Below are 144,179 nucleotides of genomic sequence, written 5' to 3'. Positions count from 1 at the left end.
TTGTTCTTTGCTACTTCCAGTTATGCAGCGAAGATTACCTGTGGTGGTGGAGGTCGTATCCCACATCTGGCTCCCCGGCATTGTACCTCTTCCTCTATGCTATATTTTACTTCTTCACGAAACTTGAGATCACTAAGCTGGTTTCGAGGCTCCTTTACTTTGGGTACATGCTAATTGCGTCATATGCCTTTTTCGTGCTAACGGGCACCATTGGATTTTATGCATGCTTTTGGTTCACTAGGCTCATCTACTCATCTGTCAAGATGGATTAATTTGTAGAGCAGGATATGGTTTATGATATATAAGCTTGATTCAAAGATTGTATCATGCTTTCAGATGATATAATCTCTATTGTCGTCTTAGGTTATGATTCAAGTTTATGTATTCTCTTAATGCTCAATTTTGAGTTAAGTTTTTTAGTTGATTGGAGAATACCTTTTTCTAATGTATGTTGAGAGAAATTTGTCATGATTCTTTTATCAAACGTCTTATTCTCTTTTACTTGCATTAGAAATTTCTGTGAAGATTTCAGGAGAATTGACGGCACGCTTAACTTTAGTTTGAAAAAAAGAAGACAGCCACATGCAATTGATTAATAACGGTGGACTTCTTAGAGTATTGAATCACTTGAGAACCACATGTACCATCTTGATATGATTACACCAAATGCTATAAGGAATTTAGTTTTATTGTTTGCATAAAGAAGAAAACGCCATTACAAAAATGCTCTTAGAACTTGGGTATTATTGTAGATGCTACTTCCTGGGATGAGTATCACTGGGGTCGGCAACGCTTGCTGTCACCTTGGCAACATCAAGTGCACTAGCTTCACGTTTCTTCCTGGTGTACAACACGGAATATGCTATGACCCCGGTGATGAGAAGGCCGCCGACTGTCATAGTAGTCATGGAAACCGGAAGCCTGCGTGTTTGGTGCAGCACTCCTCCAGGGTTGTGGCCTGGTGGCCTCTTGGATGCTTCCACACCTGCTGCTCTTACCTCCTCTGGACTCATCTTGTGGGTATCTGCGTTTTTTCTCCACTCTTCAACCATTTCTCTATCAACTTCAGAAGTTGATATTCCGAGTAGCTTTAATGCTTCCTTTATATTTCTATAAAGGGCTTTATCAATGGAAAGATCCAATATGGCCAACTTCTCTTGGAGAACAACACGAATCGGTTGCACGTAATCGTGTCATACCAAGTGTTCACCCCTAGCAGATGGCGGTAGCACCGCTACTCACCGTTCATTGAAGGAAACCGCTACAGATCACAGCCCAACTTTGTTAGTAAGTGAACACAAAATAGTGGGCTTAACTCATGAAGAGCGGCCTGGCCTGTCTTGGGGAAACAACCCCTTTTGAATAGCTGATGGCTCTTTTACTTTCTATTTAACCGTTACAATGGCCATGGGACAGTTGGTCAGACACCACAGAAGGCCTGGGGGCCAACATTAGCAGTTTAGCACCATCATCAAGGTAACGGCTAGTTTCTAATTCTCTCTCCTGTTCAGCCTCACCTATTATAAATACATCGAGACCCTGGACTCCCAACTCACTTTTCTCTTTGTTATTTATAAACAAATTCACGTCACTTCCTTCTTCTGCTCAGCCTTTTGTTCAAGATTTGATTACCCATGGCTGTTTTGTCAAGAAGGAAGATTTCTTCTTTGGTTTTCTTTCTTCTATTTTTAAGCTTTACAGAAGCTAAAGAAATCTTGGTTGGTGGGAAGCCAGACGCCTGGAAGATCCCATCCTCTGAATCAGATTCTCTCAACAAATGGGCTGAAAATTCCCGTTTCCGTATCGGCGACTCCCTCGGTAATGAAATAAACATGCTTCTGAGTTTAAATACAACGCTGCACTCCTCTTTGTGGCACTATCTTTTTGTTTTTTTTTTAACTTCCTAATTCGGTTTTGGTATTTATATGTTTCAGTGTGGAAATATAATGGTGGCAAAGACTCGGTACTGCAAGTGACTAAGGAAGCTTACACAGGCTGCAATATCTCAAATCTAATTGCAGAGTACAAGGATGGAAACACCAAGGTGAAGCTTGACAAGTCAGGGCCATTTTACTTCATCAGTGGAGCCAAGGGCCACTGCGAGCAAGGCCAGAAGTTGCACGTTATTGTGATTTCTCAAAAGCACAGATACACTGGAATCTCACCGGCACCTTCTCCTGCAGAAATTGAGGGTCCCGCCGTTGCTCCTACAAGCGGTGCTGAGGGGTTCAAGGCCAGTTTCTTGGTCACACTGGGGGTTTTGGCATTGGGTTATTTCTGAGAAATAGATAGGATTTTGCAAATCCATGGGGGATTTTTTATTCAGGTTTTATATAGCTGAGATTACTGCAGTTTTTATACAAATGGTTCCATCATTTGTTCCATTTTTCCCATTCCCAGCGTTTATTCTGAAAAGTACAGCTACTGAAGAATTTCTCCTGTACAATGCTTGAAAGAAAAGACTAGTACAAGTTATGTTCAAATTCTGTAAACCGCAGCCAACACAACCAGAACTTGTGAGACCAAAAAGAGTAACATTTACATTTTGGCTTCTTTCACTGGCTATTACCGGTAGCCGATACAACTGAACCAGAAACTGTGAGACAAAAAACAATTAACAGCATAAGTAGAGTTGGCTTCTGTCACTGACTTCCGGTAGCCGACACAATTGAAGCCGAAACTGCAACACATCTATCGTTTTTATAATGTCATCGTATAATAAAATTATTTGTTTATCAAAATTGTTTTTAAAATTATTTCAAAATCTTGATTATCGATCGCGAGTGGAGCAGTCGAAACTCGTAAAAATTTTGTTACTTATTAAAGGATTTTGTTACTTAACTCAATTGATTGTTAAACTCGTTAAAATTTTTCTTGATTCGTGCTCGTTAAAAAAAATTATTGCTCGACTCGTTGTTTATAAAAGTTGTTGCAAATTAAGCTCGATGCTCGCCTAGTTGTATGTTAAATTCACCGAAACTTTTACCTTGTTTTCTTAACTATAGGTAAAATCTATTAATACTATATTGAACTTAATATAAATATAAATTAATAAGTTTAACTAAAAGTTTATCGAAAGATTGTAAGAAACAATTTCAAAACGTAAACTCCAAAATAACAATCCACAATATATTAAAATAATAAATAAAATTTAATTTTTGGGTGTAGTAAAATATTAATTAATGATTTAACATTTTTTTGTAGTTTATTAGAAAATTAATAGATTAATAATTTTTTATTTTTTTATTATTGTAGTAAATTAATAATTTTTTGAATTAAAAATATTTTTATTATAACTAACAGAAAATTATATAAAAAATTAAAGAGTTGCTTACGAACTTAGTTAAATTTTACTTGACTCAACTTGTTAAAGTTTCGACTTGAGCTCGAATTCAAATCAACTTAAATCAAATTTTTATTAAATTTTAATCTAGTTGAATTTAAATTACTACGAACTATTGAATTCATTAATCACCTTTACACCTTACAATTAGGGAAGTACATTAGAGTTGAAGGTTTTATGCTTTTATTATGTGTGGTAGTAAGAGGCGTGTGATGGCTGACGACGACAGTAACAATAAAGAGAGTAGAAAAGATAAATTGAGAAAAATGATTTTAAATTATGTTGGAAAAGGTGAAAAATAAACTTTTAAAAGTTTAATGATCAAAATGTCGTAACCCAAAAACGTAAATGATTAAAATCAAACTTTTGAAAAACAGATAACCAAAACAGAACAAATCAAAAATTAAAGACATCATTCCTTGTAGTTTACCCAAAAATAAAAATGACAGTGAAAATGGAAGGGATAATCCCAAAGAGCGGAAGAAAAGTATGAAAGGCCTAAATTATGCGGTCATGGAATTGGCACGAGTAAAATCAAGGCCCAATCTCTCTACTTGAAATATTCAAACCTCACTTTGCCCAATCTCTCTCTCTCTATCTCTCAAAGCACAACAGATATTTTAGGTAAGCCAATGCCCTTTTTCTTTCCGTTCTCATGTTCCTTCAAAGACAATGCAAACTGACCAATCTCTGATTACTTGCTCTTGATCCTCGGTTTGTTGGCAACTTTTTAATGATTTTTTTAATACTTTGCTCCATGTCTGCTTGCTGTAATAGTCTCAATTATAGTTGTATTTTAGCTGATAGTAAAGTCTCCTCTTTTAGCTGATAGTAAAGTCTCATCTTTTAGCCATAAAAATGTGACCTTTGGAGGTAGTAGGTGTTAAACCATATTCGGTTAAGCTGTTAGACAGTTGTAGGTTAGTTATAACCGATCATGCAGCAGCTCATTTGTAACACCCCCAACTCGTACCCGACCCGAATACGAGTTTGAGGTGTCACATTGACCGATCAAAATGTTTACTTTGACAAAATCTAATGAAATCCAGTTAGACATTTCCAATCAAACCCAAATAATTTCTATTGTATAAAACGTATGGTTTTACAAATTGATCAGTGTATCCAATACAAATCTTTTATCTTACATGCCAACTACATTTCATATGACAAAATACATATAATTTAAACATATTTCTGATCTGAATTGTGGAAAGGAGAATCTGACCTGTCTTGCTCTTCTACACTTCTCTTCTTGCTTTCTAGAAGCTACGTGTGAAACACTCACACACTAAGTCTATGATTTAGTGAGACATTAAACACATAAAAGTAACTCTAACTACTTAATCATGCATGAACATATCATATCATGCTATCACACAAAATAATATAGCATTTCATGTAATCAATTGTACACATATACACATCATTCATCCTTTCCATCATTAACCTTACTTTACTATCAATATGATTATTATTTATATCTTGTAATTATATACTTTTGTACTTAACGTTTTAACCAACATGACTCATTTAACCACGCAATACACATATCATCATTAAAATCATATGATACAATTCATCTCACAAAAGCATATACATCACATGTAATATATTTATTGTTATATATTTGTTTAGCCCATGCACATTTCTGAGAGCTAAAGATACATGAGTACATAGAGGTTGTGCACTATGCTGTCACCACATCTCGTAAAATTCCCACTAGGGGGCGTATAATTTGTCCCGTAGGACCACTATGTCCCGAAGGACCACTGTGTCCCGAAGGACCACTGTGTCCCGAAGGACCACTGTGTCCCGAATGACCACTATGTCCCGAAAGACCGCGTAGACCCTCGACTCTTGGCATGCCAACTATATCTCTAGATCTCATAACACATAACATGGGCATTATCTTTATATCATTTCACATAGTCATATCTCATATGCTCGTAGCTTTTATCATATCGTTTCCCATCTTCATATAATCATATGATTCACTTTCACGTATCACATATACTTTCTCTTTCATATATCTCATACTATATATCACATGGCTCTTTATCTCATTCTCATATGATCACATAATCATGTAGTTCACTTCTCATATCACTTTGCATTGTTTTACATAAACATATATCATATCTTATTCATATATATATATATATATATATATATATATCCGCAAATACATGTAAGCACATATTTTCTCATCGTATAACTTATGTTACATATGCATGTAATCTTATGACTTATTGTTAAGTAACTCAAATAACATTATTCATATATATATATATATATATATCCGCAAATACATGTAAGCACATATTTTCTCATCGTATAACTTATGTTACATATGCATGTAATCTTATGACTTATTGTTAAGTAACTCAAATAACATTGTATTATTACATACTTTATTCCATAACCATATATTCATATAGATTACATAGCTCATATACACTCATACAATAAAAAATACATACATTTCATATTAATCACATACTTCATGTACTATACTATCGAAATAGACTTATCGCAAGTCAATTTCCATATAATCCTATGCAATAAGATGCACTCACCTTGTCCTCACTATGTTCCAATCCCCTTTCATGATTTCCTTTCTTTTGATCGAATCTTAACTTGATAATCGTTCTGGAAATTGTTCGTGCTCGACATCTATATAATCATACATTGATACATATCAGTATCCAATTGATATATTCTAATCTATCATTTCTTAGACCAAAAGAAAGGTATAATTCTATTTTCCCTTGAAGTGCATCGATACATTCTACAGTGTATCGATGCATTCTTTAACATGTGCATCAATGCACTACCCATGCATCGATACACAAATCACCTTCGATGTTTTCATTTTAAGGGGGTGCATCGATGTACTAATTGCATTCGATGTTCATTTATTTGAGAGTGCATCGATACACATTGAAGATGCATCGATGCACACAACCCAGAAATTCCATTTTGAGCCTGAAAATTCTTACTTTGTCCTCAAATTCTACTTATTAACCCCTCCTTATACCATAAAACTTATATATACATATGTAAACCTTCTTATAATATTATAACACTTCACTATCCCTCATAATTCACCATAATTCTTGAATCAAAGAATTTCATCAAATTTTCCACGTGTTCTTAATTCAATTCTATCACCTCTAACTTCTTAATTAACCCTTTGACAAGTTAAATTTAACCCCCAACTTCAATTACTAACTCTTTTCCAAGATTTTAATTTAAAACCTCTTATTTTCAATCTCTCATAACTTGATAATCTTTGAGTTTTAATCCATCTTAAGCTTTCCTTAATCTTTTCTATCACTCTAAGAATCAAAACCAACTTTAAAACAAAAGAATTAATCAACTTGGAACCAACTTACTTTTGCCATGGAGCTTACGAGAAGAGAAGAAGAAGAAGGTTGAACCAAAGTCTCCAAACTTTTCTATTTTCTTTTCTCTATTTCCACGTGACATCTCTTATATAAAGGAGAAATAAAAATTTCTTATGAAATTACTATTATACCCTTCAAATTTTCCACAATTACCATTTAATATAACACTGAAACTTTTCTATTCAAGTCATTGAACTTTTAACTTATTTCAAAATTAAACACAAAACTTTCAAAATTCACGTTTTAGTCACTAGCCCTGTTTTAGGATGTTACATCATTGACAACTTTAAATAGTTGCACATCTCTGTAAAACGAGCATTGATGAATCATACATTTTTATTCGTTCTTTCTAAGCCTCAACTATAGTTAACATGGTATCATTCATCATTATATCCTGAAAAAGCTTTAGCATTTATAAGTTTTAGCATTTCTTTTTTATTCATTCTTTCTAAGCCTCAACTATAGTTAACATGGTATCATTCGTCATTATATCCTGAAAAAGCTCCGTTGTGTGCTATTCTTTCTTCGCTCGTGCTTTATGGTTCTTGTTTGTCTTTAAAGAACAGTTATGGTTTAAGGCATTACAATGATGACCGAGAATGAGCAGCTGACAGAAGCCAGCTCGCATACATTCGCTAATAAAAGAATCAATGTATGCTTAACTGACTCGACCTACCTTCTTTGGAAGCAACAAGTGATTCTCACAATCAGAGGGCTCGGACTTGAAAGCTTTCTTGATGAATCCATGGTGGTTCCAGCAAAACTGATACTCAACGAGGTTGGAGAGCAGACTGTTAATCCAGCTTACCTTCGGTATGTCAAGCAAGACAGTTCTTTGGCCTATTGGCTTCTTTTCACTGTTAGCACCAACATTCTGCCTCGATTGGTTGGTGTTGAATCCACTGCTAAAGTCTGGAATGCCATTACCAGGCTGTGCTCCAAACTATCTACCATAAAAATAATGGCCCTGCATTGTCGCCTTAGATCGATGAAGAAAGGCTCTCAGTCTATGAGAGATTACACCATGGCCATTAAAGAAATATGAAATCTCTTGGACACGTATGGTAACCCTATTTCAGACATTGATCACATTGCCACTATTCTTAATGGACTGCCAGTCGAATATGAGCCAACGGTGACTGCGATTATTGCAAGCAGAGATCTATTTGCCCTCGATAATGTGGTATACATTCTTATTGATGCTGAGTCTCGCCTTGATGACTCATCAAGGTTTCCAATAGGTGTTAATTTCACGCGCTACAACACCAACCATGTTTCTGATACACAACAGTACAAGAATTGTGGGGCTTCGAAACCCAACACCACCACGAGTAACAAGTATAAAGGAAGACCTAAGCAACAATGTAAATTGTGTAGAAAGCTAGGCCATCTAGTTGATAGGTGCTGGCATAGATTTGATCAAGTTTTCAAAGGAGTAACTTCTCGACAAAGCTCCTCGCCTAATGACATGCAGGTAAATACGTGTTCATGTTTTTCGCATACATCTGACTGCCATTACAGTCCCTTTGTAAGTACCAGTGCGGGAGGTGAAGACGCATCTGCCATTGAACCAAGTGATAATGTGCAGGTCAATGCGTTAATGACTAATGGTCATTTGAATCATGCAAAATGGTTTCCTGATTTAGGAGCCATACACCATGTGACTGGCACCATCTCTATATTCTCGAGCAAGCAAGTATACACTAACAGTGGTAAGGTTCATCTAGGTGATGATTCCTCTATTCCAATCCTCCACATTGGTAAGAATGCTTTACAAACTATCTCTAAGGATCTTTTGCTTGATCAAATACTACACGTTCCAAATATTAACAAGAATCTCTTATTAGTTTCGAAATTTACTCAAGACAATTTAGTTTTCTTTGAATTTCACAAAAATGCTTGTTATGTTAAGGATGAAAGAACATGAGTCGTGCTGGTACAAGGGAAGCTTGATGGAGGATTGTATATTTTTTATTGTCAGACTATGCAAGGAGCAACAACACTCAACAACACTGTTGTTAGAAATACCAATGAGTATTGGTTGTGGCACAAGAGGCTAGGTCATCAAGCAACTGAGGTGGTAATGACAACCCTCAATAAGAGACTAAGTGTAGATAAAAGTGAGGTTTGTGCAACCTGTCAGATGGGAAAAAGCAAAACTCAGCCTTTTCCTATATCACAAACTGTGTACAAACAACCTTTCGAGTTAGTTGAAGTTGATGTATGGGGCCCTGCTCGTATTGTTTCTAGTGGTTTCAAATACTTTGTGAGTTTTATAGATTTGTACTCAAGAAACAGTTGGGTATATTTGCTAAAGAAAAAAAGTGAAGTTGCTGTGTCTTTTGAAATATTTTCAGCCTTGGTTTCTAATCAATTTAAAACTATAATTCTTGCCTTACAAACAGACAATGGATGAGAGTTTCAATTTCTGGAAGCTGTCTCACAAAAATTAGGTGTTAAGCTTAAGAAATCATTCCCACATACCTCACAACAAAATGGCGTCATGGAAAGAAAACATAGGCACATAGTTGAAATTGGCTTGACTCTCATAGCAGAAGCTTCAATGCCTCTAACCTTTTTGGTCTCATGCAGTTCTTAATGCAATATACCTCATCAACATGATGCTCTCCAAGAACCTTGGTAATGTATCTCCTTATCATAAGCTATATAATAAACCTCCTGATTACAAATTTTTTAAAATCTTTGGATGCCAATGCTTTCCTAATCTTAGGATGTTCAATACACACAAGTTGGATTTTTGATCCAAGGCTTGTGTCTTCTTAGGGTACTCTCCTATGCATCATGGTTATCAATATATGGATAATCATGGCATAATTTATGTTTCCAGGAGTGTGGTGTTCAATGAAAGGATCTTTCCTTTTGCTCACAAGGCAACAACTTGTAGTAGAAGCAGTAATGAAGCAGTTCGATCGATGATCATTCAAGTTATTTTCAGTCCACACGAGCAAGCCAGGACTGGCCCAGGGTCAAATGTTAATACTGGGGTTGGTACTGGTCAAACGATTAAAGCTAGTAGTGTAAGTCAACATGCAGTTGCAGGCGATGAACTGCATGTACATACTGGAGAACAGTCAATAAACAATGAATCAGGTTTTCATGCTCTTGAATCTGCTACCTATGATTCTTCTCAGCATGAACAAGCCGCCTCTAGTGAGCAAGCTCAGCATCAAGAAAATGTTCTAGATGTTAGAATGACCAACACTCACAACAACTCAAAGCAAGCATGGGATTTTTAAACCAAAAATCTACTCAGCTCAATGTAAGGGAGTGCCTGGTGATATTCGAGATGCTCTCCAAGATGATGACTGGAGGATGGCTGTTATGGCTGAATACAATGCACTTATTAGCAATAATACATGGGACATTGTGGAGTTACCAGCTGGTAGGAAAGCCATTGGCTGCAAATGGCTCTTCAAGGTGAATAAGAATGTTGATGACTCAGTAGAAAGAATGAAGGCTAGACTGGTTGCCAAGAGGTATTCCCAAATACCAGGCTATGATTTTATGGACACATTCAGTCCTGTGGTTTGATTTTTCACAATAAACATATTGCTTTCGCTGGCTGTTTCATGCCACTGGCAAATAAGGCAGGTGGATGTGAACAATGCCTTCTAAAAGGTGATCTAATCGAGGATGTATACATGCAACATGTTTCTGGTTTTGAGGAACAATCTACTGATGGAGTTGTTCTAGTGTGCAAACTAAAGAAGACATTGTATGGCCTGAGACAAGCTCTAAGAAACTGGTTTCTTAAGCTAAGAGAATTCTTGCTTAGCTTAAGGTTCAAGCCTTCGAGAGCAGATTCCTCACAGTTTATTCGCCAAGTAGATCATGAAGTAGTATACATGGTGGTGTATGTGGATGATATCCTCATCACAGGGAGCTCTCAGCTTGAAATCAATCAAATTATTCATGCACTACATGATAAATTTTCCTTGAAGGATCTTGGGCAACTTAAGTACTTTCTTGGTATCGAAGTACATCAGTCAGACAATGGCTTGTTCCTCAGCCAAAAGAAGTTTTTCACTGAGTTGCTACAAAAGAACCAAGTGCTGAATGTAAACTCAACATCTACTCCCATGGCAAACAATAATGAAACTTAGTAAAAATGATGGGGAAGTGTTAAGCAAACCTCAGCAGTATAGAAGTGTAGTTGGGGTATTGCAATACATCTTTCATACAAGGCCAGATATTTCATTTGCAGTCAATAAAGTATCACAGTTCCTGCAAGAGCCCACTGAGGCACATTGGCTTGCTGTAAAATGCATACTGAGGTATCTACAAGGAACACTGGAGATTGGCCTTTGGTTTTCAACTCAAGCACAAAATATGGTGACACTCAATGCCTTCTTGGAATCAGATTGGGGAGGAGATACTGATGACAGGAGGTCGATTTCTAGATATTGTGTCTACAATGGGAACCATCTGTTGGCATGGAGCTCAAAAAAGTAACATGCAGTATCTAGGTCCATTGCAGAAGCTGAATAAAAGAGTCTTGTTGATGCCACCTCTGAAGTCGTGTGGATTAAGGATGTGCTGAATGAGATGAACGTTACACTGCCCTAAGAGCCCAAGGTGTGGTGTGACAACACCAGTACAGTAGCTATGATAGCAAACCCATACTGCATGCAAAGAGCAAACATATCGAGCTAGAATTACATTTTGTGCGTGAAAAGGTGGCAGCTCGTGAAGTTCAAATCAATTATGTGCCAACTAGTAGCCAAGTAGTAGACATTCTAACAAAGCCTCTTTCATTGCTCAAATTTGATTTGTTTAGAAGTAAATTGTGTGATTTTGAGTTGAAGGAAGTTTGTAAGAAGCAGGGTGAATGTTAAACCATATTCGGTTAAGCTATTAGACGGTTGAAGGTTAGTTATAACCGATCATGCAGCAGCTTATTGACAGCTTTAAATAGTTGCACATCTCTGTAACACGAGTATTGATATAGTTTCCAAGTTTTAGTATTTCTTTCTTGTTAATTCTTTCTAAGCCTCAACTATAGTTAACAGTAGGAACATTAAAAAGTTCAAGGTTTTTCCTGATGGATATATGGTGGCTGGGAAAAAATGGAGAATAGAGCAATTTGGTTTCTACGTGGTGAGAAGTTCATCTGAAATGTTGTTGAGAAATAGGAAATACAAAATCAGCTTGTCTTCTGATGAAATTTTAAGGGTTCTCAAGTCGATTTCGGACCCAAAATTTGCTCTTGCTTACTTTGAGTCAGTTGCAGAGTTGCCTAATATTGTTCACATAACTAAAAATTGTAATCATATGCTTGAAGTCTTGAGAGTTCATGGAATGGTGGGAAAAATGAGTTTTGTGTTTGAATTTATGCAAAAGCAAATCATCAAGAGGGATTTGAATACATACTTGATTATTTTTAGGGGCCTTGATATAATAGGCGGGCTTATGCTGGCACCATTTGGACTTGAAAGAATGAGGGATTCTGGGTTTGTTCTGAATGTTTTTTCATATAATGGATTGATATATTTGTTGCTTCAATATGGGTTTTTAGGGAGGCTCTGCTAATTTATAGAAGAATGGTCTCTGAAGGTCTAAAGCCTAGTCTTAAAACTTACTCGACCCTCATGGTAGCATCTAGGAAGAGAAGGGATACTGGAACAATTATGTATTTGCTAAAAGAGATGGAGTCTTTGGGATTGAAGCCAAATGTTTACACTTTTACAATATGTATTAGAGTGATTGGTAGGGCTGGGAAAATTGATGACGCCTTTGGGATTTTGAAGAGAATGAATGATATGGGGTGTGGACCTGATGTTGTTACTTATATTGTTCTCATTGATGCTCTTTGTAATGCTGGGATACTTGATCAAGCCAAGGAAATATTCTTAAGGATGAAATCTAAAAGCCATAAACTTGACAAAATAACCTACATTACTTTGTTGGACAAGTTTAGTGACCATAGAGACTTGGACTTGGTGAAAGAATTTTGGAATGAAATGGAAGCTGATGGTTATGCTCCCGTCGTGGTTACTTTCACCATACTTATTGACGTTTTATGCAAAGTTGGAAATCTAGATGAAGCTTTTGATATGATAGAGGACATGAGAAAGCAAGAAGTCTCCCCCAATGTTCATACTTATAACACAATAATCTGTGGGCTATTGAGGTTAACTAGGGTTGATGAGGCATTGGAACTTTTCATGAATTGGAATCTCTAGGCATTAAACCTATTGCTTATACATACATACTTTTAATTAACTATTATGGGAAGTCTGGTGACCATGGGGAAGCTCTCAAAACCTTTGAGAAGATGAAAGCTAGAGGAATTGTTCCTAATGTTATTGCTTGCAACGCATCTTTGTATAGTCTTGCTCAAGTAGGGAGGCTTAATGAAGCAAAAGCTATTATCAACGAGCTTAAAAGTAGCGGGCTTGCTCCAGATTAGGTGACCTACAACATGATGATAAAGTGATACAGTAAATGGTCTAGTGGATGAAGCCATTAAGTTACTCTTTGAGATGTTGGAAAATCATTATGAACCTGATGTAATGATCATTAATTCCTTGATTGACATGCTTTTCAAGGCTGTCCGAGTGGATGAGGCATGGGAAATGTTCCACAAAATGAAGGAAATGTCACTTGCTCCTTCAGTTGTGACCTATAACATATTAATAGCTGGATTAGGGAAAGAAGATCAAGTCCAAAAGGCAATTGAATTGTTTCAGAGTATGGCCAGACATGGGTGTCACCCTAACACTATAACTTTTAACATCCTGCTGGATTACATTTACAAGAACGATGAGGCTGATTTGGCTTTGGAAATGTTGTATAAAATGATGCCAAAGAACTGTTTGCCTGATGTTCTGACTTATAACACTGTTATCTATGGCTTTATTAAAGCAAACAGAGTTAAGAATGTTATTTGGGTCTTTCATCAGATAAAGAAGTTATTTTACCCTGACTATGTGACTTTGTGCACCATTCTTCCCGGCATTATAAAGGATGAGCAGGTTATGGATGCCTTCAAGTTTACTCAGGACTTTATTTATCAAGATGGAATCTATACAAACAGGTCATTTTGGGAAGATTTAATGAGTGGGATTTTGATGGAAGCTGGAATGGATAAAGCTGTTCAATTCGCTGGGACATTGGCATGCAGTAAGATATGTAAAGATGAGTCTATTTTGGTGCCTCTAATTAGAAATTTGTGTAGGCATAAAAAAGATATCATTGCAAGAGAATTGTTTGCAAATTTCACAAAAAATATGAGGGTTATCGCAACACCAACAACTTATAATTTGTTAATTGATGGACTACTTGAAATCCATAACACTAAAATGGCCTGGGACCTTTTTGAAGAGATGAAGAGTATTGGTTGTTATCCGGATATTTCTACCTATAATTTGTTGCTTGATGCTTGTGGGAAGTTTGGTCATATTGATAAACTCTTTGATGTGTATGAAGAGATGACTTTTCGGGGATGCACGCCTAATACTATATCTCAGAATATAGTCCTTTCAGGTCTTGCAAAATCAAACAACATAGAAAAGGCTATGAATATGTATTATGATCTCATAAGTGGTGATTTCCGCCCAACTCCCTGTACATATGGACCTCTTATAGATAGACTACTAAAATTGGGAAGATTCGAGGATGCAAAGCAATTGTTTGAGGAGATGGAAGAATACGGATGCAAAGCTAATTGTGTTCTTTATAATATTCTTATAAATGGATATGGAAAAGCTGGTGATGTAGATACTGCTTGTGAGCTATTTAAAATGATGGATATGGAGGGGATTAGACCAGACTTGAAGTCCTACACCATTCTTGTAGACTGCGGAATTGGGGTATAACTCCCGATCTTTACACATATAATTCCTTAATACTCAATCTTGGGTGTAACACCCCCAACCCGTACCCGACCCGGATCCGAGTCTGAGGTGTCACATTGACTTTTCAAAACTTTGACTCTTGACAAAAATTCAATAAAACTTAAAACTTTCATTAAAGTAAAAGTGGTTTATTTCCATAAATTGACCACAAAAAGCAAAATCGATCAGAGCATATTTAACTCAATCAATTAGTACATGCCAACTATATTCAAAATAACCAAAACCATTTAAATCATCTATTTTCTGATCTGAAATTTTGTATGGAAGATGCTGACATGTCTTACTCTTCTTCGCTTCTCTTCTAGCTTCTATAACCTACATGGGAAATAATCACACGCTAAGTCTATGACTTAGTGAGGCATAAAAACTTATAATGCACTTTATAACATATATCAATACATGCATGTTATGTTCTATCATGCTATACCAAATTACATGATTTCCTCATATCATGTAAAATCATATCAGATTAATTAACAAAAAAACATACATACACATAAATCATCATTAGCAGTTTATCATGTAATCACATACTTTTATGCTTAACCTTTTCAATCAAACACTATACACACATAACATCATATCATTTCTATAACATTTATCATATCACTAACATATATTTGTTTATATCTCTTGATTAGCCCATGTACATATGTGAGAACTATAGATATGTGAGTCTATGGAGGTTGTGTACTAATGTTGTCACCACAGCTCATATAAATGCACCGAAGTGCCACGTATAATTGCACTTTAGTGCCGCGTAGAATTGCACCGTAGTGCCATATAATAATGTCCATAAGGACCACATATCATTCCTTAAGAATCATATACATATACTCGGGATCAAGTATGTGTCTCACAAGACTTCACACATGTTCCAAAGAATATATATATATCCCGAAGGACCGTGTAGACCCTCGACTCTTGGCATGCCAACTATACCCCTAGCTCTCATGACACACAACATGGGCATTGTCAGTTATATCATTTCATATTCACACATGCATATTAATTATCTTTTATCGCATGTCTGACCTCTTATAATCATGTAATCACATAGCTCATGTCATTTCTTGTAAAATCACATATATCATGTAATACATATAACTTATACACTTTCTCATATGTTCACATGGTTCACATCACATGAATCATATCTTTTCATATAGTTTATGTTTTATTCTCTTATATTCACATACATGTAATACATATCAGGCATGGTTACACAACTCCTTTCTATATAACTTGCATGTACCTATATTATTTTTCATATACTCACATAGTCATATAATATAATATTTCATATAACCTCATGAATCACTTTATATGGATACATACTCAAATACTCATAGTTACATATAACTTAAATTATTCATATTTACCTAATCCATGGTCATATAGCTTCTATCACCAAGTCACTTATCTAATCTCTTATTCTCATATGTTCATATTTATCATATAACACATAAGTTTTATTGCATATTTATATCTCATTCCTACATCACTAATTCATAATATAATTTACATCATATCATCTACCTTATTCTATATTTTTTGGTATGCACTTGCATTACATAACCTACATTATACTTATAAACCTGAATATATTACTTCTATTATTTCTTTTATATAAAATTTAATCTATTTACTTAATTCAATTCCGTACAACTCCTATAATCATTTCATATCACTCCATAGCTTCTATTATACAACTAATGTATCATAATTTTATTTAAGCATATGAATCTTTCTCCTCTATCTTATCTTATATGCTCATAGTATCATTGAAGTTCAAGTCTCCTAGTTAATATATTATTTATATAACCTTTTCTTACTTAGTTCATATCCTTTCTCATAAACTCACTTTTACCATATTGTCATATTATTACTTAAATTATCTCATAACATGTATTCACGTAGTAATATTTCATTTATATATATGTATATATCAAAGATCTTATCACATAACTTATCTTTTATATTCATATAATTTATTATCATATCATATGGTTTATATCATCATAACATATCACATATTCACATCAACCATATAATACATATATACAATAACATGTCAACACATATAAATCATACACATATATACTTCTATTTATGAATTCATGCATTTTACTATGGAAAATAGACTTGTCGCAAGTCTTATTTCCATTTAACATCATATAATACTAATATGCACTCACCTGGCCTCACTAGCCCATTCCAATCTCTTATCTTCCCTTTTTATCGATCTTACTTGTCAATGATTCCGAAACTCGTTTAGGCTCTGAATCTATATAATTATATGTTTTAAGGCAATTATTAGATACATACACCTTGTAATTTGATACTAGCAACTTAAACGAACTTATTAAACCAATATTTACAATTTTCCTTTAGGAGAATCGGTTCCCTCCTGTGGGGGTATCGGTTCCCCCATGACATTCTGGAAATTTTTATTCGTTTGAAGGGGTATCAGTTCCCCTTGAATGGGTACCGATTCCCCTAACCCAAAATTATATTTTCAGTACGAAAAATACTTCATTTCAACTTAAACATTTCATATTTCAACCTCTTTTATATACTAAACTCAAACACACATACTTAAGCCCATTTGTACTCATTTACCCCATCTTAATTCTCAAAAACCTTTCCTCTTATGGAATTCAATAATCATACTCAAATTTCAACATGTTCTAAATTCCTTTCTATCACTCCAAATCTCTTAATTTAACTATTGACAAGTCAAATTTAACTTCAAATTCTACTTATCAATTCTTTTCCAAAATTTCATATAAAAACTCCAAATCTTTAATCTCTCTTAACCCCTTCATTCTTTGATTTTACCGTAACCCAAGCTTTCCTTAAGTTTATCCATCAACTAAAGATCAAAACCAAACTTAAAATTCAAATAATAATCAACTAATAAAACTCTCACATTTGCCTTGCTCTCCCACGTATGGAGAAGAAGAAAGGAGAAGAGAACTCTGGATGTTTCTCACATTTCCCACGTTTATATTACTCAAAAAGGGAGGATAAAAATCTTTCCTATGAAAAGACCATTTTACCCCTTTAGTTAATCCATCTTTACTATTTAATCCAAAATCCTTTACTTAAGTCCCTGAACTTTTAACTTATTTTGGAATTGAGTACAAAGTTTCCAAATTTTACATTTTAGTCACTGACCCGGCTTTTGAGATGTTACATTGGGATTGTCGGTATGACGGAGCAAGCAGTGAAGTTTTATGAAGAACTATAACTTATGGTTCTTGAACCCAATGTGTTCACCTACAATGCTCTAATTCGAGGGTACAGTGTGTCTCGAAATTCAGACGATGCCTATGTAATCTACAAACAGATGATGGTTGGGGGCTGCAGTCCAAACAGGGGAACATTTGCTCAGCTTCCTAATCAATCTTGAAAGCTTAAATGTATGGATCCTTACATGCTACTCATTATACCTGGCTGGTGACCTCAGTGTACAGGGTGGAGCAGTTATTTCTTTTTTTTAATGTTTCTCATTCTGATTTAGAGATACTTTGAATTTGTCATTTGATGTCAAGCACACTGATTAAAGTGTTTAACTTCACTTCATATATTTCAGGTTTTGTTAGTCTTGCCGAAGCTTCAACAAGCCTTTTAGCAGTTAAGAGGGTGGACTCTGACTTTTAGTTGTGGCTTTCGATATTTCCTATCCAAGTGTCATCAAGACTGAATATTTCATGTACATCATATACATGATGTTATGATGTCATACAATGGTTTTAGCAAGTATAGATGCCATACAAAACCTTTCATCTTTGTTGCCTTTGGCTTGCATTGTGCCATTGTCTATTGCTCCACGTGAAAGGAAAATAAAATTTTAGATCATACCATTTTATTGGTGTAATATGTATATGGAAAAAATCTGTATTTTCTCCATGGTCAACCAATCGTCTTGTGCATTTTGATGCATCTGTCTTGCTAACTTCCTTTTTAAGGCGTAAAAACATGGGGAATTTTGTTTGTAGAAAAAGCAAAGTAAAACTGATTACTTGTTGTCTAGTTAATAGCCACAATGTAGAGAGAAGATTTGTACGGTGTCGTTTTGCATTTCAAGCACTTGAATATAGAAAACAACATTCTTCTGTTGCATGTCACTGCTGTGCTGTCGACATGTATAAGTTTCAATGTTAAAAGCAGGGGGCATAATTGTAATTGAAGTTGACTAGTTGTTGCCAACACAACAGAAACACCATTTGAGGACATGTCAAAGATTCTGTCTTTGGAACTAACTGCAGCCCTTTCAAATAAAGAGTTGTCATATATCTATCTCCTTCCATAATCCATACCCAAAAATCATCCAAAACTGTTGAAAACGTTTTGATATTTCGATATAACAAATTAAGTTAAATGAATTTTAAGATTTTCCAAATGATATTCTAAGTATATTCAATATAATTATTCGAATATCAAAACATTACTCCAAATCTTTCAAAGATCATTTTTAATCCTTACTCAAAGTGTAAAATTAAGATTTAATGTTAAAACAATTTCAAAATAATTTTACAAAGTATTTCGAACCATTTCAAAGCCAAAAATTCCAGATTGCTCAGAGGGAACCGATTCCCCCCAAGGGGGTACCGATTCCCCCCTTGTATAACGGTCGAAATATTTGAATTTTACACTTAGGGAACCGATTCCCCATAGGGGGTATCGATTCCCCCCACGCTCCAAACTGTTTTATTAATTGTTTTCACACTAAAACAGCTATATTATTTTCTCTAATTATCCCTAACGTTCAGAAGTGATTCAAGGTGTATTTAAGCAAGCTTAGAAGCCATTAATCAATAACAAGAAACATCAAGCAATTAGAATCAAGAGAAAATCAAAGAGAAAGCATCAAACCTCAAGTTTGAGCATTTCAAGCCTATTTTTCATTCAATATTCATTTTGCTTTCAAGAACACTTATTGTGCTCAATTGTATTTATTCTTGAGTGTTCTTTCTTTGTTATAGAATTGTGCAAACATATTTGCCTTGTGAGGTTTTTCTTGTAAGTTTGCAAATTTGTATTTCTCTTTGAGAAAAGAGTGTTCTCAAGAATTGGGGTATATTCTTGAGGGAGTTGTAAGGTTATCTCTTTGGCCTCAAAAGAAAGAACAAATTAGTGAATTTGTTGGAAAATCCTTAGTGTAAATAGCTAAGGTAGTGGACGTAGACTTTGGTTGATAAAGTCGAACCACTCTAAATCGATGTGCAATTTCTTTCAATTTTCTGCAAAAGCTTCCACCAAATTTTTTAATTGCCAATTCACCCCCTCTTGGCCATATTTGTCAATCGATTAACTCAACAATTGGTATCAGAGCCTAACTCATTTGAAGGTTTAATCACCTCTTGAGTCGATTCGGGAAGAGTTATATCGATAACCAAAGTCATCAATGGCCTCTGCTTCAAACTTCAACTCCGGTCTCGACTCGATGCCCGTCAACAAGCCTCCTTTCTTAAATGGAGCTAACTATGCCTATTGGAAGAATAGAATGATGTACTTCATTCAAGAAAGTGACATGGGAGCATGGAATGCTGTAGAAGAAGGATACATCAAACCTCTCACTCATCCAAGGTTGTGGAATGAAGGAGAGACAAGAATGTTCCAGCTCAACTCCAAAGCCATCCATATCATTTTTTGTGCTCTTGGACCAGATGAATACGGAAGAGTTTCATCATGTACAACCGCAAAAGAAATATGGGACAAACTTCAAGTCACTCATGAAGGTACCGATGAGGTAAAGAAATCTAAAATTAGTATTCTAACGCATAGCTATGAAAATTTCAGGATGAAACCAAATGAATATATCAAAGCTATGACGGATAGATTTTCAACGATTGTCAATGGTCTCAAATCATATGGAGAGATCATTTCAAATGAAAAGCTTATGAGGAAGTTAGTCTACTTCATCCCAAAATCGTGGCAATCAAAGAATACGACAATCATCGAGTCTAAGGACTTAACGTCCTTAACTCTTGAAGAGTTAATTAGGTCACTCCTCACTCATGAAATAATGCTCGAAGATGAGGTGGACCTCGACAAGATTGACGAGACACCAAAGGAGAATGAGAAGAAGAAAAACATTGGAGTTGCTCTCAAATCCACAAAAGATGAGAGTGATTCGAATAACGATGGCGATGACGAGGAAATGGCATTGTTTGCCAAACGGTTCAGAAAAATGATGAGACCTTATCGAGGAAGAAAATTCAAACGAAATGAAGGCCTCAAAAATGAACCGAAAGAGAAGGACCCAATCATTTGCTACGAATGCAAAAAGCCAGGGCATGTTAAATATGATTGCCCACAATTGAAGAAAAATGGTCAATCAAAGAATAAGCACAAGGCTCATGTGGCTACATGGAGCGATGAAGAACGTTCCGATGAAGAGGAACAAGAAGTAGCTAACTTGTGCTTGATGGCATTTGGGGAAGATTCTAAGGTAACCTCTAACTCATCCGATTTTGATGATTTATCCTATGATGAGTTATTAGAGGAATATAATGGGTTGGCTTCGGATTATGAGAAATTATTTTTAAAATATATAAATGATGTTTCAAAATTGAAAAATGAAAACAAACTCATATCCAAAACCAACAACGATCTTGAAAGTAAAATCAAAGATTTACAAATCAAACTAGAAGAGTTTGAAAAGAAAAAATTAGATTTGCAAAATTTACTTTCAAATATCAATGATGATCATCAAAAGAAAATTGATGATCTTAAACTTCTTTTGATAAAGTTGGAACAAAACATTTTGAAAAAGGTGGAAATTCAAAATGCAACTTTGTTAGAAAAAGTTTTAGAAACTACAATCATAGAGGTCCCCAAAGAACCTCTAATGGAAAAATTGTTAGAAGTATGTGGGTTCCTAAAGAACTCATTACTACTAAAGATAAAAATATCCTACACAAATAGATACCTAAGGGGACTAGGATTTTGGAAACTAATGAATATGGACCCAAAAGAATTTGGGTACCAAAAATCAAAAATTAATCTATGTTTGTAGGGAAAGGAGCATTGCTACAAGGCACGGGAAACAAATTCAAATTCATGGTACCTTGATAGTGGATGCTCAAGACACATGACCGGAGACAAAAGCCGGTTCATTGAGCTTAACGCCAAAAATGGAGGAGAAGTGACTTTTGGAGACAATTCAAAAGGTCACATTGAAGGTATTGGTACAATAGGTAATACCTCTTCCATACAAATTAAAAATGTTTTATATGTGAATGGATTAAAGCATAATCTATTGAGTATTAGTCAATTATGCGATAAAGGATTCAATGTCTTATTTGAAATTAATGGTTGTAAAGTCATTAACATTGCATCTAATCGGATTATGCTTGTTGGTCATAGAATAGGGAACATATACATGGTGCATTTAGATTCTTTTGATATGACTAATTTATGCCTAGTTGCTAAGGATGAACATGATAGTTGGTTATGGCATAGGAGACTAGGACATGCTAGTATGAGTGTTTTACAACGGTTAATTCAAGGAGACCTAGTAAGAGGGTTGCCTAAGCTTAAATTTGATAATGATAAAATCTGTGATGCTTGTGCTAAAGGAAAACAAAAGCGAGTTTCTTTTAAATCCATTAATGATGTATCAACTAGTAGAGTTTTACAATTGATTCATTTAGATCTTTTTGGTCCAACTAGAACTACTAGCTTGGGTGGAAAACAATATGCATTTGTCTTGGTAGATGACTATTCTAGATATACTTGGGTTCTACTTTTAAATACTAAAGATGAAGCATTAGAACAATTCATCACATTTTCAAAAGTAATCCAAAATGAAAAAGGTTACTCTATAACTAGTGTTAGGAGTGATCATGGAACTGAATTTGAAAATCTTGGATTTAATGAATTTTGTAACTCTAACGGTATTAGCCATAATTTTTCAGCACCTAGAACCCCTCAACAAAATGGAGTTGTTGAGAGGAAAATCGAACTTTAGAAGAAATGGCTAGAACCATGCTTTGTGAAAATAATTTGCCAAAATATTTTTGGGCGGAAGCCACAAATACCGCTTGTTATGTTGTAAATCGAGTAATGATTAGGCCAATTTTAAAGAAAACTCCATATGAAATTTTCAAAAATAAAAAGCCTAACATTAGTTATTTTCATCATTTTGGGTGTAAATGTTTTGTTTTAAACAACAATAAAGAAAACCTTGGTAATTTGATGCTAAAAGTGATGAAGGAATTTTTCTGGGTTATTCCTTAAATTCTAAAGCCTATCGTGTATTTAATAAAAGAACTTTAGTTGTAGAAGAGTCTATACATGTTTTTTTCAATGATAATCCCCTTCCGAGGAAGGATTCTTGTTTGAATGATGATGTAGGTGTTATAAATATAAATGATGTTAGACATGACGTTGGAGAACCATCATCAAAGGAAGAAACGAAAAATGAGGAAACTCATGATCCTCTTGAGAATCCAACCATTGAAGAAATGGAAGTATCTTATCCAAGAGAGTACAACTATGTCAATGATTGTGAAATTATAGGTGATCCATCAAAAGGGGTAACAACTCGATCTTCTCTTAGAAATATTTGTAATTATGTTGCATTTATCTCATGCATAGAGCCTAAGAATATTAAAGAAGCATTAAATGATGAACATTGGATTATGGCTATGCAAGAAGAGTTAAATCAATTTGAGAGAAGTAAAGTATGGACATTAGTTGAAAGGCCTAGTAATAAATCTACTGTAGGTACTAGATGGGTATTTAGGAATAAGCTTGATGAGAGTGGTAATATAGTGAGAAACAAGGCTAGACTTGTTGCTCAAGGGTATACTCAAGAAGAGGGCATAGACTATGATGAAACATACGCTCCCATAGCTAGGATGGAAGCAATTAGAATGTTATTAGCATTTGCATGTTTCAATGAATTTAAATTATATCAAATGGATGTTAAAAGTGCATTTTTAAATGGTTTTATAAAAGAAGAAGTGTATGTGGAACAACCTCCAGGTTTTGAAGATTCAAATTTTCCGGATCATGTTTTAAAATTGACAAAAGCACTTTATGGTTTAAAGCAAGCTCCTAGAGCTTAGTATGAAAGATTGTCAAATTTTTTAATTGAAAAAGGTTTTTCAAAAGGGAAGGTTGACACTACATTTTTTTTGAAGCATAAAGGTAAAGATTTATTAGTAGTTCAAATTTATGTTAATGATATAATATTTGGTTCTACTAATGATGTTCTTTGCCAATAATTTTCTAAGCTAATGCAAAGTGAGTTTGAGATGAGCATGATGGGGGAGCTCTCATTTTTCTTGGGACTCTAAATCAAGCAAAGAAAAGATGGCATCTTTATCAATCAAGCTAAGTACGTCAAAGATATGCTCAAGAAGTTTGGACTGGAAAATGGAAAACCTCATGACACTCCAATGAGCTCTTCAACAAAGCTTGACTTAGATGAAGGAGGTAAATGTGTATATGTTAAATTATATAGGTCAATAATTGGATCTCTACTTTATCTAACTGCAAGTAGACCGAACATTATGTTTAGGGTTTGCTTATGTGCTAGATTTCAATCATGCCCTAAGGAATCATATTTACTAGCTGATAAGAGAATCTTTAGATACCTTAAGGACACTCCTAGTTTAGGAATTTGGTATCCTAGAGACTCTAGCTTTAGCTTGCATGCTTTTTCTGATGCGGATTATGGAGGATGCAAATTAGATAGGAAAAGCACCTCCGGTACTAGCCAATTCCTTGGAAATATGCTAATTTCTTGGTTTTCAAAGAAACAAAATTGTGTTGCATTATCTACCACTGAAGCCGAATACATTTAAGCTGGTAGTTGCTGTGCACAAGTTTTATGGATGAAACAACAACATTTTGATTATGGAATTGAAGTAGGTACCATTCCTATCAAGTGTGACAATACTAGTGCTATTTGTCTCACTAAAAATCCCATCCAACACTCTAGAACTAAGCACATTGAAATAAGAAATCACTTCATTAGAGACCATGTCACTAAGGAAGATGTAGTTCTAGAATTTGTTGATACTTTGCACCAATTAGCGGATATCTTTACAAAACCTTTAGACAAGGAACGATTTTGGACACTTAGGAGAGAATTAGGTTTGACCAATCTATCTTCACTGAGTGTTTAAAATAATTTTAGCACTTTTAATAATAAATGAAAAATGCTTATAATTGTAATTTTTGATTGCATTCATTGCTATTAGTTAGGGGGAGTTTATGATTCTTGATAAAAAATTAATTTTATGTTCAAATATCGTTTAAAGATTAATTGAATTGTTTGAACATGATTAATTTTCAATATATGAGTTTCCAATACCACTAGAGGAAATTAATTTAGCATTTTAGGTGTTTAAAATCGGATTTTAGCATTTTGGTGCAGAGGGAATCGATCCCCCTTGAGGGAACTGATTCCCCCTTTAAAGGGGAACCGATTCCCCCCACAGGGGAATCGATACCCCCCTGGGGTTCTGGTTTTAACACGGGCAGAACCCAATATTTGCTCAAACCTCTCTTATTTTTCTCTCTTCCGCCGTTCCCTCTCAACTCTCTCCCTATCTCCATTCTTTCCTCAAATCATCGATTTTAATCGGAATTCACTTCAAATATCATCTCCTAAACTTGCAATCATCATTAAAATCGTGCAAACAACATCAAAATCCACTCAGTCTCATCCTTCAAGGTAAAATTTTCTAAACTCCCTATTTTATTGATTTTGAACATAAGACTTGTTTTAATTAGTTCTAGGATGAACTTTATATCGGGCATTGATTGTTTAGTGATTAGAAACTAGATATTACAACCAATTTCATCAAAAACACAAGAATTTTCCAATTTTTTTTAAAATTTTCGAAATTAAAAAAAAAGTTAATTTTCAAATTATTGTGTTTTGATTAAATTATGTTGTTGTTATGAAAACTATACATATATTGTTTCTCAAAACCATATTTTTCAAAAGTTTTTCAAAAACTTTGCCCATTAGGATTGATTTAGAGAACCTTGAAATATTGAGAACTCAATTGAGTTTTGGGATTGATTGAATTACATACATGTGTTTTCTAAATTGCAGGTTATCAATTCTATTTCGATTTCCTAAACCATGTCCAATCCTAAACGTGCTAGGTCTTCATCTAGTCGTTCACACCGTCAACCAAATCCACCTCCAAATCCTCCACCTATTCCAATTTCTAATCCTAATCCTATTGATCCTAATTTGACTATCCAAAATTCGTGTTTCAATCATCCTGGTCCTAGAAATCATCGTTTTTGGTATTATCAATATTTCGACTCTTACAAAATCTGGGAAGAACGTATTCCTTCTCGTCAAGCTATGTTAGCTATCAATTTTAAATATCTTCCTCTTTTACAAGAGTGGAAATTTGATAAACTCTTTGACCTTGAACCCATAGTTTACCATCAACTTGTTCGTATTTTCTATTCTAATGTCATTTGTGTTAAAAACCAAACTGAAACCGAAACCATAGGAATTCGTTCCTACCTTCTAGGAAAATTCTTATATATTGACTCGGCTTACATAGCCAATACATTCGGATTAGATAATGATGAGATTTCAAATGAAAAACAGGTTTTAGGATCTCATTATAAAAGAAGGGATAGTGCAAGTGTCCTAGACCTTCATGAACGTTTTCTTCATCTAATGATTTCTTAGTGGTTTCGACCATCCGGAGGTCGTTATTCTACTCTTAGAGCCTTAGATCTTTGGTGGTTACATTGTTTCGAAAACAATATTAAAATCAACCTACCTCAGATTATTTTTGCTGAAATTGTTGAAACCGTAAATCTTGTTCCTAACAAAAAACTCTGTTCATCTCTTGTTTACGGTTGTATTTTGAGTAATCTGTTTTCCAAAGCTGGGCTTAGAGTCGGTCTAGATGCCGTTTTTCCCCTTAAGAAACAAATTAACATTCTTTCCTTAACGAGAGCGGGATGGATTAAGGATAAGAAAACCAGTGAATGGGTTCGATCTTCTGCAAATACTCCGGAAGCTAGTTCTTCACAAGCTCCACTCGAAGCTGACGAAGATCTCGAGCTTGAGCAATTAATGCGAGACATCGATGAAGCTGAAGATGAACCTGAGCAGCCCGAAGAGCAAGCACAACAAACGCATCCAATGCCTCCATATTTCCAATCCTTTATGGAGACATTCGGTTTTCGACATGCTACTGTGGATTTGCGCTTTACTTCTATAGAGTCCCATTTATCCACAATGGGAGCTCAACAATTAGAAATTCTTCGGGAAATGCGTGCAAATAATAAAGAAACCAACGTACGTATTAATGACCTCACTAACGAAATGGCCGCTATGCGAGCTCGTTTTCCTCCTCCTTATCAGGATATGTGATTCAATGTTTTGCTTTGAACTCCAAACTTATTGTTTTAACATTTTGAATATTTTGGGATGTTTGAATTTGTGGATTGATTGACTTTGAATTTGTTTGGATTTATGAATGGTTAGAAATTATCTATTTGGTGTGATTAAATTTATTCATTATTGCATCATTTACTTCATGATTAGATATATGACCAATTTTGCCATTTCACATTAATTATGAATATTGATTATGAAACTAATGGCTAACGTTTCTCTTGCTTGTGATCTTAGCAGCTTATATTATATATAATCAATTGGCTAACTGATTTCAAAACCTTGTTTAAATTCTTTAAAATGTCTTTTTGATTTAACAAAAAGGGGGAGAAGTGTTAAAGTGTTTTTAAATGATAAATGGGAGAAGTGTTAAAGTAAGGGGGAGTAATTTCAAAACTTGATTTCAAAATCTTAAAATTACTAAAATGTTTTTGTTATATCAAAAAGGGGGAGATTGTTGAAAACATTTTGATATTTCGATATAACAAATTAAGTTAAATGAATTTTAAGATTTTCCAAATGATTTTCTAAGTATATTCGATAGAATTATTCGAATATCAAAACATTACTCCAAATCTTTCAAAGATCATTTTTAATCCTTACTCAAAGTGTAAGATTAAGTTTTAATCTTAAAACAATTTTACAAAGTATTTCGAACCATTCAAAGCCAAAAATTCTAGATTGCTCAGAGGGAACCGATTCCCCCCCCAAGGGGTACCAATTCCCCCCCCCTTGTATAACGGTTGAAATATTTGAATTTTACACTTAGGGAACCGATTCCCCATAGGGGGTACCGATTCCCCCCACGCTCCAAACTGTTTTATTAATTGTTTTCACACTAAAACGGCTATATTATTTTCTCTAATTATCCCCAACGTTCAGAAGTGATTCAAGGTGTATTTAAGCAAGCTTAGAAGCCATTGATCAATAACAAGAAAGATCAAGCAATTAGAATCAAGAGAAAATCAAAGAGAAAGCATCAAACCTCAAGTTTGAACATTTCAAGCCTATTTTTCATTCAATATTCATTTTGCTTTCAAGAACACTTATTGTGCTCAATTGTATTTATTCTTGAGTGTTCTTTCTTTGTTCTAGAATTGTGCAAACATATTTGCCTTGTGAGGTTTTTCTTATAAGTTTGCAAATTTGTATTTCTCTTTGAGAAAAGAGTGTTCTCAAGAATTGGGGTATATTCTTGAGGGAGTTGTAAGGTTATCTCTTTGGCCTCAAAAGAAATAACAAATTAGTGAATTTGTTGGAAAATCCTTAGTGTGGATAGCTAAGGTAGTGGACGTAGACTTTGGTTGATAAAGTCGAACCACTCTAAATCGCTGTGCAATTTCTTTCAATTTTCTGCAAAAGCTTCCACCAAATTTTTTAATTGCCAATTCACCCCCCTCTTGGCCATATTCGTCAATCGATTAACTCAACAAAAACTAAAATCCCAAATGGACCAAAGCCTAACCTACTGCAGGGGTGAGCAAAACTAGACTCTAAAAAATAGTTTTTTTATTCGACTTGATTCGAAAAAACTCGACTTGAATTGAGTTCGAATTGTAATTTTATAAATTCGACTCAACTCGAAAAAATTTCAAATTCAAATCAAGTAAAATCGAATAACTTAAAATTTTGAGTAATTATTATATTGATTTTCAAGTTTAAGTCGAAGTTTGAGTGAGTCCCTTGACTTTATATGGTATATGTAAATCACATTTTAAAAAATACAAAAAATGGATATATATATTGTATATGATTATAAAATATCATTTAAATTAGAATTAAATAATTTTATAATATTATAAATATTTCTAATTAAATTTAAATAGAAAGTCAAAATTTTGAATTATAAAATAAGACTTGTCAATTCGAATAACTCGAAATTTTTTGACTCGACTCGACCAAACACTCACTCTATTGATATGTGGGAATATAAATGTTTTTAGTTACCCTTTAAAAAAATACAAGTTATTTTTCCCGTATTTACGCTTCTATGTAGCTCGTGATCTCTCATCATTCTCAGACTCTTCTTCCCCATTTCTACATGGGCCTTTTTGGGCTCTCTTACCAGTTTCACAGGTATATTATTAGTATTTTTATTGATTTTAATCTATTTCCATTTCTTCCTTTTTCTCTGCTTTCCCTTTTTGCTTTCTCCGGGTCTTGCCTTCTGTCCGAGTTTTAGTTTGGGTTGTCAAAAAGATAATAAAAACAAGGGCTTTTCCCTCTCCTCTTAATTGTGTTTAAAAACTGTTTTAATAGATTGTAAATTATCTGGGCAAAATTTATCTTTTTTCTAGGATAGAAGGGCTTGTGAGTTTTTTTGTTGTTGCAGAATCTTTGATATAGCTTCTGATAAGTTTACAAGTTTTATTATTCGGTATCAAACTCAATTTTGAATTTGATAAGAAACCACAAAAGATGACAAGGGTTTCTCGAAATTCTCTTAGATATAACAGTAACTCTGTTGATGAAGAAGCCAGGGCTAGAAGAAAGCATCAAAACCTACTGCATGAGTTCTTGGAATTGCAAAAGGTTAGTCCTTTGCCTCAATTTCTCTATTTAGTTGTGCTTTGTTAATCAATCAGGCTGCATTTTTTTATAATCAAATAATAGATCTCTCGTTTTGATGCCATAGCCTGCACGAGAATGATATAGACTTTGTTTCTGCCCAAGATTTTTACTAGTTTCTTACTGGTGAAAAATGATAGAACTTTCCTAATTGTTGGAATGTTTATAGGTCTATATGAAATATATTGAAACTTAATTATCACAAAATATAGCTAGTGAGTGTTCATAAGTTTACATGTCCAGTTATAAGGATTCTTACTGTTTGTACTTTGAGTAAGCAATTGATTATTTCGTGTCGATCACCTTCTAGGAATTTGTTTCGATGAAGAACAAATTGGAGACGGTTAACCAGATGCAAGGAACCCTTTTGAATGAAGTTCGGTATGATATATATTTCCTGAATTTACATGGACTTTTGTATGTTTTAATCAATGATCAAGAAGAAGGTTCCATGAAATAAACTTATATTCCTTTTCTCCTGAACTGTAGATTCTTGAGACAGAGGTACAACTATTTATCAATGATCAAGTCTCAAGAAAATGAACTACAAGAAGATTCTGTTCAATCACAAAATCGCTACCTGCAAAGCAAAATGGCTAAGAAGCATGGTGTCAAAGAATCTATTGAGAGGAGACCGAGTTCTCTTCCTGATTCACATCCAAATGTGGTAATCAACATTAAATATATAGCTTCAGAACTTGCTGTCCATTATCTGTAGGCATATTGGAATCAATTGAGTATTTTCCGTATGGCAGGTTCATGAGGAAGAGGGTGGGAGAAGTCATGTAGGTGTTCAGGCGGCGGCGAGAAAAGGGAAGAAGCCAAAATTGCGATTGATCAATGGCAAAAGAGTTGGGAAGAGGAAATTCTCATGGCGAGATCAGGTGGCTTTGAAGGTCGTCTAAATGTAATAATAAGTATTGTTTTCACTCACAGGTTAGCAGGATGAACTGTCTCCCTGCTATAACTTTTGATTGGTATTGATACAGATTAGTACTATCATTGTCTTACCCTTATTTCTTCAAAACTGTAAATCAGGGAAAATTTGCTGAGTTTGGTATTAAATGAATACATTGGAATTTTCTTATATCAGAGTCAATTTTTTAAAGTCTTGCTCATGGTAACCTATGTGAAGTTTTATTTTTGTTAACCCTTGATCAACATGGCAATCTGGTACTTTAAACAAAACTTCAGCCATTAAACCAAAAACATTTGAAAGTAATCAACTATACATGTTGTAACTAAAATTGTCATGGTGGTATAGCTGTGACACACCACACCACCCCAATTACATGATTGTATATTTTTAAGAAAAGGAAACAAAGCTCGTTAACATATATATGTGTGTGTATTGTTTTCATGTCATTAAATCAATCCTGCTCTAAGCCATCTATAAATGCATATTCCAATATTTGAGAAATGTGTTCTCAAATCTTCTCAGAAAAGAGGATTAGGTACCTCCCCCACCACCAGTTGCAACTATTCTCGACTTCACTATGGAGTCGATTCAGTGTCAACTGATTTGCATTGCTGCTCTTCAGGTGAGTCAGACTTGATTGGTTTCTTGAACTGCACTAAGATCATGGTCATATTATCACAACCCTCGCCATTGGCTGTTGATGGTGCTAAGCATCTGTTGAGTACCCTCTCACAAATAACAGGAAGCTTGCTTTCCTGCATTGCAAGCAGTTGGTACTAAGCATACGTACATTAAAAAAGGTGCGGAATTGATCAAGCACATTTGCGTAAAGTAGGACGAAGTTAAAGAAGCTTATGCACATACAGAATGCAGTTGTTCATGAATAAAGTCTACTAGCATCTGACTTGACATGCAATCCCTGATTTAAAAAAAAATGAAAAGGCATTTAGAAATTAAATTCAGGATGGAGATCTTGTCAGAGTGAACTTCGAAGGGTATAACCAAACAATTTTTAAAGTGAGATATACTAAATTCTAATTATGTTATAATCTAAATGGAAACAACATTAGATAAATATACCAGATTCCATCACATGCCAGCACAAGAAACTCATCATCATCACAGAGCTCAACCTAACAGCAAATTTGTAAGATGCGTAAGTTAATACTCAATGCTCCAAAGATATTTAGGATATAAACACATATTAGAGCGAAAACGGAAAATTTATTAGTACAGTGGTCTGGTCTGGTCATACTGCTGACAGATAATATACTCACGGTGTTTATATCTGGATTTGCAGATACAATTTGCTTTTCAGCAGGCAAAACTGTATTCTGCTTGAATTCCGTTTTAGAAATGATATTGAAAATTTTATGATATAATGCTAGCACTTCGATACACCTCTCTTTTGGAAACCCAAGTACTAAATCAGCAAGTTCAAGTAGTACCCTTATTGTTTATAGTTATCAAGCAGGGCAGTAAATTACCTATAGCTCTTGAAAGATTCAAACTGCCATTGACACGTCCTGCATGGATAAAACCACCAGCCTTCAAAATCCTCTCTTTCTCCGCCTCTAGATCAGGTTTGTGATCTCTAGAGAGATTATATGCCTACGAAAAGAAGCCACATGAGAAATAAATCAAATAAATCACTTATTCAGAGAGAAAAGAATGTTCCCTACAATGACACTTACAATTAATGCCCATAATTCAAAGTTACAATAGCCAGTCCATCCACAAATAGTCGATAAAAATATTACACATTTTAGTAGCCACTCGAAATGAAACTAGCTAATTTCACCAAATTAACAGAATATTACCTGACCCTTTCTTGATATCACACAACGAGAATCACCGGCATTTGCTACAAGAAGTTGGTTGTTTCTTATAACTGCTACGCACGCTGTGCTCCCAGAAGTTGGTCCAGAAAAGTCAGAGTGAGGGCCCTGATTACAATTTTTAAAAGAGAAAATAATTTTAGTGACCGAAAATACTTTATAATATACGATTTTAATCATTTTTTTTTATTTACGAAAATAATCAACAAATTCGCAATGCGAACTCCAATTTCACAACACAGTTTTCAAATTCGTAACGCGATTTTCTAAATTCGCAACGCGATTTTCCAAATTCGCAACGCGATTTTCAAATTCTCAACTCGAATTTAAAATTCGCAACACATAATTAAAATTCACGTTGCGAATTTCACTATCACAACAGCACACCTTTCCTTTCGCAACACATGTTTGTCTCACTCCCTCCCCCCATTTCAAATTCGCAACACGTTTTTCATATCGCAACAACACCCCTTTCCTTTAGCAACACATGTTTGTCTCTCTCTCTCTCCCCCCTCACTTTCGCAACAGCCCTCCTCAGCTCTTTCATGGTATATCCCTCTCTCTATCTCCTTATTCTCTCTCTCCTTTCTCTCTATCTCCCTCCCTCCGCAGAATGAGAATAAGCGGCAAGCATTCCCTGGACTTGTGTGGTCCAGATGATGGCTTGGGTGCCTGCATGAACAAAGATTCAAAACAAAATTAACCCGCAGCAGCATCAAATTGGTGAAATGCCAAAAAAAATCGAGAAGAAAACACACAAGTGCACCACCAAGCTTGTCGAGCATCCAATGCCTTGGAGCATTGGGCCACTTCAAATGTTTCTTCAACCCTCTAGCCTGTTTAAACAAGAACAATAGGAAAAGTTCAGTCAAAAGAGAAGTGTTAGAGACTTTGAAACAGAATAACAAAAAAGTAGTAATAATAACTAGACCCAAATCAAACAAAACAGAGAGCCTAGAAATTCAAGCAAATAAATCATTAAATAACTTGAAATAAAACAGATATAACGGAACCTAACACCATTTAGAAACTACTATGGATCCCATCAGCAAATAGAAAGAAAGGAGAGAGAGAATAAGGAGATAGAGAGAGGGAGATACCATGGAAGAGCTGAGGAGGGCTGTTGCGAAAGTGAGGGGGGAGTGAGAGACAAACATGTGCTGGGAAAGGAAAGGTGTGTTTGTAACGTGAATTTGAATTATGTATTGAATTTGAGATCGAGTTGTGAATTTAAAAATTATGATGCGAAATTGGAAAATCATTTTGGAAACTGTGTTGCGAAATTGGAGTTTGCGTTACGAATTTGTTGGTTATTTTCGTAAATCTAAAAAAAATTAATTAAAATCATATATTATAAGGTATTTTCGATCACTGAAGTTATTTTCTCTATTTAAAACCATACATGAATGATGCATAAAATTGTTGCAAAATAAATAAATTTCTTAATTGAACAAACAAATTAATGCAGGGCGTATAACAATATTATGCAATCACAGGCAAACTGGATTGCACATTTATGATCCCTGCCTCACCCGAAAAGGTAAGTACAGGCTAATCGATGCTGCATATATACACCAAATCAGATAAGAGTTAAATGTAGCAATGAAGTTCTGTTCTTCGATCTTGGTTTCCATCATAATTTGTGGCAAGCATCAAATTTCAGTTCAGCATTAAGGACAATATGGTGAGTATATTCTCTATGTTTTCATATGTACCTCCTCAAAGGCCCAGTCATCACCTTGGGCAATACCATCACTACCCTTCGGGGACCATATCAATCCTTCAATCATGCCAGTAAACTTGTCTATTTTATCACCCAAAACAGCTAATTCTCTCCATCCTCTTTGTCCACGCATCATCTCATCCATTCTGCGCTAAAACGTAACTCGAATTGGAAACACATGAAACGAACAAAGGGAAAAGGGCATTCAACAACAAACAAGAAAGGGTGGAGGCTGGCAAGGAGAGAGCAAAATAGGTAATGGAAGCACCATCATTTGTGATAAGTTTCTCTTTTCATTATCTTCTCAAAGGCTTGAAAAAGCATTTTTAATCTTTGATGAAAGAATTCTACAACCAGATATAAGTTTTGAAGTACAATTCTTAACCAAAGAAATGACATTGTTAAGATTACATCAGAAAATCAACAACAGTGTTCTCTCAAAAGGCATATAGATAGTAATTCAACAAGCATGGAGCATGAATGCATGCATAAGATAGAAATTAGCAGTCCTAAAAAGGTGGAACGAAAAGGAAAAGTTACACTCATATTTCAAGTATAAAAGAATTAATAAATGTACAATATCACTAAGGTGAACTAAATATGGAACCCCAAAATCATTTTGGCATTAGAATATCGTTGTTGACTTCCACAACAGCAGAAAATAGTTAACAGACATAAGCTCAAGTAGTCAAATTAAACAACCTGAAAAATGCTTTTTGAAGTGACGTCCCTATGTCACCAGCTGCATATGCTTCTTGCTTGAGAACCTGCTGGTGAAGATACTTGGCACAGAACTTTGCAACAACCTTGCCTGCAAGTTAGCAATCTGGATAAGTTGAAGAAACCTTAATAGTGATAAAAACCAAAATTCACTAAACCACCATAAACATATTAGCAGAAGCATCAGAAAAGAAAAAAAAATGGCTTCAAGATCCTCCAGTAAAGACAAAAGTGTACGTATAAGAATGGGAAACAGAAAAGACACAAGTTCAGATGGTGTATAGAAACAAAAGCAAAACATGTATTAGGAACTGAAAACAATCATAAGAAGTACCTGAACCGAACCATCCAAGTCTTACCTCCATGACCATCATAAACATCAAAGAATGAAGTCGAATCATCGAGATCAGGATATGCAGCAGGATATGCAGCATGCTAACAAAACAAATAATAGAAAATAACTACATCATATCCATAATATGACAAGATTTGAACATTTGGAAGAAATGTGAGAAAATGTAAGCTACATACAGTATGCTCAATTAAGGACAAAGACCCTAATACATTTCCTGTGTCGTTGAGGTTGTCGTAACCGGTTTTCGTCCGGGCACGAAATTTTACTTGGCGGGAAAAGTAATATGAATAAATTAATGATTTTGATTTTAAAAAATATTTTGGGAGTCGCCATCGGCCTTTTGGGTCAGGTAGGTCGAATACCTAAAAAAATCATCTTTTAAAAGAGTTTTTAAGAAAACATCATTTAAAAGATAAACTAGTCTGCGTTTTAACCAAAAATTTGTTCTTTTTAATAATAAAAAGGGATTCGTGGTCGGTTACGTTTAGGGAATGATTAGCACCCCTACAACGTCCAAAATTGGTACTTTTTAATTATAAATTGTCTCTAATAATAGAATTTAAGAATTCAAATATATTTAATTTATAATTTTGTTATCTCAAATTTATTACTATAATTTTTAAGAAAATCTATTAATTTATATATATTTATAAATAAAATATTTATTTATTTAGAAATATCAGAAAATGACTTCTAGGTGCCTTAAGACAGCTCTTTTCTTAAAAATAAATAAATATTAAAATAACATCTTTCTAAAAATAATTAAAATAAATTAATATATATATAATTTATAAAAATATGATATTTATTTATTTAAGAATATCAGAAAATGACTTCTAGATGCTTTAAGACAGCCCATTTCTTAATATTAAAAAATAAATATTAAAATATGATTATTTTCTTAAAAGTAATTTATATAAAATTAAAATTTTAAATAGGATTTTTATTTAATATATATAAATATAAAATAAGTAAATAAATATTATATTATATATATTTATATGATACATAATAATATTCAATAATAATTAAATATAAACATATAAAAATAAATAAATAACGACTAAATAATAAAAATAAAATTATATTATTAAAATATAAACGATAATAAAACTTGTAAAATAAATGAAAGTATTAAAATTAAGGACTAAATTATAACATATTAAAATTAAAAGCTCTAATTTAAAATATTATAAAAACTAAGTATTAACAGTATGATTTATCTTATATTAATTATTCGGGATTGAATTAAAAATTAATAAAGTTACAGGGGCTAAATATATTATTTACCCTAAATTACATAATTACTGGAAATGACTAAAATATAATAAAATAAAATTCAGGAACAAAATTAAAATGTTCTAAAACTTAATTTAGTGACTAAAATATAAGTCTATAAAATCAGGAGGATAATGCGTATGGTTTTCCCATCCGGGAAATTACACAGAGGCCCTCACCAAAACTACGTCGCTTTGGTAAGGGTATAAATAGGCCAAAATAGGCCTAAATTATCATTTCTCTCCATTTGCTTCTCTCTCTTAGAGAGAGAAGCTCTAGCTTCTCTCTATAGCTCCTTCACCGGAGGAATACCGGTGACCGGCCGGTCACCGTCGCCGGCCACCGTCCACGGTGGCCGAAATTTTACAAAATTACCCAAAAAAAATCCTCTTTTATTTCTAAATCCGATTCCGGCTTCCTCTTGTTCTAAAAACCCCCAAACTCCGTAGATCTAAGTTTTTACCTTCGGTTTTTTGGTGGTTTTTCGGTGATTTGGATGCTCCGACGAAGGTAAGTTGCTCGGTATCTTCACTCTATTTTATTATTTTTTTGTTTGATTGCTCTACCCCTCCCCTTTGCTTCATTGATGGGGGCTTTTTATAGGCTTTTTCGTACACCCTTTGGACCGGTTAAAGGAGGATAACCCGGTGAATCACTGGCCAAAGGAGGTGATGGAAGCCACTGGAACTGGGACGTGGAGGGGCTGCTGTCCCAGCTTGCTAGAGGCTGTTTGTAGCTGCAACGTGGAGAGGCAGCTGTCGTTGGTTGCTGGATAAGGAAGGTAAAAATGGTGATTACAGCTGCCCCTCTTTGCTCGTTGCTGTGGAACAGGAATGGAGCAAAGACAAAAAACACCATTTTTAGCTTGAATTGTCCAAACTTTTGAGCTATAAGTTCTTCGTATTATGAACTCTTCTGCTGGGAATGACGATCCACCTCCTTCTGTGATGGATTTGACAAAAGGTTAAACAATGTTGATGTTGATATATTTCTCTCTATGACGAGTCGAACAAAAGGTTGAATAAGTTCTTCCCATTATGCACTTCTTCTTCTTCTTCAGATGAGTTCTTCTCATTATGAACTTCTTCTGGAAATGCTGATCCTTAAAAGAGGTATTGATTCAACTTCATATGTGATGAATTAAGATAAGGCCGAACAAGTTTTTCTCATTATGAACTTCTTCTTCCTCTCAAGATGAGTTCTTCTCATTATGAACTTATTCTTCTTCTTTAGATGAGTTCTTCTCATTATGAATTTCTTCTTCCTTCTTCAGATGAGTTTTTCTCATTATGAACTCTTCCACTGGGGATGACAATTCATTTCCTTCTGTGATGTAATCTAGCAAAAAGTTTGAACAAGTTCTTCTAATTATGAACTTCTTCTTCGTCAGATGAGTTTTTCTCATTATGAACTTCTTCTGGAAATGCTGATCCTTGAAGGAGGTGCCATTGATTCAACTTTATATGTGATAAATTAAGGCAAGGTTGAACAAATTATTCTCATTATGAATTTCTTCTCCTTCTTCTAATGAGTTCTTCTCATTATGAACATTTCTGGAAATGTTGATGTTGATCTATCTCCTTCTGTGATAAAGTTAAACAAAAGGTTGAACAAGCTCTTCTCATTATGAACTTCTTCTTCCTTCTTCAGATGAGTTCTTCTCATTATGAACTTTCTCTGGAAAAATTGATGATGATCTATCTCCTTCTGTGATAGAGTCATGCAAAAGGTTGAACAAGCTCTTCTTATTATGAACTTTTTCTGAAAATGTTGATCCATCGAGTGATAAATTCGAGTAAAAGGTTGAACAAGTTCTTCTCATTATGAACTTCTTTTTCCTTCTTCAGATGAGTTCTTCTCATTATGAACTCTACCTGGTAATATTGATCCATCGAATGATGAATTCGAGCAAAAAGTTGAATAAGTTCTTCTCATTATGAACTTATTCTTCCTTCTTCAGATGAGTTCTTCTCATTATGAACTCTACCTGGCAATGCTGATCCATCGAATGATGAATTCGAGCAAAAATTTGAACAAGTTCTTCTCATTATGAACTTATTCTTCCTTTTTCAGATGAGTTCTTCTCATTATGAATTCCTTCTGGAAATATTGATGCTGATCTATCTCTTTCTGCGATAGAGTCGAGCAAAAGGTTGAACAAGCTCTTCTCATTATGAACTTCTTCTTCTTCTTCAGATAAGTTCTTCTCATTATGAACTTTCTCTGGAAATGCTGGTCCATCAAGTGATGGATTTGAGCAAAAGGTTGAACAAGCTCTTCTCATTATGAACTCCTTCTTCCTTCTTCAGATGAGTTCTTCTCATTATGAACTCTACCTGGTAATGCTGATGACCCGAAGATTTTGAAAACATCAAAAAGCTCCCGAAGGCTTTTTGGAAATATCATGCACTGTAGGACTTACAGATGACCCTAAGGCTTTGAAAACATCAAAAAGCTCCCGAAGGCTTTTTGGAAACATCATGCACTGTAGGACTTACAGATGACCCTAAGGCTTTGAAAACATCAAAAAGCTCCCGAAGGCTTTTTGGAAACATCATGCACTGCAGGACTTACAGATATGGGAAATAGTTTACTAAGTAAGAAACTATGGAAATCGTTTTCTTACTATTCAACAATTTCATTTTCAGAAAAGATTGAATGAGAAACTATGAAAATCGTTTTCTCATTATTTTTCAAAATAACATGTTAATTGGGTAACATGCCCCAATCTCAAGATAATGCTGTTGGAAATAGTTTACTAAGTAAAAAACTAAGAAAATCGTTTTCTTACTTTTCAACAATTTCATTTTCGAAAAGATAAAATGAGAAACTATGGAAATCGTTTTCTCATTATTGTTCAAAATATCATGTTGATTGGGTAATATGACCCAATCTCAAGATAATGCTCATTCTTGTGGATTACGTCCATATATTCTTCAGATGTTTGCGTGATTCCTGTATCTGTGGTTTTGAATTCTACCTTCTTCTTGTAAGGTATTTTCATCATGAATCTTCTTGTTCTTAAGAAGATATGTAAAACTTCATGTTTGAATGCACTCAGATGTATCAATGTAATGCATTATCTATTATGAAAATGATGTTCTTATGATTGCATGAATGTTGATGCAATCTTCATTTGACTTCAAAGTGGTGAACTTGGTCTTCCTTCACTTCATTATTTATTTCCAAGGTTACCCCTGGAATGTAGCAACTTATGCTATCAAGCTTTCATTTCTGCAGAATCATCTGATCAATCTGTATCTTTGTGTCTTCTTTGCTTTATTAAAGTCTCAGAGGAAATGTTTCATTTATGGAACTCTTGTCATAGTCCAAACTATGATCTTGATGCACCATTCTATCTTTGATAAAACCAACTTTCTTTGCTTGGACTTGTGTAGAAATCCAATAAAGCTTTCATCTTTGAAAAGAAAATCTATCATCTTTAAAAAAGAGAATCTATCATCTTTGAAGAGTGTAGATGTAGATATGTCTGACTCAACGGGGATTAATTAGGAGAGTAGAGTCTGTTCTGATTTGACTCTTGAAACAGATCATAAGGAAGATTTATCCTAATTCCTTTCATGTCTCCACATATAATCAGATCTCGAATAAGGCAACTTGGACCATATCATGTTGAGATGCTTAACAACAACCCGTCATTCAACCTTAGTTGGCTCCACTAGTTTCTTGTTTTCAAAATTTCAGCTCTCCTTCTGTGGAAAGAAATCTTCATCATATCTCACTTCTAATCTTGGGGTTGAAGAAGACAAACTTCATCTTGGATCAATAAATGGAAACCATATGATTGCAACATTGGTTCAGCACCATAATCATTGGTTCGTAAAATATTTGACAATACATTCATCTTTTCATGTGGTTTCTGTCGAGATGTAAAACATTTGAAAACACCTTCTTCCTTTCTTGTGGCTTCTGCCCGAATTTCTGGTCAGGGAGGCTCTTTCGTAGCGCTCAGAACTTTCGTATAACGTCACAAGACCACTTGAGAACAAAACTCAATAGGAATACAAATGAGATGCTGGTGTGACCAAAAAGTTGATCAAATTCTCAAGATATGCTAGTGATGAATTGAATAAGAGATACCAATTGATCTTGATATTGTCTCAGGCAAGGGTAAGTGTGATATTGATCACGTTTTCTTCTGTAATGAACGTTGTATGAATTAGAAACACATCAGCTATAGGGGCCATGTCCAGAAAGAGGTTCATGGAATTCTTGCCGCTAGGGATGAAACACCCATGATAAAACCAAAATAGATGAAAACTCAGTTCACCCTGGCTAGCAATGATGATCCCAATAACAACGGGAATAACAATAATATAAGTGAGAGTCGAGTCTCCCTTTTCAATGTCATCAAGTAAGCAAAAACTGATGTGAAAAACAGCTTCATAATCTCAACATTATGGTTGAAACTAACTGCCAGGAATCTCAAAGAAATATTTCCAATCATCACCGACACACAGAATGCAAAATTCAAAGTCTAGATCTTGAGGAACTGAACCCTGGATCGAACGGTTTGTATGGGGACCAAATTTAAAGAACATGCTGTCATGTGACACATGGTTAAGAAGATTGGGTATTTGAAACCATACTTGCTGAGTAAATATTTGTTCAACAATAGGACCCTAATGCAACTTCCTGATGAACGAAGCAATTATGCATAGATAGCTCGACTATCACTGTTTTACCCTTTTCATTCTTCATATCTTTCTGTCTGATTGGAAATATTTGCTCAAAATCAATGATCTTTAACACATGATGATGTGGGCCTTCAGCATATCTCAGCATTGCTGATATGAACGTTCAAAAATTCATCAACAATCCTAATTCTGATTGAAATGGGCTTTCAGCATGCCCTGACATTTGCTTCTTGTTAATCTGAGCCTTCAAAATGCCCCACATGGATCTGTCTGAAGGAACCTTTAAAATGCCCCAACATTTGCTGATACAGATGTTAAAAGTGTGCTCAACATTACTTCTTGTTGAGATGAGCCTCCAAGAATACCCCAATATTCTATTTCTGGTTGAAATGGGCCCTCAAGATGTCCCTCTAGATCTGTCTGAATTGGGCTTTCGAGATGCCTCAATTTTCTATTTCTGGTTTCCTCTCGACGTCTGTTTGATTGAAATGTCATGATCCCCACGAGGTCCAATTTTGACAATGAACTGTTGTAGGTACTTGTAGCTTTATTCGTGCCCCAAATCTGTTTATCTTGAACACTCTCATTCTGGTGTCACTAAACAGTAGTATCGTCAAGTAACTGGAGAAATTCTCTTCATGTTGTCACAAACTTAAGAAGTACTCAATCATTCTGACAGAAACGTCTGAGATATGTGTCTTTTGAATGAGGTGACCATTTTCTGTATCTGGAGGGATCTAGTCAGACAGAGCAGTAAAAATAGCTTGGTAATCCGTTCCAGGCTGACACACTGGCTTATCATCTTTCAGTGAAGGCCATCTCTGAAATATACTTTTCCATAGGAGAGAAACCAATTTATGCAAACAGTAATCTGATGCACTGGCAAGACTACATATACAATGGTACATGCTCTTGAAAAATCCACACCCATGCAACATGTTGATTCTGATAACAACTCATCTGATTATGAAGCGATCTTTCAGGATGATTTCATAGATATTGATAGTTCTTTCTGATACCGAGGAAATCCTGAATTCTGATTCTGATGAGGAGAATAAACTGTTATTCTTGACGAAAATGGGGTACTCAGAGGTTGAGGCTTCAATAACTATGGAGAGATGTGGTCTAGATTCATCAATTGCAGAATTGACAGATTTATATGTGCTGATCAAATGGTTAAAGTTGCTGACGCATTTCTTCCAGTAGAAGGTAGGAATTCATTATACAATGATCCCAATTACAAGCAAATGCGAAACTTGGGCTATGATTTTTGAAAAGGAAGAAGCAGAGGAAGCTTGAAAAGAAGCTTCTTAATGAAGACGATCATGCAGTTCATCTTTCAATTCCAATGATTGGTTCTGGGGTTCCTACCGAACCAGATCAGATAACTCAAAGAACACTTCCAGAAGATGCTATTGGGTCTCCTTATTTCTACTATGAGCAAATTCATATTTTAAATCTAATGATTGATTTTGGGGTTCATACCAAATCAGACCAGATAACTCAAAGAACACTTCCAGAAGATGCTATTGGGTCTCCTTATTTCTACTACGAGAACGTGGCACTTGCTCCAGTTAATGTTTGGACTGGAATATCACAGTACTTATTCGATGTAGAGCCAGAATTTGTAGATTCGAAGCATTTTCATGTTGCTACACTGAAAAGGGGCTATATTCATAATCTTCCAATTGAGAACATATTTCCTCTTATTTTGTTTTCTCCACGCACTATACATGATATTTTTCCATTGACAAAGAAATGATGGCCTTCCTGGGATCCAAGAACAAAGTTGAACTATTTACAAATATGTACAGGAAGTGCCAAATTGACAGAAATGATCTGTAAGGCTCTTGAAGCTTATGACGATGAGCCACCTTCGAGTGTCCAGAAGTATGTTCTTGATGAGTGCTGAAAATGGAATCTGGTATGGGTTGGAAGGAATAAAATTGTTCCACTTGAACCTGATGAGGTGGAAATGCTTCTAGGTTTCCCTAAAAACCATATACGAGGAGCTGCTAGAGACATGTTCTCTAGTGATATCAATGTCCTATCTCTTTTCTCTGGAATCAGTGATGCAGAGGTTGCCTTCTATTGTCTTGGTATATCTTTGAAAACAGATGTGCAAGAACTGAATGATAATCAGTTGGAGTAATTGATGAGTAGATTTGTCGAATTCGACCTTGTTGTCGGTGGCATCCAGCGTAACAACCTTTCTGGAAGAAATAAACATCATCAGGATGAAATAGAAGATTTTTGTTGGTGCATTTTCTTGCAATGACTGCTACAGTGACTATCTCTACTACTGCTCCAAAATACACACTGCCATATCCCACTCTTCCCTAACCATGGAAAGGTTTAGTTGATGGTAAAACTGGTTATCTCAACTTTTGGAATCCTGTACAACATACAAGTGTAGAATCTGTTCCAATGTCTTATTCTATGCCATAAGTTCTCAATTTCAAATTCAGCAATCTTCTGAAGGAAATAATGGATATAATCTCGACAAAGAAAATGATTAGCATAGAAGAAGTAGCAATGATGTATCAAGACTTGAGCCAGCATCACGATATAACCAGAGTGTAGGTAGTGACTTGTTCATGGCTCTATGATGTAATCTTCTAGAGAACATGAATTGATGGTTGGGGAAAATAATATGTCTGGTGATGCTTATCGCCCTCAGCATGAGATAAACAATAATCTTTCTTGATGAGCTACTAATAATGTCATAGGAGAGTGTCACAAGTTCAATTCTTCAGACTTTCTGGCTTCTTGGACCACTTGCCTTCAAAAATGTGAAGTGCTTCATTATTCTAGCCTCGTTCATTCTTTTTCTACAACAGAGGTAGAATAAGCAACAATTGCTTCAAGGACCTTCTTCATTTGAGACTGTCCTGTTTGAAAATGTTTTTTTTTTCTCTTTTCTTTATTGAAGAATGAAAGAATTTTGCAAAGTAATGCCCTTCTCAGGTTCACAATATAATCAAATCATAAACAATGAATTTAATGAATATCAAATAAATCAACTACACTTTTAAATCATTCAAAAATCATAGTCCTATGGCAAGTGTCAAAATTATTGACTGATTTGAGGTGTAGGTTGATTTTGGTAAAGTAGGTTCTTTCAAGTTGGTTCAATATGTCGCTTCGGCTTCCACTAACTTGAAGAAATGGTTGTTATGCTCATCTTGTAGAGATACTTCTTGATTTCAGAATCTCAGGAACGTCTTTGAGATGTGCGGTGCTTCATTTAAGAGCTTAAAATCATCTCTTATGTCGTTGTTGCACCATTCAATATTCGAGCCGCCTTTCAGATTTTCAACTCGAATCCTCCTTTTGGTTCTAAGATGTTATTTAAAAATTTATATCTTGAACCCTCTTTTTATCATTTTTCATATCATGCATTAAAGATTTTAAAAACCAATTTTTGCAAATAAAAAATCAATCTTGAGAGGCGGAATGAATTCTAAAGATATTCTCTTTTACTTAGAAATCCATGTATGATTAAAATGGACTTTTCAGGTACGTAATGTAGGCCATGGCTTATGGTTATGAAAGAAAGGGATAAAAAGGCCCAAATAAGTGTTTAAAGGTAATCAAACTAATGATCAATTCATTCTGATGCCTTCACCTTGCATTGCTTAACTTGGATCTGCTTTGTTGGGGATTTTTCCATCATCTGGATCCCTCTAGACTTTAAAATTTTGGATTCATTTCCATTTTCTCATATCTCCAACATTTCTTGCTCTTCTTGTTTGTACTTGATCAACCTTGTAACTTGAGGCTCAATAAGTCACTCATCTTGATTCAATTTTCCTTTTTTTCCTTTTTCTTTTTTTTTCTTTTTTTTCCTTTTTTTCCCTTTTTCTTTTTTCATTCTTCTTTCTTTGCTGGATGAGTATAATACTTCAATTGCTTTGAGCACCTCCTTTTCATTTTGCATTTTGGAGATTTTCCATTATTCTTGATTGGATTGATCTTCAAGCACTCTGTATTTGACATACCTTGTAGTTTAAAACTTTCTTGACTTCATGGAAACTTGTCTTCGTAATAAAACTGTATTGACAATCTTTATTCTTGTGAGCCAATATCCTTTACCTTGCCCCCTAATGTGGAAGGTGATCCTTGGTTAGGGTTGAATCAGAAGAAAAATCATTCAGGCTCAAGTGGGGACAACAAAGGATATATATATATATATATATATATATATATATTTAAAAGGATAAATGAAACAATGTCGTTCGTCATCTCATACACAGAAACCTTTGTAAAAAGAGGTATCTCCAGGGGGATGAATATTCAAGATTAATCTTTATTTACATGAAAATGTAATTAATGCATGACATATTTATTCAAATCAATCCATCTTTTTCTTTTTCTTTTATTTGAGTATACCCCAATCACTCGAAATTATATTCGATAAGTTGATCCATAATGCCTCATCTCGTCTCTTTTTTTACAGGAAGATTCCCAGATAATTGAAAGTTTGGTTCTTTTGAGGTTTTTTGTGTGTATGGTTTTGTATTTGGAAGGTTAAATGTGTGACTTTTGAGGTTATATATATGGTGTAATTGTAGTATCATAAACCAGTAAACATCTGGAGTTGGTGTCTCAAAAACAGGTAGAGACATTTCTTCAGAATCTCAGCTAAATATAGTGTCGGGATTTGGTTTTTTTGTAAGGATCAAGTAATTGGCGTTGGATAGGATATGGAAGATATAATTTTACCACTTGCCAAATATCTATAACTCTTGAAAAATTAAAAGAATATTTAATCTACTTGATACTCAATAATCTCAAGGTTAAAACTTGATTCCTTGCTCATAACCATAAAAGCAACACACATTTATTTATTGCACAAAAGTGGAGAAAAGAAACAAAAAAAAAACAAGTTCAAACAAGATGCTGAAAATAGAAAGTACTACAGTGGTAGATAACACTTCCACTTGTTTATGCATCATTAATCCTCTAAAGTTGGGTATGTAATAGGATCAGGGTCATTGTCCTCATTTGCACCCCATTTCTTGATCATTTCTCTTATCTGGGCTTGTTTGGATGATTCCTCAGACGCACCAGATTCTACTTCTTTCTTAGCAACTTTTTGTTCAGATCTCATCTCATCGTTTATCAGTTGGAAGTTGGGCTCAAAACAATTCTCATTGGTGACACTAGCCTTATCCTGGTTTTGAACACATATTGCAGCTGTGATGGGTGTAGTATTTGTCAAGTTCTCTACACTGCCCAAAGTTCCCTCTGTTCTCAGAAAGTCTGATATAGGTGTTTGAGATGTTTTCATGGTCGCATCTTCCAGTTTATTTTTAAACCTATGGGCCAATCTCAGATTACATCCATGGGAACTTTTTTGCTTCTATTTCCTTTTTCATTTTCTTGCACTCCATATTCTTTGTAAGATTTAATCACATTAGTCTCCGTCGAGGCAATGATTTCTGAGTATCGAATTTTAACCCCTTCTTTTACCTTGCACTTTTGAATTGCTTGCTCTAAGGGATCTTGGAAATTTCCTTCAAGGTTACTAGGAACCTTAGCTGAACAATTTGGAGTTTCAATGTCGTATATCCACGGAACCTCCTTATAGGTCCACTTTTCATTTGGAAGCCACTGTGGCTGAACATAGCGTGGAGTAGTTAATCCAGCTGAGAGCATTTTTGAATGTAATTTTTCACCCAAAAAGTAGAAGGGAGGAAATTGAAAATCCTGAACATTCTTTTTCTCATTGATCAGCCTTTGACCCTTTTTTATGCTCCTCTTCTTTGGGTAAAGCTTATGTCTTACAACAGAACTTCTTTCTTTCATTGATTCTTCATTCACCATTAATTCATCAATGTCTCTTGGGACCAAATCTTGAGGCTGTCTTGAATTACCATACTCACTAATAGGTTCTTGATCATCAGACACTATCATGTCGAACTCTTCATTATCATTCAGAACCTCATTCATAGCCTTCGCAGCAGGATCTTCTGGTTTCTCTCCATGGATTATATCATTCATCATGTCCAGCAGTTTGTTCATTTGTTATTTTGAATCATCTTGGAATTTTTTTGCTTGTTCAATCATCTCTTGTTGAGTCTTGATAATTTGCTCTTGTAGTTTCTCAATTCTACCAACTCTTGCTAAAATCTCATTCATGGCTATTATCCTTCTTTAGGAAGACCAAGTTAGCTCCACTTTGATTTTAAAAATTCTGTCATGGAATTCTCCACGAATTATTCCACGTTGTCATGATTAAATGAATGAAAAATAGTTTAAAATAAAATGTAATTATGTAAAAATGAAAATGTAAATACAAACGTAAAAAATGCAAATGTAAATGCAAATGTAAATATGTGAATGTAACAATAAAAATGCAAATTGTGCAATACAAAAGCAAACATAAAAGTATAAATGCAAAAATGAAAAATGCAAAGATGCAAAATGCAAATGTATGTATGAAAAGGTGTTTTCTCAAGAGTGATCATCTTAGAACAGATTTCATTGAACACAAAAGTTTCGGTACATCAAACAAAACTTTTACATGTATGGGACATCTTTCAGTCCTAACTTCTCTAAAGTCGAGTTAATTTTCATTCATGCTCAATAGTTGAATTATCAGTCTGCTTCAATTCCTCGTAAAATCAGGTTGGTCTATCAGCTTATGGGTCATATTGCTTGTCTGGACTGCAGCTTCTTCCATGACATTCTCTTTCATCTTCTGTATCAATTCTTGGAGTTGCTTATTTTCCCTTGTAAGAGAACCTTTCTGTCCAAGAAGTTCTTGAACAAGGTCTTCATATAAGTTGCAGTTCTTTTTCAGCTTGGTGACCCCTATTATCCACTCTTCTGGGGTACTTCCTAGGCCAGCATTTTGAAAGGTTTGACTGATCTTCTGAAAATCTTCATGCATGGTTTTCATTTCTGTGCTCAATTTCTTGTTTTGGTCGTTCAAGTCCTTCAAATAACATGCTCGAGCTTCATAAAAACCTCCACTACTCTGAATGTCCCGACTGATACTCTTACTGTAGACTGCTTTTGGTATCAATCTGGTAGGATCTTTGTGTAATACTTTTGGTATTAATATAACCGATTCTCTATGTACAGAACTTCCCTCGATCCTCGTAGTTTCTTCAGGATGTCTTTCCTTGGCCGCATCATATTTTGTTTGATCATAAAAATTTTTGTCCATTTACGATTTCTTTCCAATATGATGAACAGTCTTTCCAGTAAACACCTTTTGGTTATGCCATGATCATGCAATGCAAACAAAAGAAATCAATATGAACAGATTAGAGCAATGTAACATGCATGAAAAAATAAGAAAAAATAGAATAGTTAGTACCAACTAATGGAAAAAATCTATCTATCAAGGTATAAATCTTAACCTCATGCTTTCTAGTTCCATGCTTTGTTTGGAAAATTTAACCTAACCGCATGATTTCTAGTTCGCATGCATTTATTCAGGAAAAAGAAAAGGAAATAAAATAAATTAAAAGCTAGAGCTTATTTCTCCTTTGTGTATACCTATTGACAATGGTTTCAGATCGGGAGAGTTTCTAGGGTTTATTATATGCAGGTTTTCAGTTCTAGGAGTAAAGGTACTCGAACTGTCCTTGTTGATGCCCCCTTGAGCTGTCAACCCTCAATCCTAGTCCATTATAGACTTAAGCGGATCGAGTTCAATTCGAGGGGACACATTTCTCTATGCTTGACACGGAGAATAAATTCTCACGAAGACATAGAGCATATGAACCCCGAAAGTTACTTGCTAGGTCTAACACGGAGAATAAATTCTCACGAAGACGTCGCTTTCACTCTCACTTAAAAGGGACAAGCTTGATTAGAAAGCTTATGTTATGCAATGCAAGTGTTGTGTGTGAGGATAAATGTTCAAACCTCTAACAAATAAATAATAAAAATTAATATTTGAAAATAAAGCATTAATTAAAATAACATATAAATATTATGAAAATAATAAGTATACATATAAAAATTTTGAAAAGAAAGAATTAAAAATTAAATATATGAATTTTTAATTTTTAATTTTCTAATTGATAGAGACAATTAATAATTGGTTTTAAAGTTTGACCAGTCCCCAGCGGAGTCGCCAAGCTGTCGTAACCGGTTTTCGTTCGGGCATGAAATTTTACTTGGCGGGAAAAGTAATATGAATAAATTAATGATTTTGATTTTAAAAAATATTTTGGGAGTCGCCATCGGCCTTTTGGGTCAGGTAGGTCGAATACCTAAAAAATCATCTTTTAAAAGAGTTTTTAAGAAAACATCATTTAAAAGATAAACTAGTTTGCGTTTTAACCAAAAATTTGTTCTTTTTAATAATAAAAAGGGATTCGTGGTCGGTTACGTTTAGGGAATGATTAGCACCCCTACAACGCCCAAAATTGGTACTTTTTAATTATAAATTGTCTCTAATAATAGAATTTAAGAATTCAAATATATTTAATTTATAATTTTGTTATCTCAAATTTATTACTATAATTTTTAAGAAAATCTATTAATTTATATATATTTATAAATAAAATATTTATTTATTTAAAAATATCAGAAAAGAACTTCTAGGTGCCTTAAGACAGCTCTTTTCTTAAAAATAAATAAATATTAAAATAACATCTTTCTAAAAATAATTAAAATAAATTAATATATATATAATTTATAAAAATATGATATTTATTTATTTAAGAATATCAGAAAAAGACTTTTAGGTGCTTTAAGACAGTCCATTTCTTAATATTAAAAAATAAATATTAAAATATGATTATTTTTCTTAAAAGTAATTTATATAAAATTAAAATTTTAAATAGGATTTTTATTTAATATATATATAAAATATAAAAATAAGTAAATAAATATTATTTATTATATATATTTATATGATACATAATAATAATCAATAATAATTAAATATATAAACATAGAAAAATAAATAAATAATGACTAAAATAAATAAAAATAAAATTATATTATTAAAATATAAACGATAATAAAACTTGTAAAATAAATGAAAGTATTAAAATTAAGGACTAAATTATAACATATTAAAATTAAAAGCTCTAATTTAAAATATTATAAAAACTAAGTATTAACAGTATGATTTATCTTATATTAATTATTCGGGATTGAATTAAAAATTAATAAAGTTACAGGGGCTAAATATATTGTTTACCCTAAATTACATAATTACTGGAAATGACTAAAATATAATAAAATAAAATTCAGGAACAAAATTAAAATGCTCTAAAACTTAATTTAGTGACTAAAATATAAGTCTATAAAATCAGGAGGATAATGCGTATGGTTTTCCCATTCGGGAAATTACACAGAGGCCCTCACCAAAACTACGTCGTTTTGGTAAGGTTATAAATAGGCCTAAATTATCATTTCTCTCCATTTGCTTCTCTCTCTTAGAGCTAGCTTCTCTCTAGAGCTCCCTCACCGGAGGAATACCGGTGACCGGCCGGTCACCGTCGCCGGCCACCGTTACCCAAAAAAAATCCTCTTTTATTTCTAAATCCGATTTCGGCTTCCTCTTGTTCTAAAAACCACCAAATTCCGTAGATCTAAGTTTTTACCTTCGGTTTTTTGGTGGTTTTCCGGTGATTTGGATGCTCCGACGAAGGTAAGTTGCTAGGTATCTTCACTCTATTTTATTATTTTTTTTGTTTGATTGCTCTGCCCCCTCCCCTTTGCTTCATTGATGGGGGCTTTTTATAAGCTTTTTCGTATAAGGAGGATAACCCGGTGAGTCACTGGCCAAAGGAGGTGATGGAAGCCACTGGAACTGGGACGTGGAGGGGCTGCTGTCCCAACTTGCTGGAGGCTGTTTGTAGCTGCAACGTAGAGAGGCAGCTATCGTTGGTTGCTGGATAGGGAAGGTAAAAATGGTGATTACAGAGGTGGGAAGGGGGAATGAGAATGACAAAATCCATTTGGAAAGGATTTTATAGAAGACTGGATCCATTTACCAAAACATTCGCCTAAAAACACATTTGTAGAATTTATCTGGTAGAATGCAATAAATATGGTCCAAATGCTTAGAACATGTGAAAAGTTAAAAGGTTTCATTTGTTACTCACAGCATCTTCCATAGTTGCACGCCATCCCTGCATGGATGATAGCCCATATCTAACCCTATCATTCTCGCCATCCTCTGAGAATTTCTCAGTTTTGGGGGTGCTGAGATATATACCCATCTATGTCTGTGAATGGGTGAATAGACATGGTCAACTTTTAAAATCCAATGCTACTTAAAACAATTTGTGGCTTATTTGATCTCCCAGACTATTGCATCTAAAACAGTTTGAAAACCAATAAGGCGATAGCTTTATTAGTTGCTGAAAGATGTTTGATAAGCTGATCTATTAATTCAGACATTACCAAATTGAATCATGTGGAACATCAAATAGTCTCTAATCAAAGAAATAGAGAAACTCCTAATCATGAGAAAGGAAAAGATAATGTTGAAAAAGAAAGACCCAGATCCTAAATTGAATACTAAAAAGAAATCACACCTGAACAAGTCGGAAATAAATTAAAGCTCACTACTTTGCCAAGTTCAAATTAAGGTAAAACATCTAAAATACTCTTACAGAAAAGAAACAAGTGAAACTCGTATCTAAAATTGATACATACAGAGAACATAAGATTCAAAAGAGAAACACATTTAAAAATACTTTTCACTAATTATATTTTCTGAATAAATCATTAATTTAGATACGAGTTTCACTTGTTCTTTTCTGTATGAGTATTTTTCAGAAAATATAATTAGTGACAAGTATTTTTCTAAAAAAATATAGATAATATATCACAAAATTAATCTCATTAGATGATCGTCGAAGAAGATTAGAGTATCAAAACATTGAATAACTAAATATGAACATTTTAGTATCGATCTTGATGTTAATTATAACCAATGACAGGTAACGATTGATAGACAAGGACAATCGAAGGTGTTAACGATTTTATGTAGGAATCAAATTAATATACAAACTAAAATTCAGTATCTGAATTAAAATATTTTAAAATTTAATAACAGAATTAATATGTGCATAAAATTATGAAAAACAAGACAATTGCACGATAATAATTTATTAGTCTAATACTCTAATTGAACTTAAAATTAAAATTCAATATTGAATTTGAAATAGTTTAATGTTTAATTGAAAATAATGCAAATCTATAGTTAATTGAACTTGAAACTTAAGTTCAATACTGAAATTGGAACAATTTAAAATTTAAGGATAAACATGATACATCATATAAAGTTTTGCGATATTCATAGTTTGAGGCTTTTGAGATGAACCCACAGTTTTGTTAAACCAGTTGATTAATAATTATATAACCATGAAACCAAACTTTGGAATTGTTTTTAAATATTTTATACTCAGATTTATGATTTATATATAATTTTGATTCATGGTTGTTTTTCTTATAATAACTTATTGAAATTTTAGTCAAAATTTGAACATTTTAAGATTATTCAAATTTGTTGCCAATATATTGAATGAAGTAAACATATTTTACAAAGCGGGCGAAAGTGGTGTTCCATGATTCCTTTTATCCTTGTCATAAGGTGGACTTAGTTTCTGTTTTTTTAATGTTTTACAGCCGTGCTTATTATGAACAATTAAGCAGAGGAATATGATAAGAATATAGTTTCGAAATCGACGTATTCTGTAGAATAAACAAATGTGACATTGTTGAACCTCCCGTATCTTTCAAGCTTTTTGTACGTTAAAGATAAGATTTAAAAGAATGATAGGATATTAGATCATTAAGTAATAGTTTGATATCAATTATGATCAAGGATGTTTGCTTAAGCAAAACCCATCCTTTATTCCATCAAAATTTTAAAACAACACCAATTATTATTATTATTATTATTATTATTATTATTATTATTATTATTATTATTATTATATTATTATTATTATTATTATTATTATTATTATTATCCGTTAATAAAGTTGACATTCTTTATGTGTGGTAATATAATAATAACTAATATATACAATACCCGTTTCAAAGAAATGGTTTTGTAACGCATTGAATCTAGAGTTAGATGTTTCGGACTAATTCGAGAGTCTATAAAGATTTATTTAGCATGTAAAAAGCCTAAACCCAATTATGAAGTGAATTGGGCTTGATTGAGCCCATTATGGTTTAAAGGGGTATTCTTGAAATGAGGTTAGAGAAGAAATGACCAAAAGAACAATTAACCCCTAAGCCATTTTAAAAGTTTATTTCTATTTAAAATGGATGATGTAAATGTACATGCCTATATTTTTCTTCACCATATCCATTTTCTTCTTCTTCACCATATCCATTTTCTTCTTCTTCTTCCATTTTCTCCCTTTATTTGGTGTAGTAAGAAGCTTAAAGGTGAAAGCTTGTTCTCCAGCCCTAATTCGAATTCCTTAAGGTAAGAAAAGAAAAATCCACATCTAGTGGTTCAATTCAAACCCACTTTCTCATGGTTTGGTTATGGTGACCAAGATGGGGAGTTTTAGAAAGGTTTTGGATTTTAGAACTCTTGGGGTGTTCCAAATCTGTCCCAAAGAGTTTAGAATCACGTTTTTACTTTCTATAAACCTTCAAGTAAGTTAGTAATACATTCATTTACTTTTGGTTAGTAAGAGAAGTGTGAGAAAGCTCAAAGGTGAAGAGCAAAGAGAAAGAGGCCATTGGGTGAGCTTGAAGTTGTTCCTATAACTCATAGGTGTAAGGTAACACACTTCTAACCTTTTCTTATTGCTTCTAGATTAGCATGTATAGTTTTGGAGCTTCTATGAGTCTACGAAGCATTTGGGTGCATTTGGAGGTTCAAAGCATGAAAACGGGAATTTGTTGTTGTTCATGCATAAAATGATGACCTTTTATGACCCTTAAGTACTAAATAATCTTTAAACACCGTTTGGGGATTTTGGGGACACCTTAGGAGTGTTTTGGAAAGTTTTAGACGAGTGAAACAAAGTTTTTTGGGCATAAGGTATCGGTACTGTAAGAAATAGTACTGCCCATGTGGTATCAATATTGCTCATGTGGTATCAATACTGCTCATGTGGTATCAATACTCAGGGACTTGATCAAATTCCAATAAGCCATTTTGGTATCAGTACTCAAGGGAGTATTGATACCTAGGGTAGAGTGTCGTTACTCCCATATGGGGGTATCGGTACCGAGACATTTTTTCAAAACATCAAAGGTAAAATTGGTATTGATACTCAAGGAAGTATCAATACCCTAAGAGATGAAGTACTGATACCTAAGGGGGAGTATCGATACCCTCGTGAATTTTTGAGCTATAAGGTTAGTTGAATTGGAAGGATGAAATAGGGGGTCTTGGTTGAGGAAATAAGCTTACAAGTGAAAACCTTAATAATTGTGTGATAACATAAGATCTTAAAGAGGTAAGATTCTATAAGACTTATGGCTTGTTTGACTCGGGTAACACTAAGGAAACTCGAGTTACTTGTGTACGACGTTGGTATAGTTGAGTAAGGGATTATCTTGATATATCCAAATCAATGCTTGGGCACTTTAAATGCTAGTTGGATGTAGTGCCGATGCTAAGTGATTTGTCCATATCCCAAGTACTCTACAGGAGTATATTAGTCGGGCGTTGGTATAGTTGAGTAAGGATAAGCAGACGATGATGTTGGGTGACCCAGATAGGGATGGCAATGGATCCTGGACCCGACCTGAATTTGTAGATCCAAATCCATTTTACAGGGTCTGGATCCTAATATTTTGGACTCTGACGGATCCAGATCGGATTTGGATCATCTGATTAAAGTACGAATGATGGTCCTGACCTAACACTAAGATAACGGGTCTAGACCCATTTACCTTTTTATAGAAAAGCCCATATATATATATATGACATAATAGTTTTTAAAAAAATATATAGATATTTTAAAGAGGAAGACGTATGAGTTCTTATATGTTTTAAACTCGGCTTTCGACAATAAAATATTTCATGATCTACATTTTTTAATGTTTATGTTATTCAAAAGACATTTGTGTAATTGTGTGGAGTTTTTTTGAGACTTTAGTTTATTGTTTTTTATTTTGTTACTAGTTGTATTGAAATTAATCTTTCCTCCATTGGAGATGTGATGTGAAATTAGTCAATGACAGTTTTATTACGTTAAAAATAGGTCGAATAGTCATTTTTTAACATACCCATTTTGGACCCGGATCCATGAGATTCGTTGGATCTGGGTCTCGATTTTCTAGACCCGTGGATCCAGGGCGAGTATGGATCCAAAATGTAAAAATGGATCTGGATCTGAGTCTAGTTGGATCCGGTCCAAATTCAGCTCGTTGCCATCCCTATAACCAAATCTCGCCTAAGTTTCTTTAGTAAGCAAATAAGGGTGTGAGCTCCTTAATGCTAAGTGACCCTGAGCTACACCATGATGCTTACTTTGGTTGTTGTGTTAGTGTATGCAAATGTTCATAACTATACTTGTAGCATGCTTATATGTTGGATGCATGTAGTATAGTATGGTTATTTGTATGGCACTGAGCTTGTGAGCTCAACGTATGGAATGTGTTTCCGTGCACAGGTTCTTAGGTGCCAGTGGAGGAGCTCGTCGCGAGACTTGAGATTTTCAGATTCGTTCTTCTTGCAAAGTACGTCACGAGTATTATAGTGGGCATGTACTGTCATAGACCATTGTTATGTATTTGAGTCATAAACTCTGATTTATACTTACATAATTTGGAGACTGTTGTTGGGAGCTCCTCATATTTTAAATACTATAATTTTGTAATACTATTATATTTTTAGATTTATATCATGTTCGAAGATCAATTTGGTCAAATATTTTTCAAAAAAAAAAGGTTAGCCACCTAGGTGGTTTAGTGTGATATTCTAATCATCCAAACTTCGGGTTAGATAAGATTAGTGTGTTACACGTTTAGTAGTTAAGAGTTCATATTTTTCTCGGATGAATATATGCTTTTATGTCAAAAGTAAATCTGTAAAATTTTAAAGTGCGACGAGCTTATAAAATTTTGAGGGATGAAAATAATTTTTTAATAGAAATTATAAAAATATATCTAAATTATATAGAAATTTAAAATTTTTGGAGGACCACCCGCCCGCGTAAGTATGATCTCTTCCATGTTAAAAAAATATACATTCCCCTCATGTTTTAGAATTAATATTTAATATAATGAAAAATATATATCATAAATAATTAAATGCATCAAAGTTTTAAATAAACCCTAAATCACAAAAATCAAAACATATAGCATTATAATTTTAAATAAACCCTAATTCACAAAAGTCAAAACATGTAGCATCATAGTTTTAAATAAACCCTAATTCACAAAAGTCAAAACATACACTTTAAATTGTTTGGTTTTAAAGGAGTTGTTGAGCACATTTCTTTTCATTTCATTTCGTATGAGAAAAAACATGGTTTTCAGAACCGGATCGGTTAGCGAACCGATCATGCTACCCGATTCATTGGTTTAACCGGTCGAATCGGTCTGATCGGTCGGAAGAACCGGACAACGTCATAATTATTTAAAAAATTAAATAAAAATACCAAAAATATTTAATAAAAAAAATTTTTTATATCACAAGTCATATTCAAAGCAAGTTATAACATATATAAGTTAAAAACCATAAAATCAAGTGAAACAAAATGATTTAAATTAACTACAACATAATATTTAAGGTAAAACATATTAAATGATAAATATAATTATATAACTATAATTAAAAAAAATAAATTTGGGGCTAAAAAAATCATAACAAAATGATATTGTTTGGTTTAATTTTTTTTAAAATAATAATCCCACAAGGCTAAGAAATATAGAAGAGAATCCCAAAAGTCTAAAGAGTAAAAATATGAGAACAAAACAATCTCACATGGCTAAGAAACATAGAAGAGCATCACAACTAACTTCTATAAATAATATAGGTAATTTGACATTCAAAATCATTGAGCATTTTGGTGAGCATTGAGTGAACTATTCTTTCACTTCAATCAAGCTCGAATTTTAGGCTTCAATCGAGTTGCTAATTTTTTTTTGAGTTCAAGCCTTTTTGAGTTCAAGTTTCAATATTATATTTCGAGTTTGAGTTGAACTTGATAATTTTTAGCTCGTGAGTTTGAGTCGAGTTGAGCTTACTTTTAAAGTTTTCAAGTTCGAGTCGAGCTCAACAATACTCGAGTTTGACTTGGCTCGTTTAACAAACGACATCGTTTGATTTAATTTTTTTTAAAAAAACAAAATTGGCGGTTTTTTTTTGTTTTTCCTGGTCTGATTCGAACGGTTTAGCGGTTCTGGCCGGTTCACTAGTAACGATTCAACCGGTGTAGATTGAACCGGACTAGACAACGATTCCCGGTTGATCCGGCCGGTCCGGTTTTCAAAACACGAAAAGAACTTGCCTTTTATGTTTTTTATTATACGTTACAATTGTGGCGCATGATATTACCAACTAAGACAATATAAATTTGAATAATTTAAAGGTCCCACCGGGAGTCGAACCCAGGTCGCTGGATTCAATGTCCAGAGTGCTAACCACTACACCATGGAGCCCCATGCTGATCCAACTGTTCTTTATTTTTTTAATATTTTTACAAATTTAATTCGTAATTTCCGATTAAGTTTGTACTGTTAATGGATCTGCAATTGTAATTTTGAGGCCCATTATCTGCCCATCTAGTCCAATATTGCATTTGCTTTGGAACATATAAATATATATATGCGTGTGAGAATAATTATATGTATATATGGATGATTATTTGATGTATTAATAGAAGTATTTTTTTCACAAGTAGTTTTAATTATTATAATATTTTTAACTGTTTACTTAAATAATAATTATACTTTAATTATTTAAAATAAAATATTTTTATTTAAATCTAATTACTTAATAATTTATTATAAATTCGTTCTCTTAATGTAACTTTTTCCGTTCATTCTTGTAATTATATATATATATATATATATATTATAAGTTGGATCTTATAACAATTTAACATTTTTTTGTTGTAATATAATAAGTATATAACCAATTTGAACTTTTAGAAGTTGTTTAGTAGTTGAAGGTTCAACTCTCCGCTTTATGTTTCGGGTTTAAAATGTAATAAAATAAAATAAAAATTACGATGAATGTTATACACGGAAACACAATATTAAAATAACATACCATAATATTAGGGTAAAATTATAAATGATCATCGAACTAGACAAAATAATTTATTTAATCATTCAATTTTTTAAAAGTTATAAAATAAGTCTTAAACTTTAAGTTTTGTTAAAAATATAAACATCGATAGTTATCTATTATTAAGAGATTATATGAAATTTTAAATTGATAAAAATATCTTCTTTGGTCTCTTAATTGTGACTATTTTTTTTATATTTTTTAATATTTTTAAGTAAACATTTTAAAAAATTAAAAAAATCTATTTTTTAAAAATATATTGAATTTCTGAATTTTTATTTTTGAACTTATAAATATATTTTAAAATTATATTTAAATTTAATAAACAAAAGTTAAATAAATGAAGTGCATTACCAACAATCAGTTGGTCTAGTAGGATGAGGCACTAGATCCCTTAAGCAAGGTTAAGGATTCGAATCCTGGTGATTGTGAATGGAACAAATTAGATTGGGAGGGTTGCCCCTTGCCTCTGCAGTACCTGATCCAGATTAGTTGTTCAATAGATCAGATGTCAATGGTTATACCAAAAAAAAATGAATCACATTGCTTAACAAAAAAATTGACTTTGCTTTCTTATAATGGAAATTGTTGGATCTTGAAAATTATAAATTTTATAAAATTTAATCCTAATTGAATAAACATTATTTAAAAAATAATTTAATGAATTAACACATTTATAAAGCTATAATTTTAAAAAGTATTTTATAACTAAAAATAAATTATACATTTTTATACATTTTTTAGAATTATTATTTAGATAGGTTAAAAAATCATAAAATATGAAACTTTATTCATAATTGAGTGATTAATGAGATTATTTTATTAATTTAATATGCAATTTTAGTCCTTTAATTACAGTTGAAATTATCGTATCTATCTTATAAAAAAATTAAAGTTTAATATCTAAAAATTATTTTAGTATAGTTTAGCCACTATTTAAAAATTTTAACCTACACAATTAGTGGATTAATCATGGAGCAGGTCTTGAGTTTTTTAACATTTACTTGATAAGAACAATTTAGTTAGTGATAACATGCTTCAATATGCGACATGCACTCTATATTATTTTGTAAAATAAACTATACAATGTAAATAATTGAATGTATCATTATTTTATTTATTTAAAGTGATTATAAGTTAATATCTATTTGAAAAACTCTTATAATTTTAATAATAAATGCTCAAACAGTCTCGAAGATATCAGAACTTTAGATAAACCATAAACTATAATAATTTTAATTTGTTTGGTTTTAGAAAAATAGTTGAGTGAACTTTTAGTTCAACTTTGATATATATTTTTTACTTTATCTTTTTCATATTAAAAATCAAAAAGGTCCCAAGGGAGTCGAACCCAGGGCGCTGGATTCAAACTACTACACCATGAAAACAATGCTGGTCCAAATGTTCTTTATGTTTTATTATTATTATTGCAATTTTAATTCGTAAATTGCCGATTAAGTTTGTACTGTTAATGGGTCTGCAATTGTAATTTTGGGGTCCATATTCGTTAGAATAATTATATGTATATATGGATGATTATTTGATGTGTTAGTAGTAGAAATATTATTTTAGTAATTTAGTATAATATGTTTTTATTTTTTATTTAAATAGTAATCATGACGAAAAATTTTAGTGATATTAAATAAGGGTAAATTACGTTAAATATCACTCACCTTTAAACTCGGGCTCATCTATATTACTGTTCTTTTAATTTTATCAATTTTAATATTGACATTTATGTACATGGGTAAATTACATGCTTGCTCATTAAATTTTACTCTCTTTCATATTTTACCTGCTGTATTTTCAATTTTTTTGTAATTTACTTACTAAGCTTTAGACATTAAATTTTTTTATCACTCTATCGTTAATTTTATAACGGCGTTATGACATGACGTTAAACCCTCTGTTCTTTACATTCATTTTGACCAGTCTATGGTCATTTTGGCGTTATGCAACAAGCTCTCCTCCAACAACAGTTTCTCTATCACCCAGACATCTTAGCACCTCCTCATATATAAACCATTCAAAGCTTAAATTGCACCATTGACATATTCATAAACGCAAAAAGCAAAACAAGCCCATTCTCCATAATCTTTCTTTTGCTGACTTTTTAATTTATCAATCAAATACATCAATAAATATCTCAAACCTAATATTATAGTCAACATTCCAATCACAGAACAATAAACCATATAAGAAGATTAAAAGAACCAGTGGGTTGATCAACCAGAACTCTCAAAATCCACGTGCAAATATATTTTCCAAATCTACATGACACAGATTAAGCAAAATAATCATAAAAAACATACCAAGCGATAAGGCGAAAACCAACCTTGTACCAGATTATGGTTCATCCATTGCTGTTGGCATTGGGTTGATGATGAATGCTACACAGCAACATTCAATGGTTGTGATTTTCTTGACTTTTTATGTTATTTTTTAAAAATTATAAATAGTTACTTCCATGCATGAAAAAGATGTTGGCTTTGTTAGATACAAAGCACATGTCGAGGCTGTTTTGACTTTTGACTATCCAGATGGGAACACTCAATCATTTTTATGTCGCAAGCAAATGAAGTGCTCTTGGGGCAGCAAAAACCTACACCACCTTGGACAAGTTCAAATCCAATTCCCCCACCTGCAACTGCACCTTTACTTTGTGTTTCAGTATTTGTTCTTTTAGCTTGTTTGAAGTGCCAAAGCGAGACGAAAGTATCAGTTGGCCATTTGGATTCCTACATAAATACACAAGCCTGCAAGGCGAATTCTTTACAGAGTCCAGGAATAATAAGTGGGTGAGTGAGTAGCAGTTATTCTTGGAGATGTAGAGTCGGTGAAATAGAAACTGAACCATCGACGTACGTGAAACTCGGCCAGGAGGAATGAAACAAGAACGTGAGGATTCTTCGAGAGCAAAGGGTGATTGTCATCGGTGAATGGATATTGGAACCGGTTCATCAAGGCAAAAAACAATAACCTTGAACCATGTGGTTCCCGATTTGGGATTGGTAACAAGGAAGATATCTGTTTCCCGAGCTTGAAAGTGGCGTTGGCAAGTGAGCACGTCTTGCAGCTTTTGAGGATCGATCCAAAAAACTTGATACTGATAGAGGTGATTAACCCAACCTTTCTCGACCGGAAGTGAAGATATAAGGTCCTTGCATGGCGAATCAGATTTGAGGTGATTGCTTTGTTGTTGGTTGTTCTAGCTCTCATTGGGGAGTTGGTTGTTCTAGCTCTCATTGGGGAGTTGACTATATATGTGGAGGACACAATAAGATTGAAGCAAAAACAGCTTTTATTTTAAATGTCTGGAAAAATATTAAAATAAGCCACATCATCACGGTGTAATTGAGAAAACGATCGAGTGATTAAAAAAATTCAATGTATAAAATTGAGTGAGTAAATTGAAAAAATTGAAAGTACGAAGAAAGAGAGAAAAATTTAATGAGTAAACGTGTAATTTATCTTTATGTACTTTAACAACAAATATGCCACTTCTTCATTAGTAGCTCGATGACATGCCACTTCTTCGTTAGTAGCTCGATGACATAACATCTATGTACTGTGAGGGTGATGACTTAAACACTAGGGATGATTGAACGTTTGTTGTCAAATTATTAAAAATATTAAAAATATATATTATTTTATAACCACCTTAACTTAATAAAAAAATGTAATTTTTAATTTCATCCTTTTATTTCATGAAGATTGAAATGTAGTTTTTGTCTTTTTGAAAAATCTATTTGCTAGATTTCTCATGTATACATTATTAAACAATTGATCTTTGTTAATTTGTTACCTTTTTTTGATAAATTGTTAATTTGTCACTTAAAAAATTGTTGCATTATTAATTTGTCACTTAAAAATTGTTGCATTATTAATTTGTATCGACTCTTTTTATATAGACTGTCAAACTATTAGTTTTAAAATAAATAATTTAACGAGAAGATTTAATAGTATTATTTTATCAGCTTATTTTTTCAATTCTTATAAAATATAAGAATTTAATTCTAACAAATTAAAATATAACTTTTAAAATTTTATAACTTAAATTAGAGTGATAAAGGTCATAAATAATCTAAACTTCTTGAAGGAGATTCCATTTATTAAATATATTTTGTGTTCATTTTGTCATAACTTATTATTCTTGGTATAGTTAACGAAGACAAATCAAGAACAAACACGTTTGACGTGTTCGATAATTAAATTCACTCAAGTTGACGATTTTAATAGACCAAGTTGCACCGGTTCTGTCTCAACCAATGGCATATATTGTATATACGAATGCTTAACGAGTTGAGCAGTTCGAATTCGACTCGGTTAAAACGTTCGGCTCAAGTTGGCTCGACTCAGACTCTAATTCGACTCGATAAATTCACGAACAACTCGTTAATTTTTTTAAAATATATTTTTATTATTTACTTCAAAATTATTTTATTCAAAAAAATAAATCTAAATAATAATTATTAATTTATTAATAAATAATAAAAAATAATAAGTTAACTAATCTATTATTTTTAATAAATAATAAAATATTATTAATTAATAATATTAGTTTAATACAAAAAAACCCAACCCTAATATCCTTATATAATATTAGTAAAAAAAAATTTAGTTAAAAAAATAAGGTGAATTTTTTAGTGAGTTTAACTAGGAACGAGTCGAGTTAAGCAACAAATTATTTTAACGAGCACGAGTCGAGCAATAAAATATTTTAACAAGTACGAGTTGAGCACTGCCCAACTCGGATCGACTCGCTCGATAAACACTATGATTGATGTGGGTTATTCCAGGACTATACCATTATTTCAACATTAATACAGTCTTGGTACAATGCATAATTAGTGTTTTGAAAATCGGACCGGATCGATCGGTTCAATCGGGAATCGTTGCCTAGTCCGATTCAATCTACACCGGTTGGATCGCTACTAGTGAACCGGCCGGAACCGTTTGATCCGAACCGGCTAAAAATCGAAAAAAATGCCATTTTTTAATTAAACAAAACGACGTCATTTGTTAAACGAGCCAAGTCGAACTCGAGTATTGCTGAGCTCGACTCGAACTTGAAAACTTTAAAAGTAAGCTCAACTCGACTCAAACTCACGAGCTAAAAATTATCAAGTTCAACTCGAACTCGAAATATAATATTGAAACTTGAACTCGAAAAGGCTTGAACTCAAAAAAATTTTAGAAGCCCTATTGAAGCCTAAAATTCGAGCTTGATTGAAGTGAAATAATAATTTACTCAATGCTCACCAAAAGGCTCCATGATTTTGAATGCCAAATTACCTCTATTATTTATAGAAGTTAGTTGGGATGCTCTTTTATGTTTCTTAGCCATGTAGGATTGTTTTGTTCTCATATTTTTACTCTTTAGACTTTTGGGATGCTCTTTTATGTTTCTTAGTCATGTGAGATTGTTTTTTTAAAAAAATTAAACCAAACAATATCATTTTGTTATGATTTTTTAACCCCAAATTTATTTTTTAATTATAGTTATATAATTATATTTATTATTTAATATGTTTTACCTTAAATATTATGCTGTAGTTAATTTGAATTATTTTGTTTCAATTGATTTTATAATTTTTAACTTATATATGTTATGACTTGCTTTGAATATGACTTATAATATAAAAAATTATTTTTATTAAATATTTTTGGTATTTTTATTTAATTTTTTAAATAATTATAACGTCGTCCAGTTCTTCTGACCGATCAGACCGATTCGATCGATTGAACCAATAAACCGATAATAGGACCGGTTCACTAGGTCTGATTTTAAAAACCATGTGCATAACTTACACAGCAAGTCCAACAACTGTGGACAAGTACACAAAAGAGTATTTATCGAAGAAATGTTTGAATCTAAGGGTTTTTTAAAGTTACTTTTTGATATTAATTGAATTGAATTAATATGTTTTATATTTAATATATATAAAAATATGAAATCAAATATATTTTAGCATTTAATATTATTTACTTTATGAGAAAAAAATTGAAGAATATTACCCGAAACAAAAAGGAAAAAGATGTAATAAAAGTCAAATTGCAATAGGATCGAGACTTCATTTCAACCTAATCTTTTGTCAATTACACTACTAGTTTAATTGACTGCAATATTATATTCAGATTAAGCTATAATATTATATTAAGGTGAATACATCTGGGGAAGGTCGTAGATGTATATGAAGATCTCGCGGTCAACGTTTCTTTGTTCTCTAAAATCAAACCCAGAGCGCCATTTCCAGATCCATGTTCTTCTAAACCTCAAACATGGGTTCCTCGGAGGAAGAGGGACTCACTGAAGGACCTCTCTCCACTACGTTTTCAAAACAGACCAACCTTCATTCAGCTGAAATCTGCAAGAAAAGCAATATTTTTTTCTCGGTCTTCCTCGGGCCAATTCAATGGATACAGACCCTTTCTTCTCAGCTGAATCCAACTTTCGTCATTGGGATAGTTACAGTTTACGGCGTCAATCATGGCTTCGCCGGGTCTTTCTTCAAAGTGGTAACGGATTACTATTGGAAAGATGTTCAAAAAGTCCAGCCCTCTGTGGTTCAATTATACATTGGTTTATACCATATTCCATGGGTTATGAAACCTGTCTGGGGTTTACTCACCGATGTTTTTCCGATAAGAGGATATAGACGAAGACCGTATTTTGTGGTCGCTGGTATTCTTGGGTGTGCATCGGCATTGATGGTTGCTCTTATTGGTAACTTGCCTGCTTCTTTGGCACTGATTTTCTTGACTGGGGCTGCAGCAGGTATGGCTATAGCAGATGTCACGATTGATGCTTGTATTGCAAGGAAAAGTATCGAAGTCCGATCGTTGGCTCCGGATATGCAGAGCCTTTGTGGATTTTGCTCCTCTGCCGGGGCTTTAATTGGTTACTCCACTAGTGGATATTTTGTTCACCATCTCGGACCTCAGGTTTTCTTCTTTTTTGTTTTTATTAAATTGGGACTGAATATAGGTGGCTGAAGATTGAGAAACTGGACATAAACATTAGATTTGGCCTTAGATATTGTTAGTTTTACTAGTGTTGAAAATCATAAATTCGACTTTTGATTATGTTTAGTGAAACCAATGTAGTTAAAACCCTGTAAACATGAATGGTTATTGCAGGGAGCATTAATTCTTTTGGCAATCCCCCCAGTTTTTATCACAGTGTTGGGATTTGTGATTTATGAAATGAAATCTTCCAGCCTTCATTCTGAGAAGCAGAAGGTTAGATTTCCTATTTTTCCAGATAATTCTCTCCTTGTTGGTAAAACATTTGAATGCTTATATATTTCACCATTTTTGATTATCTATACGGCTATCCCTGTCGATGCTTGTGCAGAAAATGGAAAAATTAGGGGTGGCCGTAAGGGGGATGTATCAGACAATCAAGTTCCCCCAGGTGTGGAAACCATCGCTCTACATGTACGTCTCTTTGGCTCTCAGTATCAGTACTCATGAAGGGCTGTTTTATTGGTACACTGATCCTAAAGCTGGTCCTGCATTTTCTCAGGTTTCTCATCACACCAGCTAAAAAAATACACTGCTCAACTATAATAAACCCTTTCACACTTCTTACGACTGATGGTATGTTATGATGAGTAGGAATTTGTTGGGATCATATATGCAATTGGTGCAATGGCTTCAATGGTTGGGGTCCTGATATATCACAAGACACTCAAAGACGTTCAATTCAGAAACCTACTCTTTTTCGCTCAGCTCTTATATGGCACATCCGGAATGCTCGATCTGCTCTTCATTCTTCGATGGAACTTAGTGCTTGGAATTCCAGATTACTTCTTCGTTATCACAGAAGAATGTTTGTCGCGAATTATAAGCAGAATAAGGTGGATTCCCATGATGGTGTTAAGCACAAGGCTTTGCCCTATAGGCATTGAAGGCACATTTTTTGCATTGTTAATGTGCATTGACACCCTTGGTTCCTTGACCGCCAAATGGGGTGGAGGAATGACTCTTCAAGTTTTTCATGTCACTAGGACAGATTTTACAAACCTATGGTTGGTTGTTCTCATCAGAAACATCCTGCGATTTGCAACTCTGGGTTTGATTTTTCTTGTCCCAAGGCTTGAACAATCAGATGCTTTGATTCCTCCAGATATTTTGACAAAGAATTCAACTGTCAAATCAGATGATGAGGGCTTGGAACTTGTCCCAAAGAATGAGAGATGAAGTCTAGCTCTTCCAACCAATCGGCAATGGAGACTGATCATTAGGGGCACTCATGGATGTCATTTTGTATAGTAAAACTGGAGGTTTTTTTATTTGAAGAATTAACTCATTTTTTGTTTGAATTTCATTTTTCCATTGTTCCCTGAAAATACTACTAATTACTAGGAATGGATAAGGTGAAGAATGAGCTTTTAAGAGTGGCATTTCTTGCCAGCAATCTCTTGGTCCAAAGACAAGATGCTGTGTTGTGGTTGCATGAAAGCTTGAGTTCAATCTCGAACATCTTTATTCCCGTCCTCAATTGTCCAAAAAGGAAAAAGGAGTAGCATATCTCATGTACCGCTCTATGGAAATCTGGTTCTCGTTGAACCAATATTGCAACAAAGTTAATATAAGATGATACTACCAGCTTTGAGGGGGAAAACTAATCCCATAAATCATTACGTTTTCATTCCATATGCTAAAAAATTCTGGGATCAGATTCTAAAAACTGTGCCAACAGGAAATGGAATATAAAAGAGCCTATACCAGTCGAGGAAGCGTAAAAGGAAATGTAAATATTCTCAAAATTTAAACATATCAAAGGCTGCTACTATGACCGAAGTTTTCTAAGAACCCACTTTTTTCGTAATGTAACGTCCAATGCCAAAAATGTTTTTGCTTTTCTCTCATCTTCCAATAGATCACAGGCATCCGACAAAAGTTCATCATCCATGTCGGGAAGGGCTTGAAGTGCATCAACTGCATTTTCTACTGTTGAATAGTTCTTATTTGCATTCGTATTTGCTAATCTTGTGACTGCACCGGTCATCTTGGACAACATCTTCTGCATCTCCTGCTCAGTTTTTTGTGCCTTGCTTGCTCGTTCTGTGTCTGGTGTTGTAGTTGGTCGCTTTCTTTGTTGATCAGATAAATTGATATCACCACCTTGAGTTTGTAAGTTTCCACATTCTCTATCAAAAATAGTATATGAGGCGCAACAATCGGTTTCCACACCTAGAATCTGATCAGAGGGTATTTCATCTAATACTTCTTCCCTGAAAATCTTGCACAAATCACTGTAACTGCCCAAGACTTTATCCCTGTAATAAACTGCATCTGGGTGTTCCTGCAAAAACTTGCATGTAAAAACATGCTATTGGCGACACTAAAAACGAGCATACAAATACCTTCATGTATATCTCCCCGGAACATGATGTCATGGAAGGATTGGAATATGAATAGGAGTGTTATTGCTTAAGTGATAAAACCAAAAGAGTAATGAACACACCTTCATGTATACTTCCCAATTGTCATTTTTTGCCACAACCATTCGCTTTTCTTCATCCCAAATAAACCCAGTATGATCAATAATATCACTAATATCATTGTACTGTTTCATCAAGCAGATGTACTGGTTTTCTAATACGTTCTTGTCCAATTGAAGCCCGAATTTTTCATTGAACGATTCAACCATATGCACCCATGCTTGATCATTGAACACCTGATTTATCTTATTCCCATCCAGAACCTGTTGTAACAGAAGGTCCATAAAAAAACGGTCCATTGGGGCTGTCCACTCAAATTCAATATGATGAATACCATTGGGTAAATGGTCATTTCTCTCATTACCTGCATGTTAAGAGATCATGAATATTTAAAACATGCATTAATGCTTCAGTAAAGAACAATTAGAACAATTCTTACAGCATTCCATCCTTGTCATCTTTTCAAACCATACTGGGCTACTATCTGTGTTAGAAAATAAGCTACCACCTAACTTAGTAAAAAGGAAAAACCTAACCAACAATTAAAAAACAACACGAGATAACAGATGTTACGTACCATTATAGCTCATTAAAACAGTTACATCGTCATCAGTGCCTACATTTTGAGTCAATCTGTTATATCTGCCATGAAAATTTTCTTGTCCAAATATTACATGCAATTTGGGATAGCTTGGCACAGTTTTAACTCTGTATGATCGAGAATCTGGATGTGACTGCATGTATTTTATGTAAGAAACAGAACAAATACTCTATCAGCATCAAGAAAAGAAAAGAAAAGAAATCACCTTGATATAGGCATTCCAAACACAGTCTTCTGCTGTTACCATATCCTTTGCTTCATCCCATGAGAATCCACTTTGCTCAAGCAGAATCTTTATGTTGTTGTACAGTCTCCTGAAATGTTTGTGTCGGTTCTTAAGAACATCCTTATCATAGTGAGAACCAAATTTGACATTGAACAATGTAACCATGTCAACCCAAGCCTGTGTTAAGAATGTCTGTCCAAGTTTATTTCCTCTATGGACCTGGTCTAACAACAAATCAATGAGATATCGATCCATTGGTGGAGTCCAAAATGTTCTTGTACGATCACTAGTCACATTTCCTTTCCTATCACCTGCAAATTAAGAAGATCAACCTTAGGAGATAACAGCGACCATAAGATTAGAGAGAGAAAGAGAGAAAGAGAACATAAAACAACCTTAAGATTTTATGTAAGAAATATACTGGAAATCACAAAGTCACATGTCTCTAATGCATTGTACCACTAATTTTATAACTTCAGTTTCTCAATCTGGTGGACCAGAAAAAAGAGAGAACAAAATTAATCCACCTTCAAGATGAAATGATACATGTGAACTTAAAACTTGATTGAAAATAATGCAACTAATATGTTGATGAGCTTCTCTTGTATCCAGTTGACAACATTATCACTCCCCTAGCAGACTCTAGCTGCCATTCTGTATAATATATAGAGAACATCAGAAGCATTGTGAATTTGTTTCTGTTAGAAATTTGGAACTCACCAGCCTTTGTACTGGAGATGTCACATTCCTGGGCCAATTTATCAGGACTTCCTTCATCAATTGCTTCACCGTATATTAGGCGCAAATCGTTGTAGTTCGGAAGGGTTTTCATTTTATATGTTCGAGCATGAGGATGTGCCTGTCGTTAAGCATAATCATTAATATATCATATGCATGAAGGTAGTGTGCTAATGAGATTAATGAAAACATCTGCAGAAACTCGTACCTTTATATAAGCATCCCAAACATCATTATCGGCTGTAACCATTAGCAGTGTTTCATCCCAGGTAAAGCTATTATGTTTTAGAATAGCTTTCACATCACTGTAGTACTTCCACAGTTTCTTGTATCTATGTCTCAAAACCCTCTTGCCATGTTGATGACCAAATTTTGCATTGAATAAAGCAAGCATGTCTGTCCATGCTTGTTTACTGAATGTATTATCAACCTTATTGCCTCTTCCTACTTGGTCAAGCATAAGCTCAATAAAATATTGATCCATGTCTGCATTCCATTCAGTTCTCGGACGATCATTATTGGTGGAGGGGAAACTACCCATTGCATCACCTAAAAGTTGGGGCACACGCAAGTGAAAGCGTATATGTATCATCAGAATATGAATCCATCCATATCTTACATTAGCATATAAACCCATTCATATAAAAAAATTTAATAAAAACGAAGAGTGCAGTAAAACTACAGATTCAGTTTTTCCTTTTTTCCACAACCAAGTCACTTGTATGCAAAGAGATCAATTTACCATCAAAGTATTCATAAGTGATTTTTGAAGGTAAAAATGGGAAACAAACTGTAGAGTCAACTGTTGAATGTTGGGACAACAATGACTTGGGATCATTTACCCCTGAACAAATGTTCTAGGAACTGTGACTGAAGTAAACTCACTTCAATTTTCTTAATTTATTTCCCCATTCTTCTCTCATATGATAGAAAAGAAGCATTAACCAAGGTATCCAGCACAAAAAGTGGCCTATAATATGAATCACATGCTTTTCAGTTGAAATCTTATCTACAATCATTATAGAGGTTTATCATATAAAACTGATACACACCCATATTTAACCCTTGGACTTCATCATCAAAGTCCAAATCATGACTAGACCGACTGTATCTTCCATCAGCAGCTGCATACCCATATATCAAGCACAAATCGTTGAAATTCAACACTGTTTTCGTCTTGTAGGATTGAGCATCCGGGTAAGCCTGCATGCATCTTGAAATATTTTAATATAACGAATTCATACAATTCTCAGGTACAAGTGAACAGCAATGGGGCTGCACCTTGATGTAGGCATTCCAGACATAATCATCAGCCACCACCATTTGTTGAGATTCATCCCAAGAAAACCCATTCTGACCAAGAAGATTCTTAACATCATTGAATTGCTTCCACAAGTTTGTATAACGACTTTTTAAGACATCTTTGTCGTACTGAGATCCGAATTTAGCATTGAAGATGGTAAGCATGTCAGTCCAGGCTTGTTTGCTGAATGTGTGGCCAACTCTATTCCCTGTATGCATCTGTTCCAGAATAAGATCAATGAAATACCGCTCCATTTTAGGTGTCCAGTATGTCCTCGTACGATCATTAGTTGCAGGGGCTTGGCTACCCATCTCTTTATATTCCTGCAGCACATTTTTCAAGCAAATAAAAAAGGCAAATTTATACATAAGTATTGCACTCAAAACAAAAAGTGAGAAAACATTCTGTTTCAGTGAATCAATGTCATAAACCAGAGACAGGCCCCAACGTTATCAACTCAAAAGTTCAGTACAAAAGCATAATTTGAAGGAAAAGAGCTGAAATCAAAAGCGTCTTAGAATTTCAATCCTTCAAAACACATAACAGAGAATATTTCCAAATACTCGAAAAGAATTCCCTTTGACAAAAAAGCAATGGAACCCATAAAAAATAAAAAAATTGTACCCTGAGGAAAAGGAGCAATGCGTGGTTTGGCGCCTAAAAGAAAACCAGAGACGGTGATAGCGGGAGGGTGAAAAGTTAACCCTAATCCGGAATAAGCTCAAATCTCCTTCCCCTTCTTCCCTGTTTGGTTACACATTCAACAAACGACAGTCGCTCAATTTTCCCTACTTTCATATACCACCAATTGGACCTCTTCGGCCTTTATTTCTTCCCTGTGTTACTGTTAATCGATACCCAAGGGCCCGTTAGCTCCATCAGTTTACTTATTTGTTATTAGGTATAATTTTCGGCTTTTTTGGCCCAATACCCCAAGCAGGTCAATTATTTAGGATATTGGCCCAACATGAAAATTATTTTTGGAAACTACGACATCTTCCACAGTTCACACCGAACTCGCCACCTCGAGATGATGAATTCCATTAAATATAATTTTTAATGGGTGAATCCCACGTGGACCATTAAATTATTGGTTTTATTGGGACTCATCATGTCGAAGTGACGAGTCCATTAAAGAAATATATATTTTTTGTGTAAAAAAATTAATTTAGAAAAGTTAAAAAATAATCATTTAAAGCCGTTTGTCAGCGACTAAAAAAATTCTAGCCGTTGAAATTTTGGTATAATAGGGGTTTAGGGTTTTGATTTCTCATCAAACCCTGAATCCAAAAACAATTAAGAAAAAATAGACTTTATGTGTAAAATCCCAAAAAATGGCTTCCCAACCAAAGATGTTGCACCTCAACAATGTCCATGTTTCATTGATCGAAGTCCTACCGGAATGAGAAGGGAGTATTCATTAGCGCATGATGACTTTGAAATATCCACATAAACGGATGTTAATATATCTTTAACAATTCGATCTTTATCCAGCCATATTTCTATGTGGCTTCAAGGTGTACTCGACATTGATCAAGGCTCTAATCGAACGTTGACGGCTCAAGACACACACTTTCTATTTCCCAAGTGGTGAAGCTACGATTACCTTAGAAGACGTCAGATATGAACTCAATGTTCCTATCAATGGAGACCCGGTGGTGAAGCAGAACGTGTACGACCCCTCGGCGTTGGTGTATCAAGTTCTGGGAAAGTGGCCGCCATCAAATGTCATGGAGAGCTATCGGGTAAGAATGACGTGGTTGGAGTCCAAATTCTAAGTAATGAGGGACTCTACCGAGAACGAGGTTATTTTTGCGTCTTGGGCATATCTTCTTCAACTTATGGGAGAGATATTATTATCGGATAAATCCAATAATTTGGCGCACACACAATATTTACAAATATTAGATGACTTCGGAAAATGTCACAGAACCAGTTGGGGCTCGTCGATTTTAGCATTTCTATACTGAGAGCTTTGCAATGCATCTATTATCGAGCATGGTCGAAAAGTGGACGTAGCAGGTTGTCTGATACTACTACAGTCCTGGGCATGGTACCGGTTCCCATTTTTTACGCCGATTACAACAACCCCTCGAGTTTCCTTTTGCCGGAAGGTAACTTTCTAACATTTATATTTTAAATTTGATAAACTTAATTAATTTTTTATTCTAGTTTTTTTTAATATTTTAGATGGCACCATAAAATAACCGATAATTTAATGGCTCATGTGGGACTCATCTATTAAAAAAATTATATTTAATGGAACTTGTCACCTTGAGCTGACGAGTTCAGTGTGAACTGTAGAGAATGTCGTAGTTCTCAAAATAATTTTCATATTGGCCCAATACCCTAAATAATTGACTCGTCTGGGATATTGAGCCAAAAAACCCTAATTTTCAATTTCATCATCCTATTTTTAAAAATTAATTTTTTTATCTATATACTTTAATTTATCAAAATTTTATTCTTTTATTTTAAAAAAATATAAATGAGTCGATTTATTATTATACATATAAATTTGAATGGCTGTTTTTTTAAATTATTATATATTAATTATTTTTGTGTTAATTTTTATTAATTTAGTGATCAGGGATAAATTATGATGTCGATATTTATTTAAAATAGTGTTAATTTTATTTTTAATATTTTTATATAAAATTTATATATATATTTTAAAAGGTTTTGGTGGTAAATTGACATTTCTATTGCATGAGGGGTTCTGCCCATGTAAAGTGCAAAACTTTTTTATTTTTAAGTCAATAATTTGATGTTAAATTTTTATTTTGGTGAAGTTCTCAGCTTTCATAAAAATACTAACTTTGGAACTTTAATTCAACTCAATTTGTTATTTCAAGTTAATTTGAATGGTTACTTGTTGTATAAACTATCTTCCTCTATCAACGCTGTGAATAAGGGATACCAATATGATGTTGTTGGGCTCCAGAGTTTCAGCCTCATCGGTGTTACTCAATATGAAAGAATTGGGGTCACCTTGGGCACCAAGAATAGTAGACATATTAGGCAAACTTTCAGTATGTTTGGAATCAATATGACCAGCCATATATGATCAAATTTTGTCCAAGTAACATTCAACACATGAAGCAGTAATCCACCTCATCAAGAAGATGAAATACCTCCAAAGTTATCGATCAACATTTAGCAAAGCAAAAAAAGAGCCCTCAATACTAGACTGGAAAATCTTGGAATTGAGTACAAAGAGGGGTATCCATTTGAGCCGGTTTATCATTTGAGACACAACTTCACCGATCACAATGAAGAAATGATATGGTATGTCGAATTTTAGATTCATTCGTTGCACCAACATCAAGTCTAACATTTCTGCTAAACCAAATAGCAATTGTGTCTAAAAGAGCATATCTCGTAAGGGTTGATTCTTCAACACATTTTGGTAAAGTATTGCCCCCAAGAGGGCACCGACCGTACCTACTGAGAAAATATAGCCAACATTCTCCTGTAAAAACCAGACCAATTAATGACTAAGCTTCTAACAATGCAAGATATATAACATCCTATTTTTTTCCAAATATAAAATCCTAGAAATTGGAGATTTTTTTTTGTCAAATCCCTAATTTGTATTTAGGATCAAATTATATTTGATAGAAATTTTGGTGATCATTTTGCAAAAGAAGCAAAAGTTAAAAGCTCTTTCGAAAACTCAAAGGATTGGAATGATTCATGTTTCTATTAACCCTTTTATTTTTAAAACACAACCCTAACCCCTTATATTTTTACTCATCTGCTTGCCCCTTTCTTTTTTTAAGCTTAAATATACAAAGGTGACCAATTTATGCCAACTTTTCTAGTTTAGTGCCTAACGTTAATTTCGTTTTAGTTTGGTGCCTAACTGTAAACCCCTAGACCCGGCCTATGCATTTCGACTAAGTCTAGTGGATCACATTATGATTCTTAAAGACATTTTCTGAAACCGTTATTCAATCAATGTAAATTCACATTATGAATATCATGAAATAAATTATACTATCAAAACCCAACTTGTAAATATAATACCAATAAGTAATACATTAATTTAAAACAGGTCTTCAAAATCAAAATCATGATAAACCGAACAGTAATAGCAAAAGTGTCATCATCATAAAATACAATACTTTAAAATAAGGTCCATGTCACCAAAATAAAGTCAACTTGCAAGATAAAACATTACAATCAGATATACTTCAAGAGATATGTTGATCCTCCAAGTGCTCGAACCGAGATATCTAACCAACAGTATCTGAAAGGGACAAAAATATTTTCGAAAGGTGAGCTAGGCTCAGTGTGTCCCAATATTACCTTAAAATCACAATAGGGTACATTAAACAAATCATAGTCCAGTCACATTAGGCCCATTCTGTTTATTAGCTTGATCAGAGCTATACTATTGTAATTCAATCCAAAAGTTCAATTGCACCGTGACACAAATTCCATAAATCATCACATTAAATTGGTGCATCAATAAAACAGTAACCAAAGAACTCAGTGTACCTCATATTAAAACCAATAAAACAGTTCAGAAATAAGTAGGGAACACACCTCGATAATAGGTTCAAATAGTAGATCTACTGATTGCTGGTTTCACCACGCTCTGCTACAGTTTTCGAACCTATTTTATAATAACACTATATTACTTATGGGTAACATAAATAAATCTCTAAAATCATAAAATTTACGGGTCTTACGGGTGAATACTGGCACACGTGGTTTAACTGATCTAGAAGAGCTGGGTCGAGCTGTCGAACGATCCGGAGAATCTCTTGTACTTTCAAAAAATAATAATTTATCAGCCCCAAATCTTACTTAATTGTTCAAAGCTAAAATTCTTAAGTATATAAGCATTTTCAGGGTTTGACTATCAATTTGGAGGATTTCGGGTTTGAATTTGGCCTAACGGATTGCGGAATCAGAATCAGGACGTCGAAAAACATAAATTATGACTTTTCAAAAATTTAAATTCTTGGTCAAAGTCAAAGTCAACCACTTTGACCGTCGATTTGTAGGTCTTCGGGTTCGAATTTGGCGAAACGGACAGCGGAAACGGATTCAGCACATCAAAAACTATCAGAATAGGTATACCCGGAAAAGATTAACGATCGTTTCAAAGCCATTTTAAGTTTTGGTCAAAAAAAGTCAACGGTCAACGGTCTGGTCGGGTCGGGTCAGACCGGTCAAACCGGTTTTCCAGCTGCTCACTCTCCCTACAGCGGCGCGTGTGGCGCGTGAGGCCTCCTCCGGGGGTCTAAAAATTACGGAAAAATTTCCAAAAATTTATTTTGAGCGATTTCGAGATACTTACAACGATCGGTTCAAATTTTTGAACGGCGGAGAGCTCGAATTTCAACTCGGCCGAATCTTTGACTGCTCCACCTCCTCACGCGCCGCCGTCGACGGCGAACAAGGTTGACACCGACAGACTCGCAACAACACAAGGAACACGATGGTGCAGACGGAGCAACGATCGGCGGTGAATTTAAGATTTTCCTGACCATAGAGCTAACAAAGACGTCGAGACTTTGACTGTAAATTCTTGACGTTTGGCAGCGTTTATCTTTAATTAAATTGAAGGATTTTTCCTCGCTCGATGATGAACACAACGGTGGTTTCAAAACGACGATCGGAATTCAGACGACGTCTGGATCGGGGTCGGGAACCGGCATAGGGGAAGAGAATTTGGGAGTGTGGTTTTCTGTTTTTGAAACAGAAATCACACGTATATAACATATAACCCCAAACTTACCTAACTTTTTTGGGTAAATTCAGGGTTTAGTCCCTGGATTTTCTTTAACTCTAAAACAAGCTCCAAGTTTTAAAATCTTTTAATTTAGTCCCCAAATTTTCGCCAATTTTCACAATTAACCTCCAATTTCAATTAAATACTATTTTGTAAATATCCGGGTTGTTACAATTCTCCCCCTCTACAAGAAATTTCGTCCTCGAAATTTACCTTATAAGAATAGTTGAGGAAACTGAGCCTCCATTGACTCCAATGTCTCCCAAGTAGCTTCTGAGGGGCCTCGGTTACTCCATTGAACTTTAACCATTGGAATACGCCTATTCCGAAGAACTCGCTCATCTCTTTCTAAGATCTGGATGGGCTCCTCCTCATATGACAAATCAGGTCTCAACTCTACCTCATCAACTTGAATGATGTGATATGGATCTAGACGATATCGCCTTAACATAGACACATGAAAAACATCATGAATACGACTAAGATGGGAAGGCAACTCAAGCTGATAAGCAACAGGTCCAACTTTCTTCAGAATACAATACGGCCCAATAAATCGTGGACTCAGTTTACCCTTACGTCCAAATCTCAATACTTTCTTCCATGGAGATACCTTGAGAAAAACCTGATCTTCAACGTCAAACTGTATATCCTTCCTCCTTTGATCTGCATAAGATTTCTACCTATCAAATACCTCTTTCAGACGGTCACGGATCAATCTGACCGTGTCTTCCGTCTCCCGCACTAACTCAGGTCCCAAAGTATTCCTATCACGTAACTCAGTCCAATAAATCGGAGTACGACATTTACGCCCATAGAGTGCTTCGTAAGGTGCCATACAAATGCTGGTCTGATAACTGTTATTGTAAGAAAATTCAGCCAAAGGCAAAAAGTTCTCCCAGCTACCATGAAAATCAATTACACAACCCCGTAACATATCATCCAGAATCTGAATTACTCTCTCAGATTGACCATCAGTTTATGGGTGGAAGGAGGTACTATAATCCAATCTCGTACCCAAAGCCGTATGTAGCGCCTTCCAAAATCTCGGATCTCGATCTGAAATGATAGATAACGGAACACCATGCAATCTGACAATCTCTGAAATATACAACCTCGCCAACTTGTCCAACGTATAATTTATCCGTACAAGAATGAAGTGAGCTGACTTTGTAAGTCTGTCAACAATCACCCAAATTGAGTTCTTTTTCGAAGGATTCATAGGTAAACTAGTAACAAAATCCATAGTAATACGCTCTCATTTCCATTCAGGAATCTTGATAGGTTGTAACAAACCTGATGGATGTTGATGTTCTGCCTTAGCTTGCTGACAAGTCAAACACCTCGCCATAAAATTCGAGATGTCATTCTTCATGCCGACCCAATGATATCTCTCTCTCAAATTCCGATACATCTTATCTCCACCTGGGTGCATAGCATATGGACTACTATGAGCCTCAGTAAGGATAGTCTGACTCAACTCAGCATCATTAGGCACACAATACCGACCTTTGAAGCATAAAACTTCATCCTGATCAAGGGCGTAATCTGACCTTGTCCCTTGCTCTACTTGCTCAAAGATGGAAAGCTCTGTTACCGCCTTTCGACTCAAAGCATCCGCTACAATGTTAGCTTTTCCAGGGTGATAATCAATCACGCAATCATAATCCTTTAAAAACTCTAACCAGCGTCGCTGTCTCAAATTAAGCTCCTTCTGGGTCAGAAGATACTTTAAGCTCTTATGATACGTGAAAATGTAACACTTCTCTCTATAAAGATAGTGTCTCCAAATCTTCAAGGCAAAAATTACTGCTGCCAACTCCAAATCGTGAGTAGGATAATTACACTCATGCGGTCGCAGCTGACGGGATGCGTAAGCCACCACCTTACCTTCCTGCATTAGAACACAACCGAGTCCTGAGTGTGACGCATCACTATACACTGTAAAATCCTTCCCGGACTCTGGTTGAATCAATACTGGTGCTTGAGTTAATACCGCCTTTAATTTCCCAAATCTCTCCTGTTGTGCCTCACCCCAGTCAAACGGCACATTCTTCCTTAACAACTTTGTCAAAGGAGAAGCAATGATCAAAAAGCCCTCAACAAAACGTCGATAATAACCAGCCAAGCCCAAGAAACTGCGAATCTCAGAGATATTCTTGGGTCGTTTCCAATTCACAATAGCTTCAATCTTGCTTGAATCAACCTGAATACCTCGCGCTGAAATAATATGCCCCAGAAACGACACTTCTTAAAGCCAAAACTCACACTTACTTAGTTTGGCATAAAGACGATGCTCTCTCAAAGTCCGTAGAATGATCTTCAAATGCTCGTCATGCTCTGCCTCAGTACGAGAATAGATCAGAATATCATCAATGAACACCACCACAAATTGATCCAAATATGGTCGGAACACCCGATTCATCAAATCCATGAAAGCTGCAGGAGCGTTCGTCAAACCTAAAGGCATCACTAAGAATTCATAATGACCATATCTAGTGCGAATGGCCGTCTTTGCAACATCAGATCCTTTAACTTTCAGTTGATAATACCCCGAACAAAGATCAATCTTAGAGAATATAGTAGCTTATCGCAATTGATCAAATAAGTCATCAATCCTGGGTAGTGGATATTTATTCTTGACCGTCATCTTGTTCAATTTCCGATAGTCAATAAATAATCTTAGCGACCCATCCTTCTTTTTCACGAACAAAACTTGAGCTCCCCAGGGTGAGGTACTATGTCGGATAAATCCTCGATCGAATAATTCTTGCAATTGGACCTTCAACTCCTTAAGTTCTTTTGGAGCCATGCGATAAGGTGCCATAGAAATAGGTGCAGATCCCGGATAAGTCTCAATCTCGAACTCTACCTCTCTATCAGGAGGTAACCCAAGCAACTCCTCCGGAAAAACATCAGGAAACTCGCTAACTGTACGAATCTCCTCGATCGTGGACAATGCACCTTTGGTGTTCAAAATACAAGCAATGAAAGTCTCATATCCCTTCCAGATCATACGATCAATTTCCATCGCTGAAACTATATTGGAGAGATAACCACGACGTTCACCAATTAACACAACAGTCCGACCATCAGAAGTTTTCAGAGTAGCTCTCTTGTACTCGCAATCCAGATTTACCTTGTGTTTAGTCAACCAATCTATCCCAAGAATTAGATCAAACTCCTCTAAAGGAATCTCCATAAGATCAGCGAGAAAAATTTCTCCCTTAACCTCCAGAGGACAACGCCAAAATACTTTATTCACTAATATCGCCTGTCCTACTGGACTCGTAACCGTAACATTATTTTCAGTGTTCTCGATCGGAATCTGAAGGTTTCGAGATATCGAGCTCGATACATAGGAGTGAGTGGAGCCATTGTTCAGTAATGCAAAGTATGGAATGGAATATATAGTAAATGTACCTGCAATAACCTCAGGCTCATCTCTGTCATCCCGACGTCTAGTGGCATAAACCAAAGCTGGTTGTCTAGCCTCAGAAACTGTTGGCCCTCTATTTTGCTGAGGTCGGGCTCTACTGTCTGTCCTGGATGCTGATCCTCGAGTATTTTCTTGACTACGATCTCTAATTGGGGTCTGTACTGTAGTCTGAGAACGCACAGGAGTCTGGGTAGCGGTCTGCTCAAATGAAGCTAGCTGAGGACAATCCCTCCGAAAATGACCACTAGATCCACACTGATAGCAAAGACCCATTTTCTTACGACACTCTCCTGTGTGTTGTTTACCACAAAACTCACAGAGAAACTTATGATAATACGACGAGGAACCGCCTCGACTGCCAACTACCAATGAGGATGCTGCAGGCCTGAAACGTGTATTGCTTCTCTGAGGGGCTGAAGTACGATTCCTCTTCCCGGACTGTGCTGATGACTCCATCGGGCCTAAAAATTTCTTAGATCGTTCCTGTTCAATACACTCTCTACCAGAAGCTAAAACCTCAACCTCTTCAGCATCTTTGGCTCTGCCCACCAACACATCAAATATCTCATCCTGATGGGTTACAACTTGCCTACGCAGCTCGTTTCTGAGTCCAAGGGCAAATTTACGACATCGATCTCTCTTAGTAGGTACCATACTGAATCCATACTTCAGAAACTTCAAGAACTCGATCTCATACTCAGAAACAGTCATGTCTCCCTGAACCAGGTCTTGAAACTGCTGACGTCTCTGAGCTAAGTAGCGCTCTCCCAGAAAACGAATCCTAAAACGATCCTTAAAGAAATTCTAGGTCAAACGATCGGTAGGAACACTACTGGTCACTGACTCCCACCAAGTGTAGGCATTGCCATCTAACATCGCCACAGCACCCTGATATCTCTTAGTTGAGTCTAAACCCAACTGATCCATGCGTCTCTCTGTATCCTGGAGCCAATCCTCAGCTTCAGTAGGAGCTCCACCAATCTGTTCCCTAAAAGTTCTAACTTCATTGGCAATCAAAGTCTGCGAAATAGGAACCTCTGATACAACACCAGTAGCTCTGACTGCTCCCTGTATCAACTGCAGAAATTGTCTACTAAAATTCTCATCCAAAGCAACTCCGGTAGACTCTGACTCAATATCGGTCGCTCCTATGATCGGTGTAGTCATGCCAATACCAGCGGCAGGAGGCAGATTCGTTGGGGTCGTAGGAGCAGGATCACCTATTAGAGGTGGGGGATCTACTCGTATCTCATCGATCGGGTCTGCAAATCTAGCCACTCGACCTCGTCCACGGCTAGTTCGACGACCACGTCTAGCGCTCATTTTTTTGTGGATCTCGAGTTTACTATAGGAGATAAAACTTAGGGTTAGACAAGCACTTGGAGTCTCGAACACTGTTAAAATCTTAATAACTTGTGACTTGGCCTTAGTAACTTGTTTTGTAAAATATTTCTAAAACCGTATTTTCAATGTGGACTCATACACAGTCCGCGGTTTAAAAACTAAAAGCTCTGATACCAATAAATGTAACCCCCTAGACCCGGCCTATGCATTTCAACTAAGTCTAGTAGATCACATTATGATTCTTAAAGATATTTTCTGAAACCGTTATTCAATCAATGTAAAATCACATTATAAATATCATGAAATAAATTATACTATCAAAACCTAACTTGTAAATATAATACCAATAAGTAATAAATTAATTTAAAACATGTCTTCAAAATCAAAATCATGATAAACCGAACAGTAATAGCAAAAGTGTCATCATCATAAAATACAATACTTTAAAATAAGGTCCATGTCACCAAAATAAAGTCAACTTGCAAGATAAAACATTACAATCAGATATACTTCAAGAGATATGTTGATCCTCCAAGTGCTCGAACCGAGATATCTAACCAACAGTATCTGAAAGGGAAAAAACATTTTCGAAAGGTGAGCTAGGCTCAGTGTGTCCCAATATTACCTTAAAATCACAATAGGTACATTAAACAAATCATAGTCCAGTAAATCTCGTAAATTCATAAAAGAGTTTAACTTTTGAAAATCATAGTTTAAACCCTTTTCTTGTACACCATCAGTAGTTCCCAAAACTATTTTCCATATAGCTTACTTTAAGCACACAGCAAAAAGAAAGCCAACCTAAGGATAAGCTTTAGAGCTTGTATCCTTAGGCCCGTAAGTCCAAGTCCATATAGCTTACCCTAAGCACACAGCAAGGGAAGCCAACCTAATGCATCTTGGGGCCCCAAGAGTCACATTAGGCCCATTCTGTTTATTAGCTTGATCAGAGCTATACTATTGTAATTCAATCCAAAAGTTCAATTGCACCGTGACACAAATTCCATAAATCATCATATTAAATTGGTGCATCAATAAAACAGTAACCAAAGAACTCAGTGTACCTCATATTAAAACCAATAAAATAGTTCAGTAATAAGTAGGGAACAAACCTCGATAATAGGTTCAAATAGTAGATCTACTGATTGCTGGTTTCACTACGCTCTGCTACAGTTTTCGAACCTATTTTATAATAACACTATATTACTTATGGGTAAAATAAATAAATCTCTAAAATCATAAAATTTACGGGTCTTACGGGAGAATACTGGCACACGTGGTTTAACTGATCTAGAAGAGCTGGGTCGAGCTGTCGAACGATCCGGAGAATCTCTTGTACCTTCAAACAATAATAATTTATCAGCCCCAAATCTTACTTAATTGTTCAAAGCTAAAATTCTTAAGTATATAAGCATTTTCAGGGTTTGACTATCAATTTGGAGGATTTCGGGTTTGAATTTGGCCAAACGGATTGCCGAATCGGAATTAGGATGTCGAAAAACATAAAGTATGACTTTTCGAAAATTTAAATTCTTGGTCAAAGTCAAAGTCAACCACTTTGACCATCGATTTGGAGGTCTTTGAGTTCGAATTTTACGAAACGGACAGCGGAAACGGATTCGGCACGTCGAAAACTATCAGAATAGGTATACCCGGAAAAGATTAACGGCCGTTTAATGGTTGGTCAAAGCCATTTTAAGTTTTGGTCAAAGAAAGTCAACGGTCAACGGTCGGGTCGGGTCGGTTCAGACCTGTTCAGACTGGTCAAAACCGGTCAAACCGGTTTTCCAGCTACTCACTCTCCCTGTGGCGGCGCGTGAGGCCTCCTCTGGGGGTCTAAAAATTACGGAAAAATTTCCAAAAATTATTTTGAGTGATTTCGAGATACTTACAACGATCGGTTCAAATTTTTGAACGGCGGAGAGCTCGAATTTCAACTCGGCCGAATATTTGACTGCTCCGCCTCCTCACGCGCCATAGTCGACGGCGAACAAGGTTGACATCGGCGGACTCGCAACGACACAAGGAACACGATGGTGCAGGAGGTGTCGTAAACAGAGCAACGATCGACGGTGAATTTAAGATTTTCCCAGCGATAGAGCTAACAAAGACGTCGAGACTTTGACTGTAAATTCCCGACGTTTGGCAGCGTTTCGCTTCAATTAAATTGAAGGATTTGTTCCTCGCTCGATGATGAACACAACGGTGGTTTCAAAACGACGATCGGAATTCAGACGGCGTCTGGATCGGGGTCGGGAACCGGCATAGGGGAAGAGAATTTGGGAGTGTGGTTTTCTGTTTTTGAAACAGAAACCACACGTATATAACATATAACCTCAAACTTACCTAACTTTTTTGGGTAAATTCAAGGCTTAGTTCCTGAATTTTCTTTAACTCTAAAACAAGCTCCAAGTTTTAAAATATTTCAATTTAGTCCCCAAATTTTCGCCAATTTTCACAATTATCCTTCAATTTCAATTAAATACTATTTTGTAAATATCCGGGTTGTTACACTAACGTTTTATTCCGTGACTCAAAATGGGTCCAACCGTAACGGGCCGTTATGTTTTGCCGTTAACCCATTAAAAATGCCACATGGTATATTTTTAATACTAAAAAATGGTTATGAAAATAAAAAATTAATTAAAATAAAAAACCTTTAACTTTTTACCCCTAATTTTTTACCCGTTAACCCTAAATCAATTTCCCTATTTTCCCTTTCACTCTCTTCCCCTTTTGGGTAATATGAGGAATGCAAAATCTATTACAAGTTCAAATCAATTCCCTTTTTTTAATCAAAATCATTAGAGTTAAGGAAGAAGAACCGTCGAATAAGTGAAAGTGTTGGTAAAGGTCAAGTTCGAATAAGTGAAAGTGTTGGAAAAACGAATAAGCATATTTTGTATACTTAAGCCTTTTGATTTTAATGGTAAGTATATTTTGTTGATTCTTTGTATTTTAATAGGAAGTAAAATTTTCTACTTTTGACAGTGTGACTTTCGAAGGATACATAAAGTTGAAGCACTTTCGGTGCTATTGATTTTGAATTTGACCAACAGGGGTGTTTTTTTGTATTCTTCTACAAATTCTTTTTTTGAAAGTAGTAAAATATTTGATTAAAGTATATATGAACAATATTTAAATAAGTAGCATGTCTTGTGCTTTATGTTAAAGAATATTAATGAATTTATGTTTGATCATAACATGCTTATTAATTGTTAATTTAACTTATGACATATATAATGCATATTGGTTCTGTGGTTTGTTAAAATTTTGTTGGACTGGTAATTGTGAGAAAAATATGTTAAAGAATATAATTTTGTTAACCATAATGATATATATAATGCATATTGGTTAAAATTCACTGTTAACTTTGTGTGTTTATTGGATTGGTAATTGTGAGAGAAATTTTGTTGGTGTATGAATTATTCATATTTAACATATAACATTTTTTAGGTTGTCCAAATTAAGAAGATGACTTTGGAGGGTAGTGAAAATGTTGGTAGTGAGCCTATTGAGCTTGTTGGCATTGATGGGTTGGTAAATGAAGGTAGTAATGACTTGAGTTATGATACTAAAGAGGAGAATGAAGAGTTAGGTGGATATTGTCCCTCATCTGATGATGATAATGAGATAAACTCCATCAGAAACAACTTTAAGTTAGTGAAAATGAAGATAAAAAAACACTGTCACTGCATCAGACTTAGAAGCTACTGTTAATATAGGTATTGGGGGAGGGAAATAAGGCAGGTCTAGGAAGTAACTATTCAACAAATTTAGGAGGTGAAAACAATGGGGAGGATACTGCATGAGGTGAAAACAGTGAGGATGATATTGCTTACTTGCATTTTTCAAATGATTGGAGTTATAAGATTGGTTCAGATGAGGATTTTGTATCTAAGAAGACTGGTAAGCTATTGTTTGATTCTTCAAATGATGAACCTAGATTTGAGTTAGGAATGATTTTTGAAAATCACAAACAATTAAATGATGCTTTGTCTACTTATGCAATAGCTCATATGTTTGATTTCAAGTATTTAGCAAATAAGAAAAAATTAGGGCTATGTGTAAGAGTAAATGATGTTCATTTATGATATATGCCTCTTGAGACAATGATTTGTTTAGAGTCAAAACTCTAGTAACTGAACACCAATGTTCTGTAGCATTTAAGAATAAAAAGCTAATTATAAGTTTATAGGAAAAAAATTTCTTGGGAAGCTTAGGATTGTTCCTAATTTGAAACTTATAGAGATGATGAAGCTTGGTAAAGAGGAATTATATGTAGAGTTGAGCAAATAATGTTGCATGAGGGCTAGGAGGTGGGCAATGCAACAAATTAAAGGTAGTGTTGAACATGAATTTAGTAGATTGTATGACTATATGAATACATTGAGGACTGTTGATCTAGAGGGTACTTTTGATTTAATGGTTGTTAGACCTACTCCTGTTGAGAATCCAAAATTTAAGAGGCTATATTTTTGTTTTAGTGATTTGAATGATTGTTTTAAGAAATATTGTAAGGATGTTATAGGAATATATGGATGTTATTTGAAAGATGAATTTCAAGGTGAACTTATGTCTGTTGTGGGAAGATACAAAAATAATAAGATATTTCCTATTGCTTGGGCTGTGGTGGAGGTGAAAAACAGGGATACTTGGGCATGGTTTTTGAAAAATCTTCAGGCTGGTTTAAATCAGGGAGATGGTGAGAATGTGACTTTGCTCAGTGACATGCATAAGGTAAAAACTATTTTCCATTTGGTGTCCAACCTTTAAGATTTATTTCCATATATGTGCCCAACCTTTAAGACTTATTTCCATATAGGTGCCCAACAGTTACAATGTTTTAACGTATAACTTCTATTTCTGCTTTTGTAGGGCTTTCTGGAAGAGGTCCCTTTGTGTTTACCAAATGTGGAGCACAAATTCTGTGCTAGGCATATTTATGCCAACTGGAAAAAACCCACAAAAGAGGCGATCTTCAGTTACATTTTGGGCTTATTGCAAGGCTATAACAGAACCTTTTTTTTTAAACACAATGTCAACAGGATTGGTAAGTTGAAAAAAGTTGCATATGATTATCTAATGGTTAGGCATCCTAGGTATTGGTCTAAAGCTTTTTTTAGTACTAGATCAAAGTGTTATGCTGTAGATAATGATTTTTCAGAGACTTTCAATTCTGCCATTGTAGGGGCTAGATTTAAGTCAATAATTTCTATGTTAGAGAATATTAGGTACTATGCGATGCACAGACTTGTTGATCACAAGAAGAAGTCACTTAAGTGGAATGGTGACTTATGTCCTAAGATTGCAAAAAAAATTGGAAGAACGTAAGAAATTGAGTTATGTTTGCCATGTAATCTGGAACGGGGCTGAAGGGTATGAAGTTTTACAAAATGAGGACACATTTATAGTTGATGTTAGTGGTTGGAAATGCACTTGTAGAGTGTGAGATCTCACAGGAATACTATGCCCTCATGCTGAATGTGTAATACTCTATAGGGAAGAACGACTGGAATCATATGTACTTAGTTTGTATAAAACTGAGATTTATCAAACATTGTACATTGTTGTTCTTCCTAGTATTCTAAGTGAAAAATATTGGAAAGACACAAATGCCCAAGATTGATCCAATTTTAAAAGAAAAATGCATGGAAGACCAAAGGATAAAAGAAGAAGAGAAGAAGGTGAACTAAAAAGCAAAAACACCACCAACAATAGTAAAAATAAGATGAGAAAGACAAGATTGAAAATGAATTGGAGAGTTTGCGGGTAGACTGGACACAATTTAAGAACTCGTACATCAAAAACCCAATTCAATGTAAGTTTAATTTGGTTTTTCATTCTTTTGCTTTAATTTAATAGTTAGATGACTATGTAATCTAATTATTGTTTTTTTTTAGAAAAACCAAGTCCCACCAACAGCAACTTCAACCCCTTTTTCCAAACCAATATCATCTACACCCTCTGATTATATACCAGAAACTTTAACACCCTCTGGTTTTACACCAGCAGCTTCAACACCACAAGCTCCACCAGTGTCAACAGTAACTACTCCACAAATGATGTTCATGCCTATTACAACTGTTCAACCACTTACAACCTCTACACTTAGAAAGAAGAATGTGACAACAAATAGAATAATCCTCCCCATAGAGATCATGTTACACCATATAGGCCAAAGGGCAGAACAATCATGCAAGGTATTGGCATGTACACAAATGAAGTAATATGACTACAAATTTTAAATGTAAGTAATTCTAATTATAAATAACTTTAATTAAAATTTGGTTAAAAATTATGTGCTTCTAATATTTGCTTTCATTTTAACAGCCAGGAAGACCAATTCAAGTGCTCCTTTCTCGACCTAACACAAAGGCCATCTATTGCAGCTAGGATGCAAAGTTCAAGTGGTACAACATCACCATCACCTTCAGTATCTTCGCAATCACCTTCAATGGAAACTTCCAACATTAATCCACAAGTAAGATTGCCAAAGCTTCCCATCAAAAGGCCTATCCCTAAACTAACCATTTCGAGACCTTAGAATGAAGTTTCTGTTTTTTTTATTGCATTGTCTTTTTTAACATGAAATTGATCATTTTACTTTGTTTAGTCATGTGAACTATTTGGGTAGTTGACAGTTCATTTTGTTTAGATATTGTTGTATTTTGATGAAGCTCAAATTGAACAACCGAATGATTAGCCAAGAGGGGGTGAATTGGATTTTTGAGTTTAGGGAGTAAGGAGTATAAAGATGAGACAATTCGTACAAGGATTTATAATGGTTCGACTTCTCAACCAAGTCTACATCCACTACATAAGCTCCTCACTTAGGATTTTCTAACAAATTCACTAATTTGTTCTTTCTTTTTCCAAGACAAAGAGATAACCTTTACAACTCCCTAACTTTGCAAAGGCTAAACTAGAACCAATCCCCTTTACAAAAGGAAAAAAATGTAAACAAGAAAACCTCTCAAAAGGAAGGTGTTTACAAAAATTAAGCTCACTAAAACACTAATATTTACAAGAGAAAGGAAAATAAGAAAGAAAATTTCTTCTCTTGTGTTTGATTGCTTGGATAAGTGTTCTAACCCTTCTTCAAGTGTCCTCAACTTGTTTTTTATATGTTGGAATGAGTTTTTGGTTGTTTCTAGCCGTTGGGGATTAATTTTCTGCAAAATAAAACTACTCAGGATAGGGAATATCGGTACACCTTTAATGAGTATCGATACTACCTTTGTAATATTTAAATAAACTAGCCGTTGAAGACCGTTGGGCATGACCATTATCGATACTGTGCTTCATGGTATCGATACCACTGTGTAAAGTAGTATCGATACCTATTTTGCATTCTGGAATTTGAGCAATTTGGAAAACAACTGGTAGTATCGATACTACCTAGAGAGTATCGATACTTCTCTTATCTTTGGTATCGGTACCACATGAACATTATCAGCAATGTTTTTTATAGTAACGATACTGTAAGAACAGTATCGGTACTACGTACCCAAAAAACGTTTTGTGTTCAAATTCAAGTTTAATGGAATTTGAATTATTTTTGAAAACTTTGAACAAATTCAATCAAGTCCAAAAATATTTTTGCCTTAATTTGTTATATCAAAATATTATAAAACATAGTTCAACAATCTCCCCCTTTTTGATATAACAAAACATTTAAAAAATTGTTTTGGCAAAACTCACCCTTAATAAACTATTTAATGAAAAATAGCAATATTTGGAAAATATTAAAGCTCCCTCTTTTTCATTCTTGAAATTGAATTTTTCAAACCTATACTTCTCTCCCTTTTTGTTATATAAAAAATAATTCAACTTTAAAGTTAAAAAATAACAATGGAGAGTAAGTGATAAATTTTAGCAAAAAAATCATTTGAAAAATCAAAGCTCCCCCTCAATAAATGCATTTCAAACAAAATTTGACTTTAAAAGCTTGATACTTAAAAGACATTGAATTTCAAGGATCAACAAACATGTTAGTAGCACAAGAAATTGAATATATCCAAGTCTAATATACTTTATGTAATACCAACTGTTGAAACTAAGTGCATATGCATAAAGTTATCCAAAAATGTTATGCAGTTGAAAATACTGATATAAATTGTTAGAGAGATATCATTTGCAATAAATCACACGCATAAACATTTAAATTAAGGTCAAAATTAAAATTTATATAAAAAAGCATTTAAACCAATTTTGACCAAAATTCATTAAGATGAACAAAAATTTATGAAAAATCATTAAAACTTTACAAATGTCCATCATAACATATTTTTAACATACATGAGATAGAAATATAAAATCATTTAAAATCAAAACTCATGCATGCTTAAAATAAATGAGCAACCAATTATACAAAAATTAATAACATTAAGCTTAGAGGTTACCCATTTCTTTTCAAGTGTTGCTAGAGCATTTGAATATATTCACTTTCATTACTATTGCTCCCACACGCCTACAAGAGACATTTATTTGAATTTTGGTATCCAAATTTCTTTGGATCCTTGAATGTTAGAGCAAAAGTCTCTTGTTCCCTTAGGAACCCATACTTGTCTAATTTTAAAAAGATTTTCTTTTCTTTATAGGACTAGTACGTACATTGTGACCATGAAAATAGCAATGTGAGCATTTTTTTCATTATGAAGCTAGATGAATTATTTAAGATGATTTTTTTCTTTTGTTAAGCATTCAAGCTTAACTTTTAAATCAAGATTTTCTTTTTCAAAATTTTCAATTTTTATTTTTGAAAGCTCTAAATCTTTTTTCAAAATTTCATTTTGATTTTCAAAATCCATTTTAGCTTTCAAAAGAAAATCATTTTCAACTTTAAATTTTAAAATCAATTTCTTGTATTTGGAGTTCATGGTACTCCAAAAATAATTCATCATATGCATCTTGTAACTCATTAAAAGAATATGAATTAGATTCACTAGAGTTAGAAGATACCTCGGGCTCTTCAAGAGCCATTAAGCACACTACCTTTGTTTGTTCTTGTTTCTTGTTTTCATGAAGTTCATCGACCTTATTCCAAAGCTCCTTGACATTTAAACAAGAATAAACTCTTTCATAGACATCGGGACCAAATGCACAAAACAACATGTGCATGACCTTAGCATTTTGTTTAGTTTTCTTTCATTCTTGGGCACTCCACTCCTTCGTCTTATTCTTTGGAGAAAAGTAGTCGTTCTCGATCATCTTCTACGCATCAAGATCATTGGATTAGATGAATAACTTCATTAATTTCTTCCAATGACAATAATTAGCTTCATTGGAGTATGGAGGCTTGTCGATCAGTTGGGAGTCTTCTAAGTGGAACGAGCCGGAGGTGGAAGCCATCTTCTCGATTGTGTTAAAAATGGATAAAGTTTCTTTAAGAATCGCCTCAAGGTTGTTAAACCTTCTAACGAGTCAAGCTCTGATATCAATTATTGAGATTTCGATGAAGCTCAAATTGAACAACCAAATGATTAGCCAAGAGGGGATGAATTGGGTTTTTGAGTTTAGGGAGTAAGGAGTATAAAGATGTGATAATTTGCACATGGATTTATAGTGTTTTGACTTCTCAACCAAGTCCACATCTATTACCTAAGCTCATCACTTAGGATTTTCTAAAAAAATCATTAATTTGTTCTTTCTTTTTCCAGGACAAAAATAACCTTTACAACTTCTTAGCTTTTCAAAGGCTAAGATAGAACCAATCCACTTTACAAAAGGAAAAAATATGTAAACAAGAAAACCTCTTAAAAGGAAGGTGTTTACAAAATTTAAGCTCACTAAAACACTAATATTTACAAGAAAAAGGAAAATAAGAATGAAAAGCTCTTCTCTTGTGTTTGATTGCTTGGATAAGTGTTCTAACCCTTCTTCAAGTGTCCTCAACTTGTTTTTATATGCAGAAATGAGTTTTTGGTCGTTTCTAGCTATTGGGGATGTTTTGGAGTAGTTGGAGATTAATGTTTTGCAAAATAAAACTGTCAAGAACAGAGAGTATCGGTACTCCTTTAATGAGTATTGATACTACCTTTGTAATATTTAAATAAACTAGTCGTTGGAGACCGTTGGACTTGACCAATATCAATAATGTGCTTCATGGTATCGATACAACTATGTAAAGTAGTATCGATACCCCTTGAGTATCGATACCTATTTTGCATTTTGGAATTTGAGCAATTTGAAAAACAACTGGTAGTATCGATACTATCTAGAGAGTATCGATACTTCTTTTACCTTTGGTATCAGTACCACATGAACAATATCGATACTATTCATATAGTATCGATACTATAAGAACAGTATCAGTAATACGTACCCAAAAAAATGTTTTGTTCTCAAATTATAGTTTAATGGACTTTGAATTATTTTTGAAAATTTTGAACAAATTCAATCAAGTCCAAAAATATTTTGCCTTAATTTGTTATATCAAGATATTATAAAACATAGTTCAATATATATATATATATATATCTAACTTTTTGGGCATTTCACTTTGATGAATGCTATATGAAACTATTTGGGTTGTTCACTTCACTTCAATATATGAAACATTTACTTTTGCTCATATTACTTTCCAATTATTTATATACCCATGTTCAACCAACAATTATGTATCAATGCAATATAAACATATGCTAACATTCAATTTCCATACCCAAAACAGAAGATTTTCATAACAACAATTTAAACTTTTATTATCTTCAAACATAACAATTGTCATACCAACATTACAACAATTACAATTTCCTTTAACTACACCAACATTACAAGAAACCCACAAACATAACAACTTTCCTCCTCTTTGCGCATAACAATTGTCATACCATCCTTAATTTAAAGACCAAATTTCACCATGAAGTACACCATTGAAGAAGTAAAGAATGTTATCTTATAGAATAAAACATTTGTCCTCCTCTTTGCACATCTTACTTTATATGATTTTACAATTTCCTTCAATTATTGGTTTTCATTTTTCAAATTCCTATTTTCGACCATCAACATTTCCAATTGAAATTTCAAATATTCATCAATACATCCATTGTTTGGTTCCTTGTCTACCCATTGAAAAAAAAAGTATAGCGCTTCTGCAGCATACAAAAAATTAAATTAGTAAGTAAATAAATAATTAGGCTAAGAAATCAACAAACCCTAAAAATATCTTACAAAATCAGAATTTACCTCTTTCACTTGACAACACCCATAAAATTTTTTCCTTTTACTCCATGTCTTATTAGAAATGCAAATGGGAACTTTCATTCGACAATTACATTCCACGACCCTAGAACCGTAACGAGGCCTTAAACTTTCATTTGACATCCTTCACTCTCTGTCTGCAAATTTTAAGAACTTATTTAGGGTTCTTGAATTAAATCTAAAAAAAGATGGAAAAAAAGGGAAAGAGAGAAAATTACAAACCCTAAATCCCATTTTTACAACAATTAAAAGCTAAAGTCCCCATTCTTTATTTTCATAACCACTTTGTAGTATTAAAAAATATGCCACATGACATATTTAATAGGTTAACGGTTAAATTTAACGGGTCGTTACGGCTGGACCCATTTTGAGTCACGAAACGAAACTTTAGACGTCAAACTAAAACGAAATAAACGTTAGACACTAAACTGTAAAAGCGGACATATGTTGGGCACCTTTGCATTTATTTATTCCACTTTCTTCTCCTTATCTCTATCGAAGCACTTCCTCTCTTTATCTTTAAGCACCGCTGCCGTTATTTGTCGAGCAAGGTCGCCCGTGTGGTTGTTCGATCGAGATCCTTCATCGTTATTTGCTTTGTCGTCGTTCATGCTCGATAAGGGGTGGAAAATCGTGACCTCGCCGCTGCTCGGGCTGCCCATAGCTGTTCACTGTCGTTCTCGGGGTTGGGGATGTTTGCAACGTGGCCAACCAGTCAGTTTCGAACTGAGCAGCACCTTAAATGCACGGGTTCTTCTGTTTAACATTTTTGCTGCTCTCTTTGCGCTACCGTGAGGACTGCTGTTCGCCGGGATGGATTGTTACCATGGTGTTGTGGCACCGTTGTCGGCGGTTCGAGGTCATGACAGAATTGACAACCTCCTTTGTTCAAATCGACAAACTTGAATCGAGTCGAAACCCCGCTGCCCGATTTCTAATTCGAACCGATAATTATTTTTAATCGACATTAAATTTTTTCAGTAATCTAAAAATTGTTGAATTGGGATATTAAATCGGATGTTATTAATTTTACAGGAGAAATCAAATCGAGAATCAAGTTACCGTCTCCTCTGTCATTACCTACAAACTTCGAACCAAACCATATAGCTCGTGTCGACCGTGCGTGTTAACTGATAAATTTTATTACATAAAATTCGTAGTTAATTTAGAATAATCTAGTAACTATTAAATTATTTTGTAGATTCTAATTTGGCTTGACCTTCTGCTCGAACTAACCTTGATAGAGGGTATTATCGACGTTAGCTTTTGTCAAGGTGTGTCTCTACCTAGTGCTATATATATATATATTCGTTTGAATGATTGATTGTTTGGAATTAGTGGTGAGCATGATTGTTTTGTGTACTGTTGCATTAAATATAATTCAGTTAAACATGTTGTTTGAAAGTTGGTTTCGAGCACGATGGTTATGTTATATTGTTGTATCAGTTGAAATTCAGAAAATTATGTTATGTGACATGTGATATTTATCAAATTCAGATTATGTCATGTGTTCGAACTCTATAATTAGGTAATTGCATTCTCATTCGAATCAAATCGAAATTCGGATATATGATATTCAAGTATATGTTATTCGAATATGTGTTATTTGGATCGAATCAGATATCAGATATGTGTGTCATTTGCATATCATATTGGGACGAATTTTGATAAAGAAAATTCAGTGCATTCACTCGACGGGGTGAATGTCACCTTTTCGGGGTGAATGTGTGGGTTGGAATTAGTGAAACCCACTCTTATGGGTGAAATTAGAGTACGAGTGGGTGCATGAACATTTGCATAACATTCAAATTTATGTTATCACTGTCTGACTCGAAATTGTGATTTATTATTGGTTGATTCAGATTTGATTGTTTTTTGTTGTTCGGATTATGATATGATTGCAATTGCTTGCAACTTATAGGCATACTAAGTTTAATAATTTACACCCCAATGTTTATTTCAAATACTCAGAATTACGTTAACCAATATTTGGAGAGTTTTAACGATTATTTTCAAATAAATTATTATTTAGTAGGAATTTTAATCTACTTTTCTGTTATCAAACATTTATTTATTTTTAGATTTATTTTTATTATTATTTGTAATGGGGACTTTTGACATTATAATTAATTTTTGGAACTGTTATACATAGGGATGGCCACTCAATCCAAACCCGACGGGTCCGACCAGATCAAGTTAATTTTTTTTTAAAAAAAATCAGATTCGGGTCGGGTTTTTTTAAGTGTGATATTCGGGTCGGGTCGGGTCGGGTCGGATTTATGGTGAAAAATACACTATCCGACCCGGAAAATATATATAATTTTACCTTATATATTTAGGAATAATTACAATAATACCCCTCTATATATACTTTTTTTTCAATTAAGTCACTATTTTTATTGAATAAAAATATTTTTTTTTATTATTTCGGGTCGGGTTTCTAAGTCATATATTCGGGCTGGGTCGGGTCGGGTCTCGGGTGGAAGTTCCCTTGTTCTCGGGTCGAGTGGACCAAAAAACCGACCCGACCCGACGCATTGTCATCCCTAGTTATACATGTTTTGAATATTTATCCTTTATATTTGGTTTTCTCGAACATTTGTTTTAATAAAATTATGAAGTTGGAGTTTAAAAATTTATTTCATTAAATTACAATGTAAAATTTTAAAATTTGAATCGAACATGATTTGTTTGAGGGAAAAGATTTCAACTTGACTCTCTAAATTCAACTTAATTTCTTAGGTCAGGTTTAGGGGTTATAAGATATACACTTTTCAAATAAAACATCCCAAGCATATGCATTTAACAGTCCAACGCTGGATCGAACTAAAGCTAGTAATACCTTGAGACCTAAGTTATCATGATTAATTTCTCAAATGCAAAGTGATCAGAAGGATTAGACATCCATAATGCAGAATCATATACCTTAGAGAAGGATGGCCCCTCCTTAGTGTCTGTGTACCAATAAAACAATCCTTCATTGTTGTTGAAGCTCACTGCCAAGGATAAATACATATACAAACATGTCCTCCAAACATCAGGGCCTTTCAAGTTTGTCCACATAGCTTTGGCTGCTTCTCAGAATTTCTGGTTTATTTGAGTTAGGAAGAAGAGAATATTAGGAGTATGGAACTTAGAGCAGACAAGGGCTCAATATATAAAAGCCAAAGAACACCTCATTATAGGCAAAGTTGGACACTTGGGGCTCGGAAAGAAGAATCTCGACTAAAGATACAAGTGCGGCGGGGAGAGTCGGCAATCCGAACACCCCCTGTCAAGGAAGAAGATAAATACTTAGCCTGTATATTGGTTTGACTAAAGAAGAAATGTTGCTGAATTTGACTGCAAAACCCAAACAGCAGCCAACCTTTGGACCGATCAGGTGTATGAAAACACCACTAATAGAGAACCCCAGTAATCCTCCAAAATAATAGCTCAAAGAACACAAGCTTTGCATGTCAGCTGCACGAGAAGGATGAATAATGCTGTTCTGTGCCACACAAGCATCAACGGTTACATCTGCTACGGCCACCGCCGTATTCCCCACTGTTAATGTCAGGAGGGAAACTGCCAGTAGCATCTTACTTTTCAATGATATGAAAAGCATTGAAATTACACCAAGCAAACCTGAGATTAACATTTACAAGTCAACAAACGGAGAATCATAAGACTACTCATCAAACAATAATCATAATAACCTATAGTTTTATTTCATTGTCATTTTCTAATTAATGTTTCGCCAATTAGGATTAGGCTGAACATTCAAGATATGTAAGCTGTGGTATGATACATGATATATATGCACCAGTTACAAATGTAAGGATTCGCGAATAACTATGGCAGTTTCTCATAGGCAATGAAAGAAGGGTTAGAAATAAAAAATGTGCCGTTTACCAGATAAAATGAAATAAGGCCTTCTTCGATACCCCATTATTGGAAGAACATCTGTGAGAAGACCCCAAACAGGCTTGATAATCCAAGGGATGGAAGTAATCCCTGAATAAACCTAAGCCATGGAAGGCTGCACCTTCTGAACATCCTTCATGTAGGTTCCAATGCGAGAAAGAGCGCTCGGAACCCCTGTTTTATCCCATAAATGGATACAACTCCAAATACGAAGCTCCAATGCATTTCCTCCGCGTCTTCCTCCACAGCCTTCCTACAGGCTTCCTACATTAACGTAGTCGTTTTGGTTCACCATCTTCCTCCTCAGCCTTCCTACAAGCTTCTACATTCTCTTCTTCCACCATATATGTATATATATATATAGCCTAGTAAAAATCAAGCAATGATTTTGGTCAAACTCAGCTTGTTCATAAACATTCTATCAACAGCAACACTAACTAGCTGCGACTCCAAGAACAATGATGAAGCTTCAAATTTCTATATTGGAAAAACGAGTCGACCAATAAAAAATATTCCCTCAAATGGATTCCATGAACTTTCTTACACCCTTTTCATTAGTATCTTCAGGAGGGCAAGAGCAATACATATTAGGTCTCAAGCAGATGAAAGATTAGATCTTTTCCTGGATGGAAGTAGTTTTTTTGGATACCGGATTTGACCAAACCTTGATCTGTTCATAAAAGATGAAGAGAAACGGAACACAGCAGAAAAAAGAAGAAAAAAATAGTTTAATTAAATCTACTAATATTTGGTAAGTTCTAACTTATTTACTTGTTTTATTCTTTGTGACGAGCCCCATAAAAGATGCTCAAGTGGGCAATCGGAAACTATTATTATGCAACTTGGGTTAGTTTCAAATGTGAATAGTAAATCTGGATCGGGTTAGAAAAAATGAAAATATTTTTTTTATGTAGGAAAATGTATATTACCATGGCTGAATTATAAAAGGTTTGATTTTTCAGACACGGCAGGATCCTGTTTGTCCCATACGAGTTTGGACCTGGCATAGCACAACACTTTCTTTCCATCTTTCTTTATGCTCATATCCTAAAAGGGCACCATGTCCAATGTTTCTGGATGTCGAGAAATAACAAAATGAGGAGGGCTAAAAACGATAATAATATTATGTTGTACCGATAAATATTAATTTTAATGATAAAACATAAAAGACATTTTTTTAGTATTTTAATATAAATTTAAAATAGAAATAACATGGATTTGAATCACTTAAAAGATAATTATATTTTAAAAAAATATTGGAGGAAGGAACAATTTTAATGATTATTTGTTTTCTTTTTATTTTTTGTTATAGAAATCAGATGTGAAGACGTGGAGCCAGGCTGCGCCTTTGGTGAGAAGTTGACGAATTTGTGGTTCTCAGAAGAGTAACTTTCCCGCAAGCAACACCCAGACCCTTCCCTCTTCTCCTTCTCCTTCTCCTTCCTCCTAGAAACCAAAAATTACAATCGCCAATACAAATTCCATGGCTTTATCTTTAACTCCATGTCTCCCTCGCACTACTCATCTGTCTAGGTCCCTTTCCACTGCAAAACTAACTAAACCAAACATAATTCCATCATTTCTCGGTTTCAAAGCAGTGAGCTTCAGAAACAACCAGATAAGATGCCATGCAGTGACTGATTTGAAGAGTGCATCTTCTCTCGATCAGAGCAAAGGAGAAGGTGATGATCACAAGGCTGTTATAGGTCCATCAAGCGAGGAGGATAGGATCGTGGCAGATTATAATTGGACAGAGGAGTGGTACCCACTTTACCTCACCAAGGATGTACCCGACGATGCTCCTCTTGGTCTCACCGTGTTCGATCAGCAGCTCGTCTTGTATAAAGATGGCAACGGTGTGCTTCACTGTTATCAAGATCGATGCCCTCACAGGTAAATCTCTTCCCATTTCATCTCTAACATTCATGATTCTGGCTTTACCTGCCCCCAAAAGTGGAATGAGCTGATTTTTATAACACTCCTGCAAGTAATTGATTCAATGAACCTATAAGATTCCTGGATGCATTAATCTATAGATTCATATAACCTGGTTAGTGTGAAATACCATGTGTAAGTTTGCACTTGAGCTTCGTATTAAAATGATTCTGCTTGTTTTAAGGTTAGCCAAACTATCTGAAGGTCAAATAGTGGATGGTAGACTTGAATGTCTGTACCATGGTTGGCAATTTGAAGGCAGTGGAAAATGTGTTAAGATACCTCAGGTATTCATCTACTTAAATTTTTATTAAATTCATTAGAATGCATTAATTTTTTATGCTGTTATGATTCAACCATGTTGAACAAGGCTTTTATCACAACAGCTTCCAGCTGATGCCAAAATCCCTCGGTCTGCTTGCCTTAAAACATACGAGGTGAAAGAATCCCAAGGAGTTGTATGGGTATGGATGTCACAGACGACTCCACCAAACCCTGAAAAGCTACCATGGTTTGAGAATTTCGCCCGACCGGGGTTTCAAGATACTTCAACTATCCATGAGCTTCCATATGATCACTCCATTCTCCTTGAGAACCTCATGGATCCTGCACATATCCCAATCTCTCACGATAGAACTGATTGGACTGCTAAAAGGGAAGATGCCCAGCCATTGCTTTTTGAGGTAACGGAACGTACGGATAGGGGCTTTGCTGGTTGGTGGGGTAAAGAAAAAGATGGGTCAATGCCCAACTTCTTACGGTTTGATGCACCGTGTGTTCTTCAGAATAACAGAGAACTTGTCGATAAAGATGGAGAAAAACACTACTTTTCGGGTCTATTCCTTTGTAGGCCATCCGGACAAGGGAAGTCTATGCTTATTGTCAGGTTTGGAGGAACAAAAAGATCTCCATTGGCAAATATTTTCCCCAAATGGTATTTCCATCAGAACGCAAGCAAGGTCTTTGAGCAAGATATGGGATTTCTGTCATCCCAGAATGAGGTACTCATGAAAGAAAAGGTTCCTACAAAAGAGTTGTACCTTAATTTGAAGTCCTCGGATACTTGGGTCGCTGAATACAGGAAGTGGATGGATAAAGTTGGGCATGGAATGCCTTATCATTTCGGCCACAGTACCATATCTCCACCTAAACTACCTGCTGTGGTAGAACATGCACCGGCAGGCCTTGTTGCGGGAGCTTCGGCATCTGCCCCGACTAAAGGTGGGATCGGAACAATGCATGCTCCGAATTTGGCTAACCGATATTTTCGCCATGTAATCCATTGCAAGGGTTGCACTAGTGTAGTGAAAGCTTTTACTGCATGGAAAAATGGGCTTAGTGCAGCAGCTCTAGTGCTCACTGCTTTGGCAATTCTAGCATCCAGCAAACAGTGGAAGACCTTTCTCCTCGTGTCTGCAACATTGTGCTTGGGTGGAGTGTATGCATGCTCAACTGCCGTGGCAATGAACACAACAAACTTCATAAGAGTACATAGGAGATTGTGATTTCGAAACCAGCATATACCGTGGAGTGTATGACGTAGGTGTTGATTTTTCTTGTATTGCTTCCAAATCCTATGGTTTCTTATTTTCCTTTCATTTCTAGAAAACAGAAAAACAGATTAGACTCTTTATAGCTGGTGTGATCGTTTAACTAAGTTATATATTTACACATTTCCCTCAATGATAAAAGTAACTAAAACCTTAACAGCTTGCCTCAACACAAAGCAAAGGAGAGCAGAATCCCAAGTCTAATTAAATTCATTTTCTTTCCTTTTTATGGGGGTAAAATCTATCAACAACTAGTGCATGCAAAATTAGCGAGTTGTACAATAGTAACTTTAGCCACTTTTTCTCTTTTTCTTTGCTAGCAACTGCATTTGATGCGGATGCATGAACTGCTTCAGCCTCTGCCAAAGCCTTGCGGGTCTCAAATAACTTCCTCATAGCCGCATCGTAAACAGTTTTTTAGTTTCTCTTTCTGCTCACCATTTCCTCAAGCTTTACAACTCGTAACTTCAGTTCCTTCACTTCATCATCATAAGCAACCAATGCCTTCATATCTACTTTCTTTTCCTCTCTTGAGCGTTTCTTTTGTTGCTTCCTGGTTGACCCTCCATTTACTGCTTCATTATGCATAGCAAGTTGGTTATTGATGAGGCTAAAAACATCTGGTCTTGATTCCTCTTCTTCGTTTGCAGCCAGAGCGGCTTCTGCAAATTTCTTCTCGCGTTTTCTCTTGCGACCTCTGCTTCTCTTCTTCCCTTTTTTCTCTTTACCCTCATCATTTTCATGGGACTCCAAAGCACGATCGAGTGAGAGCTGAGGAGGAAGGGCTTAAGCTGAGATCGGCTCCAACATTCCCTGGCCAGATGCACCTAATCCCAACCCCTCACGGACCCATATTGGCCATCATCTTAGAAGCTACACCCCTGGTATGATTTTCCCACTTAGCAACTTGGTTTTTAAAGGCGCAAGACATACCAAGGCGCAAAAGTCTTTTGAAATCTAGGTACAAGGCGCGCACATTTCCTATGCGAGACACACTTTGTGTTAAATTTTTTATAAATTAATTTAAAACATATCCACATCTATTAACTTCTGGTTCACTCCTAAAACATTTAATTTCCTTCCTACACTGTTCCTTTATTATTGTTTATTCCCTCCTCAAGAATCAAGCCCTATTTCTACCATTTACAAAACTTTAAATTCCAAAACATTTCAAAACAATCACGGTTACACACTTGCACTATAACAAACTAATGATTGCATGTTTCAACTAGATAAAACAATAATTTGTCCACACAAATTAACAAAAGAACAAAGAAGAGTAACACCTATCCTAATGCAACATAGATATTATAACTATATTATATTTCAATTATAAAAAATATTATAATTATAAAAATAATTATATATTAATTATTTATTTATATATTAGATATTTTTATATAAAGAAGGGTGATGGGCATAGGCGATAGCATAATATTTATTATATTAATTTATTATAATAGATTTATTTTTATTAGTATAAAGAAATAATAGAAAAGGTGAGAGAGCATACACGGCAGTAAAGTACTTTTTATTAAAAGCAGACAAAATGTGAAAAGGTTATAATAGGCTTGGGCTGATTGATTAATAGGTTAACTTTATGTATTAGGGTTAAGATAGTTAAAAAAATGAGTCTGTCCTAGCAGTTCTTCACCACTGTTTTTCTGCCGCTATTCTTCTATCTTCTTCTTTGATCTATTCTACGTTTTCTTCCAAAAGCAAACAGTGTTGCGCACTCGGAGGCGCGCACCTCATGGCTCCTCTCGTATGCCCCAGGCGGGCAATTTTTTCGCCTTTTAAAACCAAGCTTAGCAAAGATGGTAGTTTCTGTCTGGATACCTCTCCGCCAAGCAGTGCTTTCAAGAAAATCTATACCCCTTGGGCTGTCCTCTTCAGTCACTTGAACCAGATTCTTCAGAGCTTAGTTCACTTTCTTCATCATCGCTCATTTGTGCATATTCAGACAACGACAGGGCTTCTATACCGAGCTCTGCAGAGCTTCCATCGTCCCAGAACACAACCTTTCCCGTTATGAGTTCATCGTTCCATGATACTAATTCAGCTTCCCTCCAGATGGCAACTTTACTATTAGAAACTGCCCAAATACTGGACCCAACCATTGATGGTTCCCACATGGTTGGAGCATACTTCTTCAGTGAAGATAATGGGACATCAACTCCTGTGGACATGAAATGTTAAATTCTGATATAAGAAATGAGAGCAAATAATATTGAACAATAAGCTAGAGCATATACAGGCCATACCACAATCAACTTTGGAAAGAAATGGACTTATAATTTAACAAAGTACAACCTTTTGGAGCACACAGCATGGTAACAGAGATCTGTCAGCTAATTCTTGTCCCCGCAAATAAGTGCTCCATACAACTAGCCGATGGCAATACTGAAGGTTAAAATGCAAATATAAAAGTATCTCACAAATGTTTCATTTTACATGTCTTTCATATAGAATAGATTTCTTAGCTCGCCATCTAGAATTGACAGGGTTTATGCAAAACGACAATTCTTTGTCTTTGTGATATTCTCCATACCATAAGGTTAATGTTTCCTCATGTCCTTCAGTGCAAGAACACACAACAAGAAAGATGAGGGAACTTTTGGTTCACAACCTACTAGTCCAAAAAACAAAAGACACACATACCATATGATAAGCGGGAACTAGTACCAAATCGCAATCTTTATTGCAGAAAGTACTTACATATCTGCACTTGGGTGCTCTAGCATTAGTAACTGGAAATAGTAAAAGTTGCTTAATTAGCAATAGAGAATATTTCCTCATTCCTTGAAAAAATTACATCCAATTCTCAAACAACTCTCCAAATAAGCAACATGAAGGGGGGGGGGACTAAAAGAACCCGCAGGAAGGTTTCAACTTTTAAAGTATTAACTTTCACAAAAGAACCCACAGAAACAAGTTTAAGGAATTCAAGCTAAAGTATTAACTTTTGTTGAATAATTGGGTAAAGAAAATAGAAAGAACATAAAAATTTTAACGAGGTTCAATAATGTACTTATGTCATCTGTGCCTTAGGCGGCACTACAATTTTATTCAATTCAATGTCTCATAGGTTTAGGTTACATATCTTTTTATAATAAATAAACCCTAAAACATATTTACAAAAATAACCATATACTATACCACGAGACCGCAGCCCCCACACCCCCAACCCATATAATCGTAACCCCCACTATGAGACTTTCTCGGTATATTTATGAGTCATACCTAATAAATCTCCACCTTGGCGAATATCCTACCCCTTAGGAAATATTCAATGTGGGTTGGGTTACCTTACTTCTTTAACAACTCGAAACACTCAACAAGTCCAAACAATGCATGGACTTGTATGTCGTAACTGGCTTGGTGAACATATCAACGACATTCTCATCATTATATACCTTCTGAAACAAAATCTCTCCGTATGCAACCAACTCTCTGATCTTGTGAAACCTTACATCAATATACTTAGTTCTAGCATGATATATCTGATTCTTAGCCAAGTGAATAGTACTTTGATTGTCACAAAGCAACTGAACTCCACCTTGCTGAACACCCAACTCCTTCACTAAACCAGTAAGCCATAAAGCTTCTTTTGCAGCTTCAGCCATTGCCATGTATTCAGCTTCAGTAGTAGATAATGCCACAACAGATTGAACAGTAGACTTCCAACAAATAGGTCCTCTATCAAGAGTAAAGACATACCCTGTCGTAGATATTCTATTATCCAAGTCACCCGTATAGTCTGAATCCACATATCCTACAACTAAAGGATTATCCCACTGACTACCAAAAACAATTCCATGTCCCACAGTACCCTTTAAGTACCTAAAGATCCACTTGACTGCTTCCCAAAGTTGTTTACCAGGTTTAGACATGTACTTACAAACTTGACTAACAACATGAGCTAAATCAGGATAAGTACATTCTATTGCATACATCAAGCAGCCAACAACATTAGAATACGGAACTTTTGCCATATCTTCAGCTTCTTTATCTGTCTTAGGGCACTGTTCTGATGAGAGTTTAAAGTGACTCGCCAATGGAGTGCTCACTGGTTTTGCGCTGCTTATCACAAACCTTTCTAGCATTTTCTCAACATAACCCCATTGAGATAGCCACAGTTTCCTCGAGTCTCTGTCCCTGCAAATTTCCATTCAAAGAATTTTCTTTGCATCACCTAAATCTTTCATGTCAAATTTTTGACTCAAAAAAGTTTTCAAACCGTCATCCATGTTCTTCGCAGCAATTAACTTACCATCAACATACAATAACAGAAAAATAAAAGAACCATCATCAAGGCTCTTAACATAGACACAATAATCATACTCACATCGTTTGTAGCCAATCTTGATCATATAGGAGTCAAACCGTTTGTACCATTGTCTCGGAGACTATTTCAACCCGTATAAAGATTTCTTCAATCTGTAAACTAAATGCTCGTTTCCAAGTTGAGTGAAACCTTCAGGCTGCTGTATGTAGATTTGCTCCTCTAAATCACCATGAAAAAAAGTAGTTTTAACATCCATCTTCTCTAAATGCAAATCCCAACTAGCCACCAATGCAAGTACTGCTCGAATTGAAGTGTGCCTGACCACAGGAGAAAAAATTTCATCATAATCAACTCCTTTCTGCTGTGGAAAACCCTTTGCTACCAAACGAGCTCTGAACTTCTCCCCCTTTTTTTTCTGTTACCGCTGGTTTCTTCTTATACACCAATTTGCAACCAATAGGCTTCTTACCCTCAGGAAGGCGAACTAACTCCCATGTGCGATTGTGATTCAAAGACTCCATCTCCTCAACCATGGCAGTCATCCACTTTTCGTTTTCCCGACTAGTAACAACATCATGAAAAGTAACTGGATCATCACTGCTAACAGTAAGTGCAAAAGAGACAAAGTCTTCAAAACCTAATATGTTTGGAGGCTTTATATTCGTCCATCTCACCCTATCTCTGGCGAGACTATAATACTGCAAATCATCCGTAGCAGAACCACCAGAAGTTTGGTAGAGAAGTTTATGTTTTGTCAATTGGAAATTACTCGAAATCCACCACTGTCGTGTCTTTCTTCTGCTGCAACATGGGATGTTCATAAAAAACAACATCTCTACCGATCATAATTTTCTTCGCAACTGGATCCCATAACTTGAATCCTTTGACACCTTTCTTGTAACCCAGAAAAATGCACTCCTTCGATTTTGCATCAAGTTTTGATCTCTCATCAGCAGGTACATACACATAAGCAGAACAACAAAAAATCCGTAAGTGATCAAAAGTAACATTATGACCAGTCTATACCTCTTCTGCAATTTTCCCAGCCAATGATGCCCTTGGTGATCTATTGATAAGATAATACGCCATGTTAACAACCTCAACCCAGAAGTGTTTGGGAAGCCCCACATTCAACCACAAACATCTGGCTTTTTCATTCAACGACATGTTCATCCGTTCCACAACACCATTTTGTTGTGGTGTCTTGCGCACTGTAAAATGCCTCTTAATCCCATGCTCCTTACAGAAGTTTAGAAACTGTGAATTTGTGTACTGCGTACCATATTCAGACCGCAAACACTTGATTTTTCATCCTGTTTGGTTTTCTACCTCAGCTTTCCACAGCTTGAACTTCTCAAAAACGTCAGACTTCTGTTTCAAAAAATACACCCAAACTTTCCGTGAAAAATCATCAATAAAAGTAACATAATACCTATATCCACCCAAAGACGATATTGTGGAAGGCCCTCATACATCAAAATGCACATAATCAAGAATCCCTTCAGTTGTGTGATTCTCAGTCTTTAAACGAACTTTAGTATGTTTACCAAGAACACAATACTTGCAAAAATCGAGCTTACAACTTTTAACACCATGCAACAGATTTCTTTTATGTAATTTAACCATACCACGTTCACTAAGATGAGCAAGATGCATATACCAAAGTTTGGTAATATCATCATAGGACTCAACAAAATAAACTCCACCTATAACGGCATCCCTAACAATTTATAAATATTCCCTGCAGTCATCTTTCCTTTCATCACAGTCAAAGGTCCTTTAACAATCCGAATGGTTTCCCAATCCTCATCAGCCTTAGGGATAAAACCATTCTTGTGAAAAGTGCCCAGAGAAATCAAATTCTTCTTCAAATATGGGATATGCTGAACACCACACAACTTCCAAACAGAACCATCATACATCTTAATTCTGACATCACCAATACTAACAATATTGCAACATCGATCATCACCCAAATAGACAGAACCAGAATGAACTGACCTGTATGTCAAAACCATTCCCTATTTGGCGTGATGTGATAAGAACATCCATAATCAAGAATCCAAGCATCCGTCAATTGAGTCGTTGAAATAAAGAGCATATCACCCTCACTGCAATCAGAATTGTCATCCTCGACCATATTCACAGACTTGGATGAGTCATCACGCTTCTCATCAGTCTGTTTTTTCAACTTTGGACAGTCTCGCTTCATATGCCTCGTCTCCTTGCACTTGTAACAGTGAATTGTCTTCTTATCCCTAGATTTGGATCTGAAAGTCCACTTCCCAGACCATGCCTTCTTTGGCTTCCGTCCACAGTCTTGATTACCCTTGACATATAAGCTATCAGCTTGAGAGATTTCCCCTCCATTCTGCTTCCGCTGGTTGTGAGCCAACAAGGCTGCAATAATCTCCTAACTTTGATAGTCTCTTTCCCATATGTAAGAGTAGTAACCATGTGTTCATAAGAGGAAAGCAACGAACACAACAGAATCATCGCTTTGTCTTCATCCTCAATTTTCACATCAAGACGAGCCTAATCAAAAATGATTTGATTGAAGACATTCACATGTTACGCCAAATCATGATCATCCTGCATCTTCAGCCCATACAGCCGCTGCTTTAGATACAGTTTAATCGTTAAGGATTTGGACATAAACTGACTTTCCAACTTCGTCCAAATTTCATATGGAGATGACAGATGCATGAAGTCATACATGACCTCGTCCGCCAAACATAATCGTATGGTTCCTGCCGCTCATTGCTATAATTCTTCCCAATCTTCTTCCTCCATCGATGCCGGCTTTGTAGGTCGCAAAGCCTTCAGGATCCCTTGTTGCACCAACAGATCCTTCACCCTTGTTTGCCATAATCCGAAGTTACCTTGACCATCGAATTTAACAACTTTGAATTTGGCTCCTGACATTTGATACCAATTGTTGAATAATCGGGTAAAGAAAATAGAAAGAACATAAGAATTTTAACGAGGTTCAGTAATGTGCTTACGTCCTCAGTGCCTTAGGCGGCGCTAGATTTTTTATTCAATTCAATATCTTATAGATTTAGGTTACATCTCATTTTATAATAAATAAACCCTAGTACATATTTACAAAAAAAACCATGTACCATATCGCGGGGCCGTAACCCCCGCAGCCCCAACCCACATAATCGTAACCCTCACTATGAAAGTTTCTCGGTATATTTATGAGTCTTACCTAACAACTTTCACAAAAGATCCCACAGAAACATGTTTAAGGAATTCAAGCTAGAGCTTACCAACATATTTTCTGAAGTAGGTGTGAGGAATGTTATCTTTGCAGAATCAGAACCGTTCAATGCCACAACTTGACCGTCATACCACCGGCCGTCACTGTAACGGAATCGACATTTTGACCCAACCTGATAACTATTTTCCTTCTCCAATGGTTCCGCTTCTACATCATCTAGGTCAAGAGGTTGCGCTTTAACCTCCTCAATCGCTGATTGATTTGAAACATTGAATGTTGAATCAACTTCTCAAAGTAAACGTGCACGCTTCAGATTAAGAAGCTGTTGGAATTTTAAGAAGCTCGATTCGACAACCGGAACGGTTTGTAAAGAGGGGTCAGAACGATTTTGTGTTTAGGGAGTAAGGAGATTGAAAGATAGAGAATTGTACAACGATTTATAGTGGTTCGACTTTCTTAACCAAAGTCTACGTCCACTACCTTAGCTCCTCACCAAAGATTTTCCAACAAATTCACTAATTTGTTCTTTCTTTTGAGGACAAAGAGATAACCTTACAACTCCCTAGTTTTTCCGGGCTAAGCTAGAACCTTTCCCTAGCTTTTACACGGGCTAAGCTAGAACCTTTCCCCTTTACAAAAGGATAAAAGATGTAAACAAGAAAACCTCTCTAAGGTAGGTGTTTATAAGATTGAGATCACAAGAATAAAATATTTACAAGAGAAAGATGAAATAAGAATGAAAAACTCTTCTCTTGTGTTTGATTACTTGGATAGTTGTTCTCTTCCTTCTTCAAGTGTCCTTATCTTGTATTTATAGCTTGGAATGTGTTTGATGTTGTATATAGCCGTTGGGGATGTTTTGGAGCCGTTTGGGGATGATTTTTCTACTCAAAAAGGCTGCCCATAACATGGTGCATTGGTGCACTATCATGGTGCATCGATACCCCTTCATTAAATTCAAATAAACTAGCCGTTACTAGCCGTTGCAGCCTTGATGCATGGATGCATAGCAGGATGCATCGATGCACTAAGTGCATTCGATGTTTGATTGCATGGATGCATTGCATGATGCATCGATGCATTAGTGCAGGTGCATGGATGCACTGCAGGGATGCATGGATGCACTTTGACACCCTTTAGCATTTTGGCTCAAATCCGAATTTAATGGACTTTGAATTATTTTTGAAACCTTTTAAAACTTTGAAAAAATTCAATTAAATCAAAAAACATTTTGTAAATTCAATTCAAGTCCAAATATATTTTGCCTTAAATTGTTATATCAAAATATAGTTTAACAATCTCCCCCTTTTTGATATAACAAAACATTTAAAAAATTGTTTTTGGCAAAACTCCCCCTTAATAAAATGTTTAATGAAAAAGATACCAATTGGTAACAAATACCAATTGTTTGAAAATATATGAAAATGTTGCTCCCCTTTTTCATTAAGAAATTGAATTTTCAAACCAAAACTTCTCCCCCTTTTTGTTATATAAAAAATAATTCAATCTTTGAAGTTCAAAATAACTTTGGAGAGTAAGTAGTAAATTTGACATTTTAAAACTTATTTGAAAAATCAAAGCTCCCCCTCAATAAATGCATTCCAATCAAAATTTAGCTTTAAGAACTTGACACTTAAAAAGAAATTGAATTTCTACAAAGAATAACAAATGTGTTAGTAGCACATGAAATTCAATATATCCAAGACTAAAATACTTTATGCAATACCAATTGTTGAAATTTGATATCAATAACATTTGTTAAAATTAAGTGCATATGCATAAAGTTTTCCAAAAATATTATGTATTTTGAAAATTTTGATACCAATTGTTAGAGAGATATCATTTTCATTTAAACCACATGCATAAACATTCAAATTTAGGTCAAATATTTAAAATTTGTAAAATCAAAGTATTTGAAAATTTGATATCAATTGTTAGAGAGATATCATTTGCATTAAAACCAATTTTGACCAAAATTTTATTATGATGAACTAAAAATTCTTAAAAATTAATACAACTTTAAAATATTCATCATAATCATCTTTTCAACATACATGAGATTAAAACAATACATAATCATTTAAATCCAAAACTCATGCATGCTTAAAAATAAATGAGCAACCAAATAACCAAAATTAAAAGCATTAAGCTTAGAGGTTACCCATTCCCTTTTCACGTGTGGCTAGAGCATCTTGAATATCATCACTTTCATCACCATTGCTCCCACACACCTACAAGAGACATTTAAGTAGCTTTTGGTATCCAAATTGCTTTGGATCCTTGAACATTAGTTTCAATGCCCCTTGTTCCCTTAGGAACCCATACTTGTCTAATTTTAAAATGTTTTCCTTTCTTTAAAGGACAAGTATGTTCCAAATGACCATAAAAATGACAATGTGAGCATTTTGCCATTTTTAAACATAATATATTATTTTTAGAAATTAATTATTTTTCTTTTGTTAAGTCTTCAAGCTTAACTCCTAACTCAAAATTTTCTTTTTCTAAATCATTTATTTTGATTTTTTAAAGCTCTAAATTATTTTTCAAAATTTCATTTTGATTTTTAAAATCAACTTTTGCTTTCAAAATCAAATTATCTTTAATTTTGAGTTTTGAAATTAATTTCGTATATTTGGAATTCATGGTCTCAAATCCCAAATACAACCTATTATAAGCCTCTTGTAACATATCAAAAGTAAATGAATTAAATTCATTTGAGTTAGAAGATACCTCGGGTTCTTCAAGAGCCATTAAAGACACCACATTTGTTGGTTCTTCTTTCTTGTTTCCATGGATTTCCTCGAGCTTATTCCAAAGCTCCTTTGCATTCGAACAAGAAGAAACTCCTTCATAGACATCTATACCAAATGCACAAAACAACATGTGCATGGCCTTGGCATTTTGTTGAGCTTTCTTCCGTTTTTGGTCAATCCACTTCTTATCCTTCTTCTTTGGAGAAGAGTATCCGCTCTCGATCATCTCCCATGCATTAAGATCATTGGCTTGGATAAATAACTTCATTAATTTCTTTCAATGATGATAGTTCGCTCCATTGAAGTATGGAGGCACGTCGGTTGGTAGGGAGACTTCCATGTGGAACGAGCCGGAGGTGGAAGCCATCTTCTCGGTTGTGTCGGGAATTGGTAGAGCTTCTTCGAGGATCGTCTCAAGGTGGTTAAACCTTCTTAACGAGTTAGTCTCTGATACCAATTGTTGGGATTTTAAGAAGCTCGATTTGACAACCGGAACGGTTTGTAAAGAGGGGTCAGAACGGTTTTTTGTTTAGGGAGTAAGGAGATTGAAAGATAGAGAATTGCACATCAATTTATAGTGGTTCGACTTTCTCAACCAAAGTCTACGTCCACTACCTTAGCTCCTCACCAAGGATTTTCCAACAAATTCACTAATTTGTTCTTTCTTTTGAGGACAAAGAGATAACCTTACAACTCCCTAGTTTTTCCGGGCTAAACTAGAACCTTTCCCTAGCTTTTACACGGGCTAAGCTAGAACCTTTCCCCTTTACAAAAGGATAAAAGATGTAAACAAGAAAACCTCTCTAAGGTAGGTGTTTACAAGATTGAGCTTAAGAATAAAATATTTACAAGAGAAAGATGAAATAAGAATGAAAAACTCTTCTATTGTGTTTGATTGCTTGGATAGTTGTTTTATTCCTTTTTCAAGTGTCCTTAATTTGTATTTATAGCTTAGAATGTGTTTGATGTTGTATATAGCCGTTGGGGATGTTTTGGAACCATTTGAGGATGATTTTTCTACTCAAAAAGATTGTCCATAACATGGTGCATCGGTGCACTATCATGGTGCATGGATGCATGGATGTACTAAGTGCATTCGATGTTTGAGTGCATGGATGCATTACATGATGCATCGATGCATTAGTGCAGGTGCATGGATGCACTGCAGGGATACATGGATGCACTGTGGGGTCCAGTGATCACCCTTAGGGATTCTATCGTGTATGGCCGCGATATCGGTACGTGACTGTCCAACCTGCCGAGGCCCACGTGTGCCTTACGAAGCCGCTAGGCCCGCCCGCAGCACGCTATAGATGCGGGGCTCTGTAATGCCGTGGTGAACTGTGGGGGTGCCCCACAGGAATCCACCTTGGCTTGGGGGAATCCAGTGATCACCCACTACAAAGATATGAGGTTAAAATGGCCCACCTACTTATCACCAATTGGTTTTAAGAATGAATGGTGAACATTCGCTTCAGAACTCTTTAGTTAAGCGTGCTTAGACCAGGAAAATCCAGGGATGGGTGACCCACTGGGAAGTTGTTCAGAAATGAATGACTCGATCCTACAATTAGTATCAGAGCGGGTTGCAGGTTCGAATCCCCCAGGTGTCGCTGGGGGGTGATTGTTGGGTTATGGGGTCCATCGATCACCCTTAGGGATTCTATCGTGTATGGGCGCAATATCAGTACGTGACTGTCCAACCTGCCAAGGCCCACGTATGCCTTGCGAAGCCCCTAGGCCCGCCCGCAACACGCTATAGATGCGGGGCTCTACAATGCCGTGGTGAACTGTGGGGGGTGCCCTACAGGAATCCACCTTGGCTTGGGGGAATCCAGTAATTACCCACTATAAAGATATGAGGTTAAAATAGCCCACCTACTTATCACCAATTGGTTTTAAGAAGGAATGGTGATCATTCACTTCAGAACTATGTAGTTAAGCGTGCTTGGACCACGGAAATCCAGGGATGGGTGACCCACTGGGAAGTTGTTCAGAAATGAATGACTCGATCCTACAGAAGCCCCTATTCTGTCTCTTTGATTACTTCAATAAGCTCATCGTGAACCTAAGCTCAATCAAAGAGAAATGAAATTAAAAACCAATTCGGATTACATATCGGAATAATTTTGAAGATTTAATGAGAGGGAAGAAAAAAAAGGTGTTGGAAGAGATGAAGCACCGCAAGGATGTGGGGATTTAAACAGTCGGATGCGAGAGCATCGTTTAGGGAAGAGAGTGAGTCTCTTTGCTTTTTTAAATGAAGCTCCAGCTGCTCCTTTAACACCCTCTCTTCATCTGCCTTTGTTGTTTTCCTTTTCCTTTCCCAACGTCGGAGGAGTTCGATAAACCAATCAATAGCAAAACTTAAGAAGAGCCTTCTACGACTTTTTCATAAATATGTTTAAATAGGTGGAGTTTTTAATATTTCATCAACCCCTGCTTAATTAACAGGCGACAAAAATCATAATTTCCAAAACAAAAAAAGGTTTCATTCGTGATATAGCCCCTTCTTAATATTTTTCTTTTCATTTTAGTACCTCATTTTTAAAATTATGGGTAAACTACACCAAATACACTAAGCGTTACTCGTTTATACCACCAAACCTTTAATTTTGTCAATTCTAATACTAATGTTTACTTTTATGTATATTTATATCACTGTGTCGTTACTGATCTAACAAGACAATAACATGTCAGTCGTGCGTCGTGACATTGCTAACGAGACTACCTTACCAAAATAAGATCGGTTTGGAACAATTATTCTTTTTGCTCATAAAGTCCAAAAGGACTCTGTTTTGTTGATAGAAGAAAAAAATGCTTTCCATATGTATTGAACTAGATATCTATTGGATTAAATGAGAAGCAACCAATCACCAAATTAACTTAATATATTATCATAATTTCAATAAAACTAATATATATGTTAAATAACATTGAATAATGAAATTGCATATGCTTGTTCTCAAATAAACATACCTGAGGGCAGGCAGATAGAGCATTTTGCTAAACCGAGTATGAATAGAAACACATGTAAAAGTAGGATGCAATTTTTGAATGAACTAAAACATATTAAGAATCCTTAGAATCTTGATCATCATTAAGTGAGGGTCAGAGAACAATCAAGCTATTCCTCTTCTCATTCTCAATCGAACACTTTTGATGATCATGATGTTGTCTCTAATTTAAATTGGCGGAAATAAGAAAATGATAAGAGAGAGTCAGGTGAAAGCATGATGCAATTTGAGAATGAACTGAATGATACAAACAATTCTTATGATGACCATGATGGTGTATCAAATTTAAACCATCAAAAGTCTGCAAATAATTCTGATGAGGATTTATTTCTTTTCAATGATGAAAAAATCCAAGAAGCACGAAAGAAACAACAGATTCTTTTGGCAATGCCCACAGTTTTTGATGATTATGGATCTGATAGTTACGAAGATAATTTTGGTTTGGAAGGAGCGTCAAGTATATGAGTACAACATGAACTTTCCTTCTCCAGATCAAAGATCACCTACTCATCCATTTACAACTACTAACTCTTGGAGTATTGAGAAGAACATCAGTTTACCAGAAAAGTCTATTTCAAACTTGCATATTTTCTCAGAGGAGCCGCCTACTCCTTTTGAAAGTTCAACTAGCTCTGCAATTCATTCTAATGTGACTGACTAGCCTGCAACTTTTGATGATTATGGCCCTACTCCCTAGTTCGGAAAGTGAAGAATGTGCAACTCATTTTAGATAAAATAAAATCCCGTCTTTGTGGATGGGCTGCTCATTCTCTCTCTATGGCCGGACGTGTGACCTTAGCTAAATATGTTCTCTCTGTAATCCCGGTTTATTTCATTGCAAACCACCATGCTTCCCAAAAAAGTTTTTAATGACATTGAAGGTTTGATTCGTCGTTTCATATGGGGCTCCCGTCCAAATGCTCCTAAGTGTCCTCTTTTCAACTGGAAATCTCTCTGTCAACCAATAAACCAGAGATGACTTGGTTTAAGGCGAATCCATGATCATAATATGGCCTCAATGTTAAAATTGGGTTTCTTAATAGTCACTAAACGAGATGATTTCTAGGTTCCTTGTATCTGAAAAAAATATAAAGTTGAAACGATTTACCAAATTTCAATTCATAGACAAGTCTGCAGGCCTCTCTAGAGGGGAATATCCAAAAGATGACCAGTTTTACTTAATAGCATCCTTTGGACGTTTGAAAATGGTAATCACATAAACATCTTTGATGATGTGTGGATTCCTGCTCTTGGCCCTCTGAGGAATTATACACTGCATTCGAATGTTCATCTTTTTAGTCTCACTCCCTCGACACTGCTAGCTGATAGTGGAGATTGGGACATGCAATAACTATCAAGCATTTTTACTCCAGAAGTTATCCCTCATATCGTGGGAACTCAACCTCCTTATGGTCTCGATATAGATGATACCTGCGTTTGGCGATGGTATCAAAATCTGTGTTTTGATGTAAGTTATGCTCATTCTCATTTGACTATGCAAAACTGGGCATCCAAGGAATACTATTTGGAACGCAAGCTGGCGCACTCCGGTCCCTTAACGTCTTCGTCACTTTATCTGGCAGGTTTATAAGGAGAAGCTTTGGGCAAATCTGGAACGGTTTCACCGTTCAATCTCTCATTCTTCTTCTTGCACTTCGTTGTAATGGTGTGGAAGCGTCTGTTTTGCATATCATTCAGGATTGCCCACAGACCAAAGGACTTTGGAAACACATTTTACATGTAACCAATTGCACTTCACAAGATGTTTTTTTTCCAGTGTACTACTCATGATTGGTTGTCGCTGAACCTCTCTTCTGACAACATGTGATGAATGCGAGATGATGAAGTAGAGAAAGAAGGAGATTTCAGAAGAGAAGCAGAAAGGATTGAAGAAATTTAGAAATTCATTCAATAAAATCATGCATAATCATCCATTTGCAGGTACATTTATTTTTATACAACGGTACTATGAATCTAACAAGCTAGCTGTCATAGATTCTAACTATTTTCTGTTACTGCATATTATCATTGGGCTTCTCTGTTCGACTTTACTAATGCTGGGTCTTCAAATGGCTGATGGGTTAATGAACTCATGCTCCTCACGTGATCTTCACTTCCTCAGGTAATAATCTCTAATTCCTTCAGCAATCCCTAACCCTTGTATTATATTTTTCCCAATTATCTCCTCGCTTCCTCGATCGTCTTTTCTTCCCTCCCCATGTCCTTCTCCTTCGACCATGACAATACCCACCGCTAGAGCATATCCTTGTCCCCAAGGATCAAGGTTGGGAAACTGTTCTCGAAGAACAGTATAGTTCTCCCAAGTATCGCACGATTCATCCAGATTCGTCCATCGTACCAACAATTGAGTAATAGGTTTGTGGTTCCTGTTTACAATTCTTCTTCCCATGATTTGAGAAGGTTCAATTTTAATTTCACATTCCTCAGTCATTTCAGGAGGATCCGTCGAAGAAGTGGCTGACTGTCCAATGTACTTCTTCAAAAGACTCACGTGAAAAACCGGATGTAACCGCGATGTCTTAGGTAAAGCCAAACGGTAAGCAACCTCACCAATCTTTTTTGTAATTTTTTAAGGGCCATAGTATCAGGATGCTAACTTTAGGTTTTTGCGCAGAGCCAAAGATGTTTGGCGATAAGGCTGTAGTTTCAGGTACACTTCTTCTCCTACTGCAAAATTTCTTTCAGATCGTTTCTTATCAGATTTTTTTGTTTCATGCGATTAACTGCATTTTCTAAATGTAATTTGACTAGACTGCGAATATCCTCTCTAGTCTGTATTAGTTCACTGACAGAGTGCACTGGTGAGTCACTTTGCCACACCATTGTAGGGGGTGCATAGCCATATAAGGCTTAAAATGATGTTAGTTTTAGGGTTGTATGATAGATGGTATTATATCACCACTCTACATTAGACAACCATTTAGCCCACTACTTTGGTTGGGAGAAACACAAACCCCTTAGATACTGTTCAAGACAATGATTCACCCTTTTACTTTGTCCATCAGTCCCTGGGTGATAGGCAATACTAAATAGAGTCTTAGTACCCAGCTGCTTCATTAGTTCTCTCCAAAAGAGACTAGTGAATGTTTTATCCCTGTCTGAAATGGCCACTTTAGGCTGGCCATACAGCTTATAAATGTTGTCCAAATATAGTTTAGCTACTTCAGTAGGAGTGTAAAGTTGTGATAGTGCCACAAAATGACTGTACTTGGTAAACTTATCAACCAACACCAAGATACAATTCTTCTTCAATGAAGTTGGTAAACCCTCTATAAAATCCATAGTGATTACCTCCCAGGCCTGTTGAGGAATAGGCAGTGGCTGAAGTAGACCAGGTTTAGCAACATGCTCCACTTTAGTTTGATGACATACTGTACAAGCCCTTACATAAGTAGCCACCATAGCCTTAAGTCTAGGCTAATAAAAATAACTTCTAATTTTTTGATAAGTGGCATAAGTTCTTGAATGACCTCCATGAGGTGAGTCATATAGGGTTTAAAGAATATGTAGCCTAAGAGAGCCCTTAGTGCCAATATAAACCCTGTATTGAAATCTGAGAATTCATTTGGAATATTTCTACTTAGAATCAGCAGTAGGAGTCACAGTTAAAATGGAAATCCACTCAGTAGCCAATAAATCATCCTTGTAACTCTCCTCCACTTATTGAACCCAAGTAGGAATAACTAGGGTAGTTCCCATGACAAAACACTAACCCTGGTCTTCCCACTTCCTGGATAAGGCATCTACCACAACATTTGATTTACCTTTCCTATATTGGATAGTATAATCCAATCCCAATAATTGTTTCAGTCCCCTTTACTGAATAGCAGTAGTGAGTTTCTGCTCCAATAAGTATTTTAGAGGCTCATGATCAGTTTTAACGATAAAAGATTTGCTCTCTAAATAGTGTTTCCACTTGGAGACTGCTAATAAAATAGCAAGGTATTCCCTCTCATAAATATATAGAGCATCATGTCTAGGACTGAGAGCTTTACTTAGAAATGCTATAGGTCTGCCATATTGTGATAAAACAACCCCTATGCTTCCAGAGCTGACATCAGTCTCTAAATAAATTTTTTTAGTGAAGTCTGGTAGAGCTAAGATAGATGCATGACACATAGTTCTCTTAAGCTCTTCAAAAGCAGTCAAAGATGCACTGTTCCACTTAAACAGTCCCTTTTCAACATCTGAGTCAAAGTTTTACTAATAGTACCATAATCTTTGATAAATCTTCTATAATAGCTTGTCAAACCCAAAAATCCTCTCAATGATTTTAAGGATTTAGGCAAAGGCCAATTTCTCATTGCTTCTACCTTGCTAAGATCAGTAGCAACACCAGCAGCTGAAATAATATGGCCCAAGTACTCTACTTGGGTCTGGCCAAAGAAACACTTAGACAGTTTTGCAAATAGTTGATTACTTTGCAAAACATCCAAAACCAATTGTAAATGCAGAATATGGTCTATCATAGAGCTTCTGTACACTAATATGTCATCAAAAAAAACCAAAACAAACTTCCTAAGGAATGAACTAAATAATTCATTCATCAAGCCTGAAATGTTGCAGGAGCATTAATTAAACCAAAGGGCATTACCTTAAATTCATAATGACCCTGATAAATTCTGAATGTTGTTTTAAAATTGTCTTCATTTTTTATCCTGATCTGCCAATAATCTGACCTTAGATCAATATTTGAAAAGTAGACAACCCCATGTAGCTCATCCAATAAATCCTCAACAACAAGAATAGGAAATTTATTCATAATTGTCATATTGTTCAACTGTCTATAATCAACACAGAACCTCCATGGATAACAGTTGAATAATAAAAGAGGATAACATAGTAGCAATCTGTTTTTCCATCTCAGCTTTTTGGTTATGAGGAAATCTGTAGGGCCTTAAATTAACAGGCATAGAATCAGGCTTTAAGGGAATAGCACGATTATGTGTTCTTGTAGGTGGAAGACCTGTAGGCTCAACAAAAATAGAACTGTATTTCTACAATAATGGTTGAATAGTTGTAGGAATAGGCCTTGAACTTTCTGCCATAGTCATCAAAACAATATGCCCCAATATAGCAGAATTAGAAATTGTCATTTTCAATAGTGTAGCTCATGAAATCTGTTGTAAAAAATTTAAGGGTTGTTGGCCATGGATAACAATCTATTCATCTTGATGTACAAAACTGAGAGTCAGTTTGTTAAAATCCATCAAAATAGGACTGAATAACTTCATCCAATCAACACCTAGGACCATATCACTTCCCTCCAACTGAAGAAGTCTAAAGTCATGAACAAAATAACGTCCCTGCATTTTCCATTCCACTTTGTTACACCTGGTTGCACTGTAAAGTTGTTGTCCATTAGTCACTATAATGGCTAAAGGATATGGTGTAGTCACTTAAATCCATGCATCACCCACTGAGGTGTTAAAAATTGTGGGTACTACCACTGTCAATTAATATGTTCAGTGGTCTGCCTAGAATAGTGCCTTAAATTCTTAGTGTATTATAACCAATACACATAGTGATAGCATTCATAGAAATTTCTAGGTTCTCATCCTCTTGCAAGACTTGTTGATCTGTCTCATTTGGTAAGGTCTCTGAGGATAGAACAGGTTCCTCTTCAGTCATCATATTCAATTGCTTTGTCTTACATTGATGCCCTGGGGAGAATTTCTCCCCACACTTAAAACATAGGTTGTTCTGTCTCCTGTAGTCCAACGGATTCTATTTTGAAGGCATACTAGTGGAACCTTTCTGTTGTGGGGGTGGCAAATTAGGTTTAGAAATAGGTAATGGGTTTGGATAGGATGGGTTTCTAAAATATGCTCTACCTCTTTTGTTCTCATATTCCACATAAAGCTCATACAATTTAGCTTGTCTGTAAGCTTCAGAGAGTGTCTTTGGTTCCAAAGCCTTCACTCTATGCTTGATATCTTCTCTTAGCCCACTAATAAAAAGAGAGACAAAAAACTCTTCACCCAAGGTAGGATTTTTTAACAGCATATGAGGTTGTAGTTCCTCAAATCTGTCTTGATATTCCTCCACTGATTCCTTCTGCACTAACTTTGTAAATTCCTCAACTATGTCAGCAAAGGACCTATCACATAATCTATGGAAAAGATCTGCCTCAAACTTATGCCATGTCACATGATGCTTCTGCATTATATAACTATCAAACCAAACTTCTGCCTTCCCAATTAAATACATTGTAGCCACCTCCACCCTCTGTTCCTCTGCAATATTATATAAAGAAAAATACTTGAGGCATTTTTGTATCCACCCTCTAGGATTACTTCCTTCAAAAAATGGCAGCTCAATCTTGGGTCTATGCCACATTAACCCTGTAGTATTAGAAGAACCTCCAGTGCCTCTTCTATCATCTTCCAAACTAACAATATTGTTTCTAACTGCATTGTTCTCTCCTACTTGAATATCATTTTTAAAACTGAGTAAATAGCCTGGTTTGGATCTTAGAATTCCAGGTTCATCAGGTTTATAAGTAAACCTGGTCTTATCATTAAGCACTGTGACCTTAACAGGTTGCTTTCCCTTTGTTTTAGAATCGTTAGGAGACTGCACCTGTTCATTATCAGACTGGTTCTGCTCTCCATTTCTACCAGTTAAAATCTTCAATAATTCCTCTACAGACCCTTTATTAGTGGCCATTTTGGATTCCAAGGAAGTAAGTCGATTTTCTTGATTCTCCCACCATTTAGGAATCTTCGTGTCATCCTGAGATTGCTTGACCAACGTTGATAACTCCTCTAGTTGCTTTTGTAATGCTGAAAATTCTGGTGTTTCAGACATGTTCTGATTTTTCTTTGTCATTCCAGCAATGATTTGCCATGAAAAATTTGGCTCTGAGATACCAAATTGTGATAAATGTGAGATGATGAATGTGAGATGATGAATGCGAGATGATGAAGTAGAGAAAGAAGAAGATTTCAGAAGAGAAGCAGAAAGGATTGAAGAAATTCATAAATTCATTCAGTAAAATCATGCATAATCATCCATTTGCAGGTACATTTATTTTTATACAACGATACTATGAAATCTAACAAGCCAACTGTCAGAGATTCTAACTGTTTTCTGTTACTGCATATTATCATTGGGCTTCTCTGTTGGGCTTTACTACTGCTAGGTCAATGAACCCGTGCTCCTCACGTGATTTTCACTTCCTCAGGTAATAATCCCCAATTCCTTCGGTAATCCCTAACCCTTGTATTACATTTTCCCAATTCCCTCTTCGCTTCCTCGATCGTCTTCTCCTCCCTCCCCACGTCCTTCTCCTCCGACCATGACATAGAATAGCTACCAAAACGAACATCCCCTGGAGCATTATTTTTGTCTCTTAACTTTCTCGCCTCTACCAAATGACCAAACGCGCACCACTGACTTCATTTAATGGAAGCATCCTGATCCTGGTTGGACGTGTTTGAACCTCGATGGAGCTGTCTCTATAAACTCGGGCTTTAGTTTTGTGGGTGGCCTCCTGCATGACACCTCTGGTGTTTAGCTTCTCGGTTTCAACAGAGCCATTGGAATTATGGATTGCTCTCATGCTGAGCTTTGGGCAATATATTAGGCTCTCCAGCTTGCCTGGTCGTATGGAATTGAATTTCTCCTTGTCCAATCGGATAATGCTCAAGCAATAAAGATTTTACAAGATACTAATGCTGACACAAGTCTTATTCCTTTGGTGAGATCTATCCACAAACTCCGTCAACGCGCTTGGGTGACTTACTTTGGACGCCCCGTGAAGGAAATTTTCCTGCAGACTCTCTAATCAAGCTAGCCGACCCACATTGTCAAGCTCTGAACATCTATGAAGAACCACCGATCATTCTACAGCCTCTTCTTGTGAGAGATAGCCATGGTCCACCTTATTGTAAGCCTAGAACTTATCGTAACCGTTTTTCATCCGGGCACGACTTTTTTTCTCGGCGGGAAAAGTAATGTGAATAAATGGTTTTTAAAATAATTTGAGAGTCGCCATCGGCCTTTTGGGTCAGGTATGTCGAATACCTAAAAATCATCCTTTAAAAGAGTTTTTAATAAAACATCGATTAAAAGATAAATTCGTGGTCAGTTACGTTTAGGGAAGGATTAGCACCCCTACAACGCCCAAAATTGGTACTTTTTAATTATAAATTGTCTCTATTATTGGAAATTTAAAATTTCAAAATATATTGAATTTATAATCCTATTATTTCAAAATTATAATTATGAAAAAAATATTAATTTATATATATTTATAAATAAAATATTTATTTATTTAGAAATATCAGAAAATGACTTCTAGGTGCCTTAAGACAGCTCTTTTTCTTCGATATTAATAAATAATTAAAACAATTAATATATAATTTATAAAATAGGATATTTATTTATTTAAAAATATCAGAAAATGGACATCCAGTTGTTTTAAGACTGACATTTCTTAATATTGAAAAATAAATAAATATTAAAACAGGATTAAAATAAGTTAAAAGTAATTAAATAATATTTTAATAAATAAAATAAATATTATTCATTATATAAATATATATATTTATGGCTAAATAATAATAATAATAGTAATAATAATTAAAAGTAAACATATAAAATTAACATATAACTAAACAATGAATAAAATTAAAATTATATATTTAAAATAAATAAAACTTGTAAAAAATAAAGAAAAATTGAAATTAGTGACTAAATTATAACCTAATATAATTAAATACCTAATTCATAATTAATTATTTAAAAATACAGTGGCTAAACATGCTATATTACCTATTTATTAATGTAGTGACTAAAATAAATATATATGGAATTCAAATATTAAATTAAAACAAATTAAAACATGCTGTTTGTGATTAAAATAATAATTACTAAACTATAAGGGACTAAATATTTTATTTATCTAAAATATATATAATTACGGTTAAGGACTAAAATACATATATGTAAAATTCAAAAACCGAATTAAAAGAATCTAAAAATTGATTTAGTGACTAAAATATAAAGTTATAAAACTGATGGACTGCGGATGGGGTTTACCCATATGTGAAATTACACAGATACCCTCACCAAAACGGCGTCGTTTTGATGAGGGTATTTATACCCATTTAAGCCGGCCACAAGGGCTACCCTTCTCATTTCTTCATTTATTCTTTTTTCTCTAACAGAGAGAAAAAATTTCTCTCTGTCTTCTCTCTAAACCCTCCACCGGAGGGAGATAAATTCCGGCCGGCAGCCGTGTTTCGACACCGGTCACCACCGCCGACCACCGTGAACGGTGGCCGGAAACTTACAAAATACCCCAAAACTTAGATCTTCACTTTCTAATTCCGAATAAGGCCTTTATTTATCCTAAAAACCCTTAGGATTTCCTAGATCTAGGATTTTACCTTCGAAGTTCGAAGGTTTCCGGTGATGTTTCGAAGTCTCTGATGACCGAGTAAGCTCTTTTTTTTTGACTTCTGGTTGTTGTGTTGTTGGTTGGGATCGTTGGTAGCTTTCTGTCTTCCTTCGTTTTTTTCCTTATCTCGTCTCTGTTCTCTCTTTTTTGTTTGCAGGGAACCAGTGGCTTTTATAGCCACCACGGAGCCATGCTCGAACCGGTCCGGAGGGGGAAGTTCGGTGAGTCACCGAGCTATGTGGTGACTCACCCCATAGCCGCGACGTGTGGAGGGCAGCTGGCCTTCTGGAATCCTCTGTTGGCGTCGTGGCAGCAAGGTGTCGTCGTTTTGGGGCAGTTAGAAGCATCTAGAGTGTCGGCAGCTAGACGTTGGACCACCTGGCAGAGGCGGCGGCTGGCCTTCTGGAATCATCAGAGGCGGCTGGAGTGCTAGGGTTTAGAAACCCTAGTTGAAACCCTAAATCAGTTCAGGGTTTCTATTTGTGTCTGGGCCGGTTCTGGTTGGGTATGGGATTTGTATTTGGGCTCCCGGGATCTGGGCTTGTAATAATTATTTAATAATAATATAATATAATAATATATATAATATTAATAATAATAATAATTTTAATAATAATAAAAACAAAAATGAAAAAAAAATTAGTGTTTACAGCTGCCCCTCTTTGCTTATTCTTGTGTTAACAAGAATAGAGAAAAGACGAAAAAAAAACAATAATTTTTCATTTTCCTTCTTTTGAGCATGATGGAAATGTTGAAAACATCATGCACTGAAGGGTTTACAGATGACCCGAAGGTTTTGAAAACATCATGCACTGAAGGACTTACAGATGACCCTAAGGCTTTGAAAACATCACAAAGCTCCCGAAGGCTTTTAGGAAACATCATGCATTGTAGGACTTATAGATGACCCTAAGGCTTTAAAAACATCAAAAAGCTCCCGAAGGCTTTTTGGAAACATCATGCACTGTAGGACTTACAGATGACCCTAAGGCTTTGAAAACATCAAAAAGCTCCCGAAGGCTTTTTGAAAACATCATGCACTGTAGGACTTACAGATGACCCTAAGTCTTTGAAAACATCAAAAAGCTCTCGAATGCTTTTTGGAAACATCATGCACTGTAGGACTTACAGATGACCCTAAGGCTTTGAAAACATTAAAAAGCTCCCGAAGGCTTTTTGGAAATATCATGCACTGTAGGACTTACAGATGACCCTAAGGCTTTGAAAACATCAAAAAGCTCCCGAAGGCTTTTTGTAAACATCATGCACTGTAGGACTTACAGATGACCCTAAGGCTTTGAAAACATCAAAAAGCTCCTGAAGGCTTTTTAGAAACATCATGCACTGTAGGACTTACAAATGACCCTAAGGCTTTGAAAAATCAAAAAGATCCCGAAAGCTTTTTGGAAACATCATGCACTGTAGGACTTACAGATGACCCTAAGGCTTTGAAAACATCAAAAAGATCCCGAAGGCTTTTTGGAAACATCATGCACTGTAGGACTTACAGATGTTGGAAATAGTTTACTAAGTAAAAAAAAAACTAAGGAAATCGTTTTCTTACTTTTCACCAATTTCATTTTAGAAAAGATAAAATGAGAAACTATGGAAATCGTTTTCTCATTATTTTTTTTGAAATAACATATTGATTGGGTAACATGCCCCAATCTCAAAATAATTCTCATTTTTGTGGATTACTTCCATCTATTCTTCAGAAGTTTACGTGATTCCTGTATTTGCGGTTTTGAATACCTTATTCTTGTAAGGTATTTTTTCCATGAATCTTCTTGTTCTTCTGAAGATCTGTAAAACTTCATGTTTGAATGCACTCAGATGTATCAATGTAATGCATTGTCTATTGTGTAAATGATATTCTTATGAATGCATGAATGTTGATGCAATCTTCATTTGACTTCAAAGTGGTGAACTAGGTCTTCCTTCACTTCATCATTTATTTTCAGGGTCACCTCTGGATATCAGTGTAGCAACTTATGCTATCAAGCTTGCATCTGATCAATCTGTATCTTTGTGTTTGCTTTGCTTCATTTAAGTCTCAGAAGAAATGTTTCATTTATGGAACTCTTGTCGTAGTCAAAATTATGACCCTGATGCCCCATTTTCTTTGGTAACACCGGCTTTCTTTGTCTAGACTTGTGTAAAAATCCAATAAAGCTTTGATATTTGAAAAGAGAATCTATCATCTTTGAAGAGTGTAGATGTAGATATGCTTGACTCAGCAGGGATTAATTAGGAGAGTAGAGTCTGTTCTAATTTAACTCTTGAAACACATCACAAGGAAGATTTATTCCAATTCATTTCATGTCTCCATATATAATCAGATCTCGAATAAGGCAACTTGGACCATATCATGTCGAGATGTTTAACAACAACCTGTCGTTCAACCTTAGTTGGCTCCACTAGTTTCTTGTTTAAAATTTCAGCTCTCCTTTTGTGGAAAGAAATCTTCATTATATCTCATTTCTAATCTTGGGGTTGAAGAAGACAAACTTCATCTTGTATCAATAAAGGAAAACCATATGATAACGACATTTGTTTAGCATCGGAATAACTGGTTCGTAAAACATTTGACAACACATTCATCATTTCCTGTGGTTTCTACTCGAATTGCTGGTCAATGAAGCTCTTTGCATGGTGTTCAAAGTTTTTGTATGATGTCACAAGACCACTTGAGAACAAAACTCAATGGGAATACAAGTGAAATACTGGTATGACCAAAAGGTTGGTCAAATTCACAAAATTTACTGGTGTCGAATTGAATAGGAGACACTAATTGATCTTGATATCATCTCGGGCAATGGCAAGTGTAATACTGATCACGTTTTCTTCTGTAATGAGCATTGTAGAAAGTAGAAATACTTCAGCTATAGGATCCATGTACAGAAAGATATCCGTGGAATTCTTGCTGCTGGGGATGAAATGCACATGATAAAACCCAAAATAGATAAAAATTCAGTTCAGCCTGGCTGGCAATGATAACCCCAGTAACAACGGGAATAACAGTAATATAAGTGAGTCGAGTCTCCCTTTCCAATGTCATCGATTAAGCGAAAACTATTGTGAAAAACAACTTCGTAATTCCAACAGTATGGTTGAAACTAACTGCCAGGAATCTCAAAGAAATATTTTCAATTGTCACCGACACAGAGAATACAAAATTCAAAGCTGAGATCTTGAGGAACTAAACCCTGGATCGAGTAGTTTGCCTGGGGACCATATTTATCCATGATGTAGTTTAACACACTGTCATGTGATACATGGTTTAAGAAGATTGGGTATTTGAAACCATACTTGCTGAGTAGATATTTGTTCAACAACAAGATTCTAATGCAACTGCCTGATGAACGAAGCAATTATGTATAGTCAGCTCGACTGCCACTGTTTTATCATTTTCATTTTTCATATCTTTCTGTCTCATTGGAAATATTGTCTCAAATCAATGATCTTTAACACATGATGATATGGGCCTTCAGCATGTCCCAGCATTGCTGATGCAAATGTTCAAAAATGCATCAACAGTCTTAATTCTGATTGAAATGGGCTTTCAGCATGCTCCGACATTTACTTCTTGTTAATCTGAGCCTTCAAAATGCCCCACATGGATATGTATGAAGGAACCTTTAAAATGCCCCAACATTTTGCTGATACAGATGTTAAAAGTGTGCTCAACATTACTTCTTGTTGAGATGAGCCTCTAAGAATGCCCAAATATTCATATTGATGTGAGCCTTCAAAATGCCCAAATATTCTATTTCTGGTTGAAAATGTGCCCTCAAGATTTTTCTGATTCACTATCAATGTCTGTTTGACTGAAATGTCATGATCCCCACGAGGTCCAATTTTGACAATGAACTGTTGTAGATACTTGTGGCTTTATTCATGCCCCAAACTTGTTTATTTTGAATACTCTCATTCTGGTGTCACTAAACAGTAGTATTGTCAAGTAACTGGAGAAATTCTCTTCATGTTGTCACAAACTTAAGAAGTACTCAATCATTATGACAGAAATGTTTGAGATATGTTTATTCTGAATGAGGTGACCATTTTCTGTATCTGGAGGGATTTAATCAGACAGAGCAGTATAAATAGCTTGGTAATCCGTTCCAGGCTGACACAGTGGCTTATCATCTTTCAGTGAAGGCCATCTCTGAAATATACTTTTCTGTAGGAGAGAAACCAATTTATGCAAACAGTAATCTGATGCAATAGCAAGACTACATATACAGTGGTACAGGCTCATCAAAAATCTATATCCATGCAACATGTTGATTCTGATAACAACTCATCTGATTATGAAGCGATCTTTCAGGATGATTTCACAGATATTGATAGTTCTTTCTGATACCGAGGAAATCCTGAATTCTGATTCTGATGAGGAGAATAAACTGTTATACTTGACAAAAATAGGATATTCAGAGGTTGAGGTTTCAATAACCATGGAGAGATGTGGTCCTAATTCATCAATTACAGAGTTGACAGATTTTATATGTGCTGCTCAAATGGCTAAGGCTGCTGACGCACTTTTTTCAGTAGAAGATAAGAATTCATTATGCAATGACCCCAATTACAAGCAAAGGCAAAACTTGGACTATGATTTTTGAAAAGGAAGAAGCAGAGGAAGCTTGAAAATAAGCTTCTTAATGAAGACGATCATGCAGTTCATCTTTCAATTCCAATGATTAGTTTTGGGGTTCTTACCGAACCAGATCAAATAACCCAAAGAACACTTCCAGAAGATGTTATTGGGTCTCCTTATTTCTACTATGAGCAAATTCATATTTCAAATCTAATGATTGGTTTTAGGGTTCATACCAAACCAGATCAGATAACTCAAAGAACACTTCCAGAAGATGCTATTGGGTCTCCTTATTTTTACTGCGAGAACGTGGCACTTGCTCCAATTGGTGTTTGGACTGAAATGTCACGGTACTTATACGATGTAGAGCCAGAATTTGTAGATTCGAAGCATTTTTGTGCTGTTGCCCGGAAATGGGGCTATATTCATAATCTGCCAATTGAGAACAAATTTCCTCTTATTCTACTTTCTCCTTGCACCATACATGATGCTTTTCCATTGACAACAAACTGGTGCCTTCCTGGGATAAAGTTGAACTATTTACAAACATGTACAAGAAGTTCCAAATTGACAGAAAAGATCCGTAAGGCTCTTGAAGCTTATGACGATGAGTCACCTTCGAGTGTCCAGAAGTATGTTCTTGATGAGTGCTGAAAATGGAATCTGGTATGGGTTGGAAGGAATAAAATTGTTCCACTTGAACCTGATGAGGTGGAAATGCTTCTAGGTTTCCCTAAAAACCATACATGAGGAGCTGCTAGAGACATGTTCTCCGGTGATATCAATGTTCTGTCTTTTTTTTTTTGGATCAGTGATGCAGAGGTCGCCTTCTACTGTCTTGGCATATCTTTGAAAACAGATGTGCAAGAACTAAATGATTATCAGTTGGAGAATTTGATGAGTAGATTTGTCAAATTCGACCTTATTGTCGGTGGCATCCAGCGTAACAACCTTACTAGAAGAAATAAACATCATCAGGATGAACTAGAAGATTTTTGGTTGGTGCATTTTCTTGCAATGACTGCTACAACGACTGTCTCTTTTGCTACTCCAAGATATATCATACTCTTACTGGACCATGGAAAAGTTTAATTGACGGTAAAAATGATTATCTTCAACTTTTGGAATTATGTAACCAATGTTACCCTATATAAAAGGCCTATAAGGGTAGATTTTGTTCCAATGTCTTATTCTGTGCCATAAGTCCTCAAATTCAAATTCAAATTCAACAATCTTCTGAAGGATATAATGGATATCATCTTGACAAAGAAAATGATTGGCATAGAAGAAGTAGCAATGATATATCAAGACTTGATCCAGCATCACGGTATAACCAGAGTGCAGGTAGCGACTTGTTCATGGCTCTATGATGTAATCTTCTAGAGAACATGAATTGATGGTTGGGGAAAATAATATGTTTGGTGATGTTTATCGCCCTCAGCATGAAATAAACGATAATCTTTCCTGATGGATTGCTAATGATGTCATAGGAGAGTGTCACAAGTTCAATTCTCCAAACTTTCTAGCTTCTTGGACCACTTGCCTTCAAAAATGTGAAGTGCTTCATTATTCTGGCCTCGTTCATTCTTTTTCTACAGCAGAGGTAGAATTGCTTCAAGGACCTTCCTCATTTGAGACTGTCCTGTTTGAAAATGTTTTTTTCTCCTTATCGAAAAATGAAAGAATTTTGCAAAGTAATGCACTTCTCAAGTTCACAATAGAATCAAATCATAAACAATGAGTTTAATGAATATCAAATAAATCAACTACACTTTTAAATTATTCCAAAATCATAGTCCTATGGCAAGTGTCAAAATTATTGACTGATTTGAGGTGTAGGTTGATTTTGGTAAAGTAAGTTCTTTCAAGTTGGTTCAGTATGTCACTTCAGGCTTCCACTAACTTGAAGAAATGGTTGTTATGCTCATCTTGTAGAGATACTTCTTGTTTCCAGACTCTCAGGAACGTCTTTGGGATGTGTGGTGCTTCATTTAAGAACTTAAGATCATCTCTTATGTCGTTTTTGCACCATTCAATATTCGAGCCACTTTTTCAGGTTTTCAACTCAAATCCTCCTTTGGTTCTAAGATGTTATTTAAAAATTTACATCTTGAACCCCCCTTTATCATTTTTCATATCATGCATTAGAGATTTTAAAAACCAATTTTTGCAAATAAAAATCAATCTTAAGAAGCGGAATGAATTCTGAAGATATTCTCTTTTACTTATAAATCCATGTATGATTAGAATTGACTTTTCAGGTACGTAACGTAGGCCATGGCTTATGGTTACGAAAGAAAGGGATAAAAAGGCCCAAATAAGTGTTTAAAGGTAATCAAACCAAGGATCAATTCATTATGATGCCTTCACCTTGCCTTGCTTAACTTGGATATGCTTTGTTGAGGATTTTTCCATCATCTGGATCCCTCTAGACTGCCAAATTTTGGATTCATTTCCATTTTCTCATATCTCCAGCATTTCTTGCTCTTCTTGTTTGTACTTGATCAACCTTGTAACTTGAGGCTCAATAAGTCACCCATCATGATTCAATTTTCCTTTTTTCCTTTTTTTCCTTTTTTCTCATTTTTCCTTTTTCATATTTTTTCTTTTTTTCTCATTTTTCTTTTTTCATCTTTTTTCTTTCTTTGCTGGATGAGTATAAGACTTCAATTGCTTTGAATGCCTCATTTTCCTTTTTGTCCTTTTTTCTTCTTCAAGTATAATATTTCTTGATAGAATCTGAGTTTATTTGGTTTCTCAGAACTTTCCCATCCGTTTTTTCCAAGATCAACGCTTCTCGGGAAAAGGCCTTTTTAACAACATAGGTCCTTTCTCAATTAGACATTCATTTCCTATAGAAATCTTTATGTATAGGTAATATTAGATCACACTCTTAGAACTCTCTCGGATGTACTTTCTGTTCGTGACCTTTTATACATTTTTGATACATCTGCCAATGACAAATAGCTTTCAATTTGTTCTCATCAATAAGGTTTAATTGATCAAATCGAAATTGGATACATTCAGTCTTCTCCAATTTTTCCTCCTTTAGGATACAAAATAATGGGATCTCAATTTCAATTGGTAATACTGCTTCATCCCCATAGACTAAACAATAAGGTGTTGCCCCAGTAAATGTTCGCACAGTAATTCAATATGCATATAAGGCAAAAGGTAGCTTCTCGTGCCAATCTTTGTAAGCTTCAGTGGTTTTTGTAATGATCCTCTTAAGGTTCTTATTTGCTCCTGCAAATACCCCATTCATCTTTGGGCGATATGTTACTGAATTGGCGTGCTTGATCTGTGCGCGAAGTTTAGTCATCTCATACATAGAAGTCCCTGTAAAAAGAGGTATCTCCAGGGGGATGAATATTCAAGATTAACTTTACTTACATGAAAAATGTAATTAATGCATGATATATTTATTTCAATTAATCACTTTTTCCTTCTTCTTGAGTATGCCCTAATCACTCAAAATTATCTTCAATGAGTTGGTCCATGATGCCTCATTTCGTCTCTTCTTGTAGTAAAATTCACGGATAATTGAAAGTTTGGTTATTTTGAGGTTATTTGGTTTATGGTGGTTTTGTGTTTGGAAGGACAAATGTGTGACTTTTAAAGTCATGTATATGGTGGAAGGTAGTATAATGAATCGATCAACTCTACCCGAAAAAGTAAACATCTAGAGTGAGTTTCTCAAAAACAGGTAGAGACATTTTTTCAGAGTCTCAGATAATTGTAGTGTCAGAATTTGGTTTTGGTACGGGTCGAGTAATTGGCGTTGGATGGGATATGGAAGATATAATTTTACCACTCGCCAAAGATCTATAACTCTTGAAAAATTAAAAGAATATTTAATCTACTTGATACTCAATAATCTTAAGATTAAAACTTGATTCCTTGCTCATAACCATAAAAGCAAAACAAATTTATTCATTGCACAAAAAGCGGAGAAAGGAACAAAAAACAAGTTCAAACAAGATGCTGAAAGTAGAAAGGTACTACAGTGGTAGATAACATTTCCACTTGTTTATGCATCATGCCTCATTATTCCTATAATGTTGGGTATATAATAGGATCAGGGTTCTTTTCTTCATTCGCCCCCCATTTCTTGATCATTTCTTGTGTCAAAACCCCTTTGACAACAAGCATCTCAATTTCTTTTAACAGTGGCCTACAATTGCCTATAGAATGCCCCTTTACCCCCAAGTGGAAATTACAAACATTATCTTGATCATAGCTATGAGCAGAAGGGTTTGATGTCACTTTAGTTGGTCTTGGTGTGATGTATTGACCTTTAACCAAATGAGGATACAAGTCTGAAATGGAAGTTTGGAACACTTCCAAAGTTTTTCTTGATCGCATGACTTTCTTTGGTCGATCCGAACAGTTACTTGCTCTTTTTCTTTTGCAAATGCGGAAACTCTGGATACGACACTCATTTACATCATCAGCTTTTACTTTTTGATCCGTCGGGCTCTTGGATGTGACTTTTGAGTTTTCTTCACTGATTACATTCTCAATTAAATCTCCACTTGTCACAAGATTCCTGAATTTCTTTGTCGGATTTGCATGCATTAACTCGAAGAAAGGCGCTGGAAGGGAATCACGAAACATACGTGATATTTCTTCTTCTAATATGGGAGGTTGAACTTGTGCTGGCACTCCTCTCCATCTTAAGGCATATTCTTGAAATCTTTCATTGGTTTTCTTCTTTACTCTTCGAAGATCCATACGTGTTGGAGTTAAGCCTTTAACATACCGATATTGTTCCAAAAATGCATCAGCTAAATCAACCCATCTATTGATATGTTATTGTGTCAACTGATTGTACCAGACTACTGCTGGGCCAATAAGGCTATCATGGAAAGAGTGAATTAACAGATCATCAGAACTTAAATACCCTTCCATTTTTCTACAAAACATTCTCAAATGGATTAAGGGACAACTGGTGCCATCATATTTTTCAAAATTTGGCATTTTGAAATCATGGGGAATAACCAAGTGTGGAACCAAACTAAGTTATCTTGCTTCTAGTTCTTTGTGGGAAGTATCAACACATTTCATATTTTTGATTGCTTCATCCATCCTCTTAAATCTTTCCTCATATTGTGAATAATGAATGAGGCTATTCTTTGGGTTCAAGTGGGGTGCCCCAGTGTATGTTATCTTTCTTGACTCTTCATTCTGATAGCATGGTTGCTCTTTAGCAGTTATCTCTTCTTTATCAGATGCCATCCTCTGACTAATTTGATTTGGTCCATCTGGTACTGAATCTGATGCTTCTTTCCTTATATCATGAGGTAACCCTGTCAATACTTCTGGCCACTGATCTCGTAGTCCCTCATAAGATTGCTTCATTGTTTTTATGATAATGGTAAAGTAATATGAATGGTCTTGGTTTTTACTGTTACAGAACCTTTCATGAATTATTTACATGTTTTTATAATTAAAGTATATAACAATATTTAAATAAAAAAAATGTAATGTAAATGCGAAAATGCATAAATACCAAAATAAGAATGCAAAATGTGCATTTCAAAGATGTAAACATAAAAGTATAAATACAAAATGAAAAATGCAAAGATGCAAAATGCAAATGTATGAAAAGGTATTACTCAAGAGTGATCATCTTAGAACAGATTTCATTGAACACAAAAGCTTTGGTACATCAAACAAAACTTTTACATGTAGGGGATAGCTTTCACTCCTAACTTCTTTATTTCCCTTAAAAGCCAAACTAACTTCCACTCATGCTCAGGTGTGGAGTTCTCAATCTGCTTTAATTCTCTTGCAAAGCCAGCTATGTCCACCAGCTTATGAGCCACATTGTTTGCTTGAACAACAGATTCCTTCATGACAGTGTCTTTTTTCTTCATCTTCTGTGTCAATTCCCGGAGTTGTAGGCAATGTTGCTCATTTTCCCTTGTAAGGGAATCTTTATGGTTACAGAGTTCTCGTACAAGATCTCCATAATCATCTAAACATTTCTTCAATTTCTTGTTTTTGTCGATAGTGGCTTTTAATTCAGTATCAATCTCATGCTGATGAATCTGATATGATGCTTCCATGTTGGTCATAGCACTATTCAACCTTTGATTATCGACTTGATATTTTCTCGATTTCATGACAGTTGTATTGAGTCTTTCTTCTGCAAATCGTAAATCATGAGAAAACTTCTTGACTCGTCCTTCATTTATGTTGCAATTCTTTTTCAGTTTGGTGATCCCTGTTATCCACTCTTCTGGGGTGTTTCCTATGCCAACATTTTGAAAGGCTTGACTGACCTTCTGGAAATCTTCCTGTATGGTTTCCATTTTGGTGCTCAATTTATCATTTTCAATCTTTAAATGACGTATTTGAGTCTCAAATATCATCAAATCTTCTTCTCTCTGGGCGCCCCTACTGATACTCTTACCTTTGAAGACTTTTGGTATTAATCTAGCAGGATCTTCAATTACCAAACTAGGTCGATCATTTACCATAAATTGTAAGGTTCCATGATCCAAAAGACTTTGGACTCGACGTTTGAAGGCAAGACAATTCTCGATGGTATGTCCTTGAGCTCCGGTATGATATTCACAATGAACGTTGATGTCATACCAGTTTGGATACGGAGGTTGGAATGGTTTTATGTAATATGGAGCTACTTCTCGTGCTTCAAGTAACTTTTCATACAACTCTTTATATGATATAGATATAGCATTAATATGAGAACCGCCTTTTGTCTTGGATTGAACCTGAGTTTTAGACGTCGGGAGCAGACTAAACTTTGACGATTTCAAATTGCATGATTTCTTCTCATCTCTAGAAGCTTTTATAGTGGTCATCATTTCTTCAGTATCTCCAGACGATTTGTGAATACGAATGATGATTGTTTGTAATTTCTCAAACTGGTTAAGATCAGAAGTCCCTTGTGTATCTGACATTACAGAGTTAGGTTCATTGAGCTCTCTCTCTTTATGTGAAGGGGTTTCTTTTTCTTTGTCCAAAACAGATATTCTATCCATCATCTTGGTCATCTGCTCTCTTATTTCTCGTATCTCCTTTTGCTCTTCAATGGGCATACGATCTTTGGGTGCATAGCTCTCATCTATTCTTGGAGTTCCCTCAGGATTCCTTTTCTTGGCCGCATCATATTTTGTTTGATCATAAAACTTTTTGTCCATTTACGATTTCTTTCCAATTTGATGAACAGTCTTTCAAGTCAACACCTTTTAATTATGCCATGATCGTGCAATGCAAACAAAAGAAATCAATATAAACAAGTTTAGAGCAATGTAACATGCATGAAAAAATAAGAAAAAAAAATAGAATAGTTAGTACCAACTAATGAAAAAAATATATCTATCAAGGTATAAATCTTAACCTCATGCTTTCTAGTTCCATGCTTTGTTTGGAAAATTTAACCTAACTGCATGATTTCTAGTTCACATGCATTTATTTAGAGAGAGAAAAAAATAATAATAAATTAAAAGCTAAAACTTATTTCTCCTTTGTGTACACCTACTAACAAAATTTCGGCATGGTTTCGAATTGGGAGAGTTTCTAGGGTTTATTTATATGCAGGTTTTCAGTTCTAGGAGTAAAGATACTCGAACTGTCCTTGTTGATGCCCCCTTGGGTTGTCAACCCTCAATCCTAGTCCATCACAGACTAAAGTGGATCGAGTTCAATTCGAGGGGACACATTTCTCTATGCCTGACACGGAGAATAAATTTTCACGAAGTTATAGAGCATATGAACCCCGAAAGTTACTTGCTAGGTCTGACACGGAGAATAAATTCTCACGAAGACGTCGCTTTCACTCCCACTTAAAAGGGACAAGCTTGATTAAAAAGCTTATGTTATGTATGTGTTGTGTGTGAGGAGAAATATTTAAACCTCTGACAAACAAATAAATAATGAAATAAAATACTTGCAAATAAAATGAAATATTAATAATATATATAAATACTATGAAAATAATAAGTATATATAAAATTTTGAAAAGGAAGAATTATAAATTAAAATATATGAATTTTTAATTTATAATTAATAGAGACAATTTATAATTGATTTTAAAAGCTTGAAAATTCCCCAGTGGAGTCGCCAAGCTGTCGTAATCGTTTTTCGTCCGGGCATGAATTTTTTTCTTGGCGGGAAAAGTAATGTGAATAAATGGTTTTTAAAATAATTTGGGAGTCGCCATCGGCCTTTTGGGTCAGGTAGGTCGAATACCTAAAAATCATCCTTTAAAAGAGTTTTTAATAAAACATCGATTAAAAGATAAACTGATATGTGTTTTAACCAAAAATTCGTTCTTTAATAATAAAAAGGGATTCGTGGTCGGTTACGTTTAGGGAAGGATTAGCACCCCTATAACGCCCAAAATTGGTACTTTTTAATTATAAATTGTCTCTATTATTGGAAATTTAAAATTTCAAAATATATTGAATTTATAATCCTATTATTTCAAAATTATAATTATGAAAAAAATATTAATTTATATATATATTTATAAATAAAATATTTATTTATTTAGAAATATCAGAAAATGACTTCTAGGTGCCTTATGACAGCTCTTTTTCTTCGATATTAATAAATAATTAAAACAATTAATATATAATTTATAAAATAGGATATTTATTTATTTAAAAATATCATAAAATGGACATCCAGTTGTTTTAAGACTATCATTTCTTAATATTGAAAAATAAATAAATATTAAAACAAGATTAAAATAAGTTAAAAGTAATTAAATAAGATTTTAATAAATAAAATAAATATTATTCATTATATAAATATATATATTTATGGCTAAATAATAATAATAATAGTAATAATAATTAAAAGTAAACATACAAAATTAACATATAACTAAACAATGAATAAAATTAAAATTATATATTTAAAATAAATAAAACTTGTAAAAAATAAATAAAAATTGAAATTAGTGACTAAATTATAACCTAATATAATTAAATACCTAATTCATAATTAATTATTTAAAAATACAGTGGCTAAACATGCTATATTACCTATTTATTAATGTAGTGACTAAAATAAATATATATTGAATTCAAATATTAAATTAAAACAAATTAAAACATGTTGTTTGTGATTAAAATAATAATTACTAAACTATAAGGGACTAAATATGTTATTTATCTAAAATATATATAATTACGGTTAAGGACTAAAATACATATATGTAAAATTCAAAAACCGAATTAAAAGAATCTAAAAATTGATTTAGTGACTAAAATATAAAGTTATAAAACTGATGGACTGCGGATGGGGTTTACCCATATGTGAAATTACACAGATACCCTCACCAAAACGGCGTCGTTTTGATGAGGGTATTTATACCCATTTAAGCCGGCCACAAGGGCCACCCTTCTCATTTCTTCCTTTCTTCTTTTTTCTCTAACAGAGAGAAAAAAAATTTCTCTCTGTCTTCTCTCTAAACCCTCCACCGGAGGGAGATAAATTCCGGCCGGCAGCCGTGTTCCGGCACCGGTCACCACCGTCGGCCACCGTTCACGGTGGCCAGAAACTTATAAAATACCCCAAAACTTAGATCTTCACTTTCTAATTCCGAATAAGGCCTTTATTTATCCTAAAAACCCTTAGGATTTCCTAGATCTAGGATTTTACCTTCGAAGTTCGAAGGTTTCCGGTGATGTTTCGAAGTCTCTGATGACCGAGTAAGCTCTCTCTCTTTTTTTTTTGACTTCTGGTTGTTGTGTTGTTGGTTGGGATCGTTGGTAGCTTTCTGTCTTCCTTCGTTTTTTTCCTTCTGTCGTCTTTGTTCTCTCTTTTTTGTTTGCAGGGAACCAGTGGCTTTTATAGCCACCACGGAGCCATGCTCGGACCGGTCCGAAGGGGGAAGTTCGGTGAGTCACCGAGCTATGTGGTGACTCACCCCATAGCCGCGACGTGTGGGGGGCAGCTGGCCTTTTGGAATCCTCTGTTGGCGTCGTGGCAGCAAGGTGTCGTCGTTGTGGGGCAGTTGGAAGCATCTAGAGTGTCGGCAGCTGGACGTTGGACCACCTGGCAGAGGCGGCGGCTGGCCTTCTGGAATCATCAGAGGCGGCTGGAGTGCTAGGGTTTAGAAACCCTAGCTGAAACCCCAAATTAGTTCAGGGTTTCCATTTGGGTCTGGGCCGGTTCTGGTTGGGTCTGGGATTTGTATTTGGGCTCCCGGGATCTGGGCTTGTAATAATTATTTAATAATAATATAATATAATAATATATATAATATTAATAATAATAATAATTTTAATAATAATAAAAACAAAAATGAAAAAAAAAATTAGTGTTTACAGAACTTAATTAGGCTTTTCTTCTTATTATTAAAAAAAAAGAGGTAGACAAATCTAAGCATGTCAAGAGTAGCAATCCTAGTATAGGTAGTGGTAAACAGAATATGGATTCCTACAATGCTGAAAGCAGTAGTTTCACTCCACGGTTGGCTGAAGGCATTGAAGATACTGAGCATTCCAATGATCTACTCTGGAAGAAAGTAAGGAACTGAAACTTGGAAACTTGACAGGTGGCCTTCGAAATAAGGGTTATAAGTATCCACCATATTCAAAAATTCCACAAGATAATGTGTCTTACTTTGGAGAAGCAGCCACTGATACATCAACTAGAATTTAGCAATCATCCTCTTCCACAGCAGTAGTAGCATCGGTTAATTATGGAATTGTGATTTAGAGTTTAGAACTCTTTTTGGAATTTTATGGAATTTAAGTTTTATTTGGGATTTCTTTGGAATTTATGATTATCTTCGGAAATTTTATTAAATTTTCTCAAATAAAACTACGTCGTTTTAGGGTTTTAGCACCAAAACACAGTAATACAAAAACGATATTATTTTGGTGAGGTAGCCACATCACCAACGTCACGATGCATGGATGCCATGCCATCATCCCTTTAAATCATTAATAGCGGAATTACATAATTAAACTTAAAAGTAAATATTAGTGCTAAAATTGATAAAATAAAATTTGTGGTGTAAACGAGTCAACTCTTAAAGTTTAGTGATATCTTATGTAGTTTATCAAAAAATTATCTATCATTCGATCTTCGTTCAACCCAAAATGTAATATCAATTAATAAAAATGTACCACGTGTCTATTATATTCATGTCATCGACGATGTGTTAGCATATCAAGTACCAAACCGGAAAAATAGAATAATTCAAGAGCTAATTGAAGCAAAAGGAAAAACCCTAAGTGGAGTGTATGAGATATCGTATTATTCAGCAGCAAAACCACATTAAGCAGCAGATAATTTAAGCCTAGATTCTAAATTACATCTTTCACGTATTTTTCTCACCGAAAATGAACAAAGTTCAAATAGTGATAAGTGACATCATCCTGCTAATGCATTGGAAATAAAACATTCTAAAATAACTTCCGTCTATATAAACAATGAATTATTGTACACTCACGACTATTTCAATCAACCACCGTTGTCTCTTTCCTCTTTTACATTGTACAAATACATGAACACAGCATGGTATGATTTTGTAATTCGGGGTCGGATCAATCATTTACAATGGGCATGTCAAACAAATGTCATGGTTGTTTTGCAACCTACAACATTTTTACTTGGCAACAATAAGGCAACACCTGAGAAATTATCGGCTATTTGGAAATAGGAGGTTCACCCATCCACTTGGCCCGAAATCCGGTTCCTTGACAATCCGAGCAGCACTTCGACCCCTACAATAACCCCATGAAAACAAGAATTCAGTATGTTGGGCAGTTGGCAATACAAAATGTCTATTGCATGCATATATGTCATACAGAGATGAGTATCGTTTTGATATGTACCTCCCCAGCACAGATTACACAACTGGTATTCCTAGAAGGAACTTGGCAGAGCATATTATCCCCAAGGATGAAGAAGCCTGTACCCCTACACCACTGGCATTCAACGTTCCCCTTGGAGTCGCATGAAGAACAAACAATTGGTCTAGGTTGCTGGAAGGAACATCGAGATAATAAGATATTAGTGGACCCAAAAAGGAAGTTTGCTTTCAGCCTTAATAGACTAAAAAATGCAACAGGTTCCCAAAACCTTGCTACATGAAACGATTTAGTTCCTCGTTCTGAGCATCAGCAGCAATGTAACCTCCTAAAAATTATGGCATTACCCTAAAAAATTACCGTTAAAGCAAATTTTACATTTTTTAGATTATTTCAGTAACATTATATTAGTAAAAAGTAAAAACTCTATTTTCTTAGTGTTTTAGCCGTCAAACTTTTAAAGAAAATCAAACCAGATTCCAACCAAAAAATCATATCTTTTCATTTTTTCCATAAGCTTTCTTCACCCAATCAACATAGAATGTTTTTGTATCACGGTAATAAGTTTCCGACAAGTTTTTGGTAGAAAAAACCTAGATCAAAGGTAAATATGGTTCTGTAGTGTTTAATGTTAGATTTATGATTTAAACAGATAACTACTTTGTTCAATCAAGTTATTAAACCAAGATCAGTCGTTGGAATCTCAAGATCAAAGTGCCAGTCAAGGTGCCAGTCAAGAACAAGGTACAAGGTACCGTTTTTATATCAAACACATCATTAATAATAACAGATACAAATAGATTAATCAACAACTAAATCATGATTTAGGAATACATAACAATAACTAAAAATCTCGAATGCACTAAGCTTAATGTAGGAACGATTATCCAACAAATACATTGATATATTTGTACATTGATTGGGTAATCTTATGAAAAAGAATGAGAAGGATGTGATTTTTAGTTCGTTTTCATTGAAAGCTTGAGGCCGAAACACTAAGAGAATAAGATTTTCTTACGTTATATAGCATATGTATCAGCTGTGTTCAAAGAGTTCTTCACCATTAACAACTCCCCAATGCACACCTTTTAAGTTAAGAACCAAATAAGGAAACTACCCTGGTTAACAATGGAGTAGGAAACTACCGATGAAAGTGAAATACAACCTGGTACTCAAATATGTACAGAATTAATGAAGAAAAATGGTGAATCATTCAATTCCCTATCTGCTCAACCAGAGACTTCTTCAATGAAAGGAAACTTCCAGACTTTGAATATATAAGACGCATCCAATATCAACCACCCACTATCGCTTCTAAAATATTTACGAAAATAAAATCAATCCACATAAACCCAATCAGATTCAATCCAATTTAATTTTGAAATATGCCTCCTAATGCACCAATTTGCAATAAGTTTGAAACGCTATTGTCAAGAGAGTTGAGCCATTGAAATAATGAAATTGATATAAGATTTGAATTCCAGGCCGCAGATAATAACGTTAGAAAGAGAAAAGAGTGTACCTGAGAGATGGCCCAAGCTTTTTCCATACGCTTAACAAAATCTGAAGAGCTCTCATAGGAATCAACAGCAGAAGCTCTGACAGTCAAAACCCTTGAACCCTTGGATCTTGCACTTACTGTTTTACCTATAACAGCACCAAAATCAAGTCTATTTGTCGATACAAAGCTCATGCCTTTCTCATCAATAGATTTGCCCACAATCACCGGCCTGTAACAAATCGCACAACCCTTCATGTCTCGTATTACTATCTTCCTTTTGCAAAGATATTGGCTTATTTTTATATGAATGGCTTCTGGTAGCGTTTTTTCTTCTCTTTTCCTTGTGGCGAAATCCAACTAAAAGTTCCCTCTTTCCGAATACAGAAAGGAAGGAGAAAATGAAAACAAACTGCATCGACAGCGAGTCAAGCGCTTTCAGACAAGGTAAGGGTCCCAAGACCCATATTTTGTTTGGATTGGACCGGGAAGAATGAAAGAGAAAAAAAATTCAAAATAATGGATTTTCGCCATTGTTGACGGCTCAAAAGCCGGATATCAAGCTGGGCTAATTATGGCGGCCTGATACCGTTGCATTAGTCTGATTAGATGATTAAGATGGCTTGTTTAGCTTTTGTTTGTTTGTTAGTATCACGGGCCGTGAACTTGTGGGCGATGTTGGCCCACAATAGACTACAAGTAGGGTCGTAATCAACATGAGGTAGGCTGCTCTCACTGTGGTATCGAAACCAACACCTACCAGGGTGCGACAGACGCCGCCCAGGCGGGCCCACAAGGGCCACACCGAGACCAAGGCACACACAACGTCAAACAGGGTCAAGACACACCAGCCCCAAACTACCCACAAGCACGACCATCAAATAGCAAAGGTCGCCTAGGTTCGTGACTATTGCACACCAAGGTACACATAAAACAGAGGCCAACACACGATAAGGTCAGCCGAGGGCTTTAGCTAACAAGTAATGAGATGCACTCAGGGTCAGTGCCAACACACACAGGGTGTGTGCCTAGAACCGAGATGAACGTACAAAGGTGGCCACTTGGGGGTGAGGAAAACACACAGGGCCGAGGCCTGCTCACACCAAGGGTGTACTACGGCCGAGGCCAACACCAACTTAGGGCCTGTCCACATAGCAAGGCTTGCCATTACTTGGAAAATAAAGCCAAGTAGCATAGTCCTTGTTTGAATAGGACTCAAACATTAAAGTTTCAACTAAAGTAAAGAGTTTTACTTGTAGTTAGACTAGGAGTAGTCATGAGATGTAAGGGGCTTCATTATAAAATGAGGTCTCCCCACCTCCATTTGATATAGAGAGTTTTGTGTGAATAAACTCAGACATTCGTGCCAAAAAAATTCCCCACACACGCTTATGTACGTTTTTTATGCTTTTCCATCGTGCTTATCACTATAGCAATATTAATCGAGGAGTTTAGACTTACTTAGACGTCAAGCAACCGAGCAAGGCATCTAAAGGTCGCACGAACCAGCTAACCGACAGTCTAGCCCCGTGTTAAGTGGTATCAGAGCCAGGTTCGTGACTAGACGAGATGGCTTCACAACGTGGCGAGGCAGTAGCATCCGAGGGCGTCGAGACTTGCAACGCAGAGAAGAAGTGAGGAACGTCAAAGGACATGCTCACATCGCTCCAAAGTAAGATCACCAGACTTGAGGACTCTACGAAAGAGACCAATGAGGTTTGGATCTGTTACAATCCATCGATTTTGAGAAGCTGGGATCACTAGATCTCGAGAAGCTTGAAGCCTTGGAGAATATCCAAGAAGATGTGTAGGCTGCACTCAACGGATTAGATACGAAGAGTTCTTAACAAGATAATGCTATGGAAGCCCAAATCATGGCCTTAACACAAGAGGTCGAAGAACTTAAAAACCAGGGTTTCGAAACTGAGGTTGAAAGCCTAAAGAAAGAGATTGAGCAACTCAAGACCGAGGTGGCCTTGTGCAAGGCTGTTGTGGCTGGCAGCATGTTAACCAGGCCCCCCAAAGGGCGGGCTGAAGTCCCTAAACCAGAAAAGTTTAAAGGGACTAGGTTAGCCAAAGACGTTGAAAATTTTATGTGGAGCATGGATCAATACTTTCGAGCCATGGGCATCAAGAATGATATTGAAAAAGTAAACATTTCTTCTATTTACTTAACAGATTTAGCACTCTTATGGTGGTAATGTAAATGCACCGAGATGAAACGAGATGGCATCACCATTAGAACCTGGGCAGAATTCCAAGGTGAGTTCAAAGAGAAATTTTACCTCTATCATGCCGAGAACGAGGCACGATAAAAAATAAGGCATCTTAGGCAAGAAGGCTTTCTAAGGGAGCACGTTCAATAATTTGTCGAGTTAAGCCTACAAGTCCCGAGTCTAACCGAAGAGGACATGTTCTTCACCTTCATGGATGGATTAAAGCCATGGGCCAAAAATGAGTTGGAAAGAAAGGGTGTCAAAGAATTATCTAAAGCCTTGACAACCTCCGAATTCCTCATCGAACTTGGTGTTAAGAAACCCAAGCCTCCCAAATCAAAAGCCGAGGGTTCTAGTAAAAGAAACCAAGATAAAGGTCAAGAACAAAGCCTATAAAGTGATGATGAGGAGCCTACAAAAGGCAGAACCTATCGGCACAACAAGTCAAAAGAGAAGGGGGACATCTAATCGATTCGCTACTTTAATTGCCATGAGCAAGGAAACTTTGCAAGAGATTGCCCCCACACTGAAAAACTCGCATCCATTGCCGAAGAATACGACAATTCAGATGAAGAAGTATGTAAACTTAGCTCAATTACAATGTAAACTTAGCTCAATTACAAGTGTTAAGTCAAGGGTATGTTCCAAGCAACGAAAGGATCACCGAGGGAGGAGACCACAAAGGGTACAAAATTACCCACTCCAAATCACACAATACCAAAGCCGAAAGCAAAAGTTAATGTATGTGAACATCAATCTTGCAGGATAATCTAGAGTTTCCCTCATGGATACCGAGGCAACCGATTTATTCATATAAAAAAGGGTCAACGACAATCTTGGACTCAAAATTGAACCATAAAATGGAGCAATCAAGACCATCAACACTGAAGAAGTTCTAATCATTGGAATGGCGCGGAAGATAGAATTGAAGATTAAAGGATGGAAGGATAACGTAGACTTCATGATAATCCCCATGGATGACTTTGATTTTGTCATCGGTTGAACTTCCTTGTCCATACCAAAGCCTCTATCATTCCCTATGCAAATGTCATGAACATCATGAATTCCCGATGACAAGGTAGTGTCCCGTTGATACAAAGTGATCAAGAAGAGACCAAGACCTTAACAATTATCTAACATATCAAGAATGCTCCAAAAAAGGTGAACGCCACCTTGGTAAATACTTTTAAAACCACAAAATAATCCAAAGAAAACCTAGCGACGAGGGCGTCGATAGAACAAGTGGGGGAGAATATCGCGGGCCGAGAACTTGTGGGCGAGGTCGCCCCACAACAGACTACCCGTGAGGCTGCAACCAGCACTAGACAGGCTTCTCCCACTGTGGTATCGAAACCAACACCCACCAGGGTGCGATAGACGCTGTCCAGGCGCCCCACAAGGGCCATGCTGAGAACAAGGCACACACAGTGCCGAACAAGGTCAAGACACGCCCACCCCAAACTACCCACAAGCATGACCATAAAAAAGCAAGGATCGCCTAGGGTCGTGACCATTGCACACCAAGGTGCACCTAGAACCGGGGCCAACGCACGACAAGGTCAGCCGAGGGCTTTAGCCAACAAGCAATGGGATGTACTCAACACACACCAGATGTGTGCCTAGAATTG

General features: G+C 35.2%; 8 protein-coding genes, 1 non-coding gene and 4 pseudogenes across 15 annotated transcripts; 6 read left to right on the top strand and 7 right to left on the bottom strand.

Annotated features, from left to right (window-relative positions):
* Positions 1-451, top strand: part of LOC120150603 — a 3,388-nt pseudogene extending 2,937 nt beyond the window's left edge.
* Positions 452-679: 228 nt separating this feature from the next.
* On the bottom strand, positions 680-1,097 carry LOC120150581. The gene has a single exon (XM_039163241.1). It carries the CDS (start codon positions 1,050-1,052, stop codon positions 756-758), a length of 297 nt encoding a protein of 98 aa, XP_039019172.1. The 5' UTR covers positions 1,053-1,097; the 3' UTR covers positions 680-755.
* Positions 1,098-1,574: 477 nt separating this feature from the next.
* LOC120150560 (early nodulin-like protein 3) lies at positions 1,575-2,384 on the top strand. Its single transcript, XM_039163232.1, has 2 exons — positions 1,575-1,818; positions 1,935-2,384. The coding sequence occupies exons 1-2, from the start codon at positions 1,635-1,637 to the stop codon at positions 2,279-2,281; spliced, it is 531 nt and encodes a 176-aa protein (XP_039019163.1). The 5' UTR covers positions 1,575-1,634; the 3' UTR covers positions 2,282-2,384.
* Positions 2,385-11,787: 9,403 nt separating this feature from the next.
* On the top strand, positions 11,788-18,424 carry LOC120149581 (annotated as a pseudogene).
* Positions 18,425-29,019: 10,595 nt separating this feature from the next.
* LOC120149143 lies at positions 29,020-30,653 on the top strand. 2 transcript variants are annotated; one of them, XM_039162042.1, is made up of 5 exons: positions 29,020-29,106; positions 29,478-29,562; positions 29,909-29,979; positions 30,088-30,262; positions 30,354-30,653. In XM_039162042.1, the coding sequence occupies exons 1-5, from the start codon at positions 29,072-29,074 to the stop codon at positions 30,501-30,503; spliced, it is 516 nt and encodes a 171-aa protein (XP_039017973.1). In that variant the 5' UTR covers positions 29,020-29,071; the 3' UTR covers positions 30,504-30,653. The 2 variants fall into 2 exon arrangements, with proteins under 2 accessions (XP_039017973.1, XP_039017967.1); XM_039162036.1 differs by having other exon boundaries at positions 30,088-30,265.
* A 156-nt stretch (positions 30,654-30,809) lies between these two features.
* On the bottom strand, positions 30,810-63,268 carry LOC120150527 (probable protein phosphatase 2C 60). Of its 5 annotated transcripts, none has more exons than XM_039163223.1 (12): positions 63,257-63,268; positions 60,249-60,253; positions 51,172-51,294; positions 35,133-35,233; positions 34,781-34,889; positions 34,071-34,224; positions 32,338-32,463; positions 32,004-32,128; positions 31,795-31,870; positions 31,598-31,650; positions 31,382-31,436; positions 30,810-31,272 (listed from the first exon to the last, which is right to left on the bottom strand). In XM_039163223.1, the coding sequence occupies exons 3-12, from the start codon at positions 51,240-51,242 to the stop codon at positions 31,093-31,095; spliced, it is 1,050 nt and encodes a 349-aa protein (XP_039019154.1). In that variant the 5' UTR covers positions 51,243-51,294; positions 60,249-60,253; positions 63,257-63,268; the 3' UTR covers positions 30,810-31,092. The 5 variants fall into 5 exon arrangements, with proteins under 5 accessions (XP_039019154.1, XP_039019142.1, XP_039019158.1 ...); XM_039163211.1 differs by having other exon boundaries at positions 35,158-35,233; XM_039163227.1 differs by having other exon boundaries at positions 35,133-35,221.
* TRNAQ-UUG lies at positions 57,587-57,658 on the bottom strand. The gene has a single exon. It is a non-coding gene; the product is annotated as a tRNA-Gln (tRNA).
* A 1,220-nt stretch (positions 63,269-64,488) lies between the features above and the next one.
* On the top strand, positions 64,489-66,577 carry LOC120150517 (probable folate-biopterin transporter 6). Its single transcript, XM_039163204.1, has 4 exons — positions 64,489-65,234; positions 65,430-65,531; positions 65,647-65,817; positions 65,910-66,577. The coding sequence occupies exons 1-4, from the start codon at positions 64,572-64,574 to the stop codon at positions 66,492-66,494; spliced, it is 1,521 nt and encodes a 506-aa protein (XP_039019135.1). The 5' UTR covers positions 64,489-64,571; the 3' UTR covers positions 66,495-66,577.
* A 459-nt stretch (positions 66,578-67,036) lies between these two features.
* LOC120150502 lies at positions 67,037-71,387 on the bottom strand. Of its 2 annotated transcripts, XM_039163196.1 has the most exons (9): positions 71,234-71,387; positions 70,588-70,932; positions 70,359-70,509; positions 69,515-69,855; positions 69,289-69,427; positions 68,548-68,879; positions 68,319-68,475; positions 67,765-68,105; positions 67,037-67,602 (listed from the first exon to the last, which is right to left on the bottom strand). In XM_039163196.1, exons 2-9 carry the CDS (start codon positions 70,918-70,920, stop codon positions 67,087-67,089), a joined length of 2,310 nt encoding a protein of 769 aa, XP_039019127.1. In that variant the 5' UTR covers positions 70,921-70,932; positions 71,234-71,387; the 3' UTR covers positions 67,037-67,086. The 2 variants fall into 2 exon arrangements, with proteins under 2 accessions (XP_039019127.1, XP_039019129.1); XM_039163198.1 differs by lacking the exon at positions 71,234-71,387 and having other exon boundaries at positions 70,439-70,509; positions 70,588-70,654.
* Positions 71,388-73,465: 2,078 nt separating this feature from the next.
* Positions 73,466-96,679, bottom strand: LOC120149134 (annotated as a pseudogene).
* A 918-nt stretch (positions 96,680-97,597) lies between these two features.
* On the top strand, positions 97,598-99,773 carry LOC120150497 (protein TIC 55, chloroplastic-like). The gene is made up of 3 exons (XM_039163186.1): positions 97,598-98,139; positions 98,366-98,468; positions 98,568-99,773. The coding sequence occupies exons 1-3, from the start codon at positions 97,730-97,732 to the stop codon at positions 99,684-99,686; spliced, it is 1,632 nt and encodes a 543-aa protein (XP_039019117.1). The 5' UTR covers positions 97,598-97,729; the 3' UTR covers positions 99,687-99,773.
* Positions 99,774-99,941: 168 nt separating this feature from the next.
* On the bottom strand, positions 99,942-113,000 carry LOC120149570 (annotated as a pseudogene).
* Positions 113,001-138,502: 25,502 nt separating this feature from the next.
* LOC120150487 (chaperone protein DnaJ-like) lies at positions 138,503-140,740 on the bottom strand. The gene is made up of 3 exons (XM_039163178.1): positions 140,360-140,740; positions 138,862-139,011; positions 138,503-138,750 (listed from the first exon to the last, which is right to left on the bottom strand). The coding sequence occupies exons 1-3, from the start codon at positions 140,591-140,593 to the stop codon at positions 138,673-138,675; spliced, it is 462 nt and encodes a 153-aa protein (XP_039019109.1). The 5' UTR covers positions 140,594-140,740; the 3' UTR covers positions 138,503-138,672.
* Between the last annotated feature and the right edge of the window lie 3,439 nt (positions 140,741-144,179).

This window comes from Hibiscus syriacus, unplaced genomic scaffold, assembly GCF_006381635.1.
Source record: "Hibiscus syriacus cultivar Baekdansim isolate YM2019G1 unplaced genomic scaffold, ASM638163v2 tig00002793_pilon, whole genome shotgun sequence".
Taxonomy (NCBI): Eukaryota; Viridiplantae; Streptophyta; class Magnoliopsida; order Malvales; family Malvaceae; genus Hibiscus; species Hibiscus syriacus.
This window is presented reverse-complemented; position numbering and strand designations above follow the sequence as displayed.

Bases quoted from the DNA above. Each gene is read 5' to 3' on its own strand.
- LOC120150502 (XM_039163196.1), bottom strand. From the start codon at position 70,920: ATGGGTAGCCAAGCCCCTGCAACTAATGATCGTACGAGGACATACTGG. The intron at 68,880-69,288 runs GTGAGTTCCAAA...CTTAATTTGCAG, and splicing joins CATCTCCAGTACAAAGGCTG to GTGATAGGAAAGGAAATGTG. The intron at 68,476-68,547 runs GTGATTTCTTTT...AAATACATGCAG, and splicing joins TTTGGAATGCCTATATCAAG to TCACATCCAGATTCTCGATC.
- LOC120150560 (XM_039163232.1), top strand. From the start codon at position 1,635: ATGGCTGTTTTGTCAAGAAGGAAGATTTCTTCTTTGGTTTTCTTTCTT. The intron at 1,819-1,934 runs GTAATGAAATAA...TATATGTTTCAG, and splicing joins CCGTATCGGCGACTCCCTCG to TGTGGAAATATAATGGTGGC.
- LOC120150497 (XM_039163186.1), top strand. From the start codon at position 97,730: ATGGCTTTATCTTTAACTCCATGTCTCCCTCGCACTACTCATCTGTCT. The intron at 98,140-98,365 runs GTAAATCTCTTC...GCTTGTTTTAAG, and splicing joins CAAGATCGATGCCCTCACAG to GTTAGCCAAACTATCTGAAG. The intron at 98,469-98,567 runs GTATTCATCTAC...TTATCACAACAG, and splicing joins AATGTGTTAAGATACCTCAG to CTTCCAGCTGATGCCAAAAT.
- LOC120150581 (XM_039163241.1), bottom strand. From the start codon at position 1,052: ATGGTTGAAGAGTGGAGAAAAAACGCAGATACCCACAAGATGAGTCCA.
- LOC120150527 (XM_039163211.1), bottom strand. From the start codon at position 51,288: ATGGGTATATATCTCAGCACCCCCAAAACTGAGAAATTCTCAGAGGAT. The intron at 35,234-51,171 runs GTGAGTAACAAA...TTGTTTTGTTAG, and splicing joins GTGCAACTATGGAAGATGCT to CATGCTGCATATCCTGCTGC. The intron at 31,871-32,003 runs TAATTTACTGCC...CAATATCATTTC, and splicing joins AATCTTTCAAGAGCTATAGG to TAAAACGGAATTCAAGCAGA.
- LOC120150517 (XM_039163204.1), top strand. From the start codon at position 64,572: ATGGGTTCCTCGGAGGAAGAGGGACTCACTGAAGGACCTCTCTCCACT. The intron at 65,532-65,646 runs GTTAGATTTCCT...ATGCTTGTGCAG, and splicing joins TTCATTCTGAGAAGCAGAAG to AAAATGGAAAAATTAGGGGT. The intron at 65,818-65,909 runs GTTTCTCATCAC...TATGATGAGTAG, and splicing joins CTGGTCCTGCATTTTCTCAG to GAATTTGTTGGGATCATATA.
- LOC120149143 (XM_039162036.1), top strand. From the start codon at position 29,072: ATGGGCCTTTTTGGGCTCTCTTACCAGTTTCACAG. The intron at 29,107-29,477 runs GTATATTATTAG...AAATTCTCTTAG, and splicing joins CTCTCTTACCAGTTTCACAG to ATATAACAGTAACTCTGTTG. The intron at 29,563-29,908 runs GTTAGTCCTTTG...ATCACCTTCTAG, and splicing joins AGTTCTTGGAATTGCAAAAG to GAATTTGTTTCGATGAAGAA.
- LOC120150487 (XM_039163178.1), bottom strand. From the start codon at position 140,593: ATGAAGGGTTGTGCGATTTGTTACAGGCCGGTGATTGTGGGCAAATCT. The intron at 139,012-140,359 runs GTACACTCTTTT...TGTTCCTTCCAG, and splicing joins AAGCTTGGGCCATCTCTCAG to CAACCTAGACCAATTGTTTG. The intron at 138,751-138,861 runs GTACATATCAAA...GGGTTATTGTAG, and splicing joins GTGTAATCTGTGCTGGGGAG to GGGTCGAAGTGCTGCTCGGA.